Raw genomic sequence first — 144,179 nt, 5'->3', positions numbered from 1 at the left:
AGAAGCCTGTTGGTACCCAGGCACTGCCCCAGGGGAGATGCGCTCTGCTGCTCGGCCTGTAGGGGGCACCTAGAGCAGCTTGCACTTCCCACCCCCTGAGCGCCAGTAGCATCCTCAAGGCACTTCTGCCTTTGCTCTGGCAGGCCGGGGTGAGTTCAGGAATGGGGGATCTTGTAGCCCCACTCTGACCCCCAGAATTCCAGAGGTACCATCACAACTGTGTTTAGGAAGCCAGTGGGAAACTGAGGCCTTAGCTGAGGGCAGGGGGACAGACCCAAAGCCTCTGGCTCCATTTGTCCTGGAGCCCAAAGCACAGCAGCACTGGAGGGCAGGGAAGTTTAATTATACTAGCGAGCTGGCATCCCTGAGGCTTGAGAGGGCCCATGTGATCTGCTTGTAAGCTGGTGCCACAGACACAGATTTTTCTTTCCTTTTTTTTTTTTAATATTTTTTATTCATTGATGAAAATGCATCACACAGTTGATATAACTGATCATAATACAATTGTTTAGGAAGACCAAAAGCAACATGATTAAAAAAAAAGAAATAGAAAATTGAAAGAAAAACTAAAGAGATAGGAGAGAAAGGAAAGAAAACGTTCAGTGGCAAGAACATTTTTGAAAATTATTGAATCACAAATGAACTCATTAAAGCACTAGCAGAAAGTATAGTAAAATAAAAATATAATATATATATTTAGCCGGAATCCTCACTGGATATTTGACACTTCTTTTGGTACGGGGGGAGTGTTTCACCTTCTTTATCTCCTTGATCTCTCAAAGCGTTGATGAGAGCCCCTAGAAGGATTCCGCACATTTTCGGCATATTAGTCTCTTACCCCAGCTTATTTCTTTTCTCTTTTTCAAACAAAACCATGCATCTTGAACTAACTAGTCCTACCTCCAGTTAGAGGGGGAAATAAGGGAGACATCAAGACCAAACAGGTGCAAGACTACTAGGTAGTGGGTCAGATACAGAGGGGACCACATATTCTAGCCGCCCTGAGGGTGAGGGAAGAGGAAATGGGAGGGAGGACAAAAATGGAGGTATAGGTAAAGACAATCTGGTGATGGGAATCCCCCTTGCTTTTATGTAAATATGTACCTAAAATAATATTGTCAACAATATGTAAGCCACGATGATCAAAATAAAAATCATATTAAAAAAAAAAGAAAAGTAACACCAAAAAAATATTTAATATATATATTTAAGGATGAGAATTAAAAAAATACAGTAAAAATGATGTTGGTGGCAATTGTTGTTTGCATAGGCCCAGCAAAATATCAGGAAGGGGAATATCGGGAATATATGGAAGGGGAAAGCCTTGGCCTAAGTACAAGGAGAACTTACCCCTGAAATTTTCTGGTATAAGACCCACTCAGGGCTCCAGGATACTAGGCTGTTCAACCCTGATTCATTCTCAGTGGTCCTGGTAAAATTTTTTCGCAGATTCACTGTTGTCGGTGTCAGCTTTCTGTAGTTAAAGATTCTGGTTTCTGTGTATCTTCTTCATCAAAGTCAGAATAATGTTGAATGTCCTCTAGTTTCACCTCACCATTAGCAGGCAATGCAGAGAGCCCTGTCCTGCAAGCAGGTTGTTGCTGTTACTAAGTCATCTGGTTGTTAAGAGAACCCTCTTTGGAGTAAGTCCATACCAGGGCAGTGGTAGGGTCTTGCTTGGTAGAGGTTTGCTTCCTAGTGATGCTATAGACAATTGTGGATGTTTCTGTAGATGTTATCCATGGTTTAGGGGTGTATGGGCAATGCCTGTTCCTATGAGACCTGAGCCAAGTCATTAGGACCATGTACAGGGTGTAAGGCCCCCACTTCATTACAAAAATTGTGTTCCCGTCTCTAATAAATAAGAACTTGTTTGCATATATAATATTTTCCCATTTTAATATGCCTATGCAAAAGGGGGACAATGCCAGAAGGTATTATTGGTTCATATAGGGGCCAAGGGAACAAATCCAACAACCCGGTAACTTGGCTCTAATATGAACTCTAAACAGGGAGACTCTTCTGACAGAATTCCCTATTGAACAAATCGCAAAACAAAACAAAACAAACAAAAACAATGGGTGAAATTGTCACTATATAAGTAAATATTCAATTAGAGTTATAGCTGTTAAGGGAATACACTAAGATACTCAAGGGACATTATACATATACTTTTATCTCTTTGGAAATAGTCAGGGGAGTGTTAAGTCTGGGACATGACTCTGATCTGTGAGTTGGCCTTCTGGAGTCTTCAAAACTGCTCCCAGCAATCCCATATCAGGAAATGTCTTTGAGTGGGGACTTCTCAGAAATCGAGTAAGGTAGCAAGCACATGTACGCAATGAAGGGAAGTGAAGGAAAGGAGGTCGCTGAAAGTAGATCAATAGCAACAGAGTATTGTTTTCTTCTAAGTATGCGATCTATTTTTCCATTTTGGGAGCTGTTTGGCAGCTGGCTTGAGTAGGGATAATGATCTGCTTGTGAGGAGCCAAGAACTGATGGTAAAAAGGGTTAAATGTGGGATACTAGTGGTGGGATGGGTGGGTAAAGTACTAGAAATGCGCCTAAAGGTGGTGACCCAAAGGAAAAGGACAGTATATTACATTCTGCATAATGCAAAGTGGATTAAGCTCTATGATATTCTATTAATCTATATAAACTTTAATAATGGGAACTAATGGGAAGAAAAGTTGCCATCAACTTCTTCAAGCATGCCCTTTTGTGCAGGGTGGGGGCTAGGGGAGGCCTGGGGTACACTTTAAACTCCTTTACGGCACCAACCTTGCTGGCACCCTGGACAGGCGGCCAGGAATAGCCCTGGGGTCTGGGAGGAAAAAGAGAGATGGCTGTGGGGGCAGCTGGAGCCACATCTTACCCTAAAGCATGGCCAAAAAGCCTGCGGCATGAAGCCATGCCGCTCCCCATGCTGCCTGCTGAAGCTCCCAGCTCCTAGAGGGAATTTGGGTCCTTAATTAAGATCAGATTTTCTGTCTTTATCTTTCTTTATAGCTGTTTTGATTTTGGTGGGATTTTTCTTGAGGGGGGGCACATCCAGCAGTGCTCAGGGGTTACTCCTGGCTTTGTGATTAGAAATCACTCCTGGCAGACTTGCTCTTTATATGTAGCTTTACCATCCTGCCAGGTACCCAGTGTGGTCCCTTCCCTGTGTGAATTCCATGAGAATTCTGAAACTGACTTTCTGAGGCTATCATCTTCCCACTCTGCCCTCCACATCCTCTCCTCCTTCCTCTCCTGTCCTCTCAGTCTCTGTTGATGAAATGACACTGAGGCAATTAGACGTATTGTCTCTCTCCTCAGACTGGTTGAGGAAGGTACTCAGGAAAATCCAAGTCTGAGACTGGTGATCTTCAACAATTTGTGGGTCTCTGGAAATTCAGTTTTGAGGTATGGTGGACAAAAGAGTGAATTCCCTTCAGGTCTCTTGATCTTGCTCCCAGATCTATGTGAACAGGAGTGGGAGAAAACCTAGTCTCATTTCCTGGGGGAATGAGACCTTAGCCTGCTATCCCAGAGTCACTCAGTGCTGTCCCCCTGTCCACAGAGAGATTTCATGATCTCAGGAATCATGTCATGATAGGCAGAGGGCAGTTTCTTATGGGAAAAGACAAGTCCATAGGAAGGGACAAGCACATAGTAGGCACAAAATGCTCATTTAAAAGTAAGATTAGACTCAAATAAAAAAACATCAGAAGTCAAACAGTGCCTATTTAGGAAGTAACATTTCCTTGGGGTCTTTATAGCATTTTCCTGGCACCCACGTCTACATTAGATGTGAAATACATGTGCTTACCTGAGGACTTATTTCACTGTGCCTAATTTACAGATAAAAAAGAGAAAGAAGCTGTTGAAATCTTATAATAAAAGTAGGTCATTGGGAAATCAATCTTAATTTTCTGTACTTAAACCATCTCATTTCAGCAATAACACGGTAGATTGAGTCATGATAAAGGACTTACTGAGTAACTCTTTAGCACTCTGTGTATGTTTTAACAAGCACAAAAGTTGTTAAATGCATTTTGTTCTGATTAAAATGCATTAAACTATATCTGCTTTGGATTTCAAGCAAAGTATTCAATGAAGTTCTTTTGACCTTCCTTTCTCTTCTGCCCAAATTCATAACCCAAAGTCAGAGTTTCACTCTGGCACCTTTGGGAGATAATTAGACCTGGGGGTAGGGTCATATGCATGCATACACTCACATGCCCACCCACACATGCATATGTGTGCCTATGCTCACCACTGGCCCTTCTGCTACTGTTTGAAGTTCCCATTCCTGCCTGGCCCTTCTTTCTACCTAAACCTTCATGATCCTTGACACACTTACTCTGCAATCCCTCTAGGCCTCCTCCAGCACCTCAGAGCCCTGCACCTTTGTGTTGCTACCTACTCCTGATGTCTTTCCCTTTATGTCCCTTTATAAAGGATACCCTTTATGTCTGCATTCAGGGAGTTCATCAGAGCACCAAGCATGTGCCAGCCCCTATGGGGTCATGCAGACCACTTGGAGTTGAACAAGCCCAACTCTAGAGTCCTGGAGCCCTGCGTGTATAGGAAACATGCAGTCAGAGAACAAAGAAGAGATTCAGCTCCTATAATCCTCAGTCCCAGAGACATACAGTAACATATATGCACATGTTGGGGCCAGAATCTCCCTTTGGAAAAGCCAAATCCTGCTGAAGTATTGATTTGGCTCTGTTGATTTTCACCGTGGCAGCACTCACATCTTGGAGAGTTCAACTGTTCCCAGGACACCTTGCAGGAAGCCACAGATTCCTGACCAACATCTCCCCCATTTCTAGTTCCTCTGCAGGTACTTGTGTCCACAGCACCAGCTCCCTGAAGCTGATCATTTTTGACCTTCGGGTCTTTACATTGGATCTCTGAATTGCTATTTTTGATTTTTCAGCCCTTTGTCTTTAAAAGAAAAATAACCTTGCACCAGAGGAGCTAAGATGCTGTGGACGTGTTTGCGTCCCTAAGCAAAACCTTAGTGGGTCAGATAATCCTCACTGGGAATAAGCGGATACACAAGGCGGACGAATATGAAATATGAAATAATGATACCACATGCAGTATGTGTGGGGTCAACACATCTCTGGCAGGAGTGTGACAAATTTTAATCTACAGGCAATGGAGTATATAAAGGGAAAAGAGAGGCAGTCATAACATGAAAAGAATGCAATGTACATTGTTTGATTTCAGAACAAATACACATAGTTTAGGGTGTTTAGTAACCTTAGAATAGAATAGGTTTCAGTGAGGAATTAGAGGATAAAAGGAAGACTAAATTTTTAAATATCAAAGTGTTCCTGGCCCTAGGTATCATTACTGATGTAAATTAAGGGATGGCAGGAATCCTGGTTTACTCCTGATAACAAATATTCTTAACCTGAGGGAAATAGTATTCTAGCTAGGGGTTAAGACCCCTTCCTATGATCTGGTAATAGAGAGAGAATAACACTAACAAAGGGATACAATAATTATACCTAGTGAAATCTAATTCTACACTGACCAAACCTGTTTGCAAGCAGGTATTCAAAGTGACAGAGCTCCCAAGACAGAAATCGTTCTTCTTTGAAGCTCAAAAGTAGGGAGAGAAGACTATTGTCTTGAAGATGTTATGTTTTGACTTGGCCTTTGGAAGTGAGAAGGCTGACAGAAAGAGAGAGCTGGCTAGACTTTAAGTTGCAAATATGCAAAGCCAGCAGGCAACTTCTAGCAGCTTGCTTTGGTACTGAAATTCCTTTAATGACTGCAAGATAGCTAAGGCCGAATTTCTGTAGTGGCAAAAGAGACAAAATTCAAATAAATAATAGTAAAGAGAAAATGTAATGTCACAGCCGTGTTAGAATTATAGCCAATAATCCACGCAAAGGGTCAATAATTGACTTCTCTGAACGGGCCTTTTGGCAGATCATTCTTGGAAGGAAAATTAGACACTGCACCAGGAAGGCAAAAGTCATGTCTGGTGTGTGTGTCCTTATGTGGGGGGTAACACTAAGACTTGAGTTTTTCTTCTTATATGTCTTCATCCACCACTGTGAAATCACGCCATATTTCCAACCATATTTCCAATCCCAGGTCTGAAGCAGGGTAGCTGTGAAGAATAAATCAAGTCAGTTAGGAAAGAATCATGGAGTTCAGTTAGCTTCTCACTTCGTGGTCTCTCTGAGCCCCCCAAGCTAAAACCAAAACCTGTCTTTATTCTCCCAGTACAAATTCAGCCAGGTGAGAAGGTCCAGTGAGATCCATGTGAACTTTTATATATCAAAGGGATAGGTGCAAAGAAAAGAAGAAGTTAGGAGACTGACTTTATTTGTGGAAAAAGCAGGGTGTTATCTAATAACCCACTACCTTTCCTGAAGAGTTAGATAGAAATGGTATTTATAATATTGGGCTTTCATGACTTAACCAAGTCAGAATTTTGATTCCCTACCCTACTTGATATCATTCTTCTCTCTAAAACATTTGCATCAAATGCTCTGTTCTTTTCAGTCCTTTAAGAGCAATCTCATAAACAAAAATTCTAACTATTCCCATAAGAAGTCCAGATGCATTCACTGCTCTTTTAAGTTTGTCTTTTCAAGGAAGAAATCCCCTTGGGAAATTCTTTTCACTCTCCTTTCTAGGGGTTCTTGCTTCTAAGTTGTGGAATGTGTTTTTGAGTTCCTCATCTTGCTTAGGTCTAATGGTACTGAGTGTTCTATGGAAGGCTATACTTGTCCTTGTTTTATGATTCTGATATTTTCTTATATCTCTGGGGATATGAAGAATGTCTTTTTCTAAAATTTGCTCTTTTTTTTGGCAAAACTTTTCCTTCAAGTTTGTTTCAGTTTATAATTCTATCTTCTGCGACTTTCCTTCAGGTCTCTGCTGAACCCCAGGAGTCTACTTAAATGAAATTAGGGAGGTTATTGGAAAGATAGTACAGAAGATAGGTCACTTTCCTTGGATGCCACCAAGCCAGGTTAAATCTCCAGACCCTGTCAGGAGTGACCCCTAAGTGCAAAGGCAGGAGTGAGCCCTGAGCACAGCTGGTGCGGCTCCCCCACCCAAAAAAAACAAACAAGTAAAAACAAAAAAGAAAATTGGGAGGATGTTTATACACTCTGAGCCAGGTGCCAGGACTGAGGGACTTTGCCTTAGTCTCTAGGATTAAGCACTCACTACAGGGACCTGAACAAGTATCCCCTTATTTGTGAACTGTCCTTTCCTCTTTACCTGTATTCCCAAGGAGAGTGTGAAGGGAGACTTGGATGTGGGACTTCTCTAAGCCACAACCCTCCCTATTTCAGTTTTTCCCTCCCTCACTTGTAGGCACTCAGGTGCTAATTGTAGAATTTTGGGGGTAACTCCTCAAGCATGCCACATCCAGCTTTTAAACTATTTGTACTTCATAGATCTCCTTTCTGGCTTCCAACTTACTTTCTTTTACCACCTATCCTTTCTTAGCCATTCTTAAGGGTGTCTGCTTAAACCTTTGCTTCTCCTGTCAATATTGGGGGTCATTTTTTTCTTCTCTTGTCATTTAGAAGGGAATAGCCTTATGACTATGTTAACATTCTTTCTTCACTGCCCAGCCACAAGACTGATCTACATGAGGGTTAGCTTTGCCCAGAATTGAGAAGGAACAGAAGTCCCAGGTTCCCTTTGGGGATAATGTGGACCACCAGAGATGTACCAATCATATAGGGGAAAGATGAGGAGGAGACCACAGAGGAGTATCACAGAATGGATACTGAAAGAAAGGACTGCTACCAGGAGGTCGCACAAAATGCCATTAGTGTCCCACAGACTTGTTCCCCCTCTTCATGAGGCATTTGATTAGCTTCTGGACTCTGGTCTCAGTGAACCCACTCTAAGGGCAAAGAGAAAGGAAGTCATTGCCTGGCATTATAGTTGCAAAATGAAGGAACAACCTGTCATTCTCTCAACAAGGAACTATTTTAATAAATAGCAATTGACCTATTGCTTAATCCGCTTAGTCATTTCTCCAGTGGGTGCTGAATAAACCTTTACCACATGGCAGATGAATTCTAGGGGTCCAAGGTATGTACAATATGGACAGAACTGAAGATCCTCCTGCAGGTAGGGGATGTCAGAAGTTTTCGATCAGCAGCCTGTGGTGCAGAAGTGAAAGGTTGAAAACCACTCAGCCAGCGCTAATTTGTCTTTTTCTCTTTATTGGGTGTATCTTCCTCCAGTCTAAATAAATTCTAGAATCTCTTTTCAAGACCCAATGGAACAAATCAAATGAAGAGTCAAGCTGACATTCATTTTACAATTGGAATTCCTTCCCAATCTCCATGTAAGCAAGCAATTTCAATAATAAAGCACCCGCACTGCCTGCCATTCTTTAGTAACTTTGAAAGGTCATTAACATTTTAATTACTCTTCAAATGAAAGACTTTTATAAAGATTGAAAACATTTTACCTCGTGCTTTTGTGTATAGGGAATACTCAAATTGTAGGCTTCATTGCTGGCTAGTTTATAGCTAGAATCATAGTATAAGACCCAAGTATTAATTTTAAACCTTTTTTCCATTGTAATGTAAACTGGTGATTTAGCAAGGTATTTATACAAGGATGGAAAAAGAGAAGAAAGAACCAAAAGGTCACATTTAGAGGCCAGTCTTAAGATCAGGGCGATAGCACAAGGGTTCAGGCAAATGTATCATGTACCACTGGTTGGCTGAATCTTTTATTGTTTTTTTATTGGGGAGGGTCCACACTCAACAGTGCTCAGAACTGATTCCTAATTCTGCACTCAGTGATCTCTTCTAGTGGGCTTAGGGCACCCTATGGGATGCTAAGGATGAAACCCCAGTTGACCAAGTGCAAGACAAGTGCCCTGCCCACTGAACTATCATGGCAGCCCAAATATATTTTTTGTTTGTTTTTGGGCCACAGCTGGTGATGCTGAGGGGTTACTTCTGGCTCTATGCTCAGAAATCACTCCTGTAACCCTGGGTGAGCAGGTCTGAAGCAGGGTCACCTTGTGAATTAATAAACCAAGACAGTCATAAGGAAGAAAAAGCATGATGGTGGCTTCTAGCCTCTTGGTATCAGGGCCCACCACACCAACCTCTCTTTATAGACCAGTTCAACTCATAACTGGGAGGGTTGAGTGAGAGACAAAAGTATCTATCAAGCTAATCTAGTCTAGGTGGGACCTTTACACTTTGAACAGATGGGTAAAAAGGAAAGAGAAAGCCGAGGAAAGTCTTTGTTTTGGGTAAAACAGTATAACCCAACACTGGGAATAGAACCAGTTGAGTGCATGCAAGGCAAAATGTCTTCCCTGCTGTGCTATCACTCCAGCACCATTAGATATCTTTTTTTTAAAAATTGTATTTTGGCACAATGGTTGGCAATACTGTAAATGATAGGATTTCAAACATGTCACATTGTACTACATGGTCCCCAAATGTCGATTTTCCTCCACCACTCAGTGTTTCTTGCCCCCTCATTTTCCCTCCCCTATGGTTAGCTTCATACTAAAGACCAGTTCTTAGTTTTTGTTGCTGTTGGGTATGTTTTATACCCCTACATTTTTTTTTATATCCAACTTATAAGAAAGAGCATTGTGTCTGTCCCTCCTAACTCCACTCAACACAATACTCTCCTGATCCATCCACACAGTGGCAAGTTACATAGACTCATTTCTTAAAGCTAAGTCATAGTCCACTGTATTCTATACTTTATCCAGGTTGACTATGAATATCTTACGCAGCCTCTTGAGACTGCTTCCTAGAAGGAAAGATGCCTTTTAAAATATTAGCAATTCCCATGGTCATGGAAGAGCTCTGATAGGGATTCAGTGTTTTCCTGCCTTCTATCATGACATCCATTTTTTGTGAGTCTGGGTCACATGTGTATATGCTCCATATATATGGAGCAATAATTTTTTACTTTAAAGTCAAAGAACTACATTTCTGATCAGGTTGTAGTTGCCATAGAGTAAGTTTGAGGGGTCCTCAAACTTTTTTAAACAGGGGGCCAGTTCACTGTCCTTCAGACTGTTGGAGGGCCAGATTATAGTAAAAACAAAAATTATGAACAAATTTCTATGCACACTGCATATATCTTATTTAGAAGTGAAGAAACAAAATGGGAATAAATACAATATGTGGCCCGCAGGCCATAGTTTGAGGACCACTGGAGTAGACAATGATCCTCAGATGGGTCTGAAGAGTCAACTGGAAACTTCCAAGAAAAGATTCACCTTTCCAGGTGCCACTAAAACAATGGAAATTAGGGAGTGAGCTGATGTAAATACAAAACTGATGAGCAAATAGAGTAGTTCCTAGAGCTGTGATACACTCCTGATGAAGATGCTATAAACATTATTGAATCTTGAATTTACAACAAAGAATTCAGGCGATTTAATACACTTAATTGGTAAAGCAGTGACTAGGTTTAAGAGGACTGACCAATTTTGTATGAAATTCTGTGAGTTAATGTTATCTGATGGTGTGGCATGCTGAAAAAATAATCCCAAACACAAAACCTTTCCTAAAAGAAGAGGCAACCATTACAGCAAATCTTATTCTTCTTGTCTTATTTTAAGAAACTGCCAACTTTCAGCAACACCCCACAGAGGTCAGCATTAACAACATCAATACAAGGCCCTTTACTAACAAGAACATTATGACTCCCGAAAGACCCACATGATGGTTAGCATTTTTCTCAGCAATAAAGTAGTTTTTAATTATGGTCCATACATTTTTAGATGTCATGCTATTTCACACACAATAGACTACAGTGTCATGTAAGTATAATGTTTTTTACACATTGGTGAACAAAGAGTTCATGTGACTGCTTTATCGAAACACTTGCTGTTTTATGCTGGCCTGGAACTCAACCTACCATCTCTCCAGCTGTGTGCTATTGAAACTTAGTTTTGTTTGGGCAACCTCTACTTCTTATTGTGACTGTTTTGGAAACTAGACTTTCAGATTCAGCAACATTGCTATTTAGGGCTAGATAATTAATTTCTTGATCCCATGTAACTTGAGACCTCCAGCAGCTCTGCCTTCTACAGATGACCTTCTTGGTTCAGTCCTCCTTTGTGACTATCGGCTCTGTCTCCAGATACTGTCATGTACCCCATTTGTTCTTTGGATTTGCATCTCCTGCTAATATCTGCAAGCAAGACTTCAGAGTAGGCTACTGAAGCCCAACTTCAGCCCAGCCCCATTCTAATCTTGCTACATCACATGTCTTGCTGGGCTTTCCAATAGCTTGCCAGCATATATTTTGTTCCAACAGCTAATTCCTACGCAACTCAGAGAATATAGCACTTTAGTGTCACTAGGTGACTTAATGAAGTTAGGAAACACTTACTAAAGTTGAGATCTGGTGGAGGAACAAGAAATTTGCTCAAAGGATAAATATTAGTCCAAAGAAATGCTGCCGAGTGTTAAGCATAATAAGTGTAAATTACAGTCAAGTGGAACTGTCTGGTGACTAGTGGCTGCAGTTTCAGCTACAAGGGTTGATATTGGGCTCTATGCTCAGGGATTACTCCTGACAGAATTTGTTTGGCCCTGTGTAGTACCAGGGATGAAAACTGGGGCAACTGCATGCAAATCAAATGCCCTACCTGCTGTGCTATATTTGTGGCCTAAAACCTGATCCTTTGGGGCTCACATCAGCTTGCTCAGGGTTTACTCCTGGCTGCTCAGAAATTATTTCTGGCAGGCTCAGGAGACCATATGGGATGCAAGGAAAATGGCCTACCCACTGGTCTCAAGAATTGATCCTTTATAAAGGAGGCAAAATACCTTCTCTGAAGTTCTGAGAGTCTCTCAAAACCTTTCTCCAGGGAAAACTTCCCTGATAATATGCCTTATTGATACAGAGTCTGGTGTCCAGCAAATGGGACTTATAGATATGCTTTGTTTGAGTTGAAACTCAGAGAAGAAATAGATCCAGACCCACAGCTCCTCTTGATCCTTCCAGAAAAAAAAATCCCCATGGGAATAGGATGTACAGAGGCACATACTTTCTCAGCACCTCGAGGTAACCAGCCCAGTAGGCTTCACTCTCAGGCCATTTCTACATTTCTGACTCTTTGCTACTGATGCCACAAAGTCCGGCTGATTAAATGAACTTATCCTTGGAAAGAATCAGGGGAAGAGCAATACTTGGATCCAAGACTATGAGCCTCCTGTGAACCAAGACTTCCAACTACAGTGTTTTCTCTCCTTAAGACGACGGTGACTACTACTACTACTACTACTACTACTACTACTACTACTACTGTGCATACACATCACCACCATCATCCTCACTCTTACAGGCATAAAAATAAACAAAGAAAAAAAAAAAGGGGGGCAGAGCAATAGCACAGCAGGAGGGCGTTTGCCTTGCATGCGGCCAACCCCAAACAGACATCAGTTCAATTCTTGGCATCTGATATGGTCCCCCAATCCTGCCAGGAGCTACTTTTGAGCACAGAGCCAGGAGTATCCCCTGAGTGCTTCCAGGTATGAACCCAAAACCAAAAAAAATCCTCATGGGCATAATTATCACCATCACCATTGCCTTCACTACCACCACAACAACCCTGACCACCAAAGCCATATTATCAGTAATAAATTTTCTCAAATTTGGGATCTCCTAGATTTTTCCCCATACACCAGAAGGGTGTACCCAAAGTGTTATCCTATTATTACTTATTCATGCAGCCCTATAGGAAGGAAGATCTCCTTCTTTCCTTAGTGAACAAGAGTTGATTTATCACCTGTGCAGTCAGTCTGTTTTTCAAAGCACAGCGCCTTTTTAGGGGATTCCCATGCCTGGGGCCACTCCCAGTGCCTCTTGGCTGCCAGACCAGAGGTTCAAATCTCAGGTCCAGTAACTAATGCTATTTTGGACACTAAAAGCTATACCCACTAGAGTTTAGTGGTGATCTATATGATTCTGGGGGTCAAACTCAAGACTCTTGTGTGTGCCAAGCATCACTCCCACTCTTTGGGAATTCTCCTAATCCCCTCCAAGCTACTCTCTAAAGCCAACTCTGAGTGGTCCATTTCTTTGGAATCACTGCTCTTCTGGGCATGTCCTCTAGGGTGTGGGGTGCTGGTGCTGGCTAAGAGGCATGGCAGAAGCAGTTGCTTGCTCTCTGCTGAACCAGCTTGACACTTATGCACCTGTTTTATTTGCTTTGGAAAAAGTAATTTTGCTGTAGTCTATTTCAGCAGGAGCGGCACTTACTGAAACAACTTAAGAGAGATAAAATTGGCACTAATAAAATGCATACATTTAAATTTATAATCTTTTTTATTTTAGGTACATAGTGACATTGAATCAGGGGCATTCCCACCACCAATGTTGTCCTCCCTCCTCCCCTGTTCCCAGCATGCATCCCATATCCCCCTCTTTTACCCCCTAGGCTGCTAAGTGGTCCACTCTGAGTCTAGCTTGTTGCAGATTGGGTATCAATTCTGTTGTCGCTGGCTTTAAATTTGGTTTTTAAGTCTTCTCATTTTTTATTTCTACTCGATGTTCATACAACTGTTTGGTCTTGGTAACCTCCATTATTTCTCCTCTAATTTGTGAGGCAGAACAAGATGGTTCAAGTTATGTGGTTCTGTTAGAAGGAAAATAAAGGGGGGGGGGCAAAAATCAAACAAGCAAAACACAGAAAGAATCTTTCTAGAGGCTATAAATATCAATTTAAGAGAAGAAAGGGAAAAAGGAAGAGAAACATAACAAGAATACAAAAATAACTGGGATTTGAACCCGGGAGGCTGAGGTGCACACCCACAAGTACTGGGCCTTGAACTCGGGAGGCTGTGGTGCACACCTGGGGATGCACAAGCTCTGCCTCTTAGCAGGCACTGAGGTTTGATCTTGGAGTCTACAGTCGCCATTAGCACACCTGGGGACGGACAGGTGCTGACCTGCCTCTTCTGCTGGTACTGGGGCTTGAACCGGGAGGCTGTGGTGCATGCTTAGGGATGAAAGACTGCCTACTGGCCTCTCCTGCAGGCACTGGGATTTGATCTTGGGAGGCTGGAGTCACCATTAGCACACCTGAAGATGGACAGGTGCCAACCTGCCTCTGCCGCTGGTACTGGGGCTTGAACTCAGGAGCCTGTGGTGCACACCTGGGGACTGATGGGTGGTGAGCTGTCTCTCTCGCTAATACTGGGGCTTGATCTCAGGGGAAGCTGTGGTCGCCTGGGGACCCAGACAGGCAGTGATCTGCTTCTCTCCCAGGAACGAAGGGTAGAGCTCAGGGGAGGCTGTTGTTCATCATTAGCAGTGCCTGGGGAACTGGATGGGTGGTGATCTGCTCCTCTCACAGCTACCAAGGGTAGATCTGAGGCAAGACTATCAGAGATTGCCATTATCAGAGCTGAGGGACAACACCCTCTCACAGGTATCAAGATCGCAAAGATCTGAGGGCTGGGCCAAATTTCAGTGACCACCCTCACCATCCCCACCTAGGGCCACACTCCATAGTAGGGAACCACCCACATGCCACAGGTGACATAGGAGGGCTGAGGACAAGGGCAGAACACGTTGAACCACCAAAAGCAAAGAAATATGGGAAAACCATGGAAGACATGATCAGCCAGAGATATGGAAAGAAATCCTAGCAAGTTTCCACATCCACCAAAATGCATGAACCCAATAGATGAAGACATAAAGGTGGCATTGAAAGCCATGGCATTATAAATCAAAGAATTACTTGCCAGTGATTTCAAGAAATCTATTGATGATCAAGTCAACCAACTCAAAGATGAACTTTTACAGCAGAAGAGAGAATCCATACAAATGGAATTAAAGGAAATTAGAAACATCTTAGCAAGCCATAATAGCAGAATTACACAGTTGGAGAATCTCATAGAAGAACTTGAAGAAAAACTAGAAACCAAAAATGACAAAGAAGCCAATAAGAAATAAAGAGGTAAGGCATTGGAAGAAAATGTCAGGTATTTAATAAACAAAGACAAAATAAATAATCTATGGATTATAGAAATATAGAAAAGGAGAGGAAATGGAAAGAAGAAGGTAAGGGAAAGCATAGCAGAAAACTTTTCCACCCTCTGGAAAGAGGCTCTGGTTCAAATCCAAGAGGCAAAAAGAGTCCCTAATAAAATAGATCCTATCAAACTAACATTAAGACATATAATAATGGTTAATTGGGCCCTGGGGGGAGGGGGGCAGAAATTCCTCCCTAGGCATCCAAAAACTACAGAGGCTCGGCTGGGCTCAGAGTACTCCGCATGCCAGGATTTCTGGGTGTCTTTGCCTGGTATGTTGGGGGCTCTGGGCAGGACAGCTAGCCACAGGCCCCCTGGGCTGAACACCTAGTCCAGGGGACCAAGGTCCCCCCAATCCTGGTGGGTCTTCAAGGCCACACCTGGTTAATTGGGCCCTGGGGGGAGGGGGGCAGAAATTCCTCCCTAGGCATCCAAAAACTACAGAACCGCGCGGGGGCATGAGCCCCCGCGCGTACTTCATATACTTCATGTTTTCAGAATATCCCTTATTCTTATGTTATGTTTTGCATATATAGAATGTTCACTTTGTATTCTACCCTTTCCCACACCCATACAAAACTCTTTTTTACTCCTTAACTCTCTAACCCCCTCTCAAACATCACTAACCTACATTACTCTTTTTAACTTCAGTAGTGTACAATCCTAATCACAGTCCAAAGCTGTCCATTGTGTGTGACAACCCCAAACTATTTCAAGATACATAAAATGGACACGTATTTCTTTAGAATATTTTGTGTTTTTTTTCGGACAGCTATAATTTTTACTAAATTTTGTCTTATACAGTGATGATTCTAACCACTTTTTATCTTCTCTTTTTGAACTGTTTAACAAGGAATTTTGGTGGAAGAGTCCCCCAGTTTAATGCTTATGATTGAACCATGTCATGGGAATCATTGGAATTGTTCTTATGGCCCCCATATGCGCCAATAACACCATGTGGCATTGCTTTTTTATTTGCATAGGCACATTAAAATGGGAAAATAATTTACATACAAATAAGATCCTATTTAATAGAAATTGGAACACACAAATCTTGTAGTGCAGAGAGACCTTACACCCTGAACATTGACATAACGACCTGGCACAGACCTCAGAAGAAAGGGCATAATCCATTCTCCCCTGAACCAGGGAAGCCATCCACGAAACATCCAGTCTGGTCTATAACATCACCTGGAAGCAATCCTCTACCACGGAAGTCCTACACTGCTCAGACTTTGACCTGCTCAAAAGAGACTTCCCTTAACATTGAGAAGACTTAACAATGACAATGACCTGTTTACAGGACAGGGCTCCCTGCATTGCCCTTTGATTGTGAGGTGAAAGGAGAGGATGCTCCACATCCTGACTTCAATGTAAGATATGCAGATTCCAGGATCTTTAATACAGAAACATGATACCAACAACAGAGACAGTGTGAAAAATAAAAGTGTGTTGGCACTACAGACAATGTATTGGATTGGACGATCTAGCTTGCCTGAAGCCTAGGCTTGGTCTTGTGCCAGGAAACTTCAGGGGTCGGGTCTCTTTGTACTTAGGCCAAGGTTATTTCTTTCCATGTCCCTCATATTTTGGTGGGCCTATGCAAACAACAATTGCCACTCTAACACCATTTTTACTGTGCTCCTTTGACTCTAATCCTTAAAAATAACTCACTTAAAATTTGAGGTTAACATAAGCTAATATGCATGTATATGGAAATGTAAGAAAATACTATGCCTGTAATGTTTAAGGAGTTACGTAAGTTTTATGGCTTTAGATTGCTTTGTGTACTGTTAAGAAATATTATAATGTGTTACAATCTGGGGACTTGAGGGACAAAGCAATTGTACATGGATTCTGTCTTATTTATCTTAATGTTCTTTGGCTGAAATTTCAAAGTTAAGATATCAGCGAGGGGACTTCTGAAAATTATGTTATGGGTGATTGTCCTTCCACTGTAACTTTACCTTGTCCTCTTTCTTTGCACCCTTGTTCTCATAATTAAAAATAAAAATAAAAATAAAAATAAAAAAAAGAAGAGGAAGACATATAATAATCCAAATGGCAAAAAAACAAGATAAAGATGAATTCCTTAAAGCAATCAGGGAGAAAAAAATCTCTCAAGTACAAAGTAAAGAACATAAGAATTAAACCAGATCTTCTATTTGAAACAATTTAAGCAAGAAGACAGTAGAATGACATATTCAAACTACTGAATGAAAGAAACCTCCAACCTAGAGTCCACCCACTACCAGGCAAAACTCTCATTCATTTGGGAGGGAGGACTAAAAGCATTCTCAGACAAGAAAGATCTCACACTATTTGCACTAACCAAGCCAACTCTAAATGAACTACTTAAAGAGGTACTACACAATTCAAATCCCCAATTGTAACAACAGTCAATCTACTCAGTACATTAGCACAACAACCTGCTCTATCAATAATCTCCTTAAATGTCAATGGGCTAAATTCTCCCATTAAAAGACACAGAATATAGGGTTGGATTAAAAAACAAAAACTAGACATCTGCTGCCTGCAAGAAACACAGCTAACAGAGCAGGAGAAACACAGGCTTAAAAGGATGGAAATCAATTATTCAAGCCAATGGAAAACAAAAAAGAGCTGGGACAGCCATTCTCATATCAGATCAAATTGCATTTAACCTTAAGAAAGTGCTCAGAGACCAAGAGGGTCACTACTTACTGATCAGGGGAACCTTAGACCAAAAAATACTAATTCTAATCAATATCTATGCACTTATTGTAGAGCCAGCAAAATATATAAGGCATTTGCTCACAAGCCTAGAGAAACATATGGAGAGAAATGTGAGAGTAATAGGGGATTTTAATACTCTCCTATCATCACTAGAAAGATTCATTAGGCAGAAAATCAGCAAAGATATAAGAGCCCTAAACAGAAACTAGAGGAAATGAGCATAGTGGACTTATACAGGGCTCTCCACCCTAAAAACAGAATACACATTCTTCTCAAGTGCACATGGAACCTTCTCTAGAATATTCCATGCCTTAGGATATAAATCTAACTTACACAAAATCACAAATATAAGGATTATCAGAAGCATCCTATCAGATCATTATGCAACAGAGATCATGACAAAATTAGCAGTTTAAAGGGACACCTTAGGGAACTGTAAAAACAGCAGCAAAGAAACCCAGAAATAATAAACACCAGAGCACCTTAAGGAGCTGGGAAAACAGTAACAAAGAAACCCAAACACAGCCAGAATACAAAAAATATTAAAAATCAGAGCAGAAATAAACACAGAAACTAAGAAAACAATACAAAAATCATTTAGAATCTGTTTTGTTTGCACAAATAATGTGAGTTCTTTTTGTCTGAGAATGTTTTAGTCCTCCCTCCCATATGAATGAGAGTTTTTCTGGGTAGTGGACTCTAGGATGGAAGTTTCTTTTATCCAGTCATTTAAATATGCCATTCCACTGTCTTCTTGCTTGAATTGTTTTAAATGGGAGATCTGGTTTGATTCTTATGTTCCTTCCTTTGTACTTGAGGGTATTTTTCTCTGGTATTGCTTTAAGGAGTTCATCTTTCTCTTTGTTTGTTTGTTTGTTGTTTTGCCGTTTGGATTACTATATGCCTTGGTGTTGGTTTATTAAGGTCTATTTTATTGGGTGGGAAAGTTTTCTGCTATGATTTCCCTCACCGCTTGTTCTTCCTCTTTCCCCATTTCCTCCCCTTCTGATATTCCTTCAATCCGTAGATTATTTCTTTTGTCTTTGTTCATTAAATACCTAGCTTTTCCCCTAATACTTTAACTTTTATTTCCTTATTGGCATCTTTGTCATTTTTAGTTTGTAGTTTTTTCTTCAAGTCTTTCTATTTGATTCTCCAACTGTGTAATTCTGCTACTATGGCTTACTATGGCTTGCTAAGATGTTTGTTATTTCCTTTAATTCCATTTGTCTGTATTCTCTCATCTTCTGTAAACGTTCTTTGAGTTGGTTGATTTGTTCATCTATGATGTATTTCTTGAACTCACTGGCTAGTGATTCCTTGATTTCTTTTGCCATGGCTTGCATTGCCACTTTTAGGTCCTCATCTATTGGGCCCATGAATTTAGGTGGACCTGGAAATTTGCTAGGATTTCTCTCCATATCCCCAGTTGTTAGTGTCTTCCTTAGTTTACCCATATTTCTTTGCATTTGGTGGTTTGGTTTGGAGTGTACTGCCTTCAGATTTCATTCCTCTTTTGCCACCTGTGGTGTGGGGCTGGATGGATTCCTTCTCCAGAGTGTGACTCTAGGTGGGTATGATGGATAAGGTTGCTGAGGTTTGGACCCACCCTCAAGACTCCTCCCTCACGTTACCTGCTTGAAGGCATAGGTTGCTTCTGCCTTTCCCAACGAAGCAAGGTTTCCCCTCTCTGAAGGTATGGAGGAGGTCTGTTCTCTGTCAAGTTCCCCCTCCCCCTCTACATGTCAGTCCTCATGGTTCCCCTCTGATTGCACCTGTCCCCGCCCTGTGGCTGCTGGAGCTCTGCTGGTTGGACCTGGTCAATTTCATCCTCCCTGGTCAATTTCAGCCTCCCACTCTACCTGTCAGACGGCAGACATCATGGTTCCTTTAATCTATAATCTTATGGACTTTGACAAGTGTGTCTATTTTCCTGATACTCTGAATGAAAACAATGATGTTTTATCAACTCAGCAAGTCACCTCATAAGGTGACAAGTCTTGCAGGCTTCAGTGTCTGCCCCTATAAGTTTGCCATCACTAGAACTTAAAATGATGGGAGTCACAGGCATAGATATAGCCTTTGCCCTCCCTCTGATCCCCTTTATCTGAGGGTATATCTACTATCTCTGTTTAATGTGTTCTTTACTTCAACCTTATGGCCAGATGCTCTTCTTAGGACTAGCTCAGGCTTGATGAAACCCAGAGGTCACCTTTGATCCCATTTTTCTGATTTAACCTAATTCCCAGCAATACCCCTTCTCTTGGTTTGTTTTTGTTCATTGACTGGAAGTGCCTATGGAATCGTGTCACCACCACCCCTCCAGACCAGGAGAGGGCCAGAAGTCCATATATTTTCTGGAAGAGGTAAGCTGAAGAGAGAAAGCATCCTTCCCTGACTTTCTGCCTTCTAGTTCCTCCCAAGAGCATCTTTCTTTAATCCCCAGCACACAGTACCGGTATACCTCCTTCCTAATTATAGCCTCTCTCCATACATCTTGTAAAATAGTAGTTTTCCATTTCCATCCTCCTCTCAAACTTAGAGCAACACCCCTATTCATCTTCCAAAATAGCAACACTTGTGATATTTGAATACCAGCCCTCCCCAAGCCTCTTCTGTCCTACTGCTCTGTCCTTTCCATGTTCCTCTTCAAATTCAGCCCATTGACTCTCTTGTTTCTCTTCAATATCTTGCCCCCACTTCTTCACAGAAAAGGACCCACAGCCACTTTCTGGAATAGCAGCTCTAAAATAACCTTAACTCATCACTAGCTTGGGTGTTCAATCCAGCTATAAAAATAGCATATTGGACCCAGCTAAATGATACCAGCACTTACCCAGAGCTGGTGGCCCAGCTTTGGCATTCATGGCACTCACCTGGCCACAAGAAGGAAATGATATCTGCTCTCCTGCTTCATGGAAGCAACGTTCAAGTCATCAGTGAAAATTCACACATGAAGACAATGACAGAGGTGTGATCAAGTCCAGACTTAGGTGGTCCTGGTACCAGATCAGCCAGCCACATCACAGTCCAGAGTACCAGACATGCACACTCACTCTCATGTGACTGCTGTGATAAACTCTCATGAACTGGCTTATAGAAATGAGAAAAATTGATTCTCCCACAGTCTGAAGCCCACAAGGCTAGAATCAAGATGTCCCTGTAGTCAACTCTGAGGGTACATATCATTCAGGCTGTTCTGGCATCCTGGCCACTTCCTGCACTTCTTGGGGCCTGGGAGTGGACTAGTCACTCTACCCTCTGCCTTTGCTTTCTCTCTTTTTCTCTTTCCTCATAAAGACATCTGCTGCTGGACCCTTCTCTATGGTCTAGGACGACCGTCTCCTGCAACTGCTCACTTCATTACTTCTGGAAAACTCTTCTCCAATGTAGACCCACCCAGGGCATTGGGCAGCCTTCCTCCTGGAAAGGGCATGATTCAACTCAGAGAACAGACTGTAGGTGCCTTGGCAATAGCTCCTTATAATCCTGACAGTAGAGAAATAATATCCAAGGAGATTCCTTCTGGTTCCAGATATTTTGAGGATATTAAAAGGAGCATTTCATACAAAATTTGCTTGTCTTGCTAAACAAATATATGTGTGTATATATGCTCACACACACGAGTTTAAGAATATTTGAAGCAATTTTTCCATGCCAGACATTCAAAAGTTGTATTAAGGGCCAGAGCAATAGTACAGTGGGTAGGGCTTTTGCCTTGCATGTGGCCAACCTGGGTTTGATCCCTAGTAATCCCTTAGGTCCCCTGAGTGCACAAGAAAAGATTCCTGAGCCCAAGTCAGGAGTAATCCCTGAGCACCACTGGGTGTGGCTGAAAAACTAAACTATAGAACAACACATAGGTATAATACTATATGACACTGAGACTAAAGGCATCTTCAAGGAGGAAAAAGCACTCTCCAAACAAATGAAAGCAGAGATAAACAGATGTGACTATATTAAGCTGAGAAGCTTCTGCACCTCAAAGTAAATAGTGCCTAGAATACAAAAGCCACCTAGAGAATGAGAGAAACTATTCACCCAATACCCATCAAACAAGGGGCTAATATAGAAAATATACAAGGTACGGACAGAACTTGATAAAAAGCATATAGCCCCATCAAAAAATGGGGAGAAAAAATGAACAGACACTTGGATAAAGAAGAAATACAAATGGCCAAAAGACACGTGAAAAAATGCTCCACATCACTAATCATCAGAGAGATGCAAATCAAAACTACAATGAGGTACCATCTCACACCACAGAGATGGGCACACATTACAAAAAAACAAGAATAATAAGTGCTGGCGGGGATGTTGAGAGAAAGGAACTCTTATGCACTGCTGGTGGGGATGCTGTCTAGTCCAGCCTTTATGGAAAACAATATGGAGATTCCTAAAAAAAAAAAAAAAAACTGGAAATTGAGCTCTTATATGATCCAGCTATTCCACTCCTAGGGATATACCCTAGGAACACAAAACTTCAGTACAAAAATCCCTTCCTCACACCTATATTCTTTGCAGCACTATTTACAATAGCCAGACTCTGGAAATAACCAAGATGCCCTTCAACAGATGAATGGCTAAAGAAACTGTGGTGCATATACACAATGGAATACTATGCAGCTATCAAGTCATGAAATTTTCCTATATGTGGATGTACATGGAATTTATTATGTTGAGTGAAATAAGTCAGAGGGGGAGAGATAGACACAGAAGAGTCTCACTCATCTATGGGTTTTAAGAAAAATTAAAGACATTACTATAATAAGGTTCAAAGACAATAGAGTTAAGGGCTGGAAGGGCCAGAAGAACTGGCTCACAATTTGAAGCTCACCACAAAGAGTGGTGGACACTCTTAGGGAAATAACTACACTAACAGCTAGCATGACAACGTTAAAGAATGAGAGAAGCCTGTCACAAATAAAGGCGGGGGGGGGGGGGCATTGGTGGTAGGAATGTTGCATTGGTAAATGGGGGTATTTTGTTTATGATTAAAACCCAACTACAAACATGCTAGTAATCATGGTGCTTAAATAAAGATTTATATAAAAAATAAACTAAACTAAAAGTTGCATTAAGTTGCACAGTTGGTTACACTCTACACAGGCTTAATATCCCTCCATGAAATGCTATGAAGGATCGGGGTTCTGTCTACCCCTAGACCTGAATCTATTTATCCTTCCCATCATCTCAGGTCTCCCACCCTTTGAGCCCAAATTGTACACCAGTCCCCATGAGACCCTTCCTGACCCAATTTATTCCCTGCAGAGTTCTGAGTGTCCATCTTACCACTTTTCTTTTCTTTTCTTTTCTTTTTTTCTTTTTTTTTTTTTTTTTGGTTTTTGGTTTTTGGGTCACACCTGGCGGTGCTCAGGGGTTACTCCTGGCTGTCTGCTCAGAAATAGCTCCTGGTAGGCACGGGGGACCATATGGGACACCGGGATTCGAACCAACCACCTTTGGTCCTGGATCGGCTGCTTGCAAGGCAAACGCCGCTGTGCTATCTCCCCGGGCCCCCATCTTACCACTTTTCATCTCAACCATGAGAAACCCATCGCCAAACCTTTCACACTCTTATTGTTTCAGTCCCAAGATAAATACTTCAGATCCTGCCATGAAAACTATAAGGAAACAGAGACTCTTACGAATCCTGGCCAGCCATAAGCGGGTACTGTCCATTTAATGGTGAAGACATCAGTTATCAGATGCCCGACACTTGTAACTGCCACGGGAGAGCAGTTGACCCGAGGGTATATAAAGCTGGGGCTGAAGTGTGAGGGGTTGCTGCTCCTGCTGAATTGCTCTTGCTGGATGGTCCCTGCCCAACTGCTGAAGAAAATGTTTGCTGGACTCCCTTCCCCTGCTGTCTTTTGCTGCCTCTGCTGTTTTCTCCTTGTCTGATTCTTTCCATGACTGACTCCTTGTCCTAGCTAGTCCCAACCTTGGCTTTCTTTCTCCCTATCTCGACCTAGAGGGCTGGCCTCCCTAATTTGACTTCCTGCTTACCTCTCTTATAGGTGTTTCAACAAAAAAATCATTCAGACATGCTCTTCATGCTGCTATGCTACTGGCAGAAATCTTGGTTCCCTCTACTAAGTGCCCTCTACCTCTCCTATGCAGCTGGAGAAGGGTGAGAGCCTCCTGGAGTCTGGCTTGGGATGAGCCCTCCACAGTTACATGCTACTGTTCAATTGACTTTGTACCATTTCATTCCCACAGTCATTTGTGTCTTATAAACTGTTGGCAATTGCAGAAATTCTGGGAAACTAGACAGCAGAACTAGGAAGCTATACTTGAGCGTTTCTGTGGAAATAGCTCAGGGGAAGTAAGTTGTCTTAGCAGGATACCCAGCTACCCATTCTGGCTTCCCAGTTCTGCTGTCCAGTTTCCCAGAAATTGGGAAAACTCTTGCACTGACAAGAGTTTGTTCAGGATTGGCTTTTTCTGAGTTTCTACTTTAGACCAACACAGGTTAAACTCCTGAGACATGCATAGGAAGCTAACATTTCCCTTTGCTTAATTCTGGACTAGCTGAGCCTATTCAACACATCCTCCTTCAGGGACCTTACTGTGCAACATATTCTATTTTTCTTTCCCAGAGTATCTTTCCTAGTAAAAGTTCCTTTTATGTCTTGGGCCTTTCTAAAAATTAAGTCCTGCTTCCTATATTCCTCTATCTAGAAAAGATCTTTCTCTAAAGTGTGGGTTAGAATTTTTGATAATCAGACCTCCAGAAGCATGATATTTTCTCACCCTAAGTATTCTTGTCAAAATTAGGGGCTAAATGTGTTCCTCCCAGTTATCCTGCTAGAATTCCTTTCATTCTCAGTCTTTGAACCTAGAAGATCAAGCCAGTTGGATTAGACAACTTTAACATCTGACATTTTATTCCCTTTTTAAAGTTTGTTTATAGAAAGTTAGTCCAAAAGGTACCACTACTCAAGTTCCAAAGAGACCTTTTAACTAGATGAAGCCCATTTCAGAGCTCTTTACTAGGCAGAGATGGCAGCCCTTCCTTTGGCCAGGTGACTGTGAGCAACAATTTAAGGGTAGAGATGGGGAAACAAGGACATAGCAATATTCTTAATTGAAGGGCTGGAATACAGCTTAGAGGTCTTCTGATTGGAAGGCTAAAATGATAATAAACCTGAGGCTTTCTTGATTGGAGGATTGGGGTGGGACTATAACCTAGAAGCCTTTCTGATTAGATAGCAGGGATGGGAACATAGTATTGATGTTCTCCTGATTGAAAGGTTTGAGAAGGAATAGAGTTGAGAAAAACCCATTAAACACCAATCTTGTTTACCTGTTCATGGCTCTACTATTTGAACTAACAAAGGAGCTAATGAAGGAGCTTGGGAACTATAATAATGACAAGGAAAATATGTAGATCAAGATTAGCACCAGCCTAGCCCTTATGTCTCAGAATTGCAGGACTTGAATTTGAGGGAATAAACACTAAAAATAAGCCAGAGGAGAAGATTTTGAGCTAGGTTCATGTTGGTATCATTTTGAATCTCCTGAATAGGAAAGGTTTGGGCATCTTTACTATCTCCTCACACAGGGTACTAAGAACGTGGCTACTACAACCTCACTTCAATCTCAGTCTCAGGGATCAATTTACCTTTAAACTGAATCTTGTATTATAAATTATTGATGATAGAAAAAGCACAATGAAGGCATGCAGATGGGATCAGAATGATAGCACAGCTGTAGGGTGTTTGCCTTGCATATGGCTGACCCAGGACAGGCCTGAATTTGATCCCTGGCATCCCATATGGTCCCCAGAGTCAAGAGTGATTTCTGAGCCATGAGTAACCCCTGAGTGTCACTAAGTGTGGCCCAAAAACAAAAACAAAAAACAATGAAGACATGCAGAGATTGGGAAATGGAAAACTTCCATTTTGTTCCCTGACGATAACTAGTACCAGGTCCCCAATGCTATCAGTTCTATTGAAAACCTCAGCTATTGAACAACAGGCAACAGAAGAGCATGATCTTTAGGTAAAACATGATCTGAAGAAGCTGAGCTCTATAACCACTGTGTGTTTTCTGCCAGGGGCCTGGTGGTACTTGATAGTCTCCAGGCAGAAGGGATTCCAAGCAGTGCACATTATGAGCAACCAGATATCCTAGCTCTGAGAAAGTGAGACAATTTCACAGGGTAGAAAATTCACCAGAAAAAAAAGCAAGGGCTGTGAGAGTATGCAACGGTGTCTTGGGATTAGTCAAATACTTTTAGTTTAATTAATTAATTTTTGGTTTTTCAGTCACACCTGGCAGAGCTCAGGGGTTACTCCTGGCTCTATGCTCAGAAATCACTCCTGGCAGGCTCGGGGGACCATATGGAACGCCAGGATTCGAATCACTGTCCTTCTGCATGCAAGGCAAAAGCCTTACCTCCATTTTATCTCTCCGGCCCCTAGTTTAATTTATTAAAATAGATTTTTATTGTTTGAGGCTCTGTAATTAACAATATTGTTAATGATGGTTTCCCACATAAATCATTACATAATTCCAATACCACACCAGGGTAGCCACCCCTCCATAAAGATCCCCAATGTTCTTCCCATTTTAAGATTTTCCAAAAAATTCAGTTCTGTGAGTCAACTCTACCATTGTTATCTTTTACCTCTTTGACGAGATATCCCTTTCTTTCTGACTGAGTTCATTATCATGTTATCTAGTTCCATCAATGTTGTGGCAAATTGCATGATTTTGATCATATATACATATCTATATATATATATACATAATTGTATATACATATATGTATAATACACACCCAGATATCCATTTATCTGTAGTTGAGCACTTGTTCTGAGCACTTTGTTGAACAAAGTATACATCGAAGTTTCTGAATTAATGTTTTCATGTTTGGGAGGGAGATGAGTTTCTAACGTGAACCATCAAAGCACCAGGAACAGCAGCCTGTGTGTATGAGTGGAGCAATGCCCAGGGCTCATCCAGTGCCAAACAGGCAGAGTGAGGATCATACAGAACATTCCAGGAGCACCACTCCTTTGTCAAGGTTTCTCTAGGACCACATAGAACACAGCTTAGAAACAAGGCTACAAGAGCCAGCTGGCTCTTCGCATTATGTAAGTTCTCCCCAGAACCAAGTTCAGCCTCTTTAAATGAAGGCAACAAAATCCAGATGCTCAGCCAGGTAAAATTAATGGTATTTGGCTCCAGTTAAATATTACAACTGCCAAGAAACAATGCCTGTAGGCAAGAGAACAATCACTCCAGAAAACAGAGAATTCGACCCTAAATCCCTGAATATACTGGTTCTGTTTTTTGTTTTTGTTTTTTTTTCTAAATTCTTCTACTTCTAATTAGCAACTGATTGTTATTCCTGTCAAGTTCTTTGAATATGACGCCTTTTCTATTCATTTTCCATCTGTTGTGCTTGACATCCATTAGCCCAACAATTGCAAAAGGGCCTCAGAAACAAGCTAACAACGTGGGCTTTGGAATAGACAAAGGTTGAGTTTCCTTGAATAAGACTAAGGCCAGATGCTCATCACCATGAGACTAGTAAGTGGCAGGTAAGTTCCTCCCTCGGAGCTGATGTGTCTGCATCTGTTTCAGCATCTCACACTCTCTCATCCTTGCTTCCCATCTTCATGCCAAGAGGGATTTCAAACGCAATTGAGAGCCTACCTGGTCCTTGACCAACTTCATCCCAGAAGATGAATAGAAGGAATGAATACAGCGAGTCTCTCTTTCTGACAGCACTTTGTTTTTCTTTCCTATTATTCTCGGACAGTATCTCCATATTCCCTTTCATTGAGCGCAGTAAAAAGTTGTCCCACATTCAATAAACTACAATTTTTATAGCATGACCTGTGGAAAGTGGCAGCTACATTGTCCTAAGAAGGGAGATTCCAAGAACAACAAATGAAAGGAAAAAGGTATTTTTTTCCAGCAGGACTTCTATGGGTTGATTTAGGAACTTCAGGTTTTGCAAAGCTTCATTTTTAAAAAGTGATGGATTCAAATCTAAGTCTCTGGTCTGAAATTTGCCTCCTGACCACCCCACCCCACACTAAATAGGGCTCTTGGTGTGTCATTATGGCAGGAATGCTCATTTCTAACCATCACAAAGATATTTCTTCCTTCTGGGGTCATTGGGCTGCAGGGTCAAGCTACAGTCACATATAATCTCTCCATATTCTGGAGTTTAAGTGGGCTACTGTGGCACTTCTTACATCACAGTGTGGGTGGCTTGTACTGGTCAACAATGACCAAGCACAATTTGGGACCGAATGACTTATATAACAATCTCACCCAGTTCTGAGAACTCTCCAGAGGTGACCGCAAAAGCATAATTAGAAAAGCAGCTCCAGTGATTTACCAGAAAATGTGATGACGGCTGTTGTGTGAGCTCCCTGATGTCCACCTCCTTGTCCATGGAGGGAGGCACTCACCACCCCTTCCTACAGCATCCTGTGGAGTGTTTCGTTGCAGTTGCCTGAGTATCTCCTCTGAAAGAACTAAGGACTCTAGAAAGAGGGAGGGAGGGAAAGTGGGAGGGAGGGAGTGTGGATGGGAGGGTGGGAGGGAAGAAGGGAGGGAGAGAAAGAGCAAGAAACAGTGTCACATGCCTCTGTTCCTCCCCTTATTTTTCCCTCTTTAGAAGCCCTAGATTCTAATCTGCTCCCAATGAGTACAACTCTATTATTCCATAAAAAAAAAGCAAATCTTGTGGCCACTTTACACAAGAAATTATGGTGAAAAGCTTGCTCTGGATTCACATTTCCATCCAGAGTGTCAGCATCTATCAGACTCAGGCCCCAACTTTCCATTTTACTGTGTAAAATGGGCTTCCTGTTACAGCAATTACTTGGCTCAGTTCAGATAAAAGCCTTGTTGGTTTAATGCAGTGGTGGGTGGAAGGGAAGTATTTCATTAATGTGGCTTTCTGATCCATGTTCTGAACCTCAGTCTGAATACACAATGTGAAGACAAGATCCCAGGGTTGGTTGGGGGTAGTTCACCCAGCTCAGAGACTCCCTGGCCACTAAGTTTAGTGCCTTTCCTTTTATGGATCTAAAACTGAGATCCTAGAAACTCCTTATTACCTGCAGAACCATATGCCATTCAGGAGAGATATTGTGACCTGAGGTGAAAATTCACTTCCTAATTGTGAAAATAATTGACAAGAGGCATCGAAAGTGTCTCATTACAACCCAGGAGACAGATGGCTTCTTGACCCACTTCCTTCTTGTTGGTTTAACAGGAAACAAACAGCAAGAAACCCCATGGTCCCTTCAGTTCACATCCAAGTAAGAGTGGCTTTAAGTGTGTGTTTATTTATATACACATCTTTGGAGAAATTGGGCAGCGACATCCCTCCATTTTCCAAAATGGCATAATGGCCATCAATAGTGGGGTGAGACCATGGCTCTGAGCCATTAGACAGAAATGGAAGCGAGAGCCCAGCTGGGAAACACATTCAGGCTGACAAGGGCAGGCAGTGCAATTCAGAACAGCTTGCTGCAGTGCTCTGCATCCTGCCGACATTACTGGAGACAGAAACACAGTGTGCTAATGAAGGGGGATATTGAGTCATAAGACAGGTTCCTGGGGTCAGCTGGACAAACACACATGCTGGGACTGACTGGAGGGCTCAAGTTGAGCAAAAGAATCTCACAAATGAGTTGTAAAGCTCAGACCTTCTCCCTTTTCAGGAGTCCCTGGATGGGAAAGAAGGTGCGGTTTGATGCCTGGTTGCTTTCTTGGAGTAGGCAGTCATCTTGCTTGGTGCCATGAAAACTGAAAAGGAACTGAGGCTGGCCAAGGAGGAAACCCTTGGCTGAAAAGCCAGTCATAGGGCTGGGCTCAGAGCCCCAGTGCTCCCAACCATTCAGCTCTATCTCTGGGCCCGATTTCTTCTCTGTGAGTTCCATTTCCTTACAGATGACCTTCTGATGATAAGATAATTGTGACTATTGCATGAGTCATTTGCCACCTTCACAAGACCCCCTCCACTGAGCAAAAGAGCCTTTCTTTTCAGTGGTTACCCCCAAATCCTTGGATTTCAAGCCTTAGCATCTCTGACTGGTCTCCTGGGGACCATGCCTCTTTCCTTCAACCAATCGCTGATCTTAGAGGGATGCAGTGTTTGGATTGGCCAGGCTAGGTCCCCAGGCTTTGTTTATGAAGTTAAGATCAAGACAACCCCCATAAAGTTGCTTGGGTAGAGGGGAGACTAGTTATCAAGGGATAGAATTTTATCAAGGGATAAAGAGGAAAGAAAAGCAAACAAAGCAGGTCACTGTTGGAGGAATGGTCTTGACCCTAATCAGAATGGCTTCTTTGCATGTGTTTGTCCCACCTGGGTGGGAAGACCCTCTGGATAGTTTCCCTATCCAATCCTATTCTCCACCAATAGGGGTGGACCTACTACTCTTCCCAATAAAGTCTGTGGCTCAGGGAGATTTCCACAATTTACATGCTGCTCGCTGCTAGTTCATGGTGGAAGTTTCTAAACCTGTTTCATCTCCCCAGCTTGGTGTAAATTATTTCCTGCATCAGCTTTGTTTCCATATCTGCATTCCGCAATCTCCTCGGAATTGAGGAGGGGGGATCTATTTTGCAGTTCACCACCTCTGGGTAATGTGACTGATGCAAAGGCAGTTTTGGATGGAGAGATTCCTACATTCAACAAAAACTGCCACTTCATTGTCCCTTCACCCCAATTAAAAACCCCTGCTCTGGGCATTGTGTACCCAGCTGAAGCCTTTCTGCAGGCATTATTGACCATAGCCACTAGAAAAGAACCTCAGCTTCCAACCAGGCTACAGGTGAGGAGGGAGGCAGGAGCTTATTTAGGACTATTCCAAAAGAATCCACTCTTAGAACATGGAACCTGTTTGAGATGCAGTGATTTACTTTTTTTTTTTTAAGGGAGCACACCTGATGGTGCTCTGGGGATACTCTTGGGATACTCAGGAATCACTGGTGGTGTTCGGGAAACCAAATGGGATGCTGAGGATGGCACCTGGGTCGGCCACATGCAAAGCAAGAGTCTTACCCACTGTACTATCGCTCCTGTCCCTGCCTTGACTTATTCTTGACAGCTTGTAAGTTCCTATGCTTTCCTTATTGACTCTCTTTTATATTGTTGTTGTTGTTGTTGTTATTTCTTTTTGTTTTTAGGTCACACATGGTGAAGCTCAGGGGTTACTCCTATCTATGCACTCAGAAATCACTCCTGGCTTTAGGGATCATATGGGACGTCAGGGGATTGAACTGCAGTCTGTCCTAGGTTAGTGTATGCAAGGCAAATGCCCTACCACTTGCGCCACCACTCCGGCCCCCATCCTTACTGACTCTTTATACTGAAATTCCCGAGTTCAACTTGCAATAATAATGTCTAAAGTTGTGAACATTTCTCTGCTATTTTCTTTCTTATTAGAAGTGTTCACAATAATCCTGTTAAGTCTTTTAACTAGACCAATGGCATTCTGCCAGTTACATCATTCATCACGTCAAACAATGAGGAAGATTTTTCTGGAAGTCAGAAAGAGTAGATAAAAGCTTTCTGTCTCAGACAAATCTGTCAATTGTAGTGATTTTTGTCTTCAAGCAGAAAATCCCTGAAGGCAAGTCCCATCAAAAGGCCATTTCACCTGAGAATACTTCAAAGGGATGTTTACAAACATCACAAAGATGCTTTATAAACATTACCCCAGTGACTGCTTCCCAGGCAGCAGACTACTCTCAAGTGACAGTCGTGGGGCTGGGCTACTGGACACTGCCAAAGGGGTCCTTTGAGCCCCCCATAACCTGCTCCTTGACTACCATTTTTTTCCTAACCTCGCCAATCATTCTACAGACACCAGTTCAAAATCTGAGAACAGAAAAATTTATTCCCTTTAGGTTTAAGCTTTCATACTCACCCACTTATAGTGCTAGTATTGTTATAAGTTTGACATTTAATCGATTCTGTTATACTTATGGATACACTTGGATAATCCTTGTCACTTGTTAAGAGTCTGTGCCTTCCTGCAGCTACTACAGCTGCTAACTACAAGTAAATGAAGAGGAGCCCTTTTATTTATTTGAGTGATGGTGTTGGGGTCGTACTACAAGTAAATGAAGAGGAGCCCTTTTATTTATTTGAGTGATGGTGTTGGGGTCGTACCCATCTATGTTCAGGGTTAACTTCTGGCAGTGCTCAGGGGACTATATGTGGTGCTGGGAATCAATTAGGTTTGGCCACAAGCAAAGCAAGTTCCTTAACCTCTGTACTAGCTCCTCAACAAAGGGCTTTTAAAAAATTTCTCGTCATGGACCAGAGAGATAAAATAGTGGGGAGGGCATTTGCCTTGCACATGGCTGACCTGGGTTCAATTCCTGGCATCCTATAAGGTCCACTGAACCTGCTAGAATGATTTCTGAGTGCAGAGCCAGGAGTAACTCAGAGCCCTGAGTGCCACGGTGGGCCCCCAAGTCAAACAAAACAAAACAAAAGAATTCTTTGTCATATCTTTTCTTTGTTTCTATTAAGGTCAGGAAACTGAATGAGGAGATTTAAAGTCTAGTGGTTTTCTCAGTTGTCACCTCGTAAAACCAAAATTGAGTTTAGGCATCTGGGGTAAATGACCCAGGCTTCTCACAATTCAATGGCTCCTGGTCCCTTGGCTTGAAGAAATAAAACCAAATAAAACCAGAAATAAAAGCCCAGCTCAGTCTCAGGATTCTTTCCACATCTGGTAACATAAGCCCTAAGAAAACAAGGACACATCACCCCTAAGATGACATTTGGATACCAAGAGGACTTTGTGCTAAAAGCAATAAAGATGTAAATGCAAAAAGGAAAGAAGGGAAAAGTCTTGCTTCCATTTGAATTAAAAAAAAATAGAACATAAATTTCCAGATTGTTTTTCCTTTATCAGGAATACAAAGTTGGATCACTGGTGCTCTAGGAAGCTCATGCCTTGCATGAGTCCTGGGTTCAATCCCCAGGACCAAATCCCAAAATTGATCTGTGGAGAGAAAGAGGACAATCAGTCTGGGGACAGAACTGGAGACCTAGCCACTAAACTCTTAGTCACTAGCCTTTGTTGACTAATAGCTTCCTGTGGATTTACCTTCCCACACTTTGCTGCCCTTGGAAGCTGAAAATCTCTACTCTTTTTCCTCTCATTTCTGGTTCTTTATGGGAAATGCACCATACACCTGAACTCTGAACTATCTTGTTGGGCTATTTGTTTCTGGCACCCCCTGTGTTCCATGCTGATAGGCAAGGTAACAAACACAGGTTCTTTTGTGAATCTGTACTGTGCGGCAGAACACCAACTGGAAAGAGAGACGATTTACTTTTGTCCTCTGTAAGCTGATAACGGTCCCCTGGATCCAGGATATGAGCATCATGGCCAATTTCTGGAAGGGAAGACAGGCCAGTCCAGTCACGCTGTCCCCTGGATCTACTACCTCATGGTATTGGAGAATACATTTCAGAGAGACTAGATAGCATCAGATAACCTCAACTCAAATCTTAGACCAAAATCCAGCACTCCTCTTTCTCTCAAGGAACTCTAAAATAAGGTAGTAAAATTGTTCTCCAATTAACCATCTTCTCGAGGCTCAGGATTTAGGGAAGTAGAAGTTTTACTCTGTGCATTGGAGGAGCCAACTTTTCTGTTCAATGCCTTTTCCTTGCTCTTACTTGTAAGAATAATCATCAAACTAGCCACTTCCCCAGTTTCAAAGGAGGGAAGATGTGTTGGCAAATAGGGCCAGGAGATAACTGTGGACACAATTCAGGCCTTGCTCTGCTGTTCCTTGACATGTCTCAGAACTTTTCTTTTTCTTTCTTTTTTTCCTTTTTTTTTTTTTTTTTGGTTTTTGGGCCACAACCAGCGGTGCTCAGGGGTTACTCCTGGCTGTCTGCTCAGAAATAGCTCCTGGCAGGCACGGGGACCATATGGGACACCGGGATTCGAACCAACCACCTTTGGTCCTGGATCGGCTGCTTGCAAGGCAAACGCCGCTGTGCTATCTCTCCGGGCCCAGAACTTTGCTTTTTCATGAGCTTCACATCTTGTTCTTTTTTTTGGGGGGTGGAGGGGGTTTGGGCCACACCCAGTGACTCTCAAGGATTACTCCTGGCTATGCGCTCAGAAATCCTTCCTGGTTTGGAGGACTACATAGGAAACTGGGGATTGTACTGAGGTCCGTCTTGGATCAGTGAAAAGCTGATAATGGGCCCCTGGATCCAAGAGATGAGCATTATGGACAATTTCTGGAATTTCTGGAAGCAGTGAAAGCCACTGCTGCGCTATCGCTCTGTCCCCATTCCCGCCCCCCCCCCCCCCACCTCCCCAGGTCCTGTTCTTAAAAGCTGAACCACAATACTGCCCAATTTGTATGCACAGCCTTGGCAAGAGGAGAGGCAAGAGGAAGCTACATGAAAGACAGAAAGGGATTTAGGGCAGGCTCAAACTTTAGAAGTTACTGAGTTCAAAGCTCCCTGACAGCTGATGGCTTCCATTTCCCTTCTCCAAGATAAATCGCCAGGATTCAAAATGGGAAAAAGAAGAGCCAGGAATTTTCTAGTGCTTGTCCTTGGTGCTTTCCATGCATTGATCAATTTTACTTCCATAATAACTGTTAGAAAGAAATTGTCATTATCATCCATTGCTACAAGGTAGTTGTGTCAAAGTGATTTACTCACAAGATAAAGATGGGAAATAGAGGAGGGAACTAGATGGGTATGGATCCATGAAAGAGATCTCAGTCATTCTCAAGCCCTCTTTCCTGCTCATGAGCTCCACCTCTTAACTCAAATGTGAGATGAGATTATAAATGGAGGAGACATGTGGGGGGGGGCAACACTGGAGAAGAGAAGCCCCTCCCCTGCACAATGCCAGCATAACCTCTCCACACACACACACACACACACACACACACACACACACACACACCCTCCCCACATAGCACCAGCACAACCTCTTTCAAGTTCCTCCCTTGAACAATGCCAGCATAACTTCTCCTCGTACATGCAGTTTCTGAGACTCGGGTACTGCAGCTAAGTAGCAAGACAGACTGACTCAGTTTCCCTTTTTTTCCTCTAAATCATATTCATTTTGGCTCAAAATACTCCTTTCTCCTACCTCCCCCACCCCACCCCCAGTTTCTCACCTAGAAACCCAGCACCACCCCACTTAGCATGTGTTAGGGTCTTCCAGAAACGCAGATTTTTTTCAGGGCCTGTGTGGGGGGGACAGACAACTCCAGAGAAGGGATTATGAAGACTTCCTCTGTCTTTTGATTCTCCATCATCCAAGTAAAAGACCCAGGTAACATCCTAATCAATTACCCGGCCTTTTAGAGAGCAGCCAATGAGCACTTAGCACCATTTACCCATCTGTTCTCTGCCAGGAGAAAAGGGCCAGAAAGTGAAGGTAACTAACTATAAAGACTTCAAACATCTCTTCTTATCGAAATGACAAAATTTGAGAGGTTCCTCTCCTCAGTTCCAGGATAATGAGGTCTCATTCACACGCTGAAAGGGGTGTTCACTTCGAAACACTCCTTTGTTCCACTAAAGAGCTCAGTGTCAGCATGGGGGAGGCAGAAAGCTGCAGTAGTTCGACCCACAGGCACAAGAGCCAAAGAAGAGAGCAAGGTGGGAGGAGAGAGACAGAGAGAGGGAGAGAGAGAATGATAGAGGGGGAGACAGAGAAGGAAAGAGAGGGAGAGAATGAAGGGAAGAAAGGAAGTAAACATGGGGAAGAGAGAGGAGAGAGGGAAAGAGAGGATGAGAGAGGATGAAAAGGGAAAAGAGAGGGGGAAAAGGTGGGGAGAGAGAAGAGAAAGGGCGAAAGAGAGAGAAGGGGGTCAAGAGCAATAGCACAGTGAGGAGGGCATTTGCCTTGCATGCAATCCAGGTTCAATTCCTGGCATCCCATATGGTCCCGATCTTCCCCGCCCCTGATCCTGCCAGGGATGATTTCTGAGTGCAGAGCCTGGAGTAACCTCTGAGCACTGCCAGGCATGGCCCCAAACCCAGAAATAATAAAACGAGAAAGGAGCTAGGAAGAGGCAAAGAGTAAAAGAGAAGAGGAGAAAGAGGGAAAGAAAGCATGGGGAATACAGATAAGAGAATGAAAGCAAGTAGAAAAGGGAGAGGACGAAGAGGAGGAGTGAGAGAGGTATTAAAAGAGAAACTTGCTGAGGGGTGTAAGTGGGTATTGAAGTGACTCAGTACTGCCCAGAGAGCTGGGAACAGGGGTGGAGGGAGGACAACATTGGTGGTGGGAGTGCCCCTGATTCAATATCACTATGTACCTAAAAAATTACTGTGAAAGATTTGTAATCCACTTTGGTCAAAATAAAAATTAAAGAGCAAAGCAAAACAAAACAGAAGGAGCACAGGCCTGTATCAATCTTTAGTTATTCCCCAAACTTTACTAACAGTGTATTGGGATAGTAACAGTGCCATGGGGCCTGGGCATCTGTGCAGGCTCACTTGAGGGCTGCTGTGGTACTTGCTTCTCTGGCCACTACCTAAACAAGCAGGATGATATCTGTGGGCAGCTCGGGAAGAAGAAATGACTACGGGGAAGACATATCGCAGGAGCAGGAGGAGCGGGGCACAGGGGGAGCATATGGACCATTGCAGACACAAAGCTCTAGGCCCACACTCTGTGCATCTATCCACCCATTCCCCCAACTGGTGATGCTACTCTAGTTCTGGGCCACAGTAGGCAGTGAAGCACATGTGCCCCTGCCAGGGGAGATGCCACACAGGGTGTGCTCACCAGGAAGCAAGATGGCGCCGCAGTGGCACGGCTTGCACAGGGAGAGTATAAAGTATCACCCAGGGCTGCTGGAAAGGAGGACAGTGATGAGGGGGTTTCATCCAGCTGTGTTTTAAGATGTAAAGAAGACAGAAAAGGAGCACAAGAGAGTGGGAATTAGGAGTGGTCACTCTGGACAAGAACTGGGGGCTGAAAAGAGGAAAAGTGAGATGCATGATAGTCCTTCAGGAAAAATAGTATAAACCACAGTGTTTAAAATGAAAAAAAGGATGAGAAAGAGAAAGAGAGGCAGGAGAGAGGACTATGAGGGAGGCCATGTGTGAGATCCCTGCTGTCCTGCCTTTGTTCAGCCATCAGTTAGGAACAAAAAGAATGTGTAAAATTCAGAACTTTTTCCCTCCTGACATCTCTCACCCTGGACATCCCACTCCCTATCATGTCTGGAGACATTTGAAATTTTAACTCCCTATGACAATAAAATGCCCCCATACTGACATACCCCTAGACTCTGACTAGGCTCTTGGACAGTCCCCACAGGCACAGAGAGAAGTAGAAGACCAGCCTCCTGCACCCTGACAGTAAGCAGCGTGGCTGAGACAGGTTGCCACTGCCCACCCACCCTAGCTTCTGCCCTGGCACCTGTCCTGGACAGAGACAGGACCAGACAGGCCATCAGGCACAGGACAGAGAATGGTGTAGGGACAGGAATAGGCCATTGGGCACTGGAGGTGAGTGGCACAGGAACAGCACCAGGACATTGTTATCTGGTCTGAGAATGAAAGGACAGGATGAGGGACATTGTACATAGGGCAAGGAGAGGCCTGGAGAGGGGAAGTGTAAGTGCCACTTACCCTGCCCATAAACGTGAACTTCTTAAGCATCTGAATCTACCTGAAAATCAACCCACAGATCTCTAGCAACTCTGAGCTCAATAAAGCCACATGTGCAATGACGTAATATGATGGTGTAGGAGCGAGAGCTGTTCCTTGGAACAGCGTGAGATTGATGGAAGAGGCTGGAATCCACCTGCAAGTTTTTATTCCACCCAGTGGACACTTTTATCTGCATTTCAATTAAGGTAGGTGTTATCAGGACACTGCAAAGGCCAAGCCAACCACCATCCTTCTACCTTCCTCCTAACTAAATTGAATCTACCCCTGAAAAGTGTTGTAACCGTGCAATGTCACTTTCCCTATTCAACAGACCTATTCCACAACTGCCATGGGACATAGTCCTGGGGATAAAGAGAGACACACAAACTCAACTATCATGAAATTGTGCTCCTTTCTGTGTTTGAGAGTAATTGGATATGACTTGAGAGAATATGGCAGCCACCTTGAGAGCATGAGAATACCACTGGCATAGTGTGAACGAAGGAGTTAGACAGTAGAAAGGGCTGGGCGAGGTGATCTTTGGAAGCTACATCCCTCTCAATTTCATACTATTTATTTATATATGAACTCCCATTGTTGAAGCTGCTTTCATTAGGTGAATTTGTAATCTACATCACTAAGGAATAATTGCTTCGTATAAAATCAAGCAATGGGAACTGGAGTGATAGCCCAGTAGGGAGGGCATTTGCCTTGCACACATGCTGGGTCCAATCCCCAGCATCCCATATGGTCCCTTGAGCCCACCAGGAGTGATTTCTAAATGTAGAGCTAGGAGTAACCCCTGAGTATCCCCCATATCAAGCAGTGTTAAATAAAAATAGATTCTTGACTTTCCTTAAATATCAGATGCTGTGGTAACACTAGTCCCTTACACAGACCATCTGATGCTAAAGAAGTACTGAGAGTGTTGTCTTTGCCATCTCCACCCATCCCTATGGCCCCTGACCATCCCCAGGACTCTGATACTCCTCATGGGCCCCCCAGGCAGTCTCTGTAGTTGTGAATCATTTTAGGGATCTGGGCAGGAAGCGGAGAAGGAAGCCAAGCCTTTCAGACAACATCACCACAGAGACTTCATCCACAGCCACCAGAGGAGTCTCGGTTTCTACACAAAACAGAATGCCATAAATGCATCCAAAATATGCCTGCCTAGTATGAACTGTTTCTCCAATTAATTACCTGTTAATTATCCTAATCCTAATCCTACCCATACTAAGCCAGGCCTTTACTGACATCAGACATTACCCATTTTGTCATGGACAATACTGATGCCGGGCATTACCAATTTTATCATTTTAAAATTGCCATTGAAAGAGCTTACTTCATATTCATTTTTAAGCCTGAAAACAGAAAAAGCTTACACCTAAATCCTCCAGAGAACTAATCTAAAACAAACCTTAATCTAGGCTGATCCTTGTGTTAACTCTATCACTTACTAACCCTGTCCCAAGAATAGACACAATCCTTTCAATTAGTTCCAACTGACCAATTCTCTAAAACAAACTACACTTCCATCTTTCAAATTGGAAATAGCAACACTTGACTCCTAAACCCTGTGCAATCCCAAAGGGGTATCTAGCTTTATTCTTAATCCTAATCCTACCCATACTAATCCAAGCATTTACTCATGACAAAAATGAATAACTTTTGCTAAATTAAAGATCTCCCTACATGAACACTTAAGTATAAACACAGAAAAAGCTAACACCTAAATATTTCAAACAGAACTCTAACACTAGATGTAAAGATAAACCCAATAATAATTACTGTGTAATACCATTACCCAAACTGAGGCACAAAAATACCAATAAGCTTAAGTTTCATAATTGTTCAACACTTTACTTGTCTAAACACAGCAATACTTAACACATTAAGCCTAATCCCTACATAATATCTATCCCTGGATCTAATCCTAATCCTAACTCTGTACATACTATACCAGGGTTTTACTGATACCCCAAACTACCAATTTTCCTAAATATATTTAACTTTCAGGTTTGTGTGATCACAGAGAAAATTAACAGCTAACCCTCCACAAACCTCACTCAAACAGTATTTCCAAGTTAATCCTTATATTAAACCCTGTGGTTTACCAACACTGTCCCCAAAACAGGATTAGCCCCAATTTACCAATTATCCAGTACTTGATTTGTTTTATAACTTTGAGCACAGCAATATTTAACATTCAAACCCTCCACAATTTTTACTCCTAAACTTAGCCCTACATATGTGGCAAGCTAACAAGTCCTGTGTAATTTGAATCTGTTTAATAAAAGCTTTCACATGGCCTATCTTAGGACTTGCTGTTGAATTATCTGTTTTCACAATGCTCTGTTCTTTATTATCTTTCAGATTCTTTCCATCCTTCTTTAAAGGCAACTATTTGTACTAAATGTGCATTTCATGGTTCAGAACTTGATGGCTTTCTTAAAACAATGAAAGTGGTGGAAACCCCCTACTTCCTTCTTGATATTGCAGAGAGCAGGGGTTGGAAGTTTGGCATGGGGGGGTACCAATAGGTTGGATTGTTGCTGTTATTTGTTTGTTTTTCCCCCTTTTTTTGGGTGGGGGGTCATACCAGGTAGACAGGTGCAACCTTTCTCTGACTGCACTCGGGACTCACTCCTGGCTATGTTTGGGGAACCATATGCCAGTTAGGCCTGAACTTGGGTTGGGCATGTGCAAGGCAAGTGCCTTATTTGCTCTACCTTATCCATCCATGATTTGTTTTATTTGCTTTATAGCAGAAGTCCCCCTCCTCCCAAGTTTTAATTTTTGACTTCTGTTTCTAAAAATTAAAAAAATTTTAATTAAATCAGAACATTGATTGTTTTTCTCATTTTAGACAGACTTTAGCTTGGGATGAAAAATCCTGTCTTATAGACTAATGGTTTAAATATTGAACGTATTTTACATCTTCAAAACTGTCACCAAGGGCATGTGCCACTCTCAATTAGGAACTCTAGAACATACATTCTCAAAATCAGCGGAAATAGATTCAAATCTTCCCCAAAGTGGGTTTGAAAGCGTTGGAACTGGACGGGGCTGCATGGGAGTTTATTAGGCAAAGTGTGTACAAGGTGGTTATGACCTGAGCCATGATAGAGACGGGGAGCAGGCAGACATCTAGAAGATTCTGACCGGCTTCCCAGTGCGCAGCTGCTCAGCAACTGTCTCTTTGTGGAGCTGAGTCTCTCCACACAGTCTGCTCCAGGAACTGGTGGGAAGTGGCTGTCCTGGGTATATCAAAGCTGCAGCGGGTGCATCAGCAAGGAGGCCCAGGATTTCAGAGAATCACAGCCCTTCTGATCAGAATGGAATGGCAGAGATGCCCGCTGTTTCCTAAAGAACAAGCCAGCCAGAAAGCAACACGTGTTCTCTGCAGACCAAATACCAGGGATACTCCAAGGCACATTCAGCTCCGGGAATGGAATCCTGCCCTTTGAGTTAATTGTCCTAATTTCATCATTGGAAGGGTATTCACCTGCCACGTGGACACCAGGCAAAGGGCCCTGCAGAGCCTGAGATTTCAGGGCTTCTTGCTACAGAGAATCTGTAAATCCAGTCTCTCCACCCCCCCCCCACCCCGTTCAATCCCCCAGGGGCACACCCTGGCCTGGAAGCTGTCCCTTAATCCTTGTCTTGCCCACAGACAAAGAACTATAATTCTTCCAGCCCACGGACAGAGACCTGCTCCTAGACTGACTCTGGAGGTCGTTTTAGTGTGTCTATCCTTTGCCTGCGTGACTCTTACTGCTGATTACAAGAGACCTAGAGTCTGCAGCTCTGTTTCTCAGACCAGGGCTGAGATAAACGCCATGTTTAGAAAGCACCGGAGCCTCTGGAATGATCTTGAGCCAAAGCCAGTTGCAGGCATCTCTCCTACTGCAATGCATAGCGATACCCAAAGGCTTTGCCTGTGTGCTGTGCGCACTGCCCTGCACGGCCCACTCTTGTTCCAGGTGGAGTTTTATTATGTTTTACAACCACGAAGAGTGCGCGGAGGAGGAGGCGGCGGCTGGAGGGGGAACCCGTAGCACCCACCCCAGCCCCACAGTCTTTCCCAGGAGTTTCCTGGCTCCTGCCTGGGCCAAGTCCGGGAAGAGGGATAGAGCGTCGTGGAGCAGCAGGAAGGTCCTGAGCATCACGGCAGCTGGGGAACATGGGGCCAGGACGGCATAGGCCCGCGGGTCCCCCTGTCCTGGGGCTCTGTGCAGGGTCCGGACGCTAAGCCCCGATCCCCATCATACAGGGCCCTCGGTGATGCCCTCCAGGGCCAGGCCTGGAGCGTTGTCAGCCGCTGGCCGCTCCTCCTTCTTCACTGCCGGGGGACCCCGCAAGCTGACATAGGGCTTGTGGCAGGCTGTATTGGCCAGCGGCGGGTAGTGTTGTCGATAGCAAATGTAGGCGAAGATGAGGCCGATGACGCCGCCCACGAAAGAATCTGGCAGAAAAGAGCAGAAGCATTAGGGGTGCCCCACTGTGACCAGGATCCAAGGCACCTTTCTTTGCCCCTAATGACCTGAAAGGAAGAGGGTGTGTCTCAGTTTCGGGGGCGCCTACAAATTCACTTCTAGAACATTTACTTCCCTGCTCCCAGGAGCCAGGATTTGCTCCCAAGTTTTCTGGGCAATTCCTCTTTTTTTTGGGGTGTGTGTGTGTGTTTTTGTTCTTTCATCGGGGCCACTCCTGGCAGCACTCAGGGGCCAAGGGTTACTTCTGGCTCTGTGTTCAGAAATCACTCCAGGAAGGCTTGGGGGACCCTATGGGATGCTGGGGATGGAACACGGGTCAGCCTCGTGCAAGGCAAATCCCTCCCCGCTGTGCTATAGCTTCAGACTTGCAATTCCTCTTTTTATAGTCTTGGGTAAGGGCATATGTGGCAGTGATGCTCTGGGCTCTGGGCATCACTCCTGATAGTGCTGAGGGGACCCTGTGAGATTCCAGGAATGGCACCTGGGTCAGCCTCATGCAAAGAAATACGCCTTCACTCTGGAACTCTCTACAGCCCACACTGGTGTCCTTGAATTTTGGAAACAGATTCTAAATTGCGAAAAAGATATTCTAGCCGGCTTTTTTGCATTTACTATAACTTCACTTTCTGCAACAAGTTCCCCCCACTGGATTCCTACAATATTTCTGGAGAACCCCTCAGTATCACTAGGATCACCAAGTCTCAACGCTGAGGCTGAAAAGAGGAAATATGAGACTTCCTGTTCCTTGTGGAGAGCTCTGGTGAGGGGGCCCTCCTACCCCAATAAGCAGAAGGAGGAGTGTCTTTGGGGCCCCACCACAGGTCCATCCTCTGGAGCCCTGAGCTTAAACCCAATAGAAATCTGACAAAAGACAACTCTCCCCAGCAAGGCTTGCTGTGAGTGACATTCGACGGGACCTAGAGCATATTCTACTCTCAAGGATACTAATAAATAAAAAAAACTCTTTGACAGAAGAAATCTTGGCTTTTAAAAAAGTTCCTGCCATGCCAAACTGTCATTCTCTGGTCACCTTCATCATCTTGTTGCAAACAAACAGCCACATTTTGTGGCAGAAACCAGGAGACTGAGGGGCAGAGCTGGAGTTTATGCCACTCTGATTCACTCCTATTCTGCTCCCCAGCAGTTTCTGCTGGACTCTGGTAGCACTGGTTGAGGGGGGGGGGTGTGAGGCATGTTCCCAATTAGTACTATGGAATGAGTGAGTTTCCAAACTGTGCCCCTTACATATTCCCCATGTGCAGGCCCCTGGGTCCTATCTTCTGTGGGGGACCTGAGGAGTTTGGGGAAACGGTCTTTCAATGAAACTAGCTGTTCAGCATGGGAGCTCTGCATGGCCTCCCGGGCAAGGTTATCCTGGTGTACACAGGCTCCAAGTGCCTTGGAAAGGTGATTGGTATTTTAGAGGAAGAACATAACAGGCTGACACTTGACTGTCTTCAGAAGGGAGACTTTGGCCTTTCACTAGGCAAGCACTAAAACACAAGCATGTTCTAGAATCACGCTTGGAGCTTTCTGAAGTCAGTGTCATCCTTCATCAGACACCTGGAATTTTGTGCGTCATCAAAAGTGGTACAGAACACAGGCATTTCAGCCACAAATGCCTGCAGTGCACAGACAAGGTGCCAGGCACTGCTGCCAGTCTCATAAGTGCTAGTAGAAGAGCGGGGTCCTGCCTAGCACTCTCCCCTCTAAGCTGGGGAACTGAGCTTGTGTGAAGCTCTCCAGGGCACCCTAGTCTTGCTCACCTTATAGCATCTGACTTGGCTTCAGCCACTGTCCCTTTTCCATCCCTACATCCTTTATCTCTTTCTCTTGCTGCCCAATCCTGGGAGAAACCCCCAAATCCATTTCAACTCCTCCTCCAGAGCCCAGCTCAACTTACTGTGTGCTGAAGTCACCACACCCCACAATAAGACGGAGTCCCCTGACATTTCACTGCCTCTTGTACCCATCAAACTAACATGATCACTTGGGAGACTGAAACTGGATAGGAAATATCCCACAGATGCTTGTTTCTGTGACTCCTCCACAGCCCCCACCTGCTCCAAAAATTATTTGGTGTATTCATGGGGGCATAAAGAGAGTCAAGCATAGAGGATAAGGTGAATGTCCTCTCTGAATTCTGTGTGACCTGGGACCCTTCCTGGACCTCAGTTATCTTACCAGCAACACTGGGGGCTAACTAGGCATATGGTGACTTAGGGCCCACCCCACACCTGTTTCCAAAGCTTCCGCCAGGGCAGCTTTCGGTGACCAAACATTCAGAGCTCTGAAATAGCCACAACACATACCTACAAGGTGAATCACATCATTGACTGGAAATGGCCCTCAGACACCAAGGTCATTCTAGCTGATCAAAGGGAGAGAGAAGAACCAGGGACCCTCTTTCTTTGCAGGATCTCAAACACCCTGAGTCCATTGCTGGGCACCTCATGGCTTAGAGGTGAGGGAAGTGGTCTGTGCACTGGAGGTGGCTACCAAGGCAGTGGGCACTGGTGGGCTGGGAAGGGATGGCTATGAGCCCCGAACAGTCACCAGGGACCATGGAAAGGGCCCACCACCTCTGCTCACCCCGTCATTTAAGGGCCCTTCAGGGGGGTTCCATTTGAAGAGACCCCAATGGACACCTGGGCAAACCCTTGCCCCTGGGAGCCTTAGTTTCCCTTCCTCCCACTGCAGTTCCTGAAACACATCCTGAGAGAGTCAATGAGGTCATCCTGAGAGAGTCAATAAAGTCTTACTTCTAAGTTTCAAACATATGCAGCTTGAAGTTCTGAAGTCTAGAAAATGACAGCTGTGAATAGTTTTATGCTGTTTCTTCAGGAGAACACCAGAACCTTCTGGTCCTTTCTCCTCTCCTCCTCCTCAGGTTGATCTCACTTAAGTTTATGTCTAGCATCCCTCAACTTCCATCACATGCCCAATAAATGCCCCATGAACTGAAATTACACATGCCACACAAGACACTGCAGGAGATTTTGCAGCAAGAACACCTGAATGGTCCTATGAAGAACAAATCATGGGATCGCATCTGGATCATCTAAAGGCAGAAGCAACCATGCATGAAGCCACAAAAGCCCTGCCAGGCTCTTGGCTAGAATAGGGTCTCAGAGCTGTGCTTGGCTTATTTCTTCTCTTACTCCAGGGGAGAGTGCTCAGGGAATCATTAGTATTCTAGAATGATCCAGGACATCTGCATAGGAACCACAGACTGATGAACAGAACAAAGGGCCAAACCCCACTGGCAAAACCATTTGACTTTGTCTTTTCTGGGGTCTCCTGATATTTCTTTAAGTGTCTCCTGAATCTAAAGTTACTAGTCTATCCCATGTGAGGTCCTCGGGAACCCAGAGGCCACAGCAAGCCAGGGAAGGTGCCAACAGCCACAGTTCTGTGCTATCATGAGTGAAAAAGGGTCAGGGGCCTCTGCTTAGTAAAGAGGGTGGCAAAGATGCCCACAAGAACTGCTTTATAAAGAGCTTATCCTATTTGTGACCAAATGGTAGCAACTCCTGAAGCAGAGTCAGCTTCACCCACAGAGATGGTCTCTCCTTGTCCTCTCCCATCACAGCAGTGTCCTGCTGGTGTGGCAGAGCCAGGCAAAGCTGCCAAACCTTCAGTGCTGGCAGGTCAGCAGGAAAGGTGGCCTGTCTCCCACAATACAGCATTTTCAGCAGAGAACACAGTGGCAGAAAGGACAGAAGTAATAAATGTTTACAGAGGGACTAGGGATGGGTGGGACTCAGTGTCAAGGGGAAAAAACAGGTAGAGAATGGGGCTGATTTGAATAGAACCTGTATAAAGAAAATGACACCAAGGAGGGCATAGCATCTTTAACTGGGGAAGAGGCCTTCCTCAGGATTTGAGGTCAAGTAGGCCTAAGGTTCTCTGCCCAAGGATGGGACATCCCCAGACATATTAGGAATTATCAAGTGGCACCAAGGGAATGAAATCAGGTCAGCCTCATCCAAAGCCATTACTGTAACTCCCAGACTATCACTCTGGCCCCAGAAAGGAGCACAGTTGGGCTAAAAGCATTCATCTTTTTAATATACAATTTTATCAAGCTACTAATATATTTTTTGTTCCTGGAAAGGTCTGTTGCCATTCACCTCCTTCCCCCCCACACCCCAGTTACTCAGAATGAGACTTTATTTGCAGGAATAATTGAGTGAAGCCAGGAGGCTGGTGTGGACTGAAGTGATGCTCTTATCCACTGGGGGAGAGGGAGGTTGGGGATACAGCCAGAGACACAGAAAAAGGAGGAGGAGGTGGTGAAGAAATGCACAAAAGAGCTGGTGGAAGACCTGAGCAGAGATGGGAACTCTGAGGACACATATCAGAAAATATTAGCAATACTGGACAGTGAAGTACAGAGGGTGCTTGTACCCTCCGGAGTTCCTGTACACTCCTGCCCAAAGACTGGTAAACAAGGCCTCCAGAGTCACCAGACATTATGTGTTATTGTTCTGAGAACCCCATGTGCAGCCTATTATGACAGCAAACCCAAGAACACTAATAAACAGACCCACATGGTGCCAGTAAGAGCTAGAACCAACCTGCCTGTAGAGACTATTCCAGCACCCAGTAATAAAGGTTGGGTGTAAGATGACACCCAGATATTAACCCAAAACAAAGGCATTCCTCCAATTTCCTCTTTCCTTTACACCTAGCCCTTTGATATGTAAAAGTCCACTGGATCTTACTCCACCCTCCCCCACCTGGATGAATTGGTACTGAGAATAATAAAAAAAAGCAGTTTGGCTTTGGTGGACTCAGGCAGAGATGCCATGAGGTGAAAAACAAACTGACTTCACGACTCTCTCCTGACTGGCTTGGTTTATTAATTCTTGCCCCGCTACCTTGCTTCTTCAGACTTGTCTGCCTGGGGGTAGAAACACGGCATGTGGGGATTAATTTTACAATGTGTGATTTATTCTACAGTAGGGGACCTTCCTGTTGGTGTCGACTGGAAAGTGGCTCTCAGAGCACTTTATCTAGGGATGGCTGAAGCACAGGCCTGCCTAGCTCACAGAAATCTAAGCAAGTCCCCATTTAACCCTTTTGGAAAATGTTCAGTAGATCTTGTTTTCAGGCATAAGGACCAGCAGTAATCAATATGGAATCCATTGGTTCATTAGATGGGGAGACAGGGGACAGTGACAAGAGCCTGGGGATGGGGAGGCAAACAAAGTAATGATGACAAAACACCTCACCTGGAAGTGATGTCAGAAGGGGGGAGGGAACCAGCACTGTAGGCAAAAGGAAGAGAGTGCTCAGCTCCTGAGGCCTGGTGTGTGCAAGAAGAAATCATGGAGTCAACGGGCAAAGATAAAAATGGCTGGAGCAAGAAGGCTCTGTAGTTAAAATCACCACCAGGACCAAGCAATAGGACAGTGCTGCTGGCCTTGCACATGACCAACAAGAGTTCGATCCCCAGAGCTGCCAAGAGTAATTTGTAAGTGTAGAGCCAAGAGTAACTCCTGAGCATGGCTCAAAAACAACACCAAAAAACTCACCACCAGATGAAGAAGGACTGAGGAGTCAGGGTTCTGCGGATCTGACTTTGACCCTACAGCTGTTGAGGAGTGCTGGGGGTTCAGTATAGAGAAAGCACAGGCTGACCCTTGAGTTCAAAAGGCTCATGCTGGTTTGAGGTGAGACAGAGGAGGAAGAGAGAGATAGGGTGGAGGTATGGGATCTGGCATGACAGTGGGATATCATGACAGATAGGATGCATGACAATGGGTCAGGTTAGAGTGAAAACAGGAAGGTGGAAAATGGAAATACTTGGAACTTTGGGTCATCAAGAGAAAACAGAGAAAATAGAAGACAACAGAGTGGAGAAGAATTTCTTAGAGGAAAATGGATCAACACTGGCAACAGATTTTGGAAAAAGCCTAGGTCCCAACATCCCTGAAAATTAAGCAGTTGGGGGAGGCAACTGGGTATGTATGGGGGAGGGGGACGAACCAGCAAAACTAACCCAGAGAAAAGAAAAGTAGAAGTACTGACTGGAGGGCAGGGGCAACCAGAAGGTGCTGGGAACCTCCTTCAAAGCCCAAGAGGTGAAAGCAGAGGTAGGTAAGCTTATTGGGGGGGGGGGGGGGGTCCAACCTCAGTGTCCAGGATCTGTGTTTGAAGCTTATGGTAGGTATGAGCTATGGTCCCATCACCTGGGTCAATGACCAGAGAGGGAAAATAAGGTGAGATCCATTGATTTGGAACTGAGAAGATCAAAGGAAACCCATGCTGTGACTTTTGTTCCATACAAAGCCGAGCATTTGGTGGAAATAATAATGGAGTTCCAATAGCCCTTTTGAAATCACTTCATTTAGAAAATACGGAGCTTGCTTCTGGCAGGCTAAGAGTGAGAGGCTGGTTAGCTGTGTGAGTCCTCCCCATGCCCCCAAGACCCCACCCCCCACATGTGTGGAGGTAGAAGGAGGAGCGAAGGGAAGAGTGAGAGGAGAGTAACAGGGAGGGGAACAGTACGTGCTGTACTTTAATTTCATATTATTATTATTATTATTTGTTTATTTGTTTGGGGGCCACATTTGGTGATGCTCTGGGGTTACTCCTGACTCTGCACACAGGAGTTACTCCTGGAGATGCTCAGGGGACCCTATGGGATACCGAGTATTGAACCCAGACTGGCTGTGTGTAAGGCCAACACCCTACCTGTTGTCCATTACTCTGGCCTATGTTGCATTTTAGAAACTAAAAGTCTTCGAGGAGGGTCCATTTGAATAGTTCAGCACAACATCCTCACCCCACCTTCTGATGCAGAACCATGCTGAGTGGATAATCTGACATGTTGGTAACCAAAATTAAATCCCCTTCGTAGCCTGGTTGGGGAAATCTGTGAAGGTAGGGCCAGCTATTTGGTCAGACATGGCACCTGTGATGGACACAGACATCTGGGTTGGAGTACACAGCTGTTTCCTCCCTTAAGACCAGTTTTCTACTTTATATTCAGAGGAAAATGTTCTTCCTTTAGTGTCTGGAAATGATTAACAATTAGGGTAGCACTGGTTCAAAGTCTGTGTCCCAATGACAAATTTCTCTAAGGAAATATGCAGAGATCTGGTGTAGGGTGTGGAGAGGGTTCTCACACTTGTGGTCATTCGTGGGACAAACAATACACCCTTGCAACAAAGCAAGGAAGACCAAGCTTGGGACAAGAGAATGAGCCCTTTCTCTGCATCTTGTTTCTCTATCTGGATTTCCCCCAAAATTCCATGAGTTTTAACACTTGCAAAATCAGGGTTATTCCTAAAAGTCTCTGTGATGCACCAGGTTCTTCAATTTATATACTCCATGAGTCTCTTTAGTTTCTAATTGGCCTAAAAGCCAACATGTCACAAAGACACTGAGACCCTCAGGTCCACACAGAGCCGGGACCCATCTAAAGAAGGTTCTAGAGAAGTTCTGCTAAATGTTCCATCTGTTTCCTTGCCAAGGGATGTACTTTCATTCTCCCCCTATGAAGTTCATTTCATTAAAAACAAGACTTGCATATTTGCAGTGGAGTTAGAAGGACAGAAGGATAGAAGAGCACGGACATAGAAAATGGTCATGACAACAGACATGCCAGACATCTAAGGTTTTGGGCTAATATTGGGTGTGAATAACTCAAGTCATCTGAAGACTCCCACAGGAGGTGCAGTTGCTTTGATCTAAATGCAATCATTAAAATCTTATCCTATGAAGGCAATTCACTAAATCCTGAATGAGAATAACTGGGGCTTTGCTGATGCTCCCAGGGTTACATATGAACCTCATGATGGAAGCCACGATGAATGGCCCCATCCAAGTCATAGGGAAAATGGGTCTACAAATAAATGCAGTCACGTATGTATCTCAGTGAGACATCCTATTCTTCATCTATACATATATCAAAGATCTCCCGTTCACCCCTCTTCGAGCTGGGAGCCCTGGTGCATTCTTGGCATTATTCTTAATAAGTGGTGTTTGTGCAATTAGAATCAGCAGCTTCTTAAACATGCTATTTCAATAGGCAATGAGGGGAAGAAAAAGAGACAAAATTAAATGTCCTCGGGTCATCTCAGTCACAGTATGTGGGGCGGGACATGCTTCCTCCTGGACCAATTGCTCTCTTGGACACTATTGAGTGACTATAGCATTCCTCTCTATGACATCCTCCTCCTCCAGTTGGGAAGATCAAAAAGACATTTCTGGACATTGTAAGACAATCTCTGGGAGGTTCAGTCATGCCCAACTGAGACCCATTGGTGTCAAAAGCAGACAGGCCTTAGGAAGGGGAAATGAAATACCATTGTTAGATTATAGCTTGTTTTACTCAAAACAGAGATTATCCCTGGTTTCTTTAAATCTGTTTGTTTACACTTGGTTTTTTTTTCTTGTTTTTGGGCCACACCCAGTGATACTTAGGGGTTACTCCTGGCTATGCACTCAGAAGTCGCTTCTGGCTTGGGGGACCATATGGGACACCGGGGGATCAAACCTCGGTCCGTCCTAGGCTAGCTCTGGCAAGGCAGACACCCTACCTCTAGCACCACCGCCCAGCCCCTACACTTGGTTTTAACCCCACACAGACATTGTCTTACATGTAAACCAGGATGAGACTGGCCCAGGATAGCCCAAGATATCTGTCATTATTCTGTCCTACTACTCCACTTGGGAGTGGTCTCTGTATTCAATAAAAATGATAGTCTGTCAGGCAGATGGCTCTCCATATGAAGTAGAAGATTGCCAGACTACATGTGTTTCAACCTCAATCTGTTGTGGATTATTTCATGTGTGACCCTGCCTCAGACTTGTTCACCTGGGGTTGGAAATACTGTGCATTGGGTGATCTTACAATTGGTGCCCAACCTATAGGGACCCAGGACTCAGAGATCCAAGAAGATCCCAAAAATGGTGAATTATTTGACCCTCTGACGTATAATTACCATCATGGACTCCTTGAGCTGGATTGAGTGTACAGTACCCTTCACCAGAATATCAGTACACATGGCCCCTGTTCTGAAAGCAGCAGAGGCCACTTCAGGCAGGACAGAAGCAGGCATTGAAGGAGAGAGATGAGGCCCTTGAGCAGTATCCCAATGGTCTAGACCAGTGGTCAGCAACCTTTTTTCAACTGAGCCAAATCTCACCAAAACCATGATTGAAATTTATTTTGAGAGCCACACAGGGCATGCACTGACAGAGGCTAGGAGCAGAGTCCTGACTCCTGGAGCGGCCGCCCGGCACACAGAAGAGCCAAATTAAAAGTGTAGAGAGCCACATGTGGCTCGCAAGCAGCAGGTTGCTGACCACTGGTCTAGACCTACTGCCTTTCTTCTACCAAAGGTGCTTTGTGCAAGGACCTCAAACCCCCCCCCCAACCTGCAACAGCATATCAAGGTCACTGATGGAGTAGACTCCAGAGAGATAGCCTCATCAGAGGGCGACCAATAGCAGAAAGATGAGCAGGTCCCCTCACCCTAATTCTGGCTCAAGGACTGAAGGCCTTTACATACCAGGCGACCTCAGCAACCTAACACAAAAGATGAAGATGGAGGAGAAGATGGAGGATCCAAGCCCAGCTAAAGAACAGTTGAGAAGAAAGCTGCTTTCAGAACCTCCTGCAACTTTCTTCTAGGTTAATCTATTGGTCCCATTTACACTGGTCATTCTATTACTAGTTTAACTGTGTGTTCTACTTGTTTATATTTTATAGTTACTATTTTGTTCTATGCCCCACTGCAAACAGAAAATTTTCTAACCAACTTTAGTGGTTTAATATTAGTTTTCACAATTCTAGGGAAATGAATAATGTTGTTAGATATTTAAAAGTTCTCAGATATCCTAGTGAATGTTTCCCAATTGCTATGACGTTTGATTGTATATATTATTCTCAAATTATGTCTGCAAAATTGTTCTAATGTTTGTGTCTACAGAAGTAGATGGAAAAAGAACTTGGATACTATAGACTCATTACAGTGCTCATTATAAGAATGCTCAGTAAACTTATTTTCAAGCTATATTTATATAATTCCAGAAATGTTCCTGTGACTTTGTTTAAGGAAGTTTATGAAAAGGAGCTAAGATGTTCTAGATTCATATTACAGTACTCAGTGCAAGAATGTTTAAGAAATTTCAAATTAAGTGTACCTGCAGAAAGGTTCTAGTGTTTATGTTCAGAGAAGTCTATGAAAAAATTTTGTGATATGTATAAAATATGAAAAGATAGAAAAAAGCTAATTGTTTTGAGAATGATGTATATACTTTAAACTTTGATTCTATTACAGTCAAGTTTTACTGTGCCTTTGCAAAATAACAACCACTTTAATAAGTTCTGATCTGGGGTTCCCACCTCTTGCAGAGAACAATAGAACATGATTTAAATACCCCTCTCAATTTTTTTTTAACAAAATAGGGACAGTTGTTAGATTATAGCTTGTTTTATCCAAAACAAAGATCATCCATGGTTTCTTTGTATATATTCTGTTTACAACTTGATTTTGCCCCCAAACAGAGATTGTCTTACTTGTAAACCAGGGTGGGACTGGTCCAAGACAACTTGAGCTATCTGTCCTTACTGCACCACCTGGAGGTGGTCTCTGTACACAATAAAAACATAGTTCTGGAAGGCAGCAGGATCTTCATACAAGGTAGAAGATTGCCAGACTACAAATGTTTCACGTTCAGCCTGTTCTGGATTTTTTCTTGTGTGACTCTGCTTCAGACTTGTTCACCCATGGTTGGAAATATGGCATGTGGGGTGATACATACCGTAAGCCTGGCTCAAGGGAAGGTCTATGCACCTATCCTGGTTGATTGAGTTACAAACTGTGCAGGTGAGAACAGCACAGAACAGGAGAGAAAAACACAACAATGACATGCACCAATGAGTCCCAGAAATCTGCCTGGATGGATCTGGTTCACTCCCAAGCATGGCCCTAGAAGCCATGGAACATTGGTTCTCTTATTTTGCTTGTCTGTCAGCTCACAGAAGCATTAATATTCTTCTGCTGCAGCTCAATGTTGCTCTCTGGGCCAGCTGGACAGAAGGACTTGGAAGGCCAGTCACCAGCAGGCATCAGGTGGACCAGCTGTCATTACACATCCCTCATGTCCTAAGCCAAAAACAGTGATTCTCACGCTTGAACTATACACCAGTCTCAGTTGGACAAGGATTCAGGACAGAACATCAAGAAATGGCAATTTCAAGTCTTCTGCTTTTTCAGATGAGATCACTACATGGAGATCGGTCCTACCTTTCAAAGTAAAGCAAGAAGTCTAGTCACCTGTGAACCCCCTCATAATTTAAAAAATTTAACGTAACAGGATGGGGCGAAAAGCAGAGTCTTAGCTTCCAAAGACAGGATGCTTCTGGCCCACGTCTGTCTCTAGATCAGAGATGTGAAAAGATCATTTAGAAATAAATAAGAATATAGATGCTGTGATGGAATACCATGCAGCTGCAAGAAAAGACAAGATCACGCAATTCATTGTAACTCAGATGGTACTGAAGGACATCATAGTCAGAAGAAGGACAAAAACTAGATGATCTCACTTATTTGTGGTATAGAGAATAACAGGACAAGGGAATGCAAGGTATCCAAAGGAGGATACCTAGATTAATATTACCCTTCAATTATAGAAATAAGGACATGGAAGAAAAGATATCAAATGGGAAGTAAAGAGAGGTGGGCAGGAGATAACAGGGGTCAGGGGCATGGCCAGGGAACATATCAATGGTGTAAAGGTGAGAATATCTGAACCATAGAGTCCATGCGCTATAAGCATGAGATCAATACTACAATAATCAGATTTAACAGTGTTCTTCTCAAGGGGGCAGGCTCGAATGGGAGAGGACCTAGGACACTGGTGGAAACTACTGCTGCTTTTATATATTTAAATATATATACATATTTACTTATATATTTATAAATACATAAATATATATAAGAAAATTTAGAAAAGAAACAAATACCAAGCAACCACATACTAACATCGTGGAACCCCATATAGTTAATGGGGGTACAGTTAATGCACTATGGACCCATCATTTCCATAAGCTGATGAAACACCTTTGTGAAATATGGGGGGGGCATTTACAGCTCTTTTGTTCAACAAAAGAAATGCTAGCTCACAAGCAAGAACCACCACAGAGGAAATGTGCCAAACTCATGGGACAGAGGGTTTCTCCAGAATGGTGCTCCCAAATCATAGAGGACAAAGCTGTGTCCCTGTGTTTCTGCTCAGTGAGCCCATCCCTGGTTCCCTTTTAGGATCCAGTTTTGTCTTCAGAACTTTATTCCTCCAGGATATTGATAATAACAAGTTGGCTTAGGGCTCAACCCTGGATCTCTATAGATCTGCTTTGGCCAGGCTCGGGGCCTAGGCAGCACTATATGCCAGATGCTCCCCAACCTCCAAGTCACAATTGCTCCTAAACTTTTGGGACCCCCCAAAGAAAGACCTTGAGATGAAGAGGAGGCCAAAAGGTGCCCAAGAAATGGTAGGGTTGCAGAGCTCCTGGAGAGGATGGGGAAAAGGGCCCCTGACCTGGGGCTCTCTTCACTGATGGCTTCATCCACTTCCTCATTCACACTACCACGGATGCCCATAAAGGACTGAGAATGGGTTGCCAAGAATGACCACCCACACACACACACCTGTCCTTTGCTTCTCCCCCTGACACCTTCTTTTCCACCCTATCAAACAAATCTTAGGGAGACTCAGGGCCATTCCTACAATTCTCGCCAACAGAGCTGTTCGATTGGGCTCAAAGCTTGAGTCCTACAGTGCCGGGAACTGGAATGGAGGTTCTCGGCGTGGTGGCTGGTGACATTAGGGAACCACCCTATGTTCTCTCCCTGACCCACTATTTCTGAACACCAGACAAGCGGGCCTCACCCTATGAGTGAGCCTCTCCCGGTTTTGTAGCCCCTTTGTGGAGCCTGAGCTGGGTGCCTACTCAGGCGCACAGTGCTTAGACATCAATGCCCTTTTTGGATGGGTATGAAATGTGGAAAGAGCCTCAAATCCCTGGGTACAAGTCAGCAGACAGTGCAGGCTGTAAGACCCCTAGACTTAGCTGTGGACCTGCACTATAGAGAGCAGGTATCCTGAGCCTAAAGAAGCATCAGGAGGAGGAGTTCCCAAAGTGTCCTCACCTAGGAACTTAGTGAACCGAGGCTGTCTGTCTTAGAACATTGCCAATTCTGCGCTCTGGTACTGTTGAGCCTGGGTACCCTCTGTGACCTCAGAAAGCTGCACTTCTCTCCCCGGCCTGCAGGGAGCACCCAGGAGCAGGCCAGACAGGGACTCACCTTGCCAGTGATGCTTGTAGTCACACATTCGGGACAGGGCGATCATCATGGCACAGTAGAGGGGCAGGATGGCAGCACAAAGGCGCCAGCTCTTGCCCCGCCCGCTCTCAGTGAAGCAGTGCAGTTTGCCAGCCAAGTAGAAGGTCGTGAATCCGAGGCCCGAGAAGGCAACTAGCAAAGAAAAACAGCAGGTAGGTGTTACTCAAACGAGAGCTGGGCATGGGGCACAGGACTGCCATGCTGACCCTCCTGCCATAGGCAACCTGTGCACCCAAGCCATGCCTCAAGGGAACTGCCAACCACGAGAACAACCTTCCAGGTTTGCAGGAGATAGTTAAGTCTAGTCAACCTCACTCACTCACGGCTTCTTCATTCAACAGCAACATGGGCTGCTTTTGTAACCAAGAGAGATGGAATGGTGGAAGTGGCCCTGCTGTCGGATACGTATAATATAAAAGGCTAACTTTTGTGAGAAGAAAAGTGCATGCGGGTAAAAGGGCTGCAAAGATGAATTAAATGTGAAGAGCGAGCACGAAAAGAAAGGAATTTGGGGTGTACTTGATTCATTAAAATGTTGCCAGCTACTAAAGGGAGTACAGGTTTGAGAGAAATGCCATACAATAATAAATACCTTGTTTTCTCTTAGAATGATGGTTATAGCAGGTGTTAAAAATATTACTGCTGACACATGCCAGGAGTCTGCCCCTTGCACTGGTATGTGGTGGGCACTGGGCTGGACAGCTAGCCAAAGAATCCCCGGACTGCCAGTTAGTCCGGGGGGCCAGATTCCCCCATGCCAGAATGGTCTTCATGGCCACATCTGGTAACCTGGGCCTCGGGGAATAGGACAGGACAGCTAGCCAAAGCAGATTTATCTCAACCATAGCATCCCCTCTGCAGGGGTGTCCTTTTTTTTTTTTTCTTACCGATAACCATTTTCAAAAGTGCGCGGGCGCAATACCTTCTTTAACATCGTTCAAAAATATTTTAATTCTTGACTATTTATAGGAAAGGAAATGGAATATCCTATATATGGAGGATAGCACTCAAATTGATCTCTGAAGTCAGTGTCAAGTGAACATTACTTTCTACACAGTTGTCCTCTCTGACTGCTGAGCCTTATCCTTAAATATTTCATCTATACAATGTATATAGCCCCTCTTCTATATTGCCTTTCCACACCCAGAGACCTTTCTACTCCCCCCCCATATCCCAACCCAGATTTGTTATCTCCCCCTTATTTAACCCTCTTTACCCTCAGTTTTTAACCTGTTAGACACCAAGACAGACCTCCTTCCCAACAGACCACCATCCAGCTCCTCAATGAAAGACACTCTCTTGATCCCTCATCTTGTGTTTCAGCAAGAAACCACAACCAATAAGCCTCCTGATTCAAGCTTGTGACCCCTCTCATCCCCATCAAATCGTGGACAGTTGCATGATACCGGATTCAGCTGCAACAAAACCCCCAATTCAAGGACACTATAGGACTCCGAAATGCCGCAAATCATATCTTAAACTCTACCAGGGGTCCTCAAACTTTTTAAACAGGGGCCAGTTCACTGTCCCTCAGACCATTGGAGGGTCTGACTATAGTAAAAACAAAACTTATGAACGAATTCTTATGCACACTGCATATATCTTATTTTGCAATGAAGAAACAAAACAGATACAAATACAATATGTGGCCCGCGGGCCATAGTTTGAGGACCACTGCCTAGACCAAAGTCTGTGATACGAAAAAGTACCTTGGCTTTCACTCCCCACAAGAATATCTCAGAAGACCTAATTGAGAGTACTATATTGCCTATGTAAGCTTAATACCTTTATAATAATGTATCTTAAGATATGTATTCCTAAACATACAGATAGCCTCCCCCATTACTTTCTTTTTTCAAATACCTTTTTCCTTTTTCTCAATTTCCTTTCTTTTTTTATATCTCAATTTCATCTATATATTTTATTTTTATATATATACATATTTTCTCTACCCTCATCAGTTTTGGTGCTGCTTTGTACAAAATCTAAGAAAACGTTTTGCCTGGGACAAAAGTTCAGACCACACCACAGATACTGTGTGTGTAGTCTGTCATCCTTACCCGGAATAGCAGCAGCAATATAAAAGGACACCATATGTTTTTGTATAGGCACAGTAAATAAGGGGAAATCATGGACTCAGACACAAGATTCTATCTTCTAAGGATAAGAACTCACACTTTTTATACAAGGGTGCCTCCCATCCTGGACATATGTCATGTGGATACAACTCAGTCTCCACAAGATTGGACAGTGTTAGTTCATTCTCAAATCCCAGATCCCAGATGTAGAACTGAAACAACCCCCTGCAACAATACCAGGAACTAAGCTCTGTTGGGAGATATACTTGTGCCAGTGTTAATATGACAACGAGGACAGCGAGGAAATGACAACTTGACCTAAGACCAGGAGGTCCTATCACATTACCTAACACTAAGTGGAAATCAAAAGATGTATCATCCTTTGTGAACTATGAAAAATAAGAGCGCTAACTCCAGAAAACTGACTTTGACAACCGTGACTGGGCAGAACGTACCTTGAGACCATTAAGGAAAACCCTACCCTAGGCTATAGCCCAGGTCTCCTACAAAAATCAAGATTTCTTATTGCAAAGGCCCAATTCTGACAACAGAGACTGAGCAGAACCTTTGGAACCATAATTTCCTAGACTTCGGCTTAGGGAATGATTTAAAACATGGAGCACATGATACAAAAAACGGAACACACCAACAATGTTGGAACAGTACCTCTAGAACCTTAAAGACTCTATCCTAGGCCTTGTCCTAGGACCTGCGCAAATACCAAGATTGCTTGCTACAGTGGCTTTATTTTCTCATCCACAATCGAGAGGAAAGGTTCCTGACACCACAAAACAAAAACAAAAACAAAAAAAACCTGGGATATGGCAAGGAGAAGTTATGGAGCCAGTGGTTGTTCCCATGACAATATGCTTCAAGAGTGGAGAAAACCTGAATCTCTTAGGCCACGGGAATTTCCTTCCTTCCCCAATACTTACTGTGCCTATACAAAAAAAAAAAAAATGGTGGGGTAACACCAAGCCCTGCCACTGCACCACTTTTTCTGGTTTTGTTTTGCTTTATTTTTTGTTTGTTTATCTCACTTCTCTTTTTTCTTGCACTTTTTTTCTTTCTTTTTTCACTTTTGTGGATATTATTTGGTGATTTTTTTCTTTCTATTTTAGTAGTTGATACCAAGTTCTTTCTTCTCTTTTCCTTAACCTTTTTATCTCCAACAGAATAGCCTAACTTGAATCATTCAGCCTCATACATTGAGGGGGGAAAAGAATGATACCAGGACCAGTCATATGAACACATGGTGTAAATGAAAGATGACCAGACTGGAACACCAAACAGAATAGATACCCAACCTATAACAAGCTGTAAGGTGGAGACCAGTTACACTAGGATTCTGGGGGGTAAAGGAGGGATATGTGGGAGACAAGCTGGGAACAGGAGTGGAGGGAGGACAACATTGGTGGTGGCAATGCCCTTCATTCATTGTCACTATGTACTGTAAATAATTCTGTGTAATGAACTTCAGTCATAATAAAAAAATATTACTGCTATCTCTAGTTTCTCTTCAGATCACATAAATCTTTTGTCTTTTAAAAAAAGTATTGCAATGGGCACCTGGCAAGTGATAGTCTTTGAATGGCAAAGAGGATAAAATCAGTGTTAACTCTATTCTTCAGAGCCTGAAGAGGGATGTGGCTTTCCATGCTAACAGGTTTGCACTGTGGTTGGGAAGTCAATGTGATGGAAGGTGGGCCTTCAGGGAGAACACAGATGGCCAGCCCTGGCTCCAGACAATGTCAGGGAAGCTTTCAAACTACCCTCCAGGAGAACAAAGTAAAAGATGTGGATCCCAGGCCCCAGTCTTCTAGCGGGGAAATGAGAAATGATCTTGAGAGTTGGATTGAAAGACCATTCCCAGACAAATATAAAATATCCCTGGCAACAAGAGAGTAGACACATTAATTGGAGGGACTGTATCTGTCTGAGCCACGTACATCATCTGTCCCCCATGTCCTGCTCATGGCTATATGTTGGTTGCTCTTTCTTACACCCTAGTCTCATAGACTTTTAATCCCTGTCTGATGCAGTTACGGCATCAAACAGCTGGATGTTACTGGTTCTACTTATCTGTCTACTTCAGTTTGCCTGGCTGAGTCCATCTGCCTGATGAGTCCTACTGGCTGCTTCTCCAAGCACATCATGGCATCCCTGTCTAATGTCTTGCTCTCCCATTACCTTTCTGGAGTTGTTGATCATCACTCTCATGCTGTCAGAGACCAAGGCTGATGGCACTACCTTAGGATGGCCTGGTAACATTGCCAGACATGCTGTGTGAAATGGTCTGCTGCTGGTGTGACTGGATGAGCTCAATGCATATGTTCAGAAATATGTGTATGTATGTACACATATGCAAAGAGTAATATATGTGTGTACATGTGTATATACATGTGCATGGAGATGTGTTTGTGTCTAAGAAAATCTTTCAGAAATTCCCCTGGCAGACAGGATGCTCTGGTGAAGGTAGGCTTTCCTATTGTAGCATTTTCTGGGCACCCACCTCAGCCAACTGTTTCTGAGCTAGAAAATACTCCTGGGGAAAAGCTTTTAAGAAACTGTTCTTAAGAAACTGCCTGGTTAAATCTGGTTGTTGAGTCTATCTCGGTGTGAGTTGGTACCTAGGACATCTGCTGTTGTCTTTGCTGTATTAAATCACTTCTGGTTCATTTATATAGATCCTGGTTGATCCCGAACCTCCTTTTTCACATCACATGAGTCCCCAAGTCCTTTTTGTATGCCGGAGTCAAGGCATACATGGTTATAACTGGTTAAAAAATGAAAATGCCAGTTTAATTCTGTCTGACTCTCCTCCCATTTTTTCCACCATCCCGAAGGGGTTTAAGGCAAGAATCTTCCAGCTGTCCTCTTTGTTTCTCTTTAATTCCTTCATGAAGTGTCCTTTGACCTGAATATACACTTGTGCCTCCTGAGTCTTTACTTGGTCACATCATAACAAACTGACTTTTTAGAGCTGCTGGATGACTTTAGACATTAACTTTACCATCCCTTCGAGATGGTGGAAAAAATGGGAGGAGAGTCAGGTAGAATTAAACTGGCATTTTCATTTTTTAACCAGTTACAACCATGTATGCCTTGACTCTGGCATATAAATATGACTTGGGGACTGATGTGATGTGAAAAAAGGAAGTTCAGGATCAACCAGGATCTATATAAATGAACCAGAAGTGATTTAATACAGCAAAGACAACAGCAGATGTCCTAGGTACCAACTCACACTGAGATAGACTCAACAACCAGATTTAACCAGGCAAATGTGAGCTGGAGCAATAGTGCAGTAGTAGGGCATTTGCCTTGCATGTAGTCAACCTTGGTTTGACTCCTAGCATCCCATATTGTCCCCTGAACACCATGAGGGATTATGACACTGAGCATCACCAGGTGGGGCCCAAAAATCAAAACCAAACAAAATATCCTAGGCAATTGTTATTTTCCCCCTCCTTTTTGTTTTCCACAGGGGCCAACCCAATCAGAGATGAAGGCTAGGTCCAGGGTCACTATTAGACAGTAATACAGAACTGTTGGGGTCTGGAGGTAACCATAAAACCTCCTAAGGCCACACCTAGGAGTTCTAGAGCGTGAGACATGTCATGTCGGAGATGAGCCTCTGAGCTTTGAACATCCTAGACATATGCTCTACACTAGCAGTATCTCCCCAGAGAAAGATAGGACTATCTCTTCTTCTCTCAAGAACACAGAATGCTCAACAGGCCTAGTTTGAGAATAAAAATGAAGCCCTGGATATTTGGGGATAATGATACAAAATTGGCAGCCGTGTGGTGGGAGCGCTTAGGTATACCACATTTCCTGTTTCACTTGACTATGGTTTTTTGTTTGTTTGGTTGGTTGGTTTTGGTTTTGGCTTTTTTTTGGGGGGAGGGGCCACACCTGGTGGTTACTCCTGGCTATGCGCTCAGAAATCGCTCCTGGCTTGGGGGACCATATGGGATGCCAGGGATCGAATCCAGATCCATCCTGGGTTAGCCACATGCAAGGACATGCCCTACCACTGTGTTGATGCTCTGGCCCAACTTGACTGTGTTTTGAAGGTGGTGAACACTCCTGAATATCCTGTACACCCTAAAGTATTAAACTGACAATTTACTAATTCATCATTATTATTACCAGCACCATTTTAAAAAGCTTAACATAATGGTTATACTCCAAATCTTGAAGGTGGAGCATTTTGGGCCACACCTAGAAATGATCAGGGGCTACTCCTGGCTCTATTCTCAGAGAAAATTGTGATACCAGAGATTAAGCGAGGATAGTAGTGTAAGACTAAGACCAGAACCTAATCTTCAGTATTTCAGTTGGTGCATTGTTTCCTTTTTTGAAAAAGAGAAAAGAAAGAAAGGACATCAAATCTGTAGTGATTGCACAGTGCAATCCAGGTAGATGGAATGTTCTCTTGCAAGTAGGAATTAGCGAGAAACTGCATTGCCCAGCCCAGTGACACATAGTTTGCTCCAATGGAAGGACTTCAAGTGATTTATGAGGTGTCCTCCGGTGGCCTCATCTGGCCACCAGCCCAGGAACTCCACATTCCAGTTTCCCATCTTATCTGCTCTGCTCACTCCTTTTTCTCATCACACCCATGCAGGAGCAGAGAAGTGGGTCCTAGGGAAGCTCTAGGCATTGCTGGTCACATCTGCACTCCTGAAAGGTGGCTAGGGACTCTGATGCTGATCAGAAGGTACTGCAACTCTTTTCCCCCTAATTGCACAACTGTGCAGGGTGAATAAAAGTTCTAGCCCAGGGCTGTGCAAGGTCAGAATAAATTCTTTGAAATTTAAGAGCCAGAGAGATAGCACAGTGGGTATGAATTTGCCTTGCACATTGTTGAATAACAGCCCTAGATGGGACTGGATGGTGATGGATGGAGGTGGAAGATGAGGCCTTTCTCTCCCGGCCCAGGCCAGCAGGCAAGTCTGCAGGGTCAGGATAGTGATGGGGAAAAAACTCACAGGCAGGTTTCAGGAGACATCACCTTTATTCAAGGGCCTAGCCAACATGAGTGTCTCCTAAGCTTTAAAACCTTTCAAGCCATCTCCATTATTGGCCCTGCATTCTACCTTGTCTGTCCTAACTCCCCATCCTGCCAGCACTCCTCACTGTATCTCCTTCAATCTCTCTTCCAAATCTCCTTCCTGCCCCTCAGGATAAACCTTTTGTTACGTACCCAAGATCAGTTCCAAAGCCCAAGCCAAAAGGTCGGGAAAGGGAGTAGGTTTTGTGGCCCAGAAGAATCAGCTCTCAGGCTCCCGCTGCCTGAGTCACACACTGCACACAGGAACTTAAGCTTGACCAGCTTAAAGGCTTAAAGACAGGAGGTTTGTGCTTGGTGATCCCAGGGAGGTCAGGAGAATGCATTCTAGTTCCTAGGTGGAATCCAGACTGCAGGACCCCAAAACGGAGCAGAAGAGTAGAAGGATGGAAGAGGCATATAACAGGTACTGTTTCTGCAGTCAGTGATCCTGAAAGCTTCTCTGAGGAATTATGGGAAGTCTGGCAGGGTTAAGGGGCAGGTAGAGGGAGGAATTAAGCACAACTGCATGGGCCTGGTCATGCCTCCTCATCCTACTTTTTCCTTTCTCTTGTGAAGGAGACCAACTCTCTGTGAAGATTGATCCGACTGGTCTCTGTGAAAGAGACCGACTACACTCATACAACTTGGCCTTCGCCTGTAATAGGGATGGATGGAAGGACCAGAATGGGGCCCCTTAATGCAATGTGGCTGGTAAACATGAGACCCCTGGTAAAGGGCCAGGTCCCTTTGTAGCCTGGGAGGCCCCCCAACCCTTCATAATTCTTAGCTGACGAATCCAACAAATTTATACTCAGGCTCACAGGTGTGATGCTGCTCAGGCTGTGACCAGGATCACTTAGGCTACTAGGGGTTCCTTGGGGTGTTCTAGGGCTGCACCCAGACAAGCTCGTAGGGCCAAAGTCATGCCAAGGAGTGAAGTAGGGTTGAACTACTGGTTAGTCCCCCCTATTCTTCTTTCCTAACCCCAGATTCAACCTCCTTTCCCTCCCCTCCACTCTTTTCTACTGTCACTCCAAACCCCGCTGCTCCCCTGGTGTGCAAACAGACCCTCAGAGGCTCAACAGCAGCTCCATGATGAAGATGGGATCTGTACCAATGAGCCCCATAAACAGAACCACACCAGGCTCTGCACTGGGCTCCATGAACAACAAGGGAACGAACCAGGACAGGAAAGGCAGCGATGGCAGGAGTCTGTCAGGCTAGGCCAGATGGAGGTGCCAGGGACACAGCAGGGAGCACCTCATTTCTGCCTTCCTAACTCCTCAGTCTGCAAGTTTCAGTGGAAAGTTCACATCTTTAGATGCCTCTGGGGCCCAGACAATGAAGGAAATTCATGAAGGAAGTTCTGAGGAGCATCTCCTGCTTTTCCTGGAGTCTGAGGAAAGAGTCCATATCCTCTATGCTGGAACTTTCTAGATGCTCCATAAACCACGGCAAACATTTGGCTAACACGCACAGAGTGGTTCATAGAAAGAAGAGGAGACTGGAGAGAGATTGCAGTAGACCTGGGTTCATCCCTGCACTCTATATGGTTTCTTGAGCCCCACTGAGAGTGATCTCTAAGCTGAGCCAAACCACAAAGGTATGACCCCCAAACCATACAGAACATAGACTCTCTCTCTTCTGTATCTGTCTCTGTGTTTGTTTGTTTTTGTCTCTTTTTCTCTCCCTCTCCTCCCCTTTCTTCCTACGAGAATGCCCGCTAAGTATATGAGCCCCTCTATTACCTAAAGAAAGCCCCTCCCAGACCAGAATAACCCTGTAGGAATCCCCAGAAAAAGGGAAGTGGCAGAAAGGAGCCTACAATAATTCCACTCTGATCCCAAGAAAGCTGAAGGACAGCCAAGTGGAAAGTTTGGCCAGAGCACAAAGGAGGATCAAAGGACATAAGCTGGCTGGGCCAGGAGGCTCAACAGGGTAGGAAGAAGACAGGCAGGGTGCTGTGCCCCCCCCATCTGCCCACCATCATGACTTGTGGTGCCTGACTTCACCTGTCCCCTACCCCACAAGGGCACAGGACTTTGGTCTATTTCACCGGGAGGCTCAGGAGAAATTACTCACCAAAGGTTGGCACAGCCCTTAGAAAACTGGATTTGGGAAGTTGGAGTGATAGTAACCTAGGTTTGTTCCATGGCATACTAGAGATAATCTGGACCACCAGCAGTAAATTTTGAGCACCACTTGGGTGGCCCCCAAACAAAACAAAAATAAACACACAAAAAGAAACTACAATTATTTCTGAGGAGAGCACAAAAAGCACAGACTCATTAACATGGCAGCAATAAAAGCTTGAGTGTTTTGAGATTTTATTCGCTTTGTTTTGGGGAGGCCACACCCAGCTGTGCTCAGGGTTTGCTCCTAGCTTTGGGCTCAGGGTTTACTCCTGGCTTTGAGCTCAGGGTTGGGAGACTAACTGGGGTGTCAGGAATGGAACCCAGCTCAGCAGTGTGCAAAAAGGGAGCCTTAGTGCTGCTCTAGCTGATAGCCTTGGGACATGCCCCATTGGGGTCAGCACAGAAGCTGCAGACCCCAGCACATGCTTGTCAAGAGAAGAGACCAGCACATGTGAAATGAAAGGGCCTGTAAAAGGGGGTGCAAATATTTGCACCATAAACACAAGAGGCCCTATTAGACTTTCAGGCCACAGGCCAAGGTCTTGGGGGTCAAAAAGACATCAGGCAAGGTGATGCCCTCACTCCCCTTATCTAAGCAGGCTGCACCTTAAGTGGCTGTGATTTACTTTGCAGAATGAAAGTGGTTGCTTGGTTTTGTTTGAGAATGAACAACAGGGAGAGAGAGAGGACTACTCAACTCACTCATAATTAGCTGGAAAGCAAATGTCAAAGGCAGGAAATGCAAACAGAAAAAAAAGTCAATTGTCAGTCCCTCAGAAACCCAGTTTGCATCTCTGAAAAGGAAAGAATCAGGCAGGAAGCACAGACTAAGGGGGCCTGGACAGTCAGGAAGAAACTGAGGTGCAGGAAGGCGAAGCTTTTGCACCCCCCCCCAACACACAGAAGCACTGATCACAGGACCCCAGTGCTTTCACAGAGGAACACTTAGCCACTGTGACATCTCCAAACTTCCCCACACAGATGGATGGAAAACCTTATTAAGAACCACAGACACATCTTGCATGTAGCTAGCACTGAGTGTAGCCCTGGCACCTGCATATGACAAGAACAATTTCTAAGCAATAAAGTCAGGAATAATCTCTAAGAATAGCCAAGTGTGGCACAACACACACACACACACAATTAAATTCTTAGTGTACACCATACACCATACCAAGGAATTGATTTCTAATAGACCAGAAACTCCAAACATAAAGCCAAACTAAGAGCTATTAGAAGACTGTCTAAGGTTTTGGAGACGAGATCTATAAAAAGAGACAGGAAAATACTAAACAGAAAGGGTTGATCAAACTGACTTCATTTCATGTAAAAACACAGTTTATCCAAATATACAATGAATCCTGGATGGAATATTGGTTTAACCACAATTATAAAAAATTCAACAGGTCCACTGGGAAATTTGAAAATAGTCTGATATGCCTATAGTGAAAATGGACTCAAGTAGAAAGCTGAAAATTGTTACTTGAACCTTCAATTGACATGCACTTAAACGCATGCACACATATACAAAAGGTCGATTAACTTGCAAAATAAGTAAAAAGACATTAATGCTTGTGACCTATATAAATTATTAGGTGTAGAGTTTAAAAAAATTTATAAAGCCATAGAGAGAGTATAGTGGGTAAGGCACTTGCCTTGTACATGGCTGACTCAGGTTTGATCGCCAGTACCCCATATGAATCACCAGGAGTGATCCCTTAATGTAAAGTGAGGAGTTATCCCTGAGCACCACCAGGTGTGGGCCACAAACAAAAAATATATACAGAACATTTTACTTCTTAAAGGTGGGGAAATAGTAATGAGGGTAAAGCTCTGGTTTTGCATGTGACCAATCCCACTTCATTCCCCAGCTCCCCAAGATAGCTGCTGGGAGTGGCTCCTGAGCACAGGACCAGGAGTAAGCCCTAAACACTGCCAGTTAACACCCCCAAACCAAAAAAATTCTTTTGGTTTCTCTGTCCTTTCTGTGGTATGCATGTACTGATCCTATAATAATAAAAATATTGTTAAAATGAATGAATGAATAAGTAAAACTGTGTACACAAATTATGGATGGAATAAACATAACGCAGTAGGCAAGTCCAGGGAAGAGCTGCTTGCTATGTCCCTAACCAACAAAGAACTAAGGTAAGAATTTACCTGTTTTAATGATGTGTAAGTCAATGAAATAAAAGCACACAAAGACATGAACAACAATATCATCAAAATTCCACTTACAGCATGAAAAGCTACCCAAGCTCATTAGTCATCAGACAGGCACATAGCTTGACACCCACAGACAAGGAAAAACAAAACTCAGGGGAGCTAAGAGCTGTCCAAGCTGAGGGTTATAAGAACCCTCATCACTGGCTGAGGGGAGTATAAACACAGTTTGGCATAATTTGTTCAAGTTCAAGTTGAGCCAACACCCCCAGAAATCCTCTGACAAGAAAACATCTGAGGGTCCTTAGTGCAGTGAATGTTCCAAATTCACAGCAGCCCTGTGACTCTCTCCAAAGGAAAGATGAGCCCAGATTCATTCACTTTCAAGAGCTTTCAACACAGTGGGCAGCCCAGCCTGGGAAGAACAATAAAGTGAATGAGGGAAGTTACTTACATTGAAGGATGTGGCGAACACAAGTCCAAGGGAGCCAGTACAAAGATCTCAGTGCCTTTAAAGAACTGATTTCTGATCCAGGTAGCCACCCTCTAGCAAAGAGGAAGGAGCCCCGAGGAGGACAAAATGGTGAAGTTTTTTAAAGTTATTTATTTTAGTCTTGGGGCCATTCCTGGCTGTGCTTAGGGCTTACTCCCAGCTCTGTGCTCAAAGATCACTTGCATTAAGGCTCAGGGGGCTTTCTGGGATCAGATCTGGACTTTCTGAAGATCAGATCCAGATCAACTGGCAAGGCCAGTGCCCTTCCCAGTCTCCATACATTCTTTCTTGTGGTCAACCCCATAGTTTACAATGCTGTAATGATGGGATTTCGTGCATAATGTCCAACACCACACACCCCCATTCTGGCCACTTTCTCCCTCAATGTATCCCATGATTCTCCTCCCCTCTGTGGCAAGCTTCTTCCTGAAGACAGCTCTCACTTTCTGCTGCCTCTGAGTATCTGTTATTCCCTTATGATTTCTTTCTACACTGATCATCTTAGAGATCATTCTGTCTGGAGGAAGATGTTTTTCAAACCAATCAAGGAAGTTACCAATTAAACTTATTTATAACTTAAAGTTATTATAAATAACTAAAATAAATAACAAATAAATTAAAGTTATTAATGAAACTTTAATCTCTTGGTGATTTGGTAGTGGTGGAAGATGTTCTTTGTCCAGAAAATTCTATTATGCTCTGCTGAAGGAGAAGCAGTGGCAATCAGACTGGGCAGTTTAGTTTAAGGACTATATCTGAAGCTCGTGGCATCATGGCTTTTGTTTGTTTTGGACCACACCTGGCAGTGATGAGGACTAGTGGGCTCAATGCAGTGCCAGGGACCTAAGCCAAGGCCCTCACGGGTAAAGCATGTGTTCCAGCCCTTGATTCTATCTCTCAGCTGCTGACATTTCTTTTTTAAGAGAGAAATCTAAAAATTAATGGTGACCACCTGCAGAAGGTACAAAATCTTATTCTGTAGGACACCACAGGGAGGAATAAAACAATATTATTTAGAGCTACACCATCCTCTCTGAGTTTGTATACAAAACGATCTAGAAATATAGAAAATGTTTTTATTTTATTTTAAAGGATGAAATTTCAAAGTAGCAGAAAAGGGTGGACAAAAACTAACCAGAAGGAACAGGGCTTATTAGGATTGGGGAAATTCTATGAGGCTCATTTTTCTTCTTTTTTCTTTTTTTTTTTTCTTATTTTGGTTTTTGGGCCACACCTGGTGACACTCAGGGGTTACTCCTGGCTATTCTCTCAGAAATCGCTTCTAGCCTGGAAGACCACAGGAACACCAGGGGATCGAACTGCGGTCCATCCTAGGTTAGCGCAGGCTAGGCAGTCAGCTTACCGATTGCGCCACTGCTCTGGCCCCTGAGGCTCATTTTTCTATTTGTCTTTCTCTATCTGTATGTATTTAACATAGTGATAATATACAAACTATGTAGTATTTGATTATATAAGATCAGCACATATATTTCACTGCTAACTCACTAACTCAATAAACCCATAGCAGGATACCAAGAAACTATGTGACTCCAAAGTGAATATAGAATCTGAGCTAGTGACTACTGAGCCATTCATTTGATTCTCAAGCAAGTCAGACCACTGTAACAAAAAAAAAAAAACATTTCAATCCTCCAACCCTGGGCCCCTTTTATTGTCAAAGCTTTGATATGAGGGGGCATGCATAGAGCCACATGCCCCAATTACAACACCATATCTGGGAACAAAAGGATGAATTGAGTTTTAGGAGATTGCAAAATATCATTATGAAACCTTCACATTGCATATTTATGACTTGATGTGATTTGTTTAACCAGAAAACAGAAGCAATGCTCCCCTCAAAGAAACAACCAGGAAAGTCTACCAGAACATCACCTCATTATTCAAGTGCAATGAACTCCAACTAATACTTAATTACAAGAGGCATTTGGAGGTTGCAGGCAGAATAAGACATCGAATTCTCCCGAGGCACTTGACTGATTTCTCAGATTATAAAATTCAAGCCAAGAGAAATCTGAAAACATTGATTTAGCAAGAGAGCATTCAGGGAGCACTCAAGGTTTATAATGGAAATAAATACAGAATAAATGAAACTAGCCAGGTTGTCTGTTACAAATCGGATGCCAGGATGCATTTCAGGCTTCGTTGCTACTTTATTTTTCTGGTGTAGCTATCACTTCAGGGTGAAAAGACAGACCTCATCCCTTTTCTCTCTCTTGTTCATGCGAACACATGCCTGCAACTCTGCCATTTGTTACACTTGGCATGATTTGCACAAGCTCAGAAAGCTGCTAAACTATTTTCTGTGTGAAAATTATTAGCAATGAAGCCTGCCCTATGAATACAAGCATGAACATAAATTAAAAGACTCCAATTATTCAGCTTTCAAAGAAGAAACAGTTTTTTTCATGTATGCATCATCCATTGGAGAAATCTTCTCTAACGCTTCACACTAACTGTACCATCTAAGGGCTCCTTTTCTGAATATTCACTTGTGGCCTTCAGCAAGACAGTTAACACGTGGGTCTCACCTGAAACTGGGCTGAAAGAAATGCTGGGTATGCTAGCCCTGGCAGAGTTTGCCTACAGATAAAGTAGAACAATGTCCAGAGATGTCTATTACAAATCCAGAAAGGAATACTTAGGAAGCCTTAGTTATTTGAGTACAAGGCCTTGTGTTTGCTTCAATTCACTCAAAGGAGACAATTTGCTCTATGTCCCTCCCAGAGCCAAAGGCAAACTCACGATTTATACTGAAATTCCCCGCATGTGACATTTTGCCCCCAAAATGTACACATACCCACACTCACAAACAGATGCTTTGGCAGAGAGAATTATTATTTTTTTTGGTGGGGGGACTAGGGGTTACTCCTGGCTCTGCACTCAGAAATTGCTCCTGGCAGGTTTGGGGAACCATATGGGATGGTGTGAATTAAAACCAGGTCTGTCCCAGGTTGCTCACATGCAAGATAAATGCCCAGAGAATTTTAATAGTGGTGGTAATGGCGGTGGTGGTGGTGGTGGTGGTGGTGGTGGTGGTGGTGGTGGTGGTGGGGTGTGTGTGTGTGTGTGTGTGTGTGTGTGTGTGTGTGTGTGTGTGTGTGTGTGTGTGTGTGTGTGTGTGAAGAGAGAGAGAGAGAGAGACGGAGACAGAGACAAAGACAGAGAGAGACAGAGAGAAGTTGATTAGAGTCCTCAAGGACACTAAGAATCCATCTCCTTATGATCCAAACATTACTTCTAAAAATCTTTGAAAAATCATGGACTAGGGGCCAGAGCAATAGCACAGCAATAGGGTGTTTGCCTTGCAAGCAGCTGACCCCAGATGGACCAGGGTTCAATTTCTGTTGTCCCATATGGTCCCCCAAGCCAGGAGCAATTTCTGAGCGAAGAGCCATGAGTAACTCCTAAGCGTCACCAGATGTGGCTCAAAAACAAAACAAAACAAAACAAAAAACAACCAAAAAAGCATGGACAATAGGAAAGGCACCAGACACTTAAATACAGGAAAATACCTCAGTTTTATTTATTTGTTTGTTTATTTATTTATTTATTTAAGTTACTGAGTTATTTTGGGTTTTAGACTACATCCAGTGATGCTCAGGGTTACTCCTGGCTCTGCGCTTAGATACCACTCCTCGAAGGGCCTGTGGGACCATATGGGATACTTAGGGTCAAAGTCAGGTTGGCATCATGCAAGTTAAACCTTCTACAGTGTTGCTCTAGTCTCAATAACTGATTTTTAAAAACGATTTTGAGGATAAAAGTGTGCTGCACTGGAATATCACACTTTGCCCACTTAAAGCACCAGAGGGGACTTTTTCACAGGGATCTTTAAGAATTCTCGTGGATTCCTTCATGACACTCAACCATCTCTCATATTCAGACCCACCCATCTCTTCTGAAGCAATTTTCTTTGCCTACCTATACCTGCCCTTTCCAGTGATATGCTGTCTTAATAGTGGGCCTGCAATTCTAAGACAACACATTCAGGGGACCCTAACTTCATGGAACCTACTCCTTTTACAGGACACAGCTTCCTTTATTAAACAGCACAAGCAGGTAAACCCACAGTAACAACTGTACCAAGATGAGAGCCCCCCCCCCCAAAGCAGGAATACATGTTTAAGTCATTTCAAAAGCACTCATCTAATTATTATACAGAATAATTAGAGGTGAATATATAATGATGCATATTAATTTGGCACACAACTTTTAACTTTCTGCCACCATCCCTCAACTGCAGAAAATCAGGTAACATTGTCTCTACACAGAGCCCCTGTCTATACCTCCTTCTAAAGCAGCAGAGCTGTGTCTACACCACATCCATGCTCAGGAGAGGAGAATTTGAATGGCAGAGACCCCACTCCCCTCAACTCTCAGACTTTGTCCTGCATCAAATCAGCCTGCTCAATGCTTGTCAGTCTGAAACTTGAGATTTGGAAATCAGCCGAGCTGAGATGATGTTTTAGAGAAATGAGTCTCCGAGCATAAAAAGTTGGCCGAGTTCTGAAGGAGGCCAAAGTAGATCCTAGATTAAGTCATTTATTTACCAAAGGAGTTGGGGTCAGAAGGAAGAAGGAAGAGGGAAGGGGCAGCGGAGAATGAGAAAAAGTGTCCATCTGGTCTACCAGCCGGGCAGTTTTCCTGGGCATGAGCAAAGAAGTGTATGCATGCAGAACACAGGAAATGTACTCATCCATGGCCAACACTGACAGAATGAGGATGGGGAAAATGTCAAAATCCTGCAACCACATTAGACTCTCTCTTCCCATCCAGAGGAGGAAGAGGACACAGTGCCCTGATTTCCACTTCAGTGTTTAAACCATTAGTTAAAGAGGCTGTAATTCAGTGAAAAGCCAGCTCAGTGCAGGCAGTCAAATATCCAAATTTAGAGAAAGATGGCTTTTTGCCCTACCATCATAGAAGGATTTGTTAATGACTAAGAAAGAACCTAGCCTGCCAAGATTTAGAAAAAATGTGGCGATATCACAACACACACACACACACACACACACACACACACACACACACACACACACACACACACTGTCATCATGTGCTTTATCATTGAACCCTTCACTCAACAAATACTCATTCAGTTCCTGTTTCACACTCAGGGGCCCATGAAACAGACTTAGCTCTCAGCTTTGTGGAATTTAGTGGTAGAAATAATTTTATCCTGAAAAGCATTAGGAAAGGAAGAAATGGACTTTTAGAAGAGACAGTGATTGCCGTACTGGTTAAGGGCAACAGTACTCTTTTAGAGAGGTCTGAAAAATGAGAAGCAGGGAGACAGGTCAAAGTGCACAAGAGATATATTCAAGTAGATCTTTTATGGGGGGAGGGGCTTGGCCCAATCCTGGAACCATTAGGAATGAGGCTCAAAGCTGGATTTCTCTGATGCTTTGTGGGACCTGGAAGCCACTTAGGCTTTATTCTAAGAGTCTGACTTGTATCCTAAGATTTTTAAAGAGAACAGCAGCAGGAATCCACTGGCTATTATGAGAAAGACCAAGAGATGAGCGAGTGGACAGAGGACACATCTATCTAGCTGTAGCATGAGTAAATTGTCTCAGAGGGAAACAAACTCAGTTCACACCATGGTTTTCAATATCAGTTCAAATACCACTGAAATGTGTCACAACTTGCAACCTGCTTGTTTGGTGGGTGAAACTAAATGCCACCTGAATGCTTCCATCGATCACCAAGCTGTTTGAAAATATCCTTGGGACTCACTACATAGTATATCTTCAGTATGTAGAAATGTTGCTCTCAGTCTAGCTTTTTTTTTTTTTTGAGATGAAATTGATATACAATGAACTGCATGTACCTGCACCATAAGTCCTGAAAAACACAATCACATAGCAGGTTTCATAGTCCTTTCTACCCCAGACCTTGGACTTACCCTTTTTACTCAGAACAATCACAGATTCTGCTCCAAAGATAATTTTAATTACTCTAGGACTTCAGATAAACAGAATTCCATTAAGGTATTTGTATGTGTCTGCTTTCCTAGTTTCAATATCATGTTTTTGATGTTTGTTAATAATATTATATAAATATATATGTATTTTCCTGTTGTTAGTAATTTAATTTTTATGTTAATTGTTAGTAATTTAGTGATAACATATGAGCCTATTTAAAAAAAAACTGTGGGCCAGAGCAACAGCACAGTAAGGAGTGCCTTTGCCTTCACATAGCCAATCCATGTTCCATCCCTGGTATTCCATGTGGTCTCCTGAGCCTGTCAGGAGTGATTCCTGAGCAAAGAGCCAGGAGTAACCCTTCAGCATGGCTATGGCTGGGTGTGGCCCCAATAGAAATCAAAACAAAACAAAAAGAAAATTGCTACTAATATATTGTACATGGCCTTCTCTGGTCATGTGTTTTTCTATTTTCTTGGTAAACACCTTGGAATGAATCTGCTAAGTCATATGATAAATTCATGGTTGACTTTTATAAGACATCATCTAACAATCTGCAAAACGGCCCAACCAATGTATACTTCCACTACAAGAGCAAAGCACTCCATCTGGACCCACATCGTTCAGCTTTGAGTGCCAGTTTTCTCCTTTCCCATGAGCCAAGTGTTGGAAAGTGTCTTTCATTGTGCGTTAGTTGGTATTTCTCTACTGAGCACCTTTTCCTGATCTTACTGCATATTTGTGCATTTTCTTTAGTGTTAAGACTGTTTTGGATTTTGCCAACTTTGGCGGAAATGTCTTTTGTTTGCTAATTTATGGAAGCTCTTTACAAAGTCTAGCCATGTGTGTACAAGTCCTTTGCAAGATAAATAATTTATAAATATAATAGTCTGTGATTTGCCTTTTAAATTTAATAATGATATCCTTGGAGAGGCAAAACTATCAATTATATGTAGTTCAATTTATCAATTTTTAAATTATTGGTGCTTTGTTTTTGCCTCTAAAAACCTTTAACTATGTCAAATTACCAAAACTAGCCATCTGAGCAATTTTTTTAATTTATAGATTTATTTTCATTTTGTGATTCATTTCAAATGATTTTCTTTACTCCAAGTGTAATGTATGGATAAAAGTTAATTTTTTTTCTGATTCAGGTTTTCTACTTTTTCTACGATTGTTTTTAATTTGAGGTGACATTCATTTACAATATTACTCTCGGGGTATCATTTTATATCTCTTTAAAATACATGTCCCACACCATGCACACTGCCTGTATATCAGCTTCTCTTCCCTATGGGCCTCTTTCCTCTGGTGAAATCCCCTGCCCCCTTCTAATCCTAAGAGTTGTATTTTGTTTGGTTCTGTCTTTTTCCTAGGATTTGTTATTTTGGGTCTCACATACAATAGAGCTCATCTGGTATTTGTCTTTTTCCTTCTGACTTACCAATTTAACATGATTTTCTAGTAATTCTGTCCATGTTATTGCAAAAACAAGACTTTTTTTCTTATGGCTGGGCAGTAATTTAATATACACAAACCATATCTTCTCATCCACTTATCTGTTCTGGGCCACTTGGGCTGTTTCCAGATTTTGGTTATTGTAAATATAGCTGCAAAGAAGCTATGTTTCTCGACTAGTGACTCTTGTGTCCTTGGGATAAATAGAAAGTAATAGAATTTCTGGATTTGATGCTAGTAATATTTTTAATTTTGTTAAATGTCCCCATACTGTGTTCCACAGTGGCTGAACCAGTTTACAGTTGTATCAACATTGAGAGGTGGTTCCTTTTCCCCACCTCCCTGCTCTCACTGATTGTTCCTGGCCTTTTCTAAAGCCAGCCATTCTCCCTGGCATGAGCTGATTGCTCACCATAATTTTGATTTGTATCAATGATACTGAACAGTTTTTCAGGAACCTTCTGCCCATCTGTATATCTTCTATAAAGTACCTATTCAGCTCTTCTATACATTTTGCGGTTGGGTTTGGCAAGTTCTTTAATGTGGGGATGAACACCACGTATGATGAATGTTATCTCCCATTTTTTGGGATATGTTTCCATCTTCAAGACAGGTCCTTAAATGGCAGGAACAGAATTCCTGACCCACTTCATACATTTGATCAAGAAAGCAGTTTCCATGACTGTTATAGGGACAAAGTGGCTGGAATGTGGGGGCAGCCTGAAATGGCAGGACTTGACAGACACTGAGTGACTCTTTGGATGTTGGGGTCACTGGTGTGAGCTAACCCATCCTCCTAGAAGGGCACTCTTTAAGGATCGGGAATGCCTTGTCTAAAGTTTGAAGCTATAGAGTGAGTTGAAATCTTTATTCTAGAATTTTACCCTTAGAAGTATCTTCAAATGCTGTTTACAGCATTTCCTATGTCTGTAACCCCAGGGTTAAGTCCACAGCTGGCATAGAAAGAAGGTACTAGTTAGCATTAATTAGCAGGTTCCGGAGGCTGAAGGAAGGAAAATCCACCTTTGGGTTGAGTCATTTGAAGACAGCACCAAGTTGGCTGGCAAACGATCCACTTCATTTTCCTTTGGCAGACAGCAGCCTACTAATTAAATTGGCTCCAGGTAACTTTCACATGACTTTGCTCTGCCCAATTAGATGCTGGCAGAGAGGCAGAGGAGGCAAAGCCACCAAGAAGGAGACAAACTGGGAAGAAAAGATTGGCATCAGGTTCCAGGTTCCATAGGCATAGCTGAGTGCTCTCATATGAGTGCTCTCAAAGGTGAAACATAAAAATCATGGTTTCTAAGAATGTACATGGTCTACCTGAATCTGATAAATGCAAAGAAGGGCCTTAGAGATGCTGAACCCCAAAGGAAAGATTTTATGGCATCCTCCTCAGGACTTAAACATTTTCTACTCATTGGAATGGAGGGACAGTGTCACTTTGACATCTCCATACTCAACTATCAGGGATCATTTGTATTATTACTCACTAGAGAAGCCTCTCTGAATGTGTAGAGCACTGCTTGGCATCTCTCTCTTACTCTTTCTCTCTTTCCATCCATCCATAGCCCCAAAGATATCCATTATAGGAGACATGTAGTAATTTGAATTTCTATTTTAAACACACTGAGCTTGGTGAATAATAGATGGGCTTAGATTGGAAAGACTGTTTAAAAGACACAAACTCAAAATAGTGATGAAAGAGGCCTATACAAAATAGCTTTCCATGCAGCAACCCCTTCACAATTTAAAACCATCTCTTCACCAATGGCTAAGAACAAGGCCCTGTTATAACTATGGTTCATGGGGGGGGTCCTTGTAGAAGGATTATATATGATCAGAGAAAGAAAAACAGGAGCATAATACATATAAGAAAGAGTCATTTCAAATCTTTACCATGAAAGTGCAAGTGCCCCAAATGAAGTTCCAAGACACATTGATTAAAAAGCAAAAGGGGAAACAAACAACCCAATAATCCCAATTAAAGATCATCAAACTCAATTCACAGAAAATAACTAAACATGAAGATATGAAGGGATAAAAAAGATTAATGATTTCAAACCCTCCTAACTTGCCTGACATGGGTAGAATGTTATAATCAGCATATGTATGACACCTTTAGGGTCATGTGGAACAATCATGAGATAACAGTTACATTCACAGCAAAACCAAGAACCATAATGTCCAAAACTTAAATGTATAGCATCCTAGTAGATCATGGGGTCCCTTCTAGGTCCTCCTGAAACTCCTGAGGTTGTCATTGTCTATGCCTCCAAGATGACCTCTGTGACTCCCCCTTTTTTTTTTTTTTTGGTTTTTGGGCCACACCCGGCTTTGCTCAGGGGTTACTCCTGGCTGTCTGCTCAGAAATAGCTCCTGGCAGGCACGGGGGACCATATGGGACACCAGGATTCAAACCAACCACCTTTGGTCCTGGATCGGCTGCTTGCAAGGCAAACACCGCTGTGCTATCTCTCCGGGCCCTGTGACTCCCCTTTTAATAGCCAGCTACTAAGGCATAAAGTATCTTTCAGAGAGAAACTGTCACATGCCCAAATGTTGACAAAGCACCCTTGAGAAAAAGAGAACCAAGAGGAAGATTTCCAACAACCTGAATGAATGATATACCATCAACCCAGCAATCACTAGGATATGGTAAAGCCATCAAGATAGATACCTGGAAGAAGGAACAGTACTGTAAAGAAACAAATCCATGTTACAACTCTGTTGATTTTTGCCAAGGCAACCAAGCTCTTTGCTAGTTAGAGAAAGTCTTTGCAATAAATGAGACCGACAAAATGGAAATCTAAAGGAAAAAAAGTTAAATTTCTGACTCCACTTTGCTCTCTAAGTGTCAGTCAACTTGAAAAAGGCCCAAATACAAAGCCCAAACCAGAATGTTTTGGTGAAAAAAAAGATGATTTAGCAAGTGGAGAACGGATGGAAAATGACTGCTTAAATAGGACACAGAAAGCAGTAACCATGAAAGAAAAGAGTGACGAATTAGGTTTAATCAAAATTTAAAACTACCACTCATCAAAGACACCATTTAGAAAATGACTAGGCAAACTGCAAATAGCAAAAAAATATTAAAAAGACCGGTTCTTTGGGAAAAAAGGCTTGCAAAGCAAATAGGGGTACAGCATTAGTTTATCATAAAAAAAAAGAAAGAAAGAAATTGGGTGCAAAGGACCTCAATACTGTCCCCAAGGAAGCTTTCTAAATAGACTGTATACCAAAGAAAATGTACAAAATGTTGAGTCATGAACAATAGCCAAATTAAAGCTACAATAATATCACAAAACACGCACACACAGCCCACACACAAATGATTTCAAAACTCTCATAATGCCCTGGGGCAGAGCGATAGCACAGCAGGAAGGAAGGGCATTTGCCTTGTACACAGCCAATCCAGGTTTGATCCCCAGCATCCCATATGTTCCCTTGAGACTGCCAAGAGTAAGTTATGAGTACCACTGGGTATGGTCCAAAAACAAACACACAAGAAAAAGTCTGGTAATGTCCAGTGGGTAAAATACAGTGACTGGAATGTTCAGCTTTTCAGAGTGACAGGAAACTGGGAACCACTTTCTGGAACAACATTCAGCCGTTTCTTCTACCATTAAAAAATTATCCTTTTTGGTTTTTACTCAGCAGAGTCCATCATAGACAAGTGGAACAGATAACATGACTGCTGAAAGAGCAGGCGAATGATTAAGACAGCTCTGTTAGCAAATAAAGGTACTGGGAACATGTGAAGGTTTATCAAAAGAAGCAACAATGTGTAGGATGAACAAGATAATAAAATTCCAGAGGCTTAAAAAGATGTGAAGAAATTCAAGGTACTGAGCAAACACTTCCAGGATCACAGAGAAACCGCCAATCATCCCATTGACATGAAGTCTAATAGGAAACAGCTTTAAAAAAAAATGCCTCCACAGTGACAACACAGAAAAGATGAAAAATGTCCTAAGACAGATGTGAAGGAGTCTTCTGAGATAATGGAGAGATTTCTGGAACTATGGAGAGACTTCTGAACTATAGACAGAATTCACCATTTGAGGGGAAGGGTAATTATAGGAGTTACATGTTGTATCCACTTGTCAGAATTAAATGGCAACCACACATGTCTGACAAATTTTTAAATGATTTTTAAAATAATTTTTTTCTTAAAATGTGAAAATAATTTTTAAAGCTCATCATTTTTGTCTGGTGGTTGGAAATCATGAGCAAAATAATTCCACCTGGAACAAGAAGATTCTTAGATTTATGCTTTATAGGTCTAAAACCTTTTATAATAGAAAAAAAACTCCAAATGAAAGAAAAAACAGTAGATTTTAATTACAACCTTTAATCTGGCCCTAATCTTTTCTTCATGAAAATTCAAAAAGTAGTAAGTCAAGACTGGGAGGGAGAATATTTGGAATTAATTAAACAGGACCCAGTTCCAAAAATATTCTATTTCCTAAGTCCAGAAACTTGAAGAGTGGGTGGATTCCAGTGAGCCTTGAAAATTGTCTCCCACATCTGCCAAACTGCAGATGTGGTAAGATGTGCAGAGAAGAAGCTGTTTTGTCTGAATGTTATTGGCATGGGTGGGTGACTAATCTCTGCAATGGCAACTGTGCTGGGAAAGGCAGGATGTCAGCCCACACCCGTTGTCTCTGACCACTAGACATCAATAGTCCCTCCAATTTGTGACATCCAAAATGTCTCCAGATGGTGCTAGATATTTCCTGGAGGGCAAAACTGCCCAAGTGACCATGCCTGATCTTTGACATATGATCTTAAGCACAGCAGGTGACATGGGCTCCTGGAAGAACGAGAACATTTGTATTCTTAAGATTATCACCCCATTTCACAGACAGTTTTACAAATACACACAGACACTTATCTAAGGGGCTATCTGTGTCTCTTTGCTATTGCAGCACTACTGACAAAAAATCAAAATTAAAAAAAAATTATTGAGGGGGAACATCCAACTGTAATCAGGACTTATTCTTAACTCTGTGTTCAGGAACCACTCCCGCAGGTGCTCAGAGGAGCCTATATGGTGCCAGGGATAAAAGTTGGGTCCTGCACAAGCAAAGCAAGTGATTTAATCCCTGCACTTAATGCTCGAGCACCAAAGTCAAGATCTAAAAAAAGTCAAGTACCCACTGACAGATGATGCCGCAAAGACAGTGCCATGTAGTGAGACAATTAGTCATTTAAAAGCTATTACGGAACCATATAAAAGACAAAACTCTCATGGCCTTAAGGGACATTGCACTTAGTGAAAGAACCAGATGGACAAAAATTAATAGTATGGGTTCACCCAGATGTGGTATATAGAAATAAAGGCCAATAAGTAACTAAGAAAGATGAAAAGAAACATTTTTAGATTATGAAATCAACCTGGTAGCCTCCAGTGGTTACCAGAAGGGAAAGAAGAAAGGAGAGAAAATGGGACTAAACAGGTAATATAGTAGGGTGAAGAACAGAACTGGACTTTCAGTGGGGAACCTAATCTAGTAGAGACACTTGCTGGGCTTTAATGCTGCATACCTGAAACTTACACAATTGTTTAGGTTTTTGTTTGGGGGCCACACCTGGTGAAGATTAAGGTTCCTTGGTGCTGTGCTCAGAGATCATTTATGGTGATGCTCAGGGAAGCATGTCAATGCCAAGGGTGGAATCAAGTTGAGCCACATGCAAAGCTAGTGATTTAAACCCTGTACTATTTTTCCAGCCTTGAAATAATAATATATTCACATATATAATTATAGTGCAGTGATATTACTTCAATTTAAAAAATTCCTGGGTGAGAGGAAAATTCTAATAAAAATAAAAGTATGTTTTATTTTATTTTAAAAAATCATAATAAAAATACTTGTCTATGGTAGAAAACTTGCCACAAAGTATGGGGAAGAGCAGTGAGGGCAGAGCAGGGAGCATTATGACAGTGAGTTGGAAATGAGTACTCTGGTCAAGAACTGGGTACTGAAAGGAGATAAAGTGATATGCATGATACCCATTCAGTGACAATACTGAAAACAACAATGTCTAAAAGAAAAAAAGGATAAGAGATAGAGAAGGACAATGTCTACCATTGAGGCAGGCATAAAGATATGAATGGGAAGGAGGACTGGGGATATAGGTGGCAGGAAACATGCATTGGTGAAGGGATGAGTGTGGGAACATTGTATGACTGAAACTCAATCATGAACAACTTTTATAACTGTGTATCTCTCGGCTATTCAATTAAAACTTATTCAAAAATAAAAGTGAGTGATAAGAGAAAATGAACAAATACAATCCTAGAAAGAGACCTGAATTTACTAAAGCATTTATTTCTTCAGGGCTCAGATGTCCCCAGAGCCTGCTTTTACAGAGTTCCCAAGTTTTCAATTGGTGGGAAAGATGTAAAAATTCAGTGCATCTGCTCCCAGAATCTCTGCTTATGCCTCAGAAGTTTGACAGCCAAGATCATGCAAAGTCAAGAAAGAAACTTCTCTTTCACGGCTTCTTGCTAACTTTGAAGCAAGACAAATTGTTATCCCTGGCCTGACAATGATACTGGAATGTTCCTCTTGTGAGGGAAGTCACACAAAGTCAAATGGCCAGTAATTTCCCTTGGTTTAGGTAATGACCTTAGGTCTATACCTTTGAATAACAACTTAAAAGAAGGTAGCATTTTATTTTATTTCTATCAACAGAAGGGCTTATAGGCAATTTCCCTGAGCTAAGCAATACAAAACAAACACATTCTGCAACTTTCTCTGCTCTGTTGTCCTCTTTCTTTATGCTTGTCTGACCAAGTGTCAGCTAGTTGGTGATATTTAATATTCATGCTCATGAACTTAAACCTGGCTGGTTAGATTCAAGATATCCTGTGATTTCCTGATTCAGAGTTAAAATTCATTTGGATTCATTGAGCAAAAGCAAACTTCCAAATCCGTAGTCTATCTGTGAAGATGCTTTAGTGTAGAAACACAAAGGCTGTTCAAGAACTATGTGATCTCCTAGGAGCACCAAGGCCAACCAGCAATCAACTCAGGGCTGATACCTGTGCAACTAAGACACTGGACTCATTGAAGCATGATAATGGTATTTCAAATTTTTTTAAAAGTCTTAAAATACAACTGTGTGATGGCTTAAAAATTCTTAAAAAAAAAAAAAAAAGAAACAACCGTGGGATACATGAACTTGACTGGACCAGAATTCCCCAATATTTGGTGGAATTGATCGATGTCACTGTGATGATATTTTTCTGTTGCTGAAAGCATAAGTTAAATGTCCTTTTCCTGATATTCAACATAAGTAGATTTTTTTTTGGGGGGGGCCACACCTGGTAACGCTCAGGGGTTACTCCTGGCTATGAGCTCAGAAGTTGCTCCTGGCTTGGGGGACCATATGGGACGCCGGGGATCGAACCGCGGTCCGTTCAAGGCTAGCGCAGGTAAGGCAGGCACCTTACCTCTTGCGCCACCGCCCGGCCCCATCCCATAAGTAGATTTTTAAGTGAAGGCTCTTGCTCCCCATCAAGTAGGTGGGCCTCATCCAATAGGTCAAAGGTCTGAAGAACCATTACTAAAGTTTTCCAAATAAGAACTATTTTCTCCTCATTGTTATAATTGGTAAAACTCCACTGACACACCATAATCCCCTGAATCCCATAGTTTGCATCACAGATTATTCTTGGTAGTGAACATTCTATAGGTTTGGGCAAATCTATAATGACACGTGTCTATAATTATTGCATCATGTAGAAAGTTCCACTGCCTTAAATATCCTTCATACTCTGACCATCCATCTCTCCCTTCCTACAGCCCCTAGAGTTATACCTTTTAATAATCATTTATTTGTAGCATAGTCCACAGCTTTATTAGCCATGTGCCTCTTGAAATCATAAATTGTTGTGAAAGAGTTTTGGGAAGGTAAAGCCCACTCTGCCATTATAAAGAAGCACATGTCTATGTAAATGACAATCCATTTCTGGATTCCAAAAATTGAATTACAAAACCAGGCTGTGACCCACGTGTTTTTTGTTTTGTTTTGCTAGCCCCCTAGAGAGCAAAACACCTTTATTCATGCTTCGCAATTAAAGAGGAAAGATGTTTGTTCATAGTTTGCCTTGGCAGTAACGATCTGATCTCTTGTCCTCTTTGAATTCCATCCTCTTTCTAGACAGATCAATACCCAATTAAAGGTTGAGATTATGTGACGGGAAAAAATGGCTTCCTTTTCAGACTAGCTCTGCTTTCATCACTCAATCAAGTGATGCTCTTTCACCACATTAAATCCAAGCTTCGTGGAACTCTGAAAGAACCCACTTGCTCTTTGAGAGTGGAATATCTGGGCTGGTTGAGAGCAAGCCCTGTTAGCAGTTGCAAGGTCAGTCCATCAGTGGATGGTTTCCAGCACCAGCTCTGGAGGATAATACTACCTATCCTGTGGCTGTGAATGGGAGACTGCAAATGAGACATCTGCTTCCAAAGAAATCAATGATGGTTCTTGGTTTTAAAGACAACCGAGTCATTCAAGAAGATACTGGACATTACTGACCTCCTGGCCACCAATACTGGGAAACAGTTGAGGTAATCCCCATATTCCCTGAGCCTAGAGAGTGCATTTTAGCACAGCTCTGATCAGGAGCACCTGTCTTCACTCTCTTTCCCCTGGGTAGCTCACAAAGCTAAGTTTACTGAAGGAGAAAAAAGTGGATCTCTCCATACAAGGATCTACCGAGATCCACTTTCCAGCACCTCCTATGAGGTCCAGATAGCTTCCTCTGCACTAGAATAAAAAACCTGGCCATCAGGCATGAAGGTCCTGCAAGATGTAATCCCTGCCTTTTCATGAGAGAGGGGAGCAGGTGGTAGATTAAGTGACTCTCCTTCAGCAACAGAGATGGCGAGAAGAACAACTAGAACATTACAAGGAGAGCTGGGAGTAAACGGTCATAATTGCTTTTGTCAAAAAAAAAAACTCTAGCATGATTGACAACAGCACATATTTGACAAGGCAGTGACAGACAGCTGGCAAGTGTGGGAAAAGGAGAGCAGGCAGCTGTGATCAACGCTTTCATAAGGCCCAGCTATTTCTCTCAATGGTCCCCAGCACTGAATGCTTCCCAGGGGAGTCATTACCTTCTGAAATTCAAGTGCCACAGAACAGCCCAGTTGGGCTGCAGCCCCTGTCAACATTCAAGAGTCAGAAAAAATTTTAGACGGGCAATAACTTGCCACTGTCTTTTATTTTTGAAGCCCCTCTGAGCTCAGCTCCAAGTCTTTGAAGAATAGATCATGGACTTAAAACAAACAACAAAGACTTTTTTTAAACCTACAAAGAAATCAGGCACCCATTAAAGATACAGCCAGAGAACAGACCTTAGTGGGCCCCAGTTCCAGCACCTGGACATAGCGCCCACCTGGGGTCTTTCACAAGGGGAGTAACTCAATTTAACATGGCAGCAATTTCTCTAGTCTATACCAGTGGCTTCTTCCAGATGCTCACTCAAAGCAAAACTCCAGGAGGAAGGAAACACTGGAAGAGAAGAGAATTTCCAGTGGAAATTCTATTGTAAGTATCGGGAATGACTGCAGCCTAGAACCTTCTGTAAAACCATGCCTCCTCATTAACTCATATGAGCTCTATACAAGGCTTCTGCCTAGTCAGATGTTTCCTTTCAGTCTTCCTGGAACCTGAAAGCCAGAGTCTTTACCCTAACTGGGGAGTGTTTGGTCTAAAGTACTATATTTGTGGTCTGGGACCACAAACCCAGAGCAACAACCAATGAGTCTCTTATTGGAACTCAGAAGGCCAATTTCAAGCCAAGGTGTATACAAGTCACTGTCCTGAAGGCTGTTAGGGAGACATTCTGGATTTGGGGGCTCCAGATGCTCCTTGGCTTGGGCTCCCTGACCCTTATTTCTTGCCTCTATGTCTTAAATACTCCTCTGAGAGGCATCTCTGTCACTGGATTTAGGCTCAAGCAAATAGAGCAAGATCTTAAGTGAACTTAATCTGAAAAGACCCTTTTGCCAAACTCAGGCATGATCAAGCCTTCCCCAGGCTAAGAGTAGCACCATCTTTTGGGTGTCCACTATTCCACCCACTACCATGTCCAAGAAACCAGAGAGATAACTAGAGAAATTATTTTTTCAATGTACTTTGCAAACACATCCCTATATTTCATCCCAAAAAGGCCCAAGAGCTGGTGTAAAGATCAGCCCAGTGGCCTCACTGAGACAAGTTATGAGGCCATCTGAGCTCAGCATCACTGTCCCTGGGCATGGGGAGGGCACAACTCCACCAGGCAAGGCTCTTGTGAGGAGATTCATGGAAGGAATCTTGTCCCTGTTACTGTTAGCAAGAAACCTACCCCTCACATACACATATACACAAATGTCTAATAACTGCTCTTCAGAAAAGGACATTTGTTTCCCACCCATGATAGAAGAGTTATCAAACCTGAAGAGGGGGAGGAATAGAACAGGCTTTCCAAAGTAAATGTTAATAATGACCAGACCTGGAGAAATCAGGGCTCATACTTGTAAGAGAGGTCCCTTCTCTTTCCCTAGGTGCCCTAGTTATTCAGCATATCTCTATTCTTAACCCCTACTCACTAGCTCACACAAACAGTCTCTCCCCCATATTCCCCACTGCTGGACACCCAGGACATGAACTGTGTCTTATTCACCTCTGCCTTGTCTCTGTTTGTAAGGACCAATGGCAAAATTGAGGACACAGTAATCAACTAAAGGGAGCAATACAGTCAGATCATACTCTGGACTTCACACAGATTGAGAGGCATCCAATGGCTCTGGCAGGGCGAACCAGTAGACTACATCAATGGTCCTCACCCCACTCATCAACCCAGGGCATCACCCATCTGTATGCACTGTAGGATGGAGGATAAGGGGACATCACAGTGTCCCCACCAGGCAGAGGCTGGATCTATCACCCTCCAATTTGTGCCCTTCCCACTGCACCATGTTCTATAAGATTTTATTATTGGGTGGAGATGGAGCCCTCATAGGGTACTGAAGATGGCTCCCAGTGATTCTTGGCCAAGCACTGTTCAATATTAGGGTCGGGAAATGTGGCACTGTTTGGGCCAGTTGTACTGGGAGGGACCAGCAGTATTTAGGGTGGTGCCAGATGCCAGGGGTCAAGTCTGGACCCTGTATGCAAAAAACCATGTTCATTAGTCCCTTACTACCTTTCCAACTTGATTCATTATGTTTTAAGGCTGATTCCATGCTGAGTGCTGGACTTAGACTGTAGTCCATGCAGAGACACATATGCTGTATCTGCGACACACACATGCAAACTTTAAGATACACTGGCACTACTGAAGACTTAACCCAGAGGAAACTCTCAGCTGAGAAGCCCTAGGATATATAGTAAACTCCCCAATATTATTGCCAAAGCATATGTCCCGTGTTTCCTTCTTTGCAGGAAAACAATACACAGAGTGAGTCTGTATGCAGAGCTTGTTCTGCTGGCTGAAAATTTCCAGTAGACTGTGCTGGTCTTAGCCAGGACTCCCACACTTCAGCCCTCCTGCACCAGCACATCTCACTTCTCCCCACAACCCCCACAAAGGTGCCCATAAAAGGGGGGGCAGGAAAGCAGGCTGATAGACCCCAAACTTACAGGAAGAGTGGATGCTGGGGAAGCTTTTGCGGCCCTCGGACACCAGGTCGGGGTCCCCTGTGCAGTGCATTTCTGAGTTCATCACTCCATCTGGAAAGCAGCGGTAAAAGAAATCGGGGCGAGGTCTACAAAAGACACCATGGACATTTTCACTGTGAGTGGCTGCATCACAGATAAGCCCCACGCTGCCCCCAACCACGTCCACTCCCCGTTGCCCTCAGTGTCTTGGGCCATCAACACAGGAGATTACGGTAAAAGCTTGGGCTCTAGGTCATAAAAGAACTGAGCTGGGATTCCTGCATGGCTGCTCACAAATATAATGACCTTGTGTGATGACCTTGCTGAGATTCTGTGGCTGCTCCCCAGCCTCAGTTTCCACCCAAGCACTGAGGGTGAGAACTAATATGGCTCCTAGAGTACATGATTGTTCCTGCTTCCATCTCTGATAGCACCAATTCAGGGCCTACTTCCAACTAGTAGTATTCACCTATTTTGCCCCTTATCTTGATTTTGGAGGCTGAGCCCCCTGTGAAGGAGTAAGTCTTGAGTTCACAGAGGGGACTAGGCATTTCTGGACCCCACACAGAGCCTGTGATGCCAGTGAACTTCTCTGGTCCTGGGTTGGGGTAGGTAGAGACCAACTTAGGGAAGTGACCTTGAAGTCCCACCTCCTATCACAGACCCAGGGAACCTTTCCTGGGGATCCACTTGAGCACCAAGCACTCCTACAATGTTTATGGCAGCCCTGAAGCTAGCCAGGAAATTTCCTCCTTTCACAAGTATGACAAGGAAGAACAGGAAAGCTAACATTCCTGCCCATAGTCACATTCAATCAACAGAGTGACCAAGACTAGTTTGGAGCCCCAGCACCTGGATGGATCTCAAGCAAACACACTCTGCTGTGCTTTTCTGCCTCATTCACATGTGAATGAGGGCTCTTTATCACATATCAGCTCAACAAGCAGTGGCCAATCACCTTTAGAAGCTAGGAACCCTGTTCCTGGATTTGAGATTACTAGCTCTGGGGTCCAGACCCAAAACTCATCAACAGGAATCTGAACCCTATCCACAACCAACACCAAGAACAATCAGAGGGGTGGGCACTGTGTCCTCCCAACTCTCTTGGTAATGCTCCCCCTGTGATTATCCCCCAGATGAGCCTGAGCCTCAGAGAGAACTAGGACTGAGAGCCAGGATGTTGCCAGGGCTGTGTAACCAGGAGTAGAGATGGGAGGGTCTCCCAGGAGTATGTCGTCAACTCTTTCTCATTGTCTGTGTCCACTGGCATGGCAGAAATTGTCGGGAAAGATTGACCTGTCTAAGGCCCTCCCTTCATTAGGTTCAAAGTCAGGCATCACCTTCAGGGTACATCACTGTTTCTACAGAAACAAGCTGACGTTCAGAGTTCTAGGGCAAGATGCAAGCCACATGGTGAGTAGAAATCACTTCCCAGGGGCAAGATACAGATGTGAAGTACTAAAACCCACATGCCCACCCACTCACCCAAATTCCCCGTCTTCAAAAGAGCAATACCAAGATGGTTCTTCTGAAAGCAAATGTTGGAGGTGAAAAGAGTAATAGCATGTTGGAGAGGTGCCATAGTGACTGGACCAGGAATGGGTTTATGGACCACAGGAGGATGCTCAGGGACACATTTGTCCTCCATATCTACTTTCTGTAAATATAAGATTAGAAAACAAAGGCGAGTAAGGGCCCAGAAGAAAGGCCAAGGGGCAGTGACTGAAGGAGCCAGGAGCACTCAGACCTGCCTCCCACCTGTCCTGTGGCCAAGACCAGAGCTCAGGGGGCCTTCAAGGTGGAATCACTTCTGGTTTCTTCTTAGAACTTACCTTCCCACTATTAATTTAATAGTGTTTGTGCAGACACCGTTCAAAGCAAGAGCCAAGGACACCGCTACAAGACAAAAATCAACAGACAAAAGTATAATCAGCCAGCTCACCAAGTGAACTCAACATTAACATCACCATCACTTGGTTATGCTGGTTCACTGTATTCCCCCCCCCCTCTCTCTCTCTCTCTCTCTCTCTCTCTCTCTCTCTCTCTCTCTCTCTCTCTCTCTCTCCTCCCCCCTCAGAAAGCAAGGGGCCTGAGGGCAGTTAGAGTCAAATATAATGAGGACTGTACTTTGGAAAATGGCTCATAAAACTTCAAGACCCTATGAATTGAAATCCATCACTCCTCCTTGGCTGAAATGTTTGGTATCCCAAAGGAGTTTGTCTCTTACTTTCTGGGCCAGTGAAAACAGATTTAATACAACAACCCTAAGAAGCTTCTTTGATTGGCAGCAAGTTATGGCACTTGCCTTAGTTTCTAGAGCTTCCTGCTCGGATATAATTCTAACCAGATAAACTGCTAGAATCTCCTGGCAGGGAACAACCCCTTGGGGAGTGTCTATTGGTGGATCCATTCCCACAGGGCCAAACCATGTGAGAATGTGGAGAATTCCCCAGTGTCACCAGATTAGGGTGCTTTGAGTCATGTAAAACAACAGGATCTTTGGGTACACAATATTTATACTGGGAATGAGGGGTTGAAATCAGAACTGGCTATGCTCAGGGATTACTCTTGGCTCTGTGCTCTGTGGTCCTTATTATGGTAGTAATATGGGGACTTAAAACAGTGTTGGAGATGAAATGGGGGTCAACTTCTTGCAAGACAAGAACCTTAACTATGTCCATATTTCCAGCTCTAGTGCACTGTTGTTTTTTGAATGGACTTTCAAGAGAGCGGCTTTCTCCAAGCAGGAGAGGAGGATCTTTCTGGATAAAGGACAGACTTTACCAAGGGTGCTGGTGACATATATTAGGGGATCTCCCCTACAGAAACTCCCACCCACTTCCGTGTCTATCAAGACTGCAGAAAAGACAAGTCAGAAGGCAGGAAGGTTTATGGGCCGTATAAAGCCACCAAGGCTCCTGCCATTCATTGCTTGAAGAACTGGTGGAATTTATTATGGCTTTTGTGGAAAAACAGAGCACATGAGCTACCAGGCTGTTGATACATAGTAGAGGCTCCACACAAATGGAGGTCATTTTCAGTAAGGGGCTGTTCGATTCATGGGCAGCAAGAGTGACAAAAGTGCTGCAGAAAGCATGGTGGCTGGCCACTGAGTTCACGTAGACAGCTCTCATGACTACCTCTGTCAAAGGGGAACAAGACACTGCAGGCAGAGTGGGGACAACCAGCTGCATCTGGGTATATCACAAAAGGGGATGGGCTACCAGAGTGGAGAGGTGGGCACAGGTACACAGGCTGGCACTGCCAATCAAGTATGATTGCAGCAGGGTGGTTTCCATGAAGCTAAGCATGGGAGGACCAGGTCCTCAGGTGTATTCTGCCTGCACAGATTCATCTTCCCAAAGCAAGGCTGCACCCCTAAAATGGCCCATGCAGACAAGAGGAAAAAGCCCTATGGGTGAGCCTTGCTGTGCACCCCAGAGCCGTTGGGCACTGGCTGGTTAAGGGCTGATCCCTACCAGCTCTTCTGGCAAGCTCTATCTCAGCTTGCTCCCAGCATGGCCTCAGCATAGAGGTCTCAGGAAACAAATGACACTAGTTAATGGGGCAGCCACTGGAGCACCTGCAGCTCCCCGAAGCTCCCCTCTCTGCAAAGCATCAAGAAATCAGGCTAGAAAACCCATTGGAATAAGAAAACTACCACCTTCACTTGCTAAAAGTCTGAGGGGCACAGAAAGTAGTGGGGATCTGGGATCTGGGGATGGAGCTTGGTAGGAGAGTGCTAGATTTCATCCCCAGAACTACCAAAACAAAAATCATAATAATAGGGGCCAAAGCAATAACACAGTGGGGAGGGCATTTGCCTTGCATATGGCCAACCTGAGTTTAATCCCCAGCATCCTATATGGTCTCCTGAGCCTGCCAGGAGTGATTCCTGAGTGCAGAGCCAGAAGTAACCCCTATGCACTGCCATTGTGGTTCAAAACAAACAAAAAAAAATCATAATAATAAAGAAAAAAGAAAAGGGCCTGGAGATATGATGCAGGGTTAAGATGCTTATCTGACATGTGACCAGCTTCAGTTCTATTCCCAGCACAGCATAAGGTCCCTAAATCCTGTCAATCAGGAGGAATCAATCTGTAAGTTCAGAGCAAGGAGTAAGCCCTGAGCATTGTTGGGTTTGTCCCTCTCAATATTTTTTAAAGAGAAAAAATAAAGACAAGAGTGGGACTCTGCAGCAAAGCTTTGACATTCTTAAACCCAATGACCATTCTGATAGCACAAGTCCCAGGAGGCTTTGGGACTGTCACTGATCTCAGAACGAGGGTAATGCTGAGGTTGGGCCTGAAAAAAGCTTGAAAAGCTGCACTCCCAAGCCCCACAATCAGGATTTAGCTGAACAGCAGCCCAGGGCTCAGCTCATTGGGGCCTGTTGGCAGCCTGGCCTGGCTTTGTGGGCCCGAGGAAGGGCCCCAGAAACAAGCTCACTTGTGGCAAGGAATTTGAGAATGATGGTCAGGGTTTGACCTAAAGTCACAACCACTTCTGAGAGACTGGAGAGCTTTTGGGTGCTTCTGGTATTGTGGGTATCATTTACTGCAGAACTCCCCAAACAGGAGTCTCCTACCCAGATCTGGTGGGTGTGCTACTCCCATGACTGTAAACCTCACCAGATTCCATGGGAAGAGCCTCATTCATCTCAGCTCAGCTCAAGGCACAAGGGACCACTGCAGACATGCTGGTGAGGGGATCCCTGGGGGTCAGGTCAACTACAGATACCTAAGTTAAAAGGGTCTTGGGCACCACCACCAGCACCACCTACTCCACCCCACACACACACATACCAGAGAGCCTGAAATTCTTGACCCAGAAAAACCTTCACCTGTTTTATGTCCTGGCCTTTTATGTTTTGTTTTGTTTGTTTTGGGGCCACACCAGGTGGCAATCAGGGATTACTTCTTGCTCTGTGCTCAGAAATTACTCCTGGCAGGCTTTGTAGACCATATGGGATGTCAGGGTTTAAACCCAGTTTGGCTCCGTGCAAGGCAAACTCCCTCCCCATGCTGTGGTATCGCTGTGACCCTGTCCTGACCTTTTGTAATTATGTCCCGAACCCAAATCCTTCTGTGAAGCTTCTGGAAGGCCATGAATTTTTAACAATGAGCATAAAGGCAGCAGCTCATCATTTTTTCCCAGGCAGGCTCTGATTTCTGTAGGCAAACAGAGCCTCCACCCACTCCGCCTTCTCTGTCAGTGTTGAGATATAGACCAGGGATTGCAGTATTGAAACAGTGTCACCAAAAGGAGATTTAGTGGACATAGCAAAGGCCTAAGAGAGTGTCCCCACTGCTGCCTGGTCCCAAAGACTGGCAGTTAATTACAGTCATGGCCATGACCTAAGGTGCTGCCTGCCAGCTGAGCTGGAAAGGAAAAAATAGGGTCAGCAGCTCAGCTGCTAAGGATATGGGTATCTCCATAACCACTGGGTGTTACTCAAGTTTTTAGGGCTCATCAGAGAGCAGCAGTCCTGGACTAATTAGAAAAAATCCCACTGGGGCTATATAGTGCAGTGGGAAGGGTGCTTGCCTTGCACATGGCCAACCTGAGTTTGATCCTCAACAGCTCATCTGATCCTCCAAGCCCCACAGCTGTGACACCTAAGCATAGAATCAGGAGACAGCCCTAAGCAAAGCTGGGTATGTCCCAAAAACCAAAAAGAGATTAAAAGGGCCCTTCTGTGACCTCTGCTGTGGGGAAGAGCTTGAAACAGTCATATCCAAGTCTACCTGGGCCACACAACTAGTTTCCAGGCTGCCAACAAACTCCTGACTTCATGATGATGAATAAAAACAGAGCTGGGCCAGGATCGCTTCCAAGAAACATGAATTAGGATACAAGGATAACTAAGCTTATGGGAACTGGAGCCCAACCATCACCTGGTGGTCAGTAGAAGCAGCCCTGTCAAGTCCCAGTTCTGGGTCATCTCAGTGATGCATCAGGCAGAGGAGAGGAAATGGCTGATTCCAAGGAGAAGCAGGCCCACAGGGGATGCTGCCATGTAGCCAGTGCCCAATTTCCTTCCTTGCTTTCCACACTCTGCTTTCCTTTCTCCCCATTATTCTTCGCTTGTGGTAGCCCAATGACTGAACCTGTCATTTAGTTGCATGAATAACAGTGAAATGCTGCTTTTTGCAAGCAAGCAGACTACATGAAACCTGGCTAGGTAAGATCTGTTTCCTGGCTCTGAACTGCCCTGTAGACTCCAGATCCAGCCCTCACCTCCTGACCAAAAGAAACTAGACCACATATTGCTACATTTCCATGTCCTCAAAGTCTAGTTTTCACAAATGCAGCTTCTTCACAATGTAAACTGTGAGGGTTTTCATAACTGGCATAGGAGGATGTGCCCAGACCATAAACTCAATTCAGCTTCCAAAAGGATCACAGAACTCCTAACATGACTAGAGTCATTTTGATTGCTGGACTATAACTCTTTCTTTATGCTGCTCTTACTAGGCCTCTGATTCCTGTGCACAACACCTCCAAAAATGAAACTCATACAATAGGCAGCTATGGTTGTGCTTGGAGTGAATGTATAACAGAGGTGTTCTAAGGCCAGAGAGATAGTCCAGCAGATAGGATGTTTGTATTTCATTCAGTCAACCTAGGTTCAATACCCAGCTCCACACTGGGTCTCCCATAGGCACCACCAGAAGTGATCAATGAGAACATAGCCAGGAACAATCTCTGAACACAGCCAGGTGTGATTGCAAAACAACAGAAACAAAAGAAAATTGTGTTCTAACACATAGCAAAGACTACAGCACATTTCATCTTATTTTCTGTACCTGGAAATACTTAGGGGGCATGCACCTGGGAACACAGGGCTCCCCTTTACAAAATATGCACTCCAGTTCTTTGAACCAGCTCCCTAGCATTGCAAGACCCTTGGAGGCATTGCATAATACCCACAATGTCCCAAATCAAAGATGAATCACAGGGTTGGTTTCTAATTTCTCATTTATTTTTTACCTTTTCCCCCCAGTTTTTGCCTTTAGTCAGCAGTGATTTTCTGGACCTATTTGGCCACAAATTTGGACAGCCAAAGGTTTCAGTTTCACCTTGCCTACCTCCAAAAGCTACAGTGTACTTAGGAATCTCCCAACTATGCCAAGCTCACGTTCAGCACCATGGACAGCAACAAGACACCCCACTCAAGTTGGCCTTCTGAGTTTGATTTAACCAGGGACCAAACCATGGGTGCCACTGAGATTTCTTCAATCCAGTGGTCTGTGTTTCCACCCTCCTCCTAACACAGGAAAGGAGCATACTCCTACCTAAGAAGGCTTCTTTAATTTCAGTCTTGTCTGTCCGTCGAATTATTTTCACCACACAAATAACGGCCAAAGGTGTGAGGAAGGAAATGGCCTGAAAGAAATAACACAAATGCCTTATCAACATAAGGTTCTGCCCTTAGAAGCCTGAGTAAACATTTGCTCCAGTGACTTCCTTTACTTCTTCTGACTGAATGATCTTCTTGAATGTCTGGCCCTGAACAAAGAAGGCAGGTTCCTATCTGTACTTAGAGATGCCACAGACTTGAAAAGATGGAGATCTGATTGTAGGTTATAATTGATTTGTAATTGTTGGGAGCCACAGTTAAAGTGGTGGCTTTTTTAAGTAGGAAAATTAGAGTCTATAATTATGATTACTCATCCCTGCCAGATGGTAGTGATGTGGTACTGATGGTGATGATGGTTGGGATGGGATGAAGGTAGAGAAGATAACAGTGGTAGTAATAATAATCATAAAGTTACCTAAAGTTTACCTGAACTTCTGTCCTTTTATATCTTTCCTCTTTTTTTTTTTTTTTTTTTTTTGCCAACCATGTCCTCCAAGAGCCTGCAGAATCCCCAAGGGAGCACTCAACCCTGGTTTGACTTGTGGTAATCTACAGTCCCTATGAATTTCCTTATACACAACAGAATCTTGGAAGTGCTTCCTGGACACAAAGACACAAATACTAGGATGGCCACCAAGAGTGTGCCCTCAGGGGCCAGCGAGTTAGCACAGCGATAGAGCATTTGCCTTGCACACAATCAATCCATGATAGATGGTGGTTTGAATCCCAGCATCCCATATAGTCCCCCATGTCTGCCAGAGTGATTTATGAGTGCCTGAGCACCTGAGCTCCAGTATGAGCCCTGAGCACCACCAGGTGTGACTCCCCCCCAAAAAAATGACAAAAAAGAGTGTGCCCTCAAACAACAGCCACTATCGTGGCATGTCCTACCCAGTGATGTTCTGCAGACCTCGCTCAGGAGGTAAAACCATGACCTCTTCCCTGGGAAGAAGTCACCTGCGGTAAAGCCACCAACAGCCCAGGCATGGCCAGGAAATGCCTGGCCAGGACTCAGGTTTTGTTCCTGGAGTACTCGGTATGCCCATGTGGTAAAGAGGAGCCTGGAGCCATCTAGGAAACATCAACGGTCCAACCACAGCTACAGTCACCACATCAATGGCATCAAGACAGAAGCACCAAGATAACGGTTTCCTGTGCTGATGTAGACACTGACATTCAGTGCCTTAATCATGATGCTGCCACTGGTTTTGTGACTGGAAAAACTGACTCTACTGAAACCCAGCACACTCTTTCACTCACACACATGCTAGAAAGGGCACATACACACCACCTGAGAAGCTCTCATTTCCCAATTAAGAAACAAGTGCCTTTAACACGTGCTCGTGCATGCACACACACACACACACACACACACACACACACACACACACACACACACACACACCTTTAGCTAGAAAGTTAAATGATCCTCCTTTAGGTGAAAGCTTTCTCATCCTAAAGGAGAGACCTTGGGTTTTAAACAAGGAACTCTGAGCCTTCGAAGGAAACAAAGCTATTTTTCATGATAAAAATATTTTCTTTCCCTATTTTTTTTACAAGTATCTGAAGATTTTAAGAGATCGAAAGTAGGGGTAGAGAAATAACATACTAAACTCTTCATAAAGCCTAGGAGACCAAATTGAAGTTACAATAATGACAAAATTGTTCCATCTTCGACAATATTGCCAATGCATCTACTGACTTTCTTATGGTTTTATGGAGTCACGCTGAATTTTGCTACTAAATGAAATTCATCATTGACTATAAATTAAGCAAAAGGCTGAGCACTGCTCCTTCAGAGATCAGAGGGGATGAATCAGGAGCCGGAGCTGAATATAACCTTCTATTCTTGAGAATCGGCACTGAATAGCCTCTGCCCTTTCTGCTGCCAATATGCAAATGGGCTTTATCTCCTTTGGGCTGGCAGCCAGAATATCTGGGCATCTCCAGCTAGACTGGAAAACAATTCATTGTAAATCTAGGACACAGCACAAACTTTCTCTGATACCTTCATTCAACAGTTATCTCCAAACTGGGTTTTACAGCCCATAAAATGTAAAATATTTGAAGAATGAGGAAAGTGATAAACCAAGGGATCATCCTAGGAAAATCCCCAAGTAAAGTACTTGGCCATATACACTGGCTCTTTTATGTCTAGAACTCAAAGAAGATTTAAATTGGAACAGAAATGGAAATAGTTTTTTTTATTTCCATACTCGTAATTCATGCTCTGAAATTATTTCACTCCCCCAAGGTTTTGAAAAATTTCATTTATTTCCAAGCTGACAAACAATGATTAAAATGAAAGTGAAATCACACTTTCATGCGGATTGCCTCCTGGACATTGGGGGAGGGATTATGAACACAGAGATCTGTGCGATCATTATGCATTAAGCAGGTTTTCTCCCTCCATGGACAAGGTTTTCTTTCAAAGTGTAAAAACATTCCTCGTTGGTTCTAAGAAACCCCTTGGAACACTCATTTCTATTGCCAAAGGTATGTGGCAAGGCTGACCAATGAAAATAAAGAGTTCAGGCAAGGAGACTGGCCTTTCAAAAGGAATGTTCTGTATCAAGAGGTGGGGGGAGCTTCAGAAGTTCCTCTGCTAGAAACCGGTTTGAAGGGCACAGGAGTCAATCAGGAGCCCCCATTTTCTAAGATAAGGATTTATGGAGCTTTTTCCTTGAACCAGACACTGCCAGGCTTAAGCTAATAGAAGCCAGAGGGGGAATTCTACATCCTCTATGGCTGTGAGCAGCTGAAAAGCACCCAGAACAATCCCTGAAAATGGTCCTTTCTCTTCCCTGCCTGCTAGGCAAGGCCACCCTCTCCCAAATTTCAGCCAGCAGCACCGACAGCATCTGTGGTGGACCCCAGCTGAAGGGTTGGCGAAGCCTCCTGCATGCCCGAGCTGGCAGGCTCAGCAGAACAGCGACACTGGCCAGTGCGGGCGTGGGAGAGGGGAGAAGTACTCACAAACATGAGGCGCGTGGGGATGTTGTCAGACTGCACCAGTGGGTTCTTGTACAGCCAGATCTCCTCCGGCTGGATGACTCTCTGGAATGGATCCAAGAACTCGGTGAAACTGCAATAGAGCAAAGACAGGCACATGATGGGTGCACAGCTGCGTCCGGACCTTCCTGAGAGGGACTGTGCCCTCTCTTAGATGGGAGTGATTCCAACTGAGATGCTAGACAATTCCTCCACCGACAGAACCTGTGAGATGACCTGTAAAGGGTCTAAGATCTGGCGCTTCCAAAGCAACTAGAATTGGAAGCTTGATGCTCAGACAAGGGTAGGTCAGTCAACAACAAGGTCTCTGGGCTTAAAGGAAGATTGAGTGGGAGCAAAATGAGGGAGAGCAACAGGTAGGCAGGGCCTGGGCGAGAAGTGACAGCACATACACACACACACACACACACACACACACACACACACACACACACACACACACACACAAGCACACGCATACACGGGATCACCCTGCCAGTGCCATTCCACCATGGCCACCACTAGGGGGCAGAGTGAGAATGAAAAGCTTCCATGATGGAGCCTGGAAAGAAAAGGGAATTAAGTGAGATTATGGGGTGCTGCCAAAAAATCAAATGGCATTAGGCATCTGCTCCCATGGCTCCCCCTTTCTCAGACACTCACCCCCAGAAAACACACACCAGGCAAGCAGGTGGACGCAGGAGAGGACAGGGCAGGAAGGAGATAGGTTGTGGGGACCAGCCTTGCCCTGGTCTTTGGTGTGTCTCTCCACTAGGAAACTTGCTCAGACTTGCTTTTGAGCCTTCGCTTCAGAGGACTAGAGGGAGCAGGACACAGCCTGATTCCCTCACCGCAGACTGGCTCCACTTCACCCCATCCACAAGCCGTGGCCAGAAGGGACACAAGCTGGCACCTAGGTGAGCTGAAGGCAAAAAGGGGCAAGAGGTTCTCAGGACAAGCAGAAGCTGTGGAATGAGCTTAACAGGCCAACCTGGACAGGCTGGGGCACAGAAGTGAGACCATGGCTAAGCACAACACACACTTGCATATGCTCACACACTTGCAATATGTTCACATACAGATGTGCTCACACATCTTCATATTCACATTCACCCACTCTCACATCCACACACTTACACAGGGCATCAAAAACTCCCACTGGTATACTCATATACCCATACACACCACTCATCCAGAGATGCTCACATATTTTTACATGCTCACACACTTGCTAATATATATTTTCACACACATTCCTGCACACACACTCACATCTGCTCACACAATGTTTACATGTGTTCTGCATAGGCCTATATAAACTCACAAATACTTTCATCCACACATACAGACACTCTCACATACCCACTTATATACATACATGCTCTCTTTCTCTCTCTGCCTCTGTATCTGTCTCTCTTTCTCACTCCCCTCCCCCCATACACTCACTCTTTCTTCACCCTGTCTTCTCTTACCTAGCCTGTCCTATTTTTCTGGGCCCCTCGCCACCAAGGATGTCTCCATGAAGATGGACTGTATGGTCTCTTCACCTTCCTCCCACAAACATTTGCTGACTGAGGACCCTGGGGGTGCCAGAGATGGTTCAAAAACTTAAGGAATGCAGGGGAATGAAACCCATATGGTCCTCACTCCCGGGATAGTGGCCATCAAGGGACTCAAAAGTCATGACAGTGAGTGAAGTCATCACAGGGTCTGTCTCTCAGACCAAATGTGCTGAAGGCACTAAAATCCTCCGAAGGTGGGAGCCCCCCAAATGGCAAATGCTGACCTTCCACATGCTGGAACAAGTAACCCAGATGTTCCTATCCTGCCTCCATGACTCCTGCTAGTCAAAACCAAGCTTTGACCTTTACTTGACAGATCAGTCCCACACACCACCAAGGACATCACTTATGCACTATCATCAAGACAAGCACACGCCTGAACCTTCCAGACACAGACCTTCTTCCTGCCTCGAATAACACACAGAACAAGCTAAATCCCATCATTCAGCTCTCTCAGAGCCTTGCTTGGCCATTTGCTGGCTGGACGGCTTAACGATGGTCTTGTACTGTGTCTGAGACCTTCAGTCCCTTGCTACACTAAGACAGGCCTCCGGCTTTTGCCTACCAGCAAAGGAGGTGCTAGCCACAACTCACTCAGAGACAAGGTTCTTCCTACCTGGATGACTTCTGTGAGATGCCACTTGCAGGTCCTGATTCTCAGAGCTGAGGAATTAGGGCTTCACATAGAAAGCAGAGCTGGTCCCCACATGCTGGCAAGTGAGGCTCACGGGGAACAGAGCACATATTACATAAGCTCAGAGAGCCACGCGGTTAGTGCCCCTGTTTCCAAACACAGCAAAAGCAGTGAAGTACTTTTATTGTCTGAATCCAAATGCAGTGCAGGCAGCAAATGCTGCCCCAGGGTGGAAGAGACAGGACAGTGGTTTCTATGAACTGAAGGAAGCTGAGATGTTAGGGCTCCATCAGAACTACAGAACCACTGGCATTACAGTCACTTCACATTGGATCAAATAAGCCATAATCTTAGGGGTAAGAGTAAAAGATTGAAAAGGGGGGCTGAGTGGAGGGTCTTGGGCCCTTTGGTGATGATCAAGACAGTTATTATCCACATCAAAGCCACAATGTTAAGGTTATCATCGCCATGTTACATTCAACTACATGAATGACTATTTCAAATTATTATTATTGTTGTTGTTGTTGTTGTTGTTGAGTTACAGCTGGTGATGCTCAGGAGTGACAACTGGCTCTGCATACAGGAATCACTCTGGCAGATTGGACAGGTCATATTGGATGGTGAGGATCAAACCTAGCTGGCGAGATGCAAGGCAAGTGCCTTCTCTGCTGCACTAACACTCCAGCCCCAACAAGTAATTTCCAGGGACCAGGGTACCAGCTCAGAGGGCTGCAGAGAAAACCCTGCCTGTGTGAGATCTTGATTCCCAGACCAAGTATCAGCAGGCCAAGGACTACTAAGGTGGCCCTGGGCTCCCAGCACTGCTGGGGAGGTGACCCCCATACCCCAAACCAGCATTTCCACAAACTCTTGCACACCAAGAATTAATATATTCATATAATTTGCATCCTGACTCAGAGGTACCTGTGCTCACTCTACAGAGTGATATTTGGGGGTGTGGTGTACCCAGGAGAGAAGGATGAGGGTTCTGAAATTCTCTTCCATCCAAATTATTGTCTCAAGTATTTACTTAGGAGAGGAAGCCAGCTCTGAGACTGGCTTTGCGAGGCCCTATCACAGAGGTCAGAGCAGGAGAACAATGGGCAGGGCACTCGCCTTGCATGGAGCTGTCCCAGGTTCGATCCCCAGCATTGCCAGCACCAACCATCTCAACCTTTTAAACATCACCAGGAGTGATCGGTCTGTGAATGCTGTCAGGAGGAAGTCCTGAGTATTGCCAGGTGTGGCTCAAACTCAAACAATAAAAATGACTTCACCACAAAAGGGGGGTCAGGAGTACATGGGAGGAAGAAGGGTGGTGGAAGGGTGATTTTGCTCATTGGTCAGAAAAGTGCTACAGCATTGTTTTTAAAGACCCAAGACTCTGGGGAAGTATGATTAGCTTCAGCTGGATTTCAGTGAAGTGTGACAAGAGGAAAAATAATGAGAAAAATCAGAAGGCAAGAAATGAAAAGAAAAACTCAACAACAAAAGGAGAGAGTGCCCCTGCTAAAAAAATACAATGAGCTGTCTCATAAACCCTGACTTGGGCTGAGAATGCTTTGGCCTGGCCTGTGTGTGATAGTGAACAGAGTGAACAGAGGAGGGTCTGACAGTGAACCCTGCATGGGATGTGGGGTAGGGGAACAGAGAAATATCAGGACCCCACAGTGGGTTTTAAGGATGTCTGTGGGCCCTGCCTCCCCTAGTGTTCTCCCTCACTCATTTCAGCCAGCTGAGCCCCAACCTCTGGTCCCCAGCAGCACAGAGCTCCAAGAATCGATTCTCCAGAAGCAGGCACATTACCCAAGTGGTGCAGAGGGTAGGAAGGAATAGGGATATAGGAGCAACAGAGGTCACTATAAAGGGTGCAAAAAGCAAGCACCACTACTTGGGAATTCCCTAAAAAATCCCCCAAGTTGTAGATTCCAGGTGATTAGACATCGACTGTCCAACCTCGAATCCTAGATCCCTGACATAGAACCAACACAGTTCTCAGCAACAGCTCCAGGAACCAATCTCCCTCTGGGACATTTTTAATACTGCTCTGACACCAACATGCGCCGGTTTTGATATGACATCCTGACAATGAGGAAATGGCAACAACTTGGTCTAAGAGCAGGTTGTCTTAACTCACCTAATGATAAGATGAAATCAGAAGATATGTCATCCTTTAATTTCTACAAAAGCCAAATTCGCTATCCACAGAAGACTGACTGTGACAACCATGACTGACAGAACTTATCCTGGGTCCAATGAAAAAGACCTTAGTCTAGGCCTTGGCCTATGATCTGTATAACAACCAAGATATATAATTCCAGAGGTCTTACAGAGACAATTGCAACAGATCTTCTGGAAACATAATAAAAGACTCTATCTTATGCTTCGTCCTAGAATCGGGGCAAAAACCAAGACCACCAACTACAGAAGACTGATTAAAACAACAGTGATGGAACAGAACTTCTAGAACCATAAAGAAAGACTCCATCCTAGGCTCCATCCTTTAACCTGTGCAAATACCAAGATCTCTAGCTAAAGAGGCCTGATTTTACCATTCATGACAGAGTAGAAAGTTTCCAGACACCACAAAAGGACCTAGGGGAGAGTAAAAGAACATGTATGGAGCTTTTAGACATTCCCATTACAGTATACTTCAAGGTGGAGAAAGCCTGTATCTCTTAGGCCAAGGAAATTCCCTTTCTAATATCCCCAATATTTTACTGTGTCTATGCGAAAGAGAGAGAGAGAGAGAGAGAGAGAGAGAGAGAGAGAGAGAGAGAGAGAGAGAAGCACATCTTAATTTTTTTTTGTTTTTTTGTTTTTTTGGCCCACACCTGGCGCTGCTCAGGGGTTACTCCTGGCTATCTGCTCAGAAATAGCCCCTGGTAGGCACGGGGGACCTATGGGATGCCAAGATTCGAATCAACCACCTTAGGTCCTGGGTTGGCTGCTTGCAAGGTAAACGCTGCTATGCTATCTCTCTGGCCCCATACTTAATTTTTTTGGTTTTGTTATTGTTTTCGTTTATTTATTTTATCCCCATGGGTATTTTCTGTACTTCATTTTGTTTTTATTTCAAGACCATGGTTATTGTGTGGTTGTTGTCTTTATTGCTGTGGTGCTTTTTGAGTTTTTTGTTTGATTTTATTTTATTTTATGTATTGTTATGCTTTTTTTGTCCTTTTTTCATTTCTTCTCTTAAATTGATATTTATAGCCTCTAGAACAAGGGTCTCAAACTCACGGCCTGCAGGCCATTTGCGGCCCTCCGTACAACATTTTGTGGCCTGCGGCCGGCCTTCAAATATCGCAGTATTCGCAATTATTCACTTACCGAATAATCGCAATAAAAATCGCATTAGTAAGAAAAATAATCGCATTAAACATTCGCATACCCCGAGCAGTTCCGTTAGAGGTATGCAACTGTTTAATGCGATATTTTTCTTACTAATGAGATTTTTTTATTGCGAATATTCGGTAAGCGAAATCCCTTATGCAGCCCTGCCTCACCCCGACTTTGCCTCCTGCGGCCCCCAGTTAAATTGAGTTTGAGACCCCTGCTCTAGAAGAACTCCTCCCATTTTTTGCATGTTTGATTTTTGCCCCATTTTATTCTTTTCTTCTCTCCTTCAAACAGAACTACATAACTTGAACCATCTTGTTTTGCCTCACAAACTGACAAAAGACAAAACAGTGGTATGAACATTAAGTAGAAATAAAAAATGATCAGACTTAAACACCAAATCCAAAGCCAACGACAACAGAATTGATACCCAATCTACAACAAGCTAGACACAGAGGGGACCACTTATACTAACAGCCCGGTGGGTAAAGGAGGGGGAGATGGGATACATGCTGGATACAGGGATAGAGAGAGGACAACATTGATGGTGGGAATGCCCCTGATTCAATGTCACTATGTACCTAAAATATTACTGTGAAAGATTAACAATCCACTCTGATCAAAATAAAAATTTAAAAAAAAACTGGCATCTGTGTTGAGGAAAAAAAATTCCCCAAATTAGACACTTTGAGAGGAGAGCAAGTGGCATGGGTGGAGAATGGGGGAACAGGCAGAGTTTGGTCAGTGGATAAATTTGTTTAGAGATGGGCTTCCTTGCTATGCCATTGACAGGAATTTCCATAGTATCTCTATTAGAGGGCATGGAGAGTAGGCCTGCTAGATGTTATATTTCCTAGCATGGATGGCTGTCTGTTTATCCCCAAGGAGTTTCACCAAAAGGCCCGCTGTGGAAGCTTCACCCCTGTGTGGAGAGTTGAGAAAATTCCATAAAGATGTTTTTGAAATTCATGTCATAATACTGACATTATATTACCTTCATATTATTTGGCTTAAAATTATTCCTCCCTTGTATATTTACAGGCCAAAATATAGCCTCAATCAAATTCTTTTTGCCCAGAGAATTTTCAAATACCAAACAAACCAAAACAACTTCTTTTCTCCTTGTCTTTGAATGTCATAGCAGTTTGTAACAGAAAGGATTGCCTTATTTCAGGGACTTCCACCAGACACTTTGAATACCTGCTAAAAGGACTGCCTTACTTCAGGGACTTCCACCAGACACTTTAAATACCTGCTAATTAATCTACACTCCAAAAAGGTTTGGCCAGAATAGCATTAGGCTATTGAATTTTACTAGGTGTAGGAGAGAGAAACTAAGAATACAATTCCATTTAAAATAGTATCAAAAAATATTAAGTACCTAGAAATCAACTTTACAAGGGAAGTGTAAAGTGTAAAGTGTACCAGGAAAATTTCAAAACACTTCAGAAAGAAATTGAAGAGGATCTAAGGAAATAGAATTTTAGTTGGTGTAAATTTTGTACCTCTTTCATATAAATTTATCCTTTTTCAAAACCAGACAATAGAAAGTTAGTCTTAGCCTCTAGAGCTAGAAACCTGTTCCTCTAGGTATAGGAAATTTATTATAGGAAACATGGCTTCTTGCTAATCTGTTAATTTACATCAGTATGACACCTAGGGCTAGCTCAGAGAGAAACTACTTAGAAATATAAAAACTTACCTTCCTTTTTTCTTCTGGGCTCCTAACTAAACTATATTCTATTCTAAGGTTACAAACCACCTAAAGCCATATCTATAGTATTAAAGATCAAACAATGTATACTGATAAGTTTCTGTACTTTGCAAAAGAAACAAAATGTGAGCAATTTTCTAATACCTGTGACTGGCTTATAACCCTTAAAAACTCCTAGCTTGGAGATTAAATTTGGAACATGCTTGTCAGATTGTGTTTCCCTTTACATTCATTGTGTGGTCTCATTTCTTCATATTTCACTGCCACTCACGCATACACTCTCCTCAAGAGGACTTGTAGCTCTTTAATTCAAACTGGAACCCAAGAGCTAGTCCATAAGACTTCATGGCCCATTGGTGAGTACTCATAGCTGAAATGTGCCTGTGCAGCACAGTCTACAAGCTCCACAATGCGAAGACATGAGTGAGGTCACATGATGTGGCATCAGGATGGCAACACATTTCACAGCACTTGGATAAATCCCACCAACTTTGGCACCCCTACACCTCACCATCTATTATGTCACAACAGAGCAGTTAAAGGTCTTAAAGGAAACAAAATTCAAATATCAGCTCCTAGGTCAGAGACAACAGTGAAATATGTGCAGACTTGGCAGGCAGGAAGTCTGGGTCCAACTCTGGACACCACATGGGCCCCAGCACCTGGGCAGATATGATTCCCAAATCAAAAGAGATCAAGTGACAGAAGGTCAGGAAAGGGAGCCACAAAAGCACTGATATTACTGGAACTCTGGTGATGGAGTGACATTGTTCCCTGCAAACAGGGGTCAGTTTAATTGTGATAAGATTTAATTGTGATAAGATTTAATTGCATACCACGAACAAGATTGGTTATCACAGTGCTCAAGCTTAAAAATTTAAGTATAGGGGCCGGAGAGATAGCATGGAGGTAAGGCGTTTGCCTTTCATGCAGGAGGTCTTCGGTTCAAATCCCGGTGCCCCATATGGTCCCCTGTGATTGCCAGGAGCAATTTCTGAGCCTGGAGCCAGGAATAACCCCTGAGCACTGCCGGGTGTGACCCAAAAACCACAAAAAAAAAATTTAAGTATATAAATAAATTAAAATATAATGAAGGCCTTGGGGTGGGAGTGATAGCACAACAGAGAGGGTATTTGCCTTGCCTGGGGCTTACATAGGTTCAATCCCAGCATCCCATATCCCATATGGTCACTTGAGCCTGCCAGGAATAATTTCTGAGAGCAGAGCCAGGAGTAAATCCTGAGCATTGCTGGGTGTAGGCCACCCAAACAAAATTACTCCACATCACTAATCATCAGGGAGATGCAAATCAAAAATCAAAATGAGGTATCACTTCACATCACCAAGACTGTCACACACCATACAGAACAAGAACAACAAATGCTGGCATGGATTCAGGGAGAAAGGAACTCTCATCATTGCTGGTGGGAATGCTGTCTAGTCTAGCCTTTCTGGAAAACAATAAATATATTCCTCAAAAAACTGGAAATTGAGCTCCCATATGATCGATCCAGCAATACCACTCCTAGGGATATACCCTAGGAACACAAAAATACAATACAAAAATGCCCTCTGCACTCCTATTTACATTAGCCAGAATCCGGAAACAACCAGGTACCCAAAAACAAATGAGTGGCTAAAGAAACTATGTTACATGGAATGGAACATTATGGAGCTGTCAGAAAAAATAAAATCATAAAATATGCCTACACATGGGTGGACATGGAGATTATTATGCAGAGTGAAATGAGTAAGAGGAAGAGGAATAGACATAGGATAGTCTCACTCACCTGTGGGATATAAGAAAATTAAAAGACAGTATGGTAATAATATCCAAAGACAATAGAAATTAGGGCTAGGAGGACCACCCATTATATGGAGCTTACCACAAAGAGCAGTGAGCACAGTTGGGGCACTAACTGCACTGACAACTATGATAACAATGATAGTGAGAGAGAAGTAGAATGCCTGTCCCAGGGACAGGAAGAAGGGAAATGGGGGCATTGGTGGTGGGAAAGTTGCACTGATAAAGGACAGTGTACATTCTTTGACTTAAACCCAACTATGAACATTTTGGTAACCATGGTACTTAAATTTTAAAAATTATTTTTTTTAAAAAATCACTTTTTTTGTTTCTGAAAAGGTGCACTGAAAACATCTCTCCATGAACCAGTTCCTTCCCAATAGCACGTCAAATTGCTTTATTTGAAGGCAATCATCACACTGCCCACTGTCTCCGAAATATCTAAAACATAAAAATAAAATAAGCCACATGCAGCATTATTCTTGGTGCCAATCTTCTGCCTACCAGCTCCCAGACTCCCAGCCCCAGCCCCATGGTCGTTATTGAAGTTCTTAGCCAGTTCCCAAGATTGTGCTCATGCTGCAAATCTGGCTAATCAAGTTTGGGGAAGAGTATAATCAAGCTGATTTATCCACAATTATCTCCCCCTATTATCCTCCTTGTTACCCCACTATGCAATTACGTGCATGGAAGACTTTTATGTACTGGAGAGATGCAGGGAGAAGCAGCAGCGGAGTCCTTGGAAGTCTGACTAGGAGCAAGCACTCACCATGGTTCAAGAGATCAAGAAGGACAGGCCAGGCCTCATAGTGCCCAGAACTTTCTGTTCCAAAGCACACAAGTGTCTGGCACCAGGACCTTCTGTGAAACCAGCAGAGACTTGCCCATGGAGGACCTGCAACTTATCATAGTGTGGGGCAATTCTAAGTACCAAGTTCCAGAGGCAACTGAAGAGCTACAAAGCAACACTGCCCCAACATTTGCACATTCTTCCTCTTTCTGTTACCAACAGGCATGTTATGACAATGCCACTGATCACACCTGGCATCCACAGGCTGGATCGGCCACTTCAATGCACCCTCAGTGTTTGGACTGAGGCATTAATCCCATTTTACTAATTAGCCAACTGAGGTCACTTGGAAGCCAGATTTCAGAGCCTCGAGAGAACAGCCTAGCTCAGATATGGGAAATGGCTCTGATCCACCCAGAGATGGCTGGACAACAGAATGGTCCCTGGCATTGGCCAAAGACAAACTGAGGAGCATTTAGAAGGAGCAAAAACCCTTGAAAGAAAGCAATAGGATGTGAGAAACAGAAGGGCAGAGACATGCCCAGTTGTTAAATGGAGGGGCACCAAGGTTCCTAGCAGATGACTCCTGCCTCTCTAATTCTCCATATAAAAGATGCTCCAAGGTTCAGGAAGATCCAAGGGATCACATCCAGGGCAAAGGCTACTTTTGATAGGAGGACAGGGTGCGTGAAAATTTTCAGAAAAATTCTCAAACCCAACTAGACAGTTAACATTTTTCAGACTCCTGAAAAATGCCATTTCCTAGACCAACATTAATGAAATCCCTGGGACTCCCTCTAGAAGGGGACACTCCCCGGCTCTGAAGAACCCTGAAGAGGAGTGATGAGCTGGAGTCCCTTCAGAGGTCCAAGACATGGGACACAGATCTTAGTCTTCCATTTCCTATTCTGTTCTTTTCGGGGGAGGGCAACTTTTTGGTTGCCCTGTGATTCTCTCTTCCTCTTTCACTTTCTTGTGCCCAGATAATAAAGACTTTTGTAAAAATAAGACAAGGAACTCATAGTCCTGTGCATCCAAACACCTGTGCAAATCTGAGCTCAGCCAGGGACCCGTATCTCTGGGGTTCCCCTGCAGAGACCCCGGTCAGGGATTGCTGTCAGCAGATTCAAGGGCTGCTGTCAGCAGGTAGTGACTACTCTGCCCAGGTCCCCGTTGTGGGCTAAAGTTGGGCTGGGCTGGCTACAGTGTCCCAGGCCTTGGAGACCACAGCCAGTGGGTGACCCCCAGAAGAAGGCCTGGGCTTGGGGAGAAGGAGGCAAATTTAGTGCATCCACTATGTTGCGGATGGAACATTCCATGAAGGCACAAGGGTTTGCTTGGTGCCTGTGGAGCCACAGCTCTGTGCCAGGCAGTGGAGCCAGTGGAGCATGGCATAGTCCCTGCCTTTGGGTTGGGGGTAGACAGTGCAGTCACTTTCTGTCGGCGGTAGCTGCTGAGGAAGGAAGGCTCATTCAGAGGGTGAGAGAGAAGGTGAAAGTCCTGGAGCTGGAGATGGGGCAGAGCTGGAATGCAACCCAGCATGGATTCACCTGAATTGAGAAATCCCAGAAAGCAGCTGTCTGTCCTCACCACCTGGGGTGCTCTCCAAAGTGTGAGGTGGGAGATCACAGGGTTGGACAAGAGAGGAAGGAGCAGCAGCCCAGCAACAACAGTGGATAGAGGTGGATGAAAGTGTGGAACAGTGTGTGAAAGTGGCAGAAAGGGTGAAACAGTGTATGGAAGTGGCAGAAGGCATCTTCATGAGGTCTCTAGAGCCTCACTGGGTGTGGTTGAGCCCCAAACCAGTAGACCCCTGATGAGGACAATAAGGGGGCCAGCCTCTCTACTCATTGCACTTGCAAAGGGAATCCAGCCCTTAAAAACACCCAGAGCTCAGGGAGGTCCAAGAGGGCTGAGCTGCTGGGACAACTGAAAAGTCTAGAACCCACTGCCTCCAGTGAGGAGCCCCCACTGCATCTATAGACTGTCTAATCCAACAAAGCAGCACTGATATGCCAAAGCGCAACCCCCAACATCCTCTAGAAGCCCAGAATACATGCCTCTTCCCAGGAATCCCTTTCCTGGCATGGTCTGGCAGAGCCTCCACCTTTTCACCACCTGCTCCCCCAGAGGACATGCCTACAAAGTTGCCACTTCCAGGAAAGAGGACATATAGGACCCATGGGTGTGGGATCCAATCCTACACCCCCTACAAATATAAGAATCCTGAATCAGGATTCTGTGAGCTGGGTGCTGGCCACTATACTGCCTGCCGCTCAGTGGTCTGGAAGAGAGAGAGAAAATGAAAGAGAGGGAAGATGGACCAAGAGAGAGAGAGAAAGTAGATGGACTGAGAGAGAGAAGATGGACTGAGAAATTGAGAGAAAGCAAAGAGAGAAAGAGCAGCCACAATTTGGAGAACATAATTTACTCCATATTACAGGCTCCAAGAGGCCCCTAGGGAGAGGAAAGGGCCACAGGGACCTGAAAATACAATTTGGGGCAGAGTAGGGGAAAAGGCACAGTGAGGCTGTGCTCCAGGAAGGGTGAGTTGACAGAAAAGCTGTCCCTCAGGTCCACAGCCAGCATTGCTACCAGGAACACCCATAAGATGCTGTATGGTTTTAAGGAACACAGATGATGTCTTGGGCTATAGCAGGCCCCCTACACACAAATAGTTTCAAGTATTTTCCCCATGTTCTCATGGGCCCTGCCATGAGCTGTCCACACAAGCTGCACGCCTTCACATGTAACCCTGTTAATCTCTGAGCTAACTGTCCTGTCCAGAATTTGATGAGTCTGGATTCAATTATCCTACAGTTTAGCTTTCAATCCCAGTATTATGTCACTCATAAATCTGATCAATCCGAGCTTCCCAGGTCTTTATCCTAGTAGTTGATAAAAAACCTTGGATGGAGGAGATCAGATTCAGAGCCCCACGAGCCAGGCCTCCAAGGCCATGGCTGATTCTCTCTGCTCAGCCTTGGATATGGTATTAGCAAGATGACATTCTGCTGGACTTCAGTGAGGCTGACTCAGAGTACAAAGCATGATTCGGATTCAAAATTTCTCTACTCTAACTGTACGCTTCGCTTTTTATGGCAAACTTCCTACCATGAACTGGCCCTGCTAATCCTCATCTCTATTGACTCTGGATATCATCTCCATACTGTCTTTTATTTCCCTTATATCCCACAGATGAGTGAGATTATTCTGTTTATCCCTCTCTCTCTGGCTCATTTCACTCAGCATAATAAGCTTCATGTCCATCCATCTATAAGCACATTTCATGACTTCATTTTTACTAACATCTGCATAGTATTCCATTGTGTAGATATACCACAATTTCTTTCAGGGAGTGTGGGAGGGAAGCTGTTGGCATTGGTAGTGGGAAATGCAAACTGGTGAAGGTTGTTGTATATTGCATGATTGACTTAATCATGAACAATTTTATCTGTGGGGGAAAAACTGTAGTATAAACAACCTTGTAACCATGATATTTAAATTAAAAAAATAAAGAGTCTAAAATTTAAAAAAGAAAAGCATGATGTGAGACTGGAGTTATAGAACAGCAGATAAGATAAGGCACTTGCCTTGCATGTAGCCAACCCAGGTTTGATCTCTGGCATCCCAAAAGGGTCCCTTGAATACCTGTAGTACTGATTCCTGAGCACAGAGCCATGAATAACCCGAGCATTGCCAGGTAGGGACCCCAAATAAAATCAAATTAATACACCACTTCAATATTCCTCTAACATGTGACAACCAACCCTGTCCCTCTGCAAGAAAACTGGCCAGCAGCCACAACTTCTCTAGGAGAGAAGAAACATCAAGAATCATTCAATTGCAAGCCAGCCATGTCACTTTTTTTTGTTTGTTTTTGTTTTTGAGCCACACCTAGTGACACTCAGGAGTTACTCCTGGCTCTGCACTCAGAAATTGCTCCTGGCAGGCTCTGAGGACCACGTGGGAATGCTGGATGAACCTAGGTTCATCCTGGGTTGGCTGTGTGCAAGGTAAAATGCCTTGCCATTGTGCTATCTCTCCAACCCCATCCTTGTCACTTTTTTTTAAATACAATTTGAATAAGCTACCACCATTCAAGCTGTGAATCAGAGGAGGAAACATTATTTGCTCTTGCAAGCAAGAAAGGTCTCTAGCCTGTCAAGAACAGAGGGCAAAGTCCAAGAAACCTATCACAATAGTTAAAATCCCCAGTTACAGATAAGGACAAGAGTCTTAAAATTCTAGGACACTGAAAGAAACTGGTGCTGTACAAAGTTCAGCTGTAGGACAATTACCTGGCATACAGTTGATCCAGGTTCAATGACTCAGACCCACCAAGAATGGTCTCTGAGCACTCAAACAGGAGTAAACCATGAGCATAGCCAGGAATGGCCCCCAAACAAATAAAATAAAATAAAAGCCTCTGTATGGACCAAATGCTCCCACATAGGGAAGCAGAGCTGATTCTAGAAGAGAGGTAACAGCTCTTTTGAAATGCACAAGCATCCAACTGTCACTGCAGCCGTGACTAGTTAATCATCCAGCATGCTGAGCTGTGCATGTGGAGTGGGTGTCTCTAATAGTGACTTTCCCAAGCTCACTGTCCCCATCAGTCTGAGCTGGGACCATATGGTACCTGGACAGCCATGAGAAATGGGTGCCAACATGTCAGATGCACAGAAATGTGGCTAAGTGACAAAACATTGTGATATATGAATGCAGGAGAAGGGACAATGAAGGTAAAAAAAAGTTGAAGTAGGAATGATGCAACCAACCAGATTCACACCATGAGAAGGGACTGGTAACAGGTTCACTGGAGGATCACTTGGTATAAGCAGGGATGGAAAAGGTTTTGACCCTTAAATTTATCATCCAAGAATGAAACTATGGCTATAAGAAGAAATGTCCACAGCAGACATGGGCCAGGAGAATCAAACAGCATCACTGACGTCCACTACAGGATCTTCATGTTCGAAGCCAGTGAGCTGACTGAGTATAACTGTTTGTCTGCATGATACCATCAGTAGCAATACTGCAAACCACAGTGTCTATAAAGGGGTAAAGTGCAAAGGAGGGGCAGGAAAAGGGTGGAAGAAAACTGAGGACATGGTGGCAAGTAATGGGCATTGGTGAAGGGTATTGGACATTATATAACTGAAACTCAATCATGAAGACTTTGTATCTGTGAAAAACAAAACAACTGTATTTTGAACACCCTTGTAACCACAGTGTTTAAATAAAGTAATTAATTAAAAAAAACTAGTATGAAGGGAAACTACATTTTCCTTCTACCTTTCTGCACTCTCAAACGAAAGACAGATTAGCGGAAGAGAAACAGAAGCATGATTCTCATGTACTCTGGGGAACTAACTACTCAGAAGAAAATGGGTGACTCAAGAGGGAGCCTAGAATTCTGGCTTATTACCCACCCATCAAGAGCAAAGATGCACTCAGACAGAGCAGGAACAGAGAGGCAGAACTGGATTTCCAAGGGGAGTGAAATGTGTCTCTGGGAGGAAGTGATGAGCCTTCTGTGCTCTCTGCAGCATTCAAGGCTTCTCTGATCACTAAGAAGAGAGGGTCTCCTAAAAAATGCATGCTTCCACTAAAATGTCTCACTTTTATGTGAAGCCTTTTTCTTGTGTATTACCTCTCAATTACCCTCAGTTTAAAATCACTTGTCAGCCAAGGTGGCATTTGGGGGGGGGGGTAGATTCTGCCCACCCTTCCAGCTTTTTAACAAAGATAGTCAGAGAAGAACAGTTAGTGGTACGCAGAGATATAGGCATTAAGAGCAAGTGAAAAAGGCAGTGGCGCCATGTTTCCAACAGCCTAACTCTGAGCAGGAAAAGCCTCATCTGTTATAGCAGAAGGAGGGCAAAAATAAGTCAAGAGGCCACAGAAAAAACAAAGCAAATTGTGAACTGTGCTTTTCCTGGGGCGATGCAATCATAAATAAATGTATTTCTTCCCATTCTGCTCTCTCTGCCTCATGTCCCTGCCAACATCCAGCCTCTCTGGACTCTGTAATCTGAAGAAAAATCATTTGTTTTCAAATCAAAAGACAGAATTGTGGTTCAGAGAGCTGCTTTAAGTTGGGGTTTGTGTGGACATTCCCATAAGTGCCCCTCCTAACCTATGCCCCCTAATTGACTCTACTTGTTTCCACTCCTCCAAATGTACAACCAGAGAATGGGGTGCAAGCCAGGGAACCCCACTTCCCAGGGAACTTGAGGGTGAACCACAGGCCTGCTGGGGACACTTAGCCCGAGATATTGCTCTCAAAAACTGGCCCAGTGGGATGAGGCTTACACCCCCAAGTTCCCAGGAGACTCCCTGCATTTTCTGATCCCCAGTGGAAATCTACTTGCCCCTCTGGCCCTGCTCAGTGGGAACCCCCTTACTTAGAGGGAGCCCCATTCTCTGGTTTCTATTAAGGGCAAAGTTTCAAAGCTTCCAACAGAAAATCCCAGAAAAGAACATGGGTGCCCAGGCAAAGCCCTTGCTTCACTCACAGCTGGGAGGCCCTGGGTTTGATCCCCAGCATAGAAACAAGGACCAAACATCTGCTTTCCAATAATCTTTGTTCCTCTGAAACTATCTCCCCAACGAAACTGGCCTCCTAAACACCAGTGTGGCTGGGACCCCATCTCCACAGACCCGGTGGTGACTTGATCATGCAATGCGAATTCCTGCTTATCTGGACCTGGCACAGCCAGACCAGGCAGTGATGCCCCAGCTCCAAGATGCAGGCAGGGCAGGGTTTTTTTTATCTTTACTGGGGGTTGGACTCACCCCTTCTACTTCCAGGATTGGGGATATGGGTGTAGAGAGTGGGGGGCACCCTCTGCAGATGTGCAGATCTTCAAATATTAGTGTGTCTCTGGCACAGGGGAGCTCTGCAGGAGTGAGAGCTGGTCAAACACCCCCAGAAGCCTACACCCCTGACTGCTTGTTTCTGTCCCCTTCCCAGATATCTAGCTCACAAAGCCCAGATGCACCTCCTTCTCCCAAGGCTGCCTCTCACCCTTCCTGCAGTCTCTGGGCCTGCGTACACATGTGTCCCACACAGCAGAAAGAGGCACAGGGAACCTGGGTGATGTCTGTGTTCCAGCACTATTGGATCAGCCCAATATGCTTGGTCTGTTCCAGACAACCAGACACTCTAGAAGACCCTATTGACCTGAGTCCCTAACATGCCTAACATTTCATCTCTTCCACTACCTTTCCACTCACTCAGCAACCTCCCAGGAGCTGTCTTGCCACTCTAGGAACTAGAACCACCAGTTGTACACATAGGCCTTTGGGGAAGCGAGTCCTGCTCAAACCAAAAGCTGTAAGGAATAGGAGATGCTGGTTCCTGGATTGCTTTAGAGCAAAAATCTGTTTTGACAAAAACAGTACTTCCATCTCACTATCCCCACAGAGACTGTGTGGAAACACAGCTGCATGCAAATGACCCAAAGATCTGGGACAAGGCCACTTCCTGGGTGGGGCCATCCCTCCTTGGGAACAGAAGGAGCTGTGTAAGCTGCAGGGCCAGGAGTCAAGGGGCTGAGGCTGGACACACAGCTCAGGGACCCAACAGCAAAATGAGTCTGAGAAAGGCTCTGTTAAAAAACAAATGGGGGGGGGGCAAAAATATGAAAGAGGAGCATAAGCAGGCACTTGCTTAGCATGTGGTCAGGCTCAGTTTAATCCCCAGCATAGGCAGGAATAAGCCCTAGAAACTCCAGGTAAGCAAAAAGAAAAAGAAAGAAAAGAGAGGGAGCAGATATGACCACACCTCTGGATAAATCCATCATCCTAAACTACCAATGGCGAACCTATGGCATGTGTGCCAGCAGTGGCATGTGAAGGCCTTGCAGCTGGCAACAGGAAGGTCCGCAATTAAGACATGCGGTGCAGCAGAAGGCGAGTGTGATATTAAAATCTTGTTATTAAGGTTTAATTGACGTGTGGTTTTTGTGTGTGGCAGTTTGGGCACTCGGGCTCAAAAAGGTTAGCCATCACTGTTAAACTATCATGGCCATGTCAGCCTTAACAATGATGGCTTCCTCTTTTATATATCACAGGTCTGAAACAGGTAGGGTAGCTGTGATGGATTAATAAACCAAGCCAGTTAGGAAGGAATCATGGAGTCAGTGGCTTTTTGCCTCATGTTATTTCTGAGCACACCAAGCCAAACTGCTCTATTTTTATTGTCCCAGAACTAAATCTACTAGGGTGGGACAGGGTAGAGTGATCCAGGTGGGCTTTTCCATATCAAAGCGCTGGGTGAAAAGGAAGGAGGAAATTGGGGTAACTCCTTTGTTTTGGATTAATGGCCAGGTGTCATCTTACACCCCCCACCCATGAATGTGGTCCTAACTTTCCAATAAATACTGGGGTCCTAGCTAGCCTCTTCCTCTTGCTCCACGTGGTGGAAGGTCCCTCAGACTTGAGTTTCATCTCTTTACAGCTCGTTTGTATTAATTCCTGTGGTGGCCCTGCTCCAAACCTGCTTCCCCCTTCCCTGTGGGATTATGGCACGTGGACTTACCCACACACACCAAGAGTGATAATGGAAATAAAATAATTGTGTTCATATTGGTCCCACCTCAACTTTCCCTTGAAAGTTCAGTAGGGGTCAGTCCTCTCTATATCCATGATGTCTCCCCAAGGTCATCAAGGTCATCTATTTCTCAGGAAGTTTCACCCAGACCTCCTTCTCCTCTGCCATCCAAAGGCTGATATGGGTCACTCCAACACTTAAAACGCCCAATTTAAATTGTGCACAGAACACACTTTTAGTTGATGTACTGAGGCCCTGGAAGAGTTCTTCAAACTTGGGAGTCTGGGTGCTTCCTCCAAAAATGTAGAGCATTTTAAGATTCCTATTTCGTTGAGTTTTTTAAATTAATATCTTTAAGCATCATGATTACAAACATGCCTGTAGTTTGGTTTCAGTTGTAAAAGAGGATACCCCCTTCACCAGAGCTTGTTGAGGTTTTTGTTTTTGTTTTTAGTTTAAGAAGTGAACTGACTTAGCCTACTGTCTGGCATATAGTTAAGTGCTAGTAAATATTAGATATTGCAACCATCAACATTCTCATCATCATCAGTATGATCATTGTTCCTGTTAACTGGCCCAATTTGCTACTTTTGATAATGATTAAAATTCTTTTATGTTGGGAGAGGAAAATCAAAGCAAATATCACTACTTTGTGAGGCTTTCACAAATAAGGTAATGGCATTTTAGGAGTCTAATATGCCCTCATTACATAACTGAAGAGTGTTTCATTGCTTCATAAGACTAAACTGAAGCATAATACACCGAGCAACTCAGTATTTCCACAATGAAAAAGACAGAAACTTCAATGTAATTCTGTAATTAGTGTTCCACTATGTATTCCATAATAGTAATGCTTTTGACAAACTATACTGAAAAAGTAAATTCTGAGCCAAGTACTAAAAAGCAGTAGAAGTGCAGAGAGGGAAAGAACAAGTCACGTGAATAATGGCCTCAAAAATCATAAAAATTTTCATAAGTGAAAGTAGTGATTGATGGATATTTTATTTTCTTCTATCTCTCCTGATGGATATTTTAAATTGTAATCATAGATATAAATGTAAACATGTCAAAGAAAAACACAAAAATATTTTTAAAGAGCCATGAAGATGGTTGATGGAGTCATATATTTTGCCTCTCTTTTCTTTCAATACATTTCTAGGAAAAATGAAAACAGGCAAATCCATTGTGAGGATGAAGCACTTTGTGTATTTGTACCCAACAAAGGAAAACAGGACAAGAAAAACAACAAAAAGTTTGTAGAGGATGGAAATAAACTAGCAAAGAACACCTCAGAGAAGAAAATTCCTGGAAAGGAGTTCAAAAGAAAGGAAATCTCAATTCAAAATTCAAACTTCCTTCAAATCATTCTTCAACTCAGAAATCACAAGAGGGAGTGTAGGGATAACTGAGTTGATACAGTATAGACTTTTCAGGAGTGAGACTGAAAGTCTGAACCCCCAGAACTGCCTACCCTACATCCCTGAGTGTAATCCTGGTGCACCAAGAAAATGAGCAGAACAGACAAGCATGTCAGCAAAGAAACCAGCTGGGAAAGAGAAAAATATGAGAAGACCCCAGTGGCAATTATCACCACGGTACAAAAGTTAAAGAGAGTAAAAAAGTATCAGGAGTTAGAGCTAGACAATAGAACTTACATTTGAGTTTCTCCCCATTAGATTTCCTTTTTTCTTAATTTATTTAGTTAGTTATTTGTTTGTTTCTGGGCCACACTTGGAGGCACTCAAGGGTTACTCCTGACTGCGCTCAGAAATTACTCCTGGCGGGCTCAGAACCATGTGGGATGCCAGGGATTGAGCAAATCGCTCCAGGGTTGGCCACGTGCAAGGTAGATGCCCTACCTGCTGTGCTATCTCTCCAGCACCCCCCCCCCCCGCATTAGACTTTCTACTGAAAAACAAAACCATTGAAACCATAGGAACAACAACAAAAAATACCTCCTAGTAATAAAGGATATAATGGAGACAGTAAAACCAACTTACAAAATCACAGCAATGATCCAAGGTTCCAAGGACTACGGTGTCCTAATTGCAAACTTAACAGCATACAAGAACAAAACCCTACACTCTGGAAATAATGGAATTCACCAAACAGTTCATATCCCCCTCCAGAGTGCTGAAACAAAAAAAGCCAACCTAGAATTCTATATCCAACAATAATATTGTTCAAATGGAAGGCAAAGATAATCTCCATAGAACAAAAAATGGAAAAAAACATATGTATTTGCAAGAAATCTTCACTACAAAATAAAAGAAAGTTTTCAGGCTGAATAGATACCATCTTAAATGGGAAACTAAATCTGACAGAAAATAGAACACTGGAAGTGTTAAAAAAAATCTAGCTCAATGATTTTAGTTTAATTTCTGTAAAATCACATTAATTGTACTAGGTAAATGTTTTAATGTTCATAAGACTTATTCATTAAAGTAAAACCTCTGACAAGAGGTATGAGGAGGAAAGTATGCTGTTGAGAAATTTTTATATTTTGTAAGAAGTGGTAGAACTCTGACAAATGGCAATAAGTTAGAAAGGCAAAGAGACCTATTCAAAAATAAAGAAGATAAAATTAAATATTTGATTAGTGAAAAAGAAGAGGGACATCAGAAACAAATACCATGACAGGCAAGCTATATTAATAGTTGTATTAATTGTAAATGGCTTTATCATCCCAATTAAATGAGAGAGATACCAGATGGGGTAAAAATAACCATACAAGTAAATGTTGGATACAAAGGCCATATTTTAAACTTGAAAACATATCTCTAAAAATCAAAATGGATAAAGCTGTTCTGTGCAGACACTGGTTTGAAGAAATATAATTAATAATATTCAAATGATATTCAATTATGTTAAAAATGCATATGGTAGGGCCAGAGGTACAGTACAGCAGGTAAGGTGCATTGTTTTACACAAAGCTGACCAGATTTTGATTCCTGGCACTGCATATAGTCCTCCAAGCCATGACAGAAGTGATCCTTGACCACAGAGCCAGGAGTAAGCCCTGTGCATTGCCAGATATGGCCCCCAAACAAACCCCAACAATGTAAATGGTGAGGCTAGAGACAGTACAGTAGGTAAGATGCCTGTCTTGCACACGGCCAACCCTAGTTCAATTCCTCCAGGACCTTATTATAGTCCCTTGCACCATAGCAGGAGTAATACCTGAGCTCAAAACCAGGAGTAAACTCTGAGCACAGGCAGGTGTGACCACAACACCAAAAAGAAATAGTATAAATGATAATATCAAGAAATATTAACACAAAGATGGAAACTTCATAATAACCAAAAGCCCATTTGACTCAAGGGCATTAGAATTTTCAGAAAACTAACTAGAAGTGGAGACAAATTTTGACTCTGGTTTACTAAAAGGGAAAATAAGTAAGACAGCAAATAAATGTTTAGATATTCAGAAAAAATACAGAAACAAGAGGGTAATATATACAAATTATGTGCTACAAAAAGAAAACATATAAATTGACAATAGGAAGAACTATTAGTTATATCAAGAAAAATTGCAAACATTACTCTGGTTTGATAGAGACTACATGTCTTCATATAATAAAAACAAATGACAAAGAACATGCTTAAAAGCGTGGATTTAAATGCAGAGGACCTGAATAGCAAAGAGAAATTTAATTATGTTTAAGATATAGAAAAATTTTGACTATCATAACAAGTTGCAGACAGTCAAAACAGGGAAACCATTTTAGCTCTAACTATAATTATTCCCATATTTAAGAACTGGTAACTACAACGCATAGAAATAAAACCACCTCTCCATGTTTAGTAGGAAAATGGGCCAGATAGTTGGAACCTTGGTACTCTTAACTATAGCATCTCAGTCTAAACTTTTGTTTCATGTTACTTCTGAGGAAGAAGGGACCATCCCCCAAATACCTAGTAATGTCATAAAACATAACAATAAAAATGTTATCTTGAACTAGGACCAGATAAGTGGTTTATCAAGATAGAAATCACTTCTAATCCCATCGTGAGACAGAAATTTGTATTTAACAAAAATTCCACGGAAAAGTCAATTCCTATTTCATAACTAATAAAACACAGGTAAGAAAAAAGGTAAATATTCTACCAAATTTTATGAATACAGAATACATTAAATAATTAAAATTAGAGAATATAAGTATTAAGATACTAGGTGTTACACAAAAATATTTCAACTTTAGTATTCTCAAAATAGGACAGAAACCCAGAAACCATAAAGTAAAATACTGATATCTTTAAGTACATAGAATTAAAACATGTACAATAATAGAAATCACAATGAAGCTTAAAAGTCAACCATAAACATGGAAATAATTGCAATAGATAAAGAAAAGACTAATTTTTTTTATCATGCATCATATACTCCCACATAACCATAAGATAAATTTAAAGGTGTTGTGGAAACACCAAGGAGGATGACAAGCTATTTCCCTGAAGAAAATCCAATGCCAATACGCAAGCAGAAGAATGTAAGTGTGATATTCCCTTCATATATCTTGCATAAATATAAACATCACTAACATCGGCATTGGCCTGAGAGAGAAACACCCTAGCTGCACAATAATGGTAGATACAGGGACTCACCACAAAGTCTATCGGAATTTAACACATCAACTCTGGGGCTGCAATTTCTGTAAATCAAACCATATTCAATATTACATAAGCTGCCTGTGGTACATGCTCGGAACAACTGCTACAACTGCTAAAGTGTGTGTGTGTGTGTGTGTGTGTGTGTGTCCTTCAATCTCAATATTTCACTTGCAAAGTTGATCCCAGCACACATGAACAGATACACAAATGTGTTGGATCACTGTAGAGTTGTTTGTCATGGTAACACAGAAAACCCCCTAAAATCCCACCTAACATAACACACTGGCATACCACAAGTCAACAAAGAGAACCCAGAGCATCCTGGGAGATAAAAATCGTCTTCATGACACATCACAGAAAATAAACCTAAAACTATACATAAAATGTTCTTTTGGTATCTTGAAAATTATAGTTAGATGAGCAAAAAGCTCAACATCACAAAGCAAAGGGATTGCATTTGTCTTTCCCTTTGAGGAGGAGGGTTGGACCACACACAGCAGAACTCAGGGGCTACTCTTGGCCTCAGGGTCCACTTCTGGTGAAGAAATGGAATTTTAGAAAGAGGTAAAGAGATTCATGGAGCCCCTACTTTTATACTGCTTAAATTTTCACAACTGTTTCATAATATTTTAAAGGTCATGCACAATCATTCCCACTGTATTCTGCCCCAAGTCAAATTATTTTAAATTGCCATTGTCTTTCTGAGAAATATTTTTGCAGAGGGACTGAACAATCACATCCCAATATCCACTGTGAACTTTTCCTGAATTTCAAAATGACTTTTTAAAACAATGTTTAATAGTCTGTATCTATAATTTTCTGAGCCATTCTTCAAATGTGAGCCATTTGAACCTCCATTTCTTTTATTTTTTTTCTTTTGACAAGCATATTTTTTTCTTTTTCTTTTTTTTTTTGTGGGGGGGAAGCAAACACAGCAATGAACATCTTCATAGGTGAGGACCTTGTTTCCTAGGAAATCAAGACCAGAGGGGAGGACCACAAATATTCTCCATTGGGCCACATTTCCACACTCCCCTCCACCCTAGGAGCCCCCAAAATACACAATCCACACATCCTGGTCTCATTTCTTTCTGATTTTTTCTTCAAATATTTCAAATTCCTTTATAACATTGAGAAAAGTGAGTTTCTATCATGTTCCCACTGCATCTATTTCTAAAGCCATTACAAGAGCCATCCAGTGCCCTGTCTAAAGGTATTTTATTCACTTCTTTCTCTCCCATAACAAGAAACAGTCTTATTGATTCTCCTGATTATGTATAAAATCCAAAAGTGCTCACAGTGAAATAATTTCAGCAATAAACTCCATAAAGGAATAAACAAACACTCTATAATCCTATCAGCCCCAAATAGCCAACATTAAGATTTTGGTGCGCTACTTTAGAGCTGCTTTTCTTACAGCTACAGACATAAATGGATACATTTTTTTTTCCACATTAAAGTAGATGATGTACACATCTGTGTGCCTTGTAGCACTTCAGCACAGTTTATGAGCATCTTTCTGTGTCAACAGAGTTATCTACAAAATGGATTTCCAGGGCTGCGGAGCCTTTGCATGGGGCACAGAGACGTGCGCTAATCTCTGCAAGGCTGCCATGAATCTTGCTTTTATATGGGGATTCCTATCTTGCCTTGTGTGGAAATCACAGATGAAAAGGTATTTTCATTACAGGTTCAGTTCTTAGATCCCTGTTCTCATCCGAAGATTTCTATGAAAAGTTTCTCTTTTCTCAGAGGGGCCAAGAGTTCTGTTGGGAGAAACAGCATTTTGGTGAGTTGCCCGCCAAGCACCCCCTCCTGGAGGTATCATGGTTTAAACCAGGGCTCCTCAAACTTTATATTTTTTAAATTTTGTTTGTTTTGCTTCAAACTTTTAAAACAGGGGGTCAGTTCACTGTTCCCTCAACTATTGGAGGGGCAAATTATAGTTTAGACAAAACTATGAACAAATTCCTATGAACACTGCACATTTCATATTTTGAAGTATAAACAAAATGGGAACAAATACAATATTTAAAATGAAGAACAAGTAAAGTTAAATCAACAAATTTGCCATTTTTTCAATGGGAACTATGGGCCTGCTTTTGGGGGCACATAGTTTGAGGACTCCTGCCTGAGACTGAGAGGAGAATTTGAGGGACAGAGAGAAGGAGGGGAGTCAGAGAATGCAGCACACATCCCACACATGTGCACTGCAGGCCTGGGATGAGTAGGCAGATAAGCAGAACAGGCAGCAGCAGCAAAAATTCCAAACTGACCAGATAAATGTCCTCTGCAGGCCACATGTGGCCCACAGGATGGAGTTTGAGGACCCTGGTTAAACCATCTACGAGGGATCAGTGCCCAATGTCTGGTCCAAGCTGGCACAGAGCATTAGGGCAGTTGAATTTCTTCCTCCCTCCTCCCCTTCCTTCATCCAGGCTCAGACAGAATCAAGACACCTGTGCACACATCCCTGCCACTGGGTCTGTTCCTTGAACCCCTTTGGACACATCTTCAGAGCATCTCCCTCAAATGGAAGTGCTAGTGAGACTGAGTCATCCTATGGGGCTGAACTAAAATTGTTAGTAATATTATTATTGCTACTATGACTGCTGCTACTACTACTATTACTTCTGCTGCTGCTACTACTACTCCTATTGCTGCTGCTACTATTTATTGTTACTGCTATTGCTACTGCTACTATGGCTACTGTTATTACTGCTACTACTACTACTACTGTTGCTACTAATACTGTTACTACTACTTCTATTATTACTGCTACTACTACTGTTGCTACTGTTACTGCTACTACTACTGCTGCTTTCAGTACTGCAACTACTGCTATTATTGCTACTACTACTGCTACTACACTGGGATCTTAGTCTCCTCCTTGACCTCTACCTCCACTACAGTGGAGGAACCTCAAAAACAGTACTCAGGGGCCCCTCCCAGCCAATGCGGCCAGAGATTCAGTGCTCATACCCAAGGATGTGGTCTTGCTCAGGCCTTGCATACGGGCAATACTCAGTCCCTGCTGGGGTCCCCCAGGGCCACCCAGGCAGAACTCACGAGCCTCCAGAACCTACCTAGCAGATCCTGGGACACCTCCCCATGGCCACCTCAGAAGGTCCAAGGTCCTTCAAGGTCACCTTCAGCGATGCTCAGGAGGCCACAGAGTGTCAGGTATGTAACCATGTGTGGAACCAAGTAAAGCATCTACATTAACCCTGTCCAATATCCTAGCCACTCCCTTCAGGAGACAAGTGTGCTCCAGTCAGAGACAAGGGCACCAGGGCACACCATGATGCCACAGCCCTGTCAGGATTGGCCAAAACCAAAACCCACAGGTGTTCCACCGAGCCCCACTACCAGGTCACACTGCCACATCTATCTGCCTCCCCCAAGGTGACCCAATCCTGGGCACCTTCACCTCAGGGCCAAGCCCAGCATGTGCCTCATACAGAGGAGCTATTCAGTGGCTGAGGGGTGACCAATTCCCTGCAGGAGTAAGAACAACATTCAGAAACCCCCAGACAAAGAGAAGTCAGGTTTTCCTTCAAAAAGCTCAGATGGAGGCCGGAGCAATAGCACAGCAAGTAGGGTTTTGCCTTGCATGCGGTCAACCTACATTCAATCCCAGCATCCCATATGGCCCCGAGTCTGCCAGAAACCATTTTTGAGCACAGAGCCAGGAATAACCCCGAGCACCTCCAGCTATGGCTCAGAAACAAACAAAAAAAGCTTAGATGACCTGTATCCTCACTCAGAGGTGCACACCTAACAGAAAAGACCAGCAGGCTTCTGGAGAAGAGCAGCACTTTATCCTAATGGCTGAAGGCAGGCCCCAAGCCAGGTTGCCCTCCAAGATTTTGAGGACACACGAGCTAGGCTCTGTGCCACAGCCATGGAGTCATGCTATAGCGAGATGGAGACCACAGTTAGACATAGACCACAAGCAGACACAAATGACAGGAGACACAGATACCATGTGTTACAAACCGTAGGCAGGCCCAGGCCACAGCCAGACACGACCTGGGGGCATCTCAGGAAATAGCCACAAGTGGGTAAGGAGACACTGTGTGATCCCATTTAACTCTGACTTCAGGTGCTGAATTCAGGGAGATGCAGGTTCCAGGGGCATAACAGAGGCCATGTAGGAAGGGGAGAGATGAGGGATTTTTCTTTGTGCCTCTCAAGCCTGGGCTGATGAACTCCAGAAAGTTCCAGCTTTTGTAGATGAAAGCAGTCATTTGTCAGCACCTGTGTGATTGCCATGGCTCCAAGTGGCCTTGGGAACCATCTGGTGACAGAGAATTGCCTGACTGACAGGACTTTCTGCAAACTAGCCTCTGGTCCTGCAATCCCACCACTGATGTTTTCAGTGCAGATGGAACCACATTGGCCTTTGCCTCCAGGGGACACTTTTTCATAGTTCTCACCTGTGGAGAAGTGACTGTTCCTGGACCTCACTGTCCCAGCTCCACACACGTCTCAATTTTCAGTTGAGGCTGCTGCAGGCTAGATTCTATTGCCCTGACAGCCAGTGTCTCCAATTCATCCTCAGAACCAAGATTCTTTTCCAAATCAGTGATATCCCTAAGCCAATGTTTCTATTTAAAAACACTCTCCAAGAAAAATCAAAGTACCGGGATTTTTAGGAGCCTTGCATGGGTCCTAAAAGGTGTCATCTTTATAACTAATTGAAATGATTTCACCTACCAGTTATGAAACTACTGACCTCCTTTTGTCAGGCAAGAAAGCATTCCTCTCAGGGCCAGAGCAACAGCACAGCAGGTAGGGCATTTGCCTTGGAGGCAGCCTACTCAAGTTCGATCTCCAGTACCCCATATAGTTCTTCCAAGTCCACTAGGAGTGATCCTTGAGCACAGAGAAGCCAGGAATAAACCCTGAGCACCACTGAGTGTGGCCAAATAGGGAAGAAAGGAAGGAGGGAAGGAGGGAGTGGGGGAGAGAGGGAAGAAGGAGCTAGCATTTCTCTCCCTGTGGTAAAAACAATTTTCCATGTCCCCATTCCACTAATCCATCTGACAGTGACAAAAAAAAATCATTTCCCATAGAATGACTACATTGATCAAGGGACAAAAAAAGGCCCTTGGCCCTGACCCCTGACCCAGCCTTTTCCCCATGGGACATCGATGCACAAGGATCCTGCATCTGGCTCCTACCAGGACTCACAGAGACCGAAGCCCTCGGGAGCAATGCCAGGAGCCCTGGCTGCCCTCACATCTGGTTCATGTTCTAGGATCACCATAGTAAACACCCAGCACTGTCCATGCCCACTGGGAAAGGGCAGGGCTGCTCTCCACTGCCCACCAAACAGCATGTTGCCTCCTTGCTCTTGGAGGGACACCACCAGGTCAAACTCCAGTCAAGTGTCTCACTGCAATTTGGGGGCTGGAAGATATCAGGGGCACCAGTTCAAAAAAAAAAATAAAACACTGGGCTCAAGATCCTGTCAGAACTCAGCTGTAATGAGAGTCAGCTAAGAACTGGGCCTTTTCTGGGGCTGGAGCGGTGGCGTAAGCGGTAAGGCATCTTGCCTTGCCCATGCTAGCCTAGGATGGACTGAGGTTCAATCCCCCAGTGTCCCATATGGTCCCCCAAGCCAGGAGCAATTTCTGAGTGCAGAGCCAGGAGTAACCCCTGAGCATCACCAAGTGTGGCCCAAAAACAAAAAAACACAAAACAAACAAACAAAAAAGAATGGGGCATTTCCTCAGCATGTTATAGCCTCGTCTTCATGAAAGGACCATCAGGGTAACAGCGTCCCTGTTCTCAGCACACCCTGAGAGCGGAGAACTAATAGGGAAGCAAGACTGAAGCAAGACAAGGACAATATGGCTGAAAGGTCCCCAGGGTTCATGGGTGAAAGCTGGAGCCAGCCCAACCCCCCCAGCCAAGAATGCAGTGTGACTTGAGAGCACCCTGTGATTCTCAGACACTACATGCAAGGGACAAGAAGTCCCTAAGTTTTCCTTACTCAGGCCCCTGATTTCATATGGGAAGAAAGGCCGGAGAAGAGAATGTAGGCAGCTCAGTGGCAGAACCAAGGTCCAGACACAAACCCACCCACCACAATCCACAGGCATAAAACCACTTTGAAGCCCTTCACCTTCAGGAGGGTCACTGAAGATTCTGGTCTGAGAACCAGTGTCCCTCCTTTCCCCTCTCAGCCCTCCAGACCCCATGTGTGTTGATGGAGTGACCAGTTGTAGAAGGACACCCCACTCCCTCCAGTCTGGAAATTAGGGTCAGAAAACCCAGAACTTTGGCTTCAGGGTGGGCAGAGCTCCTGTAACAGAGTATCCATGGGCAAATGCTTTATTTTCTTACCTCCATTTTCTTACTTGTAAAGTAGGAAGGTGAAGAGGATCCAATAGGACACCAGGACAGACATAGGTATAAGGAACTCAAAAGGCTCTTTGCTAGGTAGGATCAAGGCCTCCTCCCACACACAGGCAATTTCTTTTAAAAACAAACAAGCAAGGATGCTGAGAGTCATTATGCCTTTGATTTATGCCTCATGGTGAACATCTTCCTTCTTTGACTTGGACCATTCCTAAATCTGTGCTGACTTCCTTCTCCCCACCCAGGAACAGGCTTACCATGGCACAGTCTCCAACAAACGGTGGTTACTTTCAGGTATGCCCGACACATAGAAGTTGCTCAATAAATAATAGGTAATAGACTACCCAGCATAGTAAAAGTGGGAGCAGAAGGCACATTACCAGAAGTATCCCTTTGACAAGGATGGGTTTCTTGGGAGCTGTTACTTTAATAAGAGTTTGGGTCACACTAGAAAACTGGTCTTTGCTGAACGTCCTTTGTTTCAACTGTCAACTGGAACTATTTAGAGCTCAAGGATGTTATTATCAGGAAGCATTACTATTAGAAGAATGTGCCACTGGTCTTTGGGGCTATTGACTCACACCATGTGCTTGCTCTGGGACCTGTGGGTTGGCCCTGTGCAAAGGGGGATTAGGAGTCACACAAAACCTGATGGAGCCCTAGAGGCCAGAAGAAGCCACCAACTAGCTCACTCATCCTCCTTGATAAGCACCAGCTTCCCAGGAATAAACGCAGCCTCTGAGCCATGTTCTCTTTATCCCGGGCCCTAAATACCAGTTTGTTCTAATCAGCGCATTTCCTGGTAGGCTGAACCTTAGCTGCTGGTCCCAATTTGCATTCCTTGTTCCTCAGTTTCTTTCCTGTGATTTGAGCTTCTTAGAACCACCAAAAAGGCACTGAATGATCTAGGGTGACTGGTGGAGCTTTCCTGGCAAGCATCATCTTATAGTTCCATAAACATTAAGCCTCAGCACTAAACCCCACTGCTTACAGGAACAAGAAACTGGATAATCCTTAGCATCCAGGGTTCAAATATGCTAACTGAAAGCCTATGAGGATCACAAGAATAGGGCAGGGAATGGTAGTATCCTCACATGGAAAGAAAGTAGTCAGAGAACTAAGCTTCTACCTGCACTGTTTTCTCCAAAGGCCCAAGTGTATAAAGAAGTAAGACATTCCCCCCAATCTAAATATATATATATATATATATATATATATATATATATATATATATATATATATATATATATCTTCTGAGAAATAGAGTAGAAATGCCAGGCAGAACCAGAGGATGAATTGCATTTGCTAAGTTGGATCCCACTGCAGGGAAATTGAATCCAGCTTGCCCCAAGGGACATTCTCCACCTCCCCGGGTGCCACTTTGCCACTGAAGCTGCATCTCTCTGAGCAGAAGTGGCATCTTCCACTGAGTAGTGCCAATTGGCTACTGCTAGCCAAAGGAGTTTCTGTCATCTGGCCAGAAGCCTGCCTGAACAAACAAAGGGTCATCTGTATCTAAGGCTCTGAGCTGGTCCTCCGGGAAGTCCTTATCTGCCTAACAACAGAGCATCTGAACCATCAACAGTACCACCCCTGGCAGATCCAACAGGCTCCAATACCGGTCATAATAGGTAAAAGGGTTGGTTACTTATAAGGAACACACACAGCTAATATTTCCAACCTATTCTAAAGCCACAGAATTGTCCAGAAGTGCTATAAAAGCTCAAATATTTCCCTTTAAGGTCAGTGACAGTTGATTTCTCTCTCCAATAATTTAGACAAAGTGGAAGTTTGGAGGAAAGACTGTTAATGTCGACTTTATTTTTATATAACATCCTTAGAGAAAGTGATGCACCTGAGACACTAATTATCCTGTTTGCAAATCCACTGCACAGAGCACTGCTATCTGTAAACATCTCAGCAATGTTAGCCATGATATTTGAAGGGAAATGAGGAAACAGGAAAATATTTACATATTGTTGAGCCCTCTTTATTTTTTTAGATTTGAGACTTCACGGCAACCAACAGTCAGGCAGTCTGAGAACACCTCACTTGATTTCAGCATTACTTAGCGCGCGCGCGCGCACACACACACACACACACACACACACACACACACACACACCAATGTATGTTGCATTCTCCTATATGCATGAAGCATGATTTCACCATTCCTGTCACATCATTGTTTAGTGGGATTTTAGCCCCCACCTGACCACAGAGCAAACTCTGGATAGAAGATCTATCCAGAAGGTAGAAAAAGGAGGACGAAGAGGGGAAAGAGTGTCTCTATTTTCCTCAGAGCATCAAGATCCAAGTAAAGTTCATCCCATTCCTGCTTCCCACTGAATAACACCAGTGTTTAGTCAGAGGCTGGGAGAGTTGGGGGGGGGGGGCTACAACTGGAGAAACTCACGATCACGATTCGGATGGTGTGAATCAATCCTCGAAATGAATTTATTCTCTAGTAGAGAAACATATTCCAGGAAGGGATGTCGCTGGGGTTGCCCCCCCACCCCACGCAAGGACCTGCAGAATAGACACTTGACTGACATTCCAGAACTGGAACTGGGGAGTATTTCAGATATGCAGAAAGGGGGGGGGGGGGCTTCCCTTTGGGATGTTTGAGGAGATTTTGCAGAATCCAAGTGAACCAACAAGGCAAGTTAATCCGAAAGTTGATGCGACTTTCAAATGCAATCTAAGCCAGGATGAGCCCAGGCGCAGGGCGAGGACACACGGACCACTACCGGTGGTGGTGGTCTGGGGGTGGGGGGGGACGACAGGTGTGGACGTCCAGGTGATAGATTTGGAGGCACATGCAGTGGGTAAGAGCTGATGTTTGTGAATTCGGAGCTGCGAGGCTCCAGAAGCAAGCGGGTCCTGAAAGGGGCGCCTGGGGGCGCAGACATCCCTGCAAGCACCTGTACCCCGTCCTCCTTTAAGGATCGCTATTTCTAGGTGCCACTCAGCGGGCCCAGCTCTCAGTCCTGTGGCTGCCCGGTGGAGGCTCCGGGTGGGCAATGCCCACCGCTCCCCTGGGCACACACACACATCTCTTAGCCCCTTCCTAAGGCATCTGCAGCAACAGTTTCTCAGCCCGGAGAGATGCCGCCAAGCTGCCCGCGAAAACCAGGCTGAAGTCAATGGGGGACAAGGAAGGAGATTCGGGGGGTGTGGGCGCGCCGAGGGACCGCGGGCGAGGCCCGAAGTGGCAGCGGGGCTTGGAAGGCGCGCGCGGGAGAGAAACTTCCCCAGGGTGCGGGTGAAGGGAGCGCCCGGCGGCGCAGAGCGGGCGAGCGGACCGAGCAGAGCCGCAGCTGGTGCAGGTGCCCGGGGCACAGACCACAGCCCGGCGCGCGGCTGTGCCCCGTGCCAGCCGCCCGTCTGGAAAGGGGACCTGGAGGGTCTCTGGGGACGGGGAGCGAAAGCTAGGGAGAGGTCCCCCGAGGATGCAGCCTTGCTCCGGGACAGCGAAAGGAACTGGCACCCAGGCCCCGGCTCTCCGCGGGGTCGCCAACAAAAAGTTGGGGCGCAGAGGCGCTCGCTCCGCGGCTCCCCGCGTCCGTGCGCGTCCTCGCTCGCGGCGCGGCGCTACTTACACGAAGACCCCGAAGAGCAAGGCTCGGACCCCGATCTCGATGGCCAGCTCGCGCATGGTGCGGCCGGAGCGTCCCCGCAGCGGCGGCGGCGGCGGCTCTGGGGCTCCGCAGCTCGGCCCGCGCCGGCGCCCAGACCCCGGGCAGCGAGGGCGGCGCGCGCCAGGCCGCAGGCGGGGCGGGAGGCGGGCGCGGGGCGGGCGCGGCGCGGGGGGCGCAGCCCCAGTCTGGAGCCTAGGCCCCGCGCCGACCGGGGGTGGCGGAGGCTGGGGCTGCGCCTGCGGGACACCCCCCCTTCTTTCCCGGCTCCCCAGTGCCCGCGCCGCCTCTGCAGCCAGAGCCCACGCGGGGCGCCCGCGGTTGGAGGAGGGAAAACCCGGGGAAGTCCCGCCACCTCCCGCGCTCGCTGGCCGGCCCCTGGGCACTGCGCCCCGGGTCCTCTGCGTCGGGGCGCGTGGCCTCACGCCCCGCGCGCGCCTCGGGCTCGTTGGCACACGCACGCACGTGCGCTCGTAGCGCCGGGGAGCTGCGGGGGTTCTCGGTGTCTCGGGGCGGCACCGCACCCTCTCCTCCCACGCCTCTCGGCTTTTCCTGCACCGTTTCCACCCGGGATTCTTTCTTTTCTAGGAAGGCGTCCCTTCGCCCTTCCAGATCACTCGCTGGCTCGGTTCTGCCCTGGAAAATGCCAGGCAGAGCCAGAACTAAGACCCGCATCCAGACTACGGGAAAGACAGAGAAGCGCCGCTTTCCAGAGTCAGGGGGGCCCTGGGAACCGACCCCTAAATCCTCCCTCATCTTCAGCATTTTCAGAAAAGCCAGCCTTGGACTAGCAGCCTCATCTTTGGATCACCAAAGCACAAACCCTCCCCAGGGCCTGGGGTCATGACCTCAGCCACCCCTTGGAATTCTATTTCCCTTAACATCTGAATTTGGGATGAGCCTAGTAGAGTGGGGCAAGGGGTTTGTACAGTGGGACAGAATGTTTGCTGGTTACAGGTTGGATCCTTAGGATCCCATATGATCCCTGAGCACCGCCAGCCAGGTGTGGTCAAAAACCAATTAACCAAATTTAAAAATCTGAATTTCTTTGTGTGACTGAAGATTTAAGGTGTCAAACTGCTGTTAATCAGAAGCACTAGGGTGCCTCTCCCTAGAGGGTCCAGCTACCCTCCGGGTTTTTAGGAGCAAGGACAGAGGGTACTTCCTGGAAAGAGAAATTTGATCAAGATCTCTAACAAAAGGTGACAAGGTGGAGAAGGCCCTAGGAGGGAACCATCAGAAAAAGGGCGTCCAGAATCCTTCAGAGGGAGTCATGAAGTTTCCTGACAGCTCTAGGGAAAAACAGTGGACAGTAGGAACCTTCCTGGCTAGGAGCCTATGGTGGCTCCAAAGGTACAAGCTGCATCTAAAGGCAGCTCTAGTCTTGATTTTTTTTTTTTTTTTGGTTTTTGGGTCACACCTGGCAGCGCTCAGGGGTTACTCCTGGCTCTACACTCAGAAATTGCCCCTGGCAAGCACAGGGGGGACCATATGGGATGCCGGGATTCGAACCACCGTTGAAAGGCAAACATCTAATCTCCATGCTATCTCTCCGGCCCCTAGACTTGATATTTGATGAGTGAATGCGTGAATAAGGAAATGAATGAAGAGGAAATGAATGAATGAGTGAGTGAATGAATGAAGAAATAGTGACTGATTAAAGTGCCTGAGAACAGGTGAGTGACTAAAGAAACTGGTATATCTACACAATGGAATACTACACAGCTATTAGGAAAAATTAAGTCATGAAATTTGCTTATACATGGCTGGATATGGAGATTATTATGCTGAGTGAGAAAAGAAGAAAAAGATGATGAAAAAGAAGAAGAAGAAGAAGAAGAAGAAGAAGAAGAAGAAGAAGAAGAAGAAGAAGAAGAAGAAGAAGGAGGAGGAGGAGGAGGAGGAGGAGGAGGAGGAAGAAGAAGAAAAGGAGAAGGAGAAGAAAGAAAGAAAGAAAGAAAGAAAGAAAGAAAGAAAGAAAGAAAGAAAGAAAGAAAGAAAGAGAGAGAGAGAGAGAGAGAAAGAAAGAAAGAAAGAAAGAAAGAAAGAAAGAAAGAAAGAAAGAAAGAAAGAAAGGAAGGAAGGAAGGAAGGAAGGAAGAAAGAATGAAAGAAAGAAGAAAGAAGAATGTGTACCTGTGGGAGACTGCTCTAGCCTGCACAAATATGGATGCTATCAACCTTAGCCTTTATCTCTGTGGATAGTTTCACTGAGCTGCATACGTGACTGCCGGCAGGTTTCTAGCCCATGAGCAAATAGGAAATCTTGCTATAACATAGCCCCTTGTACTAACCACAGGGCCATGAGACCAGAGACAAGATATATGTTTCTGATTTCGGTTAAGCTAAAGGTTACTAGGATCAGTCATTCAGTCATTGAGTCATGCCTCCCCCTTTTCCTTTTCCCACCTCCTTTGGGCTGTGCTTAACAAGGCACACTCTATCCTTTTTCCCTTTTTGGCCAAAATACCTGTAGTAAGCATATAATTGGTGAGAAGCTTGTTTGAATTGACCAATGCTTGTATGCCCCATAAGTTTAATGTTTAGTACCTTTACTCATTTTTGGTTATGTGCCTATGCTTGGAATATAATTGGATAAGAGATGGTTTGAAATGACCAATAGTTTTTGAGACATACTTCCCCTTGTGTAAAAAATATATATAAGTGCTTGCCTGCTTAATAAATTGCCTTTGATCAGATAAAAGACTTAGGCCTTTTTTCTAACCTCTACAGATTTTTCCCATAGATATTTCGGATTGGGTCGGCTTCAGTGAACCCACGAATAAGTTGCGGCATTCATTCCCTTCACCCTGCTGGCCGGGGTCCCCAGAAAGCGGCAGACTGGCGCCCAACGTAGGTTCCTGAGGTTACCGACTACCGATTGGACGGCAATGAGCGACGAATCCAGAGCCCGCCCGTCAGACACCAGGTAAAGCCCCATCAGGGTGGTGCAGGGTTGGGGTAGTCAAATCTTAGCTAAGGCATAGCCGCCGTCCCATTTCTTCCCCAATTATACTACGCACTGGCCCCCAATGATGGGCAAACTGGTGGATTAAGGGCACGCGCACGCGCGCACGCACACACACACACACACACACACACACACACACACACACACACAAAGACCTAGACCTGAGACTCTGCTTTTCCAGGCAGGGATACACCCAGAACTATGAGTTACATATAGATACCATCACCTGCAGGTCCTGGGCTGAGCTGGGTTCTGGGTGTGAGTAGCATTATCCAGATCTGCCCCCAGCCATAAAATCACCAACAAGTGGTGAAGAGCTGAGGGAGCACTGTGCTTGGAGAAAGTGCCCGCTCCCAAGGTCAGAAGTTGGTGTAATTCTATGTGTACATGGTAGCTAGGGATCATGGTCTCTCTGGAAAGCTGACTCAGATCAGACAAAATAAGAAATGCGGAAAGAGGAAATCTGGGGAGGGAAGGGACTGAGAGTGGCAGGGGAAAGGGCCATCTCGCCCTGTGGAGAGAAGTTCCAGAAGACTGGATCCGCCCTAAGCCCAGCCACCTGACCTGAAACTGATTCAGGATGAGCAGCGCTGATGACATTCAGCGATGCCTTTGCAAGGTCCAGGTCAGGATGCGGCCTCAAGACCCTACATTGGTGGAGACTAGTTGTGGATATCCAGCTCAGTGTGTGTTGTTAGCAAGATCGCGACATTAAAATTCTTCTGCCACATTGTTGCCCATTTGCTAGACACCCGGGAGGGCATTTGAAAGAGCACCATGGTCGTGTCCAGAGAAGAACGACTCGGTCCACTCATCACACTTGCTCCTCGAAATTCTCCTGTGCCCTCCTGTCCCTGGCCAAGAGGTCTCTCTGGTGTGGTGGAAATCCAGAGCTCACGCCTCTCAGGAATGCAGAAGAGATTGCAGGTGAGTTAAGTGGGAACTGTCGCACATGGCCCAACCCCGGAATTGGGCAGTTCTGTGTCATGTGGACCACTCCCCTGGACCTTTCCTCACTATCAGTGTTTTAATGCTGAGTAGTAATGGTGATTCAGGGAAAACCTTGGGAAGGAAAAAGACTCAAGTCCAGGGAAATCTCAGCGTCAGGTACAGCTGGCTCAGGACCAGATTCTTTCTACCCCGTGCTCTGCCTCCAGTCATGGGGTCTCACACACACACACACACACACACACACACACACACACACACACACACACACACCACTCTTCCCAGAGGTGTCGTCTCTAAATGTCCTAGATCAGTCCACACATTCTAAATCTAAACCAATCTCTGTCGGGCAATCGTGATGGATGGATGCATCACATCACCCTGAGTCCCACGCTGCTCCCCAAACAGAGAGTGGATCCAAACCTCCCCAGCCCCGCCAAATCCCCAAACAGAAAAAAAAGTGAACAAGCAAAAGAGGAAACATTATGTGCAGAACTCCCTTCCACCCACAACCACATATACTGAAGACAATGACATAGCCCGAGTTCTCCAATCTTCAACATTAACCCATGAAGGGGTTATCTGAGGTGCTCTGGGATCCCGGTGTTGATACAGACTCACAGAAGTGCCTTTCTCGATGCTGTGAGGTCCCCTAAGGCTGGTCTTTGGCTTCGGAGTCTTTTCATCTTCTGTTTCCTTTGCAAACCTGCTACCTAATGATCTTTCCCATCAGAGAGGCAACTGTAGAGGAAGAACTCAACCCTCTTCATTACACAAACAGGATTCAGATGGCCCAGTGGGTGTTCCCTCTCTCTCTCCCTCTCTCCCTCTCTCTCTCTCACTCACTCACTCTCTCTCTCTCACTCACTCTCTCTCACTCACTCACTCTCACTTCACCCTCTCTCTCAGATTTCTTGGCTAAGGCAGGCCCCTTCTGAAGGGAAGACAGGCTCTGTTTCTCAGTAATACATGAGCCAAGATGTTCCCACGTTGGTGTCTCCAGTGGGACTGGGCAGGCAGTCACTCCTGTGGGTTTGGAGGTGGATGGCCCCAGGTGTGTGCAAACCAGCAGAAACCCCAGCAAAGAACTGGGTGCATCCCAGAATGAAAATGCAGAGTCCAGTTACAGCCAACCATCCTGCTGGTGGCAAAACAAGGCAGCTCCTGCTGGCTCTTCAAAAGATGTCCATGAGAGATGAGACCTTTGCTACTGAAGGGAGCAGCTTAAAAATGCCTCTCTTGGCTATCCTTTGCTGTAACCAAACAAGTTTCATAACCAGAGAGCATGAGACGTAACTTGGAGAACTCTCAGGACCAGAGAGACACTCAGATGAGCATAGTTGTAGCCAATGCTTTTGAGGCTACTCATATTTTGTAAGAGTCACTGGGAGAAATCAGTTTCTTCTGGCATTGACAATCTTGCTAAACAAATCCCTTTCATCCTCTTAGAAACACACCCTGTTTGTGCAAATGTTTTTCATGACCAAATCATGTCCAGTATGGTGACTTGTAGCCATTTATAAAAACTCAAGACAACTTTAGGGAAAGCAACTTTGCAAAAACAATTCCTAAAAGTCCATTCCCCAAATTGGAATCCATATTGCCATGGCCCTGCCTGGCAATGGGCAGGCTTCATGGTGACCATCATTCAGTGACCTTGAACTACAGGTTTGCCTCCAAAGATGAAGCATTGCTTTGTGCCAACCCTGTTGGCTGGAAGGGTCAACTTTCATCCTATCAGTGCATTCTGGACCAAGGACATTGTCCCCAACTGATAACTAGAAGGATAGCCAATGAGAACAGAGGCTCCCAGGAAAAGATAAGTATAAACACTGACTTTTAGGAATGTTTTGGGAGCAACATACTGAACAACAGAAGGACCTCATTATCTCCTTAAGTTATCTGTCTAAATTACTTTTTTTTTTTTTTTGGTTTTTGGGTCACACCCAGCAGCACTCAGAGGTTACTCCTGGCTCTACCCTCAAAAATCACTCCTGGCAGGCTCAGGGGACCATATGGGATGCCGGGATTCAAACCACTGTCCTTCTGCATGCAAGGCAAACGCCTTACCTACATGCTCTATCTCTGGACCCAAATTACTTTCTTTAACCTAAGCTGTCTATAAGGGATGAGGGATGGCCAGGAGTTGAGCCTGATTAAAAACCACTAATCATGAATGATGGGGCTGGTGTCCCTCTTTGTGTTGCCCCAAATCAGTTGCTTGCTCTATAGGGGCCTCCAGAACAGTTGCTATATGGGGTTGTATCTGCCAGGCAGTTCCAGAACAGTGTCACAGGTGGGGGTGGGGGGGCAACAGTTTGAATTTGCTGCTTTGCCTAAAACATCAAATATCCAAAAGAAACTTCACAAGAGGCGAAATTCAACCTAGTTCAAAAATACCTTCCACAATATTCTCAGTAAATCTTTGTATGCTCATATGCATCCAGGAATATAAAACTTACTCTCACTCGTTCCATTTTTGGAGAGAGCTGCTGTCATTGATTGGATAGAAACAAACTTGCCTATGACCCCCTACATCCATAGGTTTAAATTGTGCTATGGAGATTACATAATCAATTGATTACTTATTCTTCTACTCTGCAGTCCTTTAATTATCAAGTGATAAATAATAGAGAGTCCAATTCTTCTAAGTAGGGATATTTATAAAAGTCTCTAAGGATATAGCACAATAGGCCCAACATTAAGATGCATTGAGACAAATCCCAATAACAAAAGGTCATTTTCCTACTTCCAGAAAAGAGATCAGGTAACTGTAAATTAAATAACTCTTCACTCTCCCTAATGTACTTTTAATCCATTAAAGAAAAAGAGTCCTAATGAATGAAGTTCAAGATATGGATGTGGAGGATGTTACTTCATTTCTTAAGACCTTTCTTCCTGGGCCCGGAGAGATAGCACAGCGGCATTTGCCTTGCAAGCAGCCGATCCAGGACCAAAGGTGATTGGTTCGAATCCTGATGTCGCATATGGTCCCCCATGCCTGCCAAGAGCTATTTCTGAGCAGACAGCCAGGAATAACCCCTGAGCACCACTGGGTGTGACCCAAAAACCAAAAACCAAAAACCAAAGCCAAAACAAAACAAAAAGACCTTTCTTCCTAGGAGGATTTTCTCAATTATGTTTGAATTCAGAGCACCCCTTCTTGTCTTTCACCCAAGGAGAATCTTTGTAGGAGTTACCTTGTTTTTCCAGACTATAGCAGAAAATCAGAATTCCAGGAAATGGGTGTGAGCAGAAAAAAAAAACATATGCTTACTTAGTACATAGTTCCTTCTGCCATTGGACTTGCTAGATATCTGGGTCCTATCTGATACCCTGAAAGAGATGAGGTCATAATCAGGATGGGGACTATCCCAACACCTCATATTCCAGCTCTGATGCCGCAGCTTACCTGGGTGAGATCTTTTCATGGCTTTGATTTGTTTTCTTGAAGGCCAGTGACGTTTACCATTTTTTTATTTGTAACTTGGGCATTGTCCCCTCTTGTAGGAAATACACCACCATCGTGTCTTGAAAATTCAAGAATTGCTTTTCATTTTGAACTGAAGACATTTTTAATAGAGTTCAAGTGCTCACTAGCCCTCTGCTAGTTCTATGGATCCCAGCTATTTCCCCCCAAAACACTGTGGCTTCTTCCTCAACATCTTTATTAAAGATGGCTTATATATAAGTCCTTATTATAAGGATTTCCTCCCTCAATGCCTTTATTCTAACATCGCATACATTGCTTACTTTGAGTAAGTCCAGTTTGTCATTCCCTCTTTGACATTTGCTTTCTTTGTGTTCTAAAAAATATTTCCCTACTTCCTATTAGTAAAGATGTTCTCCTAGATTTTCTCCTAAGAAATGAAAGTCTTTCCCTTTGCAGTGTTTGCTTCTATCTTTATGTCTATACCATATCTCAATTTTACTTTTGCATGTGACATGAACTAGGAGCTAAAGTTCTTTTTTTCATAAATCTATCTAGATGTTACACAGCATTATCTGTAAAGAACAAACATCTTCCCCCATAATCTAAAATCAGAGCATTTCTATGAAACCATTTGTAAACTGAGATAATATAAAAGAAATAACAATTAATTAATATAAAAATGTTTTTAGCATTTCCAGATTTCAAAACAACCAACCAATATATACCCAATGACACATGAAACTCCCAATAACATAAGTTAGCAGTAGCTTCAAAATTATCATATGTTACAACCATAGCAACACTCTTAAATATAGTTTATAAATACACACCTGTATTTAGAAGGGCCATAGAGTGAGCATCATGAGGCCAATCTCATTACTTAGTCCAGAAGAACTGATAAAAAACCAATGCTGACCACCATTTCTGCCTTTTTTTGTAAAGGCAAAAAAGTGTTTCAGATTTCCTCGGGGTAGAAAGAGACAGATAATAATGTAGGTCTTTTATAAATGTGAAGTGCTATAGCACAAATTTTGGGGAAGCTGGGGGCTACAGGTGCTACAACTTCATCTAGACAGCCCAGGACAGCTGACCACTTGAGTAGATCCACTAAATTCTCTTCATTCTCCCTACCTGTTTCCAAGGGTCTTTCCCTGCACCAACCACACAAAGAGCTTTGTGCAAATGTTCACAGAAGCTTGATTCATCATAATCAAATCCTGAAAACAATCAAATGTTCATAGACAGGAAGGGCACATTTATACAGTGGGATGCTAGTCAGTGGCAAGGATGGTATGACTGCTTGTTACAAAATACTGGATCTATTTCAAAGATATTATTCTGAGCAGAAGAACCTGACATACAAAAGAGCATAAATAGGTTCCTGTTTATATAAGTGTCTAGAAAGGCAAAATCAGGTTGAAGTGAGAGAAAGCAAAAACAAATGAGTGGTGAGCTAGGGGTGAACAGACAAGCACTGGAAATGTTATGAGCATTAGAAACAGTTACACATAACTGAGTTGCTGGCTACACAGGTATCTTCAGTATACTATACAACTCAATCTACTTCACTATGTGCATATTACAGCTCTTTTTTTTAAAAAAAAAAAAAAAAGAGGAAGAACAAAAGAGAAAACCACAATAAGTCACAGGACCGAGAGGAAATCAATGGCATTCCCCAGGCAGCTCTTGTCAACTTTTCAATTCCTCCGAGCATTCTCCCTGCCCCAAGGTTAGCTGAGCTCCACAAAACTACCATGGCTGTCCATCAAAACACAACAGGACACTTGCTTTCAAAAAAAATATTGGCAGCTGTTTGAATGTTTCTTACAAGAAGGCACTGAGATAAAAGTGAAAAGTTGCTTACCTGACCACTGATCTGGGTGAGCTCAATACCTACAGCCCATTCTACTGCACAGTTCTTAACTTGAATTCAAATTCTTCTTGTTTAGGAGCCTTGTTCCTGCTAGCTTCCTTATTGGTCACCTTCCAATCATCACCTACTTTTAAAATAGTAACTCCTACTAAGGACTGTCACTATCTCCTCATAGCTTCACTCAGGAAACAATTAAATCGGGACACTTCAAAGGGCCACTTTTCCTGTGTTGGTTCTACTAAGTGTCATCTTACCTTATAGGAAAGGCTATCTTATGTTTCATGTCTACTTGCTCTTTGCAACACTCAGAAGTTACCTCCTTTGACACAAGTTTATCTAAGAGAAAAGTTGTTGTTTTGTAAACTTTGGGAAGGAAACTGAAGGGTTCTCTTGTCCAGACCACTAGATAGTCATTAGTAAAACTCAAAGACAAACATTTTATTCACAGTTTCGGTGCTCTTTCCTGGATGCCAAGAAACAACACCTTATCCTAGAAGCTATTCTCTTTGTTTCTGACTTCTTGGTACTCTTTCTATCTGAGTCACCGAGGATTAATGGAATTATTAAACAATCTATTGTATCTTCAAATCCTGCTACTACATAAGGACTTCTGAGTACTTCCAGGAGTGCCTCCGGCACTATACCAGGAGAACCTACTGAGTGAGCACCACCAGGTACAGTTCCAAAACTCCAAGGAAACACAATTTATTTTAGTCTTAACCACATTGTTTCCTAAAGTTCTATCATGTGATCAAACACTTTTGGGAGAGACCTGGGAAGTTATGAGAGGTAAAGAGGCTACAAGGTTCAGTTAGGGAAGCAAGATCAATCCCCACAGTGCACATAGCACATATCTGAGTGCTGCCTGAAAGTGATGTAGACAATGGTTGGTTCATCCACCAGGGAGTACAATTTCATTTCAGAGGAACTCCCTCCCACCATGCCCTCTACTGATCCTTGCACATGCCCAGGAATTATTGGTGGGAGACAGTAGGGGGAGTGAAGTCAGCAGGTCAAAATGGTCCCTTCCCATTGCACCCGATGCACTTCTCCTTATTCAATTCACAGGTCTGCTTTGTAACTTTCCAGAATGCAAGATGTTCTGACACTTGAGTAATAAGTGATATTCACAAGACGTTTCCCCTTCTTCATGGAAGGGTGCTAATGAGAAGGTGCCAGATTTGCCCTCTTCCCTACCTTTGTCAAAGCAGTACAGTGACAGTCCCCTCCCTCTCTAGTTCCACTTCATTAGACCTATGCACCAGCAATGTCTTTAATCGAAGCTGGGAAAAAGCAAAATCGAAACACCCACAATGCTGAAGATTTCCTTTGTTTTTTTTCCTGGTGAGTTGCAGCTGCGATTAATAACTGAACATGGCCCCAAAGACAATTGGAACTCCCCTGAGTCTCTGAGACCCATCTGTAATGAGGAGCCCCCGAGAGAGTGGGGGACAGGTGAATGGATCAGCCAATGATCACAAACAGGACCATCGCATACAGGGTGGTCAAGCATCAGCTCTTAAATGAGCCAGAACAATCAAGGGTTCCCCCCCACCACATATTTAAATTTGAATCTTCTCTAATCAACAGGCCCATCACTATACTTTCATCCAGAGTCATCAGTTATTGGCATTGGCTCTTTTTGTTTACTTTCTTCTTCCTTCTATATGACAATCTTTGTTTCTGCACATGCACAATATATGCAGTTGTGTTTGTTGCATTTCTTTGCTGACTCATCTGAATATAGGACCTTCCCTAAGAAAATCCACAAGGATTCCATGAAACCAGTTTTCAGTCCACATTCAAAAGTCTCCAAAATGTCTTTCATTATCTAGAATTTGAGGAAGCTCTTTAAGCTCATCATCATAACTCCTTATGTCCCTTTACCTGTTTCTGTTAGATTCAAATTTGGAAGATGACAAACTATTTCTCAACCATGCTAAGTTAAAGCAATATCTTGATCTGTCTGAATGTTTCATTCAGTGTCATTGAACTTGTTCCCCTATTACCCCCACCACTGCCACCACTTCTGGAACTCTTGTGACCTGAGATTATATCTGCATGTTTGGTTGGCTTCAGATTAAGAATTTATGGCCATATATCAGAGAATTGTTTGATAGCTTCACACTGTGTTCCGCTGGGGTCCCTATTAGCTGTGCTTCAGATCTCTCGATTCCTCATAGTTATTACATATGTAGAATTTATTGACTGAATACTGGCATCTCTGTGATGTCCAATGACAAGTGCAAAACACTTTGAAGACTCTGAACCTAGGCTTATCTACAGTCAAGTTAGCCAAGCCAGAGAGCAGCCCCTATGCCCTTTACCCTATTGCTACAATGAGGAAGGGGAATATGAATTTCAAGGTTGTGAGTATGAGCCCAAACCTCCAAACCTGAGCCTCTAGCTCAACCTCTGTCTTGGGTGTTCAAGCCCTTTTTATAGTTCTGCATCTACATGTGGGCCTCTTTCTCTGCACCTAAACATATTGGGTCAGAGCCTGAAAAATAAGCTACCAGCCACTCTTCCTGGGATGGAGGCTGGAAGGAAGAGGGAGATCCTAGGATATATGCCAAAAGGCAGGTGAGATGTTTATTGGCCAACCTGCACCATACTCCAAGCACCATAGCACAGCCAAGTATGGCCCTGGTAGTCAAAGCACCTTGAAGCCTCAGCACCACTGCATGGCTGAGCCTGAGCTTTAAACTGTGTAGCCAAGTTGGCCAAGTTTTTTCAGAACTGGCCCAAAGCATTGCTTTGGAGACCCCTGGTGATTAATCATTCATTCATGAGGAATACATTTTTAAATAAAAAAAACTAAAGACCTATTTCTAAAAATATAAAATTAAAGCACAAAGTTAGTGCTAAAACCATGATTATGACTTTTGGAAAATTCTCTCCCAAATCCTACCAGCATTATATAGACAAAAAAAAAATCACTCTGGTGTAGAAGAGAAAGTACTGGTGTCCAGTCTGTCCCTGTCAGAGCCTGTCATGGTTCTGCACAGGCACAGTCCCAGGGCACCACAGGAGTCAAACTTCTTGTGACTAGGTCAGTTCAATGCAAGAATGTCATCTGGGGCTGTCTGCAAGCTCCTTGTGTCTTGGCGTCAGCCAGGCTGTTGGCCCTGTAGAGGGTGACAGTTCCCACCACCTGTGCTCTGTCCAGGTGTCTGACAGATGTGGGCTTCAAATATATTCTGCAGCACTTTAGAAATTATATAGAAAAAAACTTTCTCCTTCTCTGGGTGACCTATTGAATCTGATCACTGTCAGGGGAAATGAAACAGGAGGCAGGATAGAGGGAAGGGCCTTCCCATGGCTGTGAGTTCTTGGCAAGAGACCAAACTCGAAGGCTACTGAAAACCCATATTTTGTTTGTTTGTTTTTTGGGTACCACTACCAGCAGCATACAGGTGTATCTCTTGGCTATACACTAATAAATTACTCCTGGCAAGTTCAGGGGAACATATGGGATGCTGGCGATCAAAGTTGGATCCACCGCATGCAAAGCAAATGCCCTCTTTGATGTTCTCTGTCTCTTGTCTCCAGAAAAACCAACTTGTCAGCACAGGAACTGGTGCCATTGCAAAACACATTTTAGCAGGCACAAAAGATTATGGTAAGGACATGACGGAGGATCCAGGGAAATCAAAGCTCCTCCTTTATGATCATGCTGTCATCAACTGTCACATCTGCAGAAAACTCCAGACCAAGGAAACCTGAATAATATCCACCTAAAAACCAGTCCTAAAGGCAGTTAGATGCTTTATCAGCCTTTGGACAACCCTGGGAAAATTACTCCCTTCCTCAAAATTTCTAAATAAAACCTCTTTTAACGTTTCTCCCTGAAATTTTGTTCTGAGAGAGGAAAAATACAATGGACCCAAAAAGCCTGGTAAGGTCTAGAATTGACTCTCCCTTCCCTCAAAGAGCAATTTCTCACTCTCACATGTGTCCATGGCTCCCTGAGAAATTGGGTGGTGGGAATTTATTCCCATGCTGTAAAGATCAAGTGGAAGTCAGGTGCAGCTTGGCGACTGCCTCATGAGCCTGGAGGGATGTGGAGTCCATGCAGAGTAGGGGCTCAAGGCAAGCATTCTCAGTCCTGGATTTCACTGGCTGTTCCTGGAATGGCAGCATGGACAAAGAGAAAGCTGTTGGTTTCCTTTTCGAGGATGCATCCTCTCTCCTCTCCAACTTCACACAAATCACCTGGGATCCACACAGTTAATAGAATGATGAAGTTCAGCCCATGCAACTTCAGGAAATGCCTATATCCCCGGCCTATCTCCTATCTCTGACTTTCCCACGTGGATGGTGGGGCCAAGAAGGACAACTCTCTCAGGCCTCTGCAGAGTGCTGAGCATCTATTGCACAAATGAAGACACACAGTCGGCTGTGGGCCTGCACTTGTCCTTGAGAAATAGTCAATGTTCAGGAACAGGCATAGGACAGACATTTGTGCTATACTGGTGGAGGAGCAACTTCTCAGGATATGCTAGGGGCTGGGGCCCACTTTATCTAAGAATTTCTTGCCTTCTCTCTTGGCTAATATTAGAGGGAGATGAGTGGCTATTAGATCTTGATAGCAATGCAGCTCTGAAAACTTTTCCTTTCTGTCTCTCTCCCTCTGGAACCATTGAATTGAGGCTGATATTCCTTGATTGCAAAGTTAGATCTGAAGAGTTCAATGTGAGCCTTTGCAGCTAGCTAATGGCAGGCATGTAAACAGGATAGTATCTCCCCCTCTCTCTCCTCCATGTGCAATTCAAATGACAAAGAGCAGCACTGTGGGATGTAGAGAGGAAAACAGGATGTCCTCAACTTATCAGCCTCGGCTTATTGGGGAAGTGAACCTAGCATTCCTGGGGGAAGAGACTAAAGCCAGTGCCAGTTCCTTAGCAAGAAGCTGAACCTAGGAAACTCCAGTAGGATCCAGAGTCAAGGCTCACCCTAGCCTAGCTGCCAGAAGTCAGGGAGCAGCTGGAAGTCTAGGGACGACTTCTTGGCACTTCCTGTTTTTCTGTTCAGACCAAGCAGATGATGATGACTCAAGGCTGTTCTCAGCAAAATGTTGCTGTTGTTTGCAGCGAGGAGTCCAGAATAAGTGAGTCTCAAAGTTTGGGTAAAACAATTAAGCACCTGATACTCCCCTTTCTCACCCCTGTTCTTAAACCTACCAGTTCCCAGTACCAGACTCCTTAACAGCCTTTGTGTACTGTCACTGATATCTCTGTAGGAAGAAGGACACTGAAACTCATAGAGGTAGAATTCTAAGCCCAAGAGTGGTCTGCTAACCTGTAGATTCCTACCTCTAACTTGGA

At 43.9% G+C, this 144,179-nt stretch overlaps 1 protein-coding gene across 3 annotated transcripts; it reads right to left on the bottom strand.

Moving 5' to 3' along the window:
• Positions 1-41,421: 41,421 nt before the first annotated feature.
• PLPP4 (phospholipid phosphatase 4) lies at positions 41,422-129,719 on the bottom strand. Of its 3 annotated transcripts, XM_049764516.1 has the most exons (7): positions 129,593-129,719; positions 96,590-96,698; positions 93,549-93,639; positions 88,083-88,146; positions 86,233-86,357; positions 55,214-55,384; positions 41,422-41,854 (listed from the first exon to the last, which is right to left on the bottom strand). In XM_049764516.1, exons 1-7 carry the CDS (start codon positions 129,646-129,648, stop codon positions 41,655-41,657), a joined length of 816 nt encoding a protein of 271 aa, XP_049620473.1. In that variant the 5' UTR covers positions 129,649-129,719; the 3' UTR covers positions 41,422-41,654. The 3 variants fall into 3 exon arrangements, with proteins under 3 accessions (XP_049620473.1, XP_049620474.1, XP_049620475.1); XM_049764517.1 differs by lacking the exons at positions 96,590-96,698; positions 129,593-129,719 and having other exon boundaries at positions 86,233-86,322; positions 93,549-93,613; XM_049764518.1 differs by lacking the exons at positions 41,422-41,854; positions 86,233-86,357; positions 88,083-88,146; positions 93,549-93,639 and having other exon boundaries at positions 55,259-55,384.
• Between the last annotated feature and the right edge of the window lie 14,460 nt (positions 129,720-144,179).

Source organism: Suncus etruscus, chromosome 17 (genome assembly GCF_024139225.1).
Source record: "Suncus etruscus isolate mSunEtr1 chromosome 17, mSunEtr1.pri.cur, whole genome shotgun sequence".
Classification (NCBI taxonomy): Eukaryota; Metazoa; Chordata; class Mammalia; order Eulipotyphla; family Soricidae; genus Suncus; species Suncus etruscus.
The sequence above is the reverse complement of the archived record's forward strand: the minus strand, read 5'-3'. Positions and strand labels throughout refer to the sequence as shown.

Coding starts and splice junctions, on each gene's coding strand:
- PLPP4 (XM_049764516.1), bottom strand. CDS start 129,648: ATGCGCGAGCTGGCCATCGAGATCGGGGTCCGAGCCTTGCTCTTCGGG. Junction 93,640..96,589: donor TCCCCACGCGCCTCATGTTT/GTGAGTACTTCT, acceptor TATTTCTTTCAG/GCCATTTCCTTCCTCACACC. Junction 86,358..88,082: donor ATTAAATTAATAGTGGGAAG/GTAAGTTCTAAG, acceptor TGTCTTTTGTAG/ACCTCGCCCCGATTTCTTTT.